The sequence below is a fragment of the Pollicipes pollicipes genome, unplaced genomic scaffold (genome assembly GCF_011947565.3).
Source record: "Pollicipes pollicipes isolate AB1234 unplaced genomic scaffold, Ppol_2.1 Scaffold_4002;HRSCAF=4701_pilon_pilon_pilon, whole genome shotgun sequence".
NCBI lineage: Eukaryota > Metazoa > Arthropoda > Thecostraca > Pollicipedomorpha > Pollicipedidae > Pollicipes > Pollicipes pollicipes.
In genome coordinates, this window is record NW_023596420.1 from 32,296,965 (window position 1) to 32,435,436 (window position 138,472).

General features: G+C 57.4%; 4 protein-coding genes and 1 long non-coding RNA gene across 5 annotated transcripts in view; 2 read left to right on the plus strand and 3 right to left on the minus strand.

Annotated features, from left to right (window-relative positions):
• Positions 1-15,676: 15,676 nt before the first annotated feature.
• On the plus strand, positions 15,677-43,419 carry LOC119094034 (uncharacterized). The gene is made up of 3 exons (XR_005093744.1): positions 15,677-15,775; positions 38,257-38,423; positions 43,327-43,419. It is a non-coding gene; the product is annotated as an uncharacterized LOC119094034 (long non-coding RNA).
• A 1,815-nt stretch (positions 43,420-45,234) lies between these two features.
• On the plus strand, positions 45,235-49,327 carry LOC119093756 (uncharacterized). The gene is made up of 6 exons (XM_037216764.1): positions 45,235-45,624; positions 46,051-46,220; positions 46,613-46,789; positions 47,437-47,541; positions 47,899-48,096; positions 48,432-49,327. The coding sequence occupies exons 1-6, from the start codon at positions 45,564-45,566 to the stop codon at positions 48,597-48,599; spliced, it is 879 nt and encodes a 292-aa protein (XP_037072659.1). The 5' UTR covers positions 45,235-45,563; the 3' UTR covers positions 48,600-49,327.
• Positions 49,328-49,661: 334 nt separating this feature from the next.
• On the minus strand, positions 49,662-52,925 carry LOC119093763 (small integral membrane protein 12). Its single transcript, XM_037216771.1, has 2 exons — positions 52,846-52,925; positions 49,662-50,492 (listed from the first exon to the last, which is right to left on the minus strand). The coding sequence occupies exon 2, from the start codon at positions 50,471-50,473 to the stop codon at positions 50,207-50,209; it is 267 nt and encodes an 88-aa protein (XP_037072666.1). The 5' UTR covers positions 50,474-50,492; positions 52,846-52,925; the 3' UTR covers positions 49,662-50,206.
• A 2,278-nt stretch (positions 52,926-55,203) lies between these two features.
• LOC119093223 (roundabout homolog 1-like) lies at positions 55,204-120,653 on the minus strand. Its single transcript, XM_037216138.1, is given in 14 exon segments — positions 55,204-56,651; positions 57,031-57,783; positions 58,325-58,520; positions 58,879-59,114; positions 59,732-60,205; positions 60,571-60,790; positions 61,163-61,719; positions 62,779-63,014; positions 63,016-63,268; positions 65,999-66,265; positions 69,471-69,604; positions 71,743-71,896; positions 82,192-82,488; positions 120,421-120,653. Coding segments are annotated over 14 exon segments (3,975 nt in total). The 5' UTR covers positions 120,506-120,653; the 3' UTR covers positions 55,204-56,538.
• An 11,765-nt stretch (positions 120,654-132,418) lies between these two features.
• Positions 132,419-138,472, minus strand: part of LOC119093310 (uncharacterized) — a 30,223-nt gene continuing 24,169 nt past the window's right edge. The window contains exon 7 of the mRNA XM_037216255.1: positions 132,419-133,716. Within this exon, the coding sequence (XP_037072150.1) occupies positions 133,699-133,716 (18 nt within the window). The 3' untranslated portion in view covers positions 132,419-133,698. The remainder of the gene's footprint in view (positions 133,717-138,472) is intronic.

The following is a 138,472-nucleotide window of genomic DNA, read 5'->3' on the forward strand; positions in this document are numbered from 1 at the left end:
GATATTCAAGCGCGGGGCAAAATATCATCCCATTAGGGACTACTCGCGCGACCTTGCTTTTCCAAGCAACAAATGCATGTATCACAACAATGCACACTCCACCTGAGCGCAAATTCGGCCATGACATCCAGGGGTAACGTGACGAGAGAAGCTTGGCTGTACAAGGCACATCATGGCAAATTGCCTGAGTATGCAGCATGAAATACGGGCATTCAATGCCAATAATGCCATCGTAAGCTTGCTTCGGTTTGCTCGCCCGAACAAGAAATCCGGATGCATGATGTATGTAAGCAAAAGTTGAACTTGCTGGTACACGTGTTTCAGGATCGTGAATGGAACAAAAGTCAACACTTCGGCTAATCTGATGAGGCTAAGAGGGCACCCAGTTCGAACATTCCAGCCGATTCAGCTTGTCAAGCTGCAGACGTACAACAAACAAGGGGAGAGATGATTTCTTAGCCTCAGGGCGGCCGGTGAACCAGTCTAACTGGGCTCAATGGTATATCGTCTTTGAGCGCTAGCCGAGTGGAAAAGCGCTGTTGTTCGTTTTGCTTTGTAAATGTAGTTTGCTGACTCATGCTGCGGTACACATCCACTTTGATGATTCGTTGGGAACTGGTAACCACAAGCTTTATCATCAAGCCACTTTGCCTGAGCTACGGGGACAACGAAAACATGTAGCCGAATAGCCTGATGCGTCTATGACCTGGCCATGCGTCAACATCAAACATAGCCAGCTAGATCACGCAGCCGTCAAAGGTCGGCTCATGTTAAAGCGCTTCAGAGATGCTGAATCATGTCGTTGACCACTACCGCCGAGTGAGTGTGATGCCTCCGGCGAGTTAGATTGGAACTTGGGCACATAATTGCGTGAGACATGGTGGCGTTATCGCCAGGGAGCGATTGCAGCCATTAATGTCACGACCTCTCACAGGGCCATTGTCGCGATCCCACTTCGGAGTGGTTTGTAACTGGTTGTAAATCTATACCTCTTGGGACTTCCAGGCATTTGGGCATCCTCAATAAAACGCCGTGATGCGATGGTATCTCCTTCGTTTGGTTAACGACACTGCCCTTCCATTCATTCACGCGGCGGAACCAGTTTTAATTGGACCTTCCCATGGGTCGGCTTCGCCGATAACCTCTTCGTGCCGCATTGCCAGGGGTTTGATTGATGTCCTCACTTTTTTCCGGCGAGCCTCATGCATGAATAGTGAAAGGAAATTCGAGTAAAATGAAGCCGAGCTGGCTGATCCAGCGAACGATGACGTAAATCGAAAACAGCTGAGCAACAATACTAATCATTAGACACTGTCATAAGTCACGTAACGAACAACGCTCACACAAGGCTGATTTATCTCGTATCGCACTATCTAATAACAGACCAGAGGACAGCCCATCCCATCAAAACCACCCAGCGTGACCACATTCCCATCCGTTCTCTTCCTGCAGGAGAAGCGGCGTTTTTTCGCAGGACGAAATTCGCTCCTGCAATGACATTGAAACTAGACTTTCGCTGGAACAGTGTTCATGCCTAATTGAGTCGGAATTGGAGTTTTCTATTGAGCCGCGTGAGTAGACCAAAACTCATGAAATTCCAGCATGCTGACGTAGCGCTCAGTCTGACTTTGCGCATGCAACGAACTTTGTGCAGGATAGTCATAAATCGAAGACTGTTTTTAGTTTTGACTGTTTGTCGAAGTAAGATGCTGTAGAAGTAGGGCTGTGGGGTGCTCACGGAGCTCATTTAAATGATTTGGTGGAACTACGTCCGAACGCCATTTCTAAAACTATATCCTTAAGGTGGCTGAGGAAGGCATACGGACCATGCGCGACCTCTTAACAGTAGGAGTAATGTGCGTGCGTGTGCATAACATGGGGACATAGGTACAACATAGCTAGTGAATATAGGTACAACTATGCGCAAGCTCATTTTTTGCGCGGTTATAGATATTGACGTGTTAAAATAGAGCATGGAAATGTATCTGAGAGTGCGTGTTTGCCTGCTGTTCAGTGCGCTTACGCTTGTGTGTGTTACGGAACGCACGTAGTGAAGTGTGTGGGTATGCACTGCTTAAGTGCGTGTGTGCGCACGTGCGGACGCGCATGCACGCACACATGTATGCGTACCGCATGTGTGCGTACCTGCGGACGTCCTGGATGGCCAGCGTGTATATATATATATATATATATATATATATATATATATATATATATATAATACGTGTGTGTGTGTGTGTGTGTGTGTGTGTGTGTGTGTGTGTGTGTGTGTGGGAGCCGGTGTGAGGCAGCGAAATTGCCCGTGTAATCGCGGCCGGCGGCCGCTCCCACGCCGGCCGGGTGGGTCGCGTCGGCTGCCGACAGTCGTGCGCTCGCCGCGGCCGTCCTAGCCGCCGCCGCCGCTGCCGCCGCCGAACGCCGTGAGAGAGCCGGCCCGGCCGACCGCCGCAGTCGGAGCAGGAGCGCCGCTGGTGCGACACCATCCGGGGACGCCCCAGGCGGCGCTGGGGACGGCTGCCGGCGGAAGTGGTGCGGTGAGGCCAACCCGAAGCGGAGGACACGGTCCCCAGCGACCGTGTGCCGGCGCGGGCCGGTCACAACCCAGGCCCAGCGTGGCAGGTTACGGCCGGCCGGCCGCAGTGCCCAGCGACGCCGACCCAGCCAGTACCAGTCGCCCGCGGCCGTGAACTGTGCAGTGCCCAACGGCGGCTACCCAGCCAGTACCAGTCGCCCGCGGCAGTGAACCGTGCAGTGCCCAACGGCGACGACCCAGCCCGTACCAGTCGCCCGCGGCAGTGAACTGTGCAGTGCCCAACGGCGGCTACCCAGCCAGTACCAGTCGGTGGCGGCCGTGAACTGTGCGATGCCCATCGCTGGCTACACGGAGTGATAAACAAGATACGGTTAGCGGCCTTCTGACCGTGACCCCCTGAAGGATAGGAAATCGGGTCCAGCAACTGATCATTGTCTACAAATCCGCACGAGCATTGGATTAACGCCAGTTGGTGGAAAATCCAGCGGACGTGCTCCAAAAGTTAAGGCCAGGCGGGGAGCTGCAGTCTGCCGTGTGTCCGACTCCGCGCCAGTCGCCGTTCACGTCCGTCCCCTTCCCTCACGTGACATCGCCGCAGGCCGCGTGACCGGCGCCTCGGCCTCGCTTGTGTGTCTCGCGCCGCGGGGACGCGCGGTTCCGGGCGAGCCGCCTCGCTGGCGAGCCGCCTCGCTGTCGGCGGCGCCCCAGCTGGGAGCGGCGGCAGCTGCGCTCCCAGTCAGCTGCAGCTGCCGGCTGCGGCACCGCCGAGCCACAGAAAGGTGAGGGCTGGCGCCGCGAGCGGCCGCGGCCTGGCCGCTGGACGTCCTGAGCGGTGCCGAAGGCGCACCAGGCAGGTGAGCTGACCGCTGGGGGTCGGCGGAGGGGGGGGGGCGGGAGGGGAGGGGGGTTCGGCGGGAGGCAGGTGAACTGACCGCTAGGGGGTCGGCGGGGGGGGGGGGCGGGGGCTGACAGCTGGGGGTCGGCGGGAGGCAGGTGAACTAACCGCTTGGGGTCGGTGGAGTCGACAAAACCGGAAAGAGCAGCGCGTGTGCACAGCGTTGCATGGCGCATGGAGTACGTCATGCTTTTCCATGCAATCCAAACAGTGCATCCAAAAAAGTAACATTGGATAACCAAAAAACGACAAAATTCCAGAAAAATTTGGCATTTGACCTTCCTTGCGCTGATCGCTTCAGGGCAGAGCCCTCCTTAGCCGGTTTGCGAAAATGCTTGCATGGGTTGTAATGTCAACGATTTACTTCTTTAGTCTGTCATCAACTTGTGCCCATGCGGCTTACTGATGGGAGGAGCGGCCTTCTCACTTGCATGAGAGGGTTTGCTGGTCCAGAAAATGCGTGACGTACGTCGGGGGTCTACTGGTATATAGTCTACCTCCTTATATAGTCTATATATACCTCCCTACAGTCCACATATAGCCTACCTCCTTACCTAGAACATCAACTCCTAGTTCAAAACGGGGCATCCCAAGTCAGAAAAGGGGCCTCCTAAACACCAAAGAGGGCCTCCGTATCCTGGAACGGGCCTTTTGATGCAGGAAAGTTTTCCTGAGTCATTCGGAACGACTAGCTCAATTGTCTGGCCTCCTTGATCTGAATATTGGTGAGCTATGTGCAGCTACAAGACCTTTAGCTTGGGAAAAGGGGACCTACCAAAATTTTGAGGGAAAATACACTCTTGCCTCCCCCTTTCGGCGGGCAGGAAGGATGTCCCTTATGTACACCTGCTGCACCACCCCTGCTTCAATACGTGATAGATTGCAGAGAATGGTTTCAGCGTTGTTGGTGTTCCTTTCGTTTTGAGGCCTTTCCGAGCTTGGTATCCTATGTTGACGATTCAAAGGCCCGTTTTTCGTGGATTTTAGGCACCCTGCGGACGCCTCAAACTGCGAAGAAGTACTAGAGCCTTCGGGCCCATGGAACCCCACTACCTTCAGAGAGAAGGCATGGTCCAAAAAGCCCCTCCATTGGCTACGTCACTGGTATTATCAATTGATCTGGGACCGTGCCTTCTCACGAGGGACCGAATTCTGTCAATGAGTAGCGATAAACTCGGATACAAAGCGATAAACGGCCCGCACACATGATCCAAGGACACCCAAAAATCTATCTATGAAGATATCTTGCTACGCTCGCACCCGCTGTTTCCTTGCATGCGAGAGCTTTTCCCACGGGTCGCCTCCTGGACACGTCAATGGCTTATTACTGCTCACACCCCCAGTTATTATCACGTCTACCCCGCGTAACAAAGGAGGAGCAACGCCAACCGTTAGTCAAAGCGGCCCCAAAGCGCTCGGTCGGTATGCACGGACGGCGCGGGTCTGTGGCCGAGAGCGGCCGCGGCGGCCGACCCGGCGGCGCCCGGGCCGCCCGCCGCCGCGCCCGCTCCCACGGCTGGGAACGACCTGACCCGCTCACCGCTCGCAGTCACCCGAGCGAGCCGGGGGCCCGGCGGCCGCGGTGTTCGCACAGTGGGCACCGCGGCGCGGCCGGGGGCAGCCGCGGCGATCGGCAGAGGGTGCGCCACGACCGCTGGACCGGCGCCGTCTGGGCATGGGCGCCGAGGGCCGGCGGCTGCGTGATAGCTCGCCCCGGCTAGGGGCGTCCGGCCAGCGCTCGGTTCACGTCGGCTGGGGGCCTCCAGCTGCGCTCGGTTCGCGTCGACTGGGGGGGTCTGGCTGCGCTCGGTTCACGTCGACTGGGGAGCGTTGGCTGCGCTCGGTTCACGTCGACTGGGGGCGTCTGGCTGCGCTCGGTTCGCGTCGGCTGGGGGAGTCTGGCCGCGCTCGGTTCACGTCGGCTGGGGGCGTCCGGTCGCGCTCGGTTCACGTCGGCTGGGGGCATCCGGCCGCGCTCGGTTCACGTCGACTGGGGGCGTCCGGTCGCGCTCGGTTCACGTCGGCTGGGGGCATCCGGCCGCGCTCGGTTCACGTCGATTGGGGGCGTCCGGTCGCGCCCGGCGTTGAAGCTCTGTTCGTGCGAGGCTGTGGAGAAGGCGGCGTCTTCTACGTGCACGGTTGTTTTCGGCGTCGTGAATAAACATCTTTTTCCTAAAAATTATTTAGTTTTGAACGATTGTGATGTTCGTGAGCCATATAGCAAGAAAGAAACAGTAACTACACCAAAATAGAATCGACAGGAGTAAATGCCCTTTTTATGACCTTTTTGCTGTTACGCTACTTAGCACTTTAGCCTTGACTCGGTACTTTGAGATGCCAATGCACTGAAGCTATGCTAAAATTGAACAAGTTTTTCGCCAGGTGATATGCATAAAGGGTATCACAAAATAACAGTATGCCTCCTTTATTCGTTTCAACATTTATCCGATGTCATATACGAGGAACCCAATAGGTACTGAGGACACTGCACTGTAGGACAAGGCACTTGTGTCTTTTGGTATGAATGTAATGCGGCTGATACATATTGTCATGGACTGGTAGTAACCCGTCATTTATCAAACACCACATTTCTGGTTTTGAGTCGACTCCGATTCCCATTCAGAGAAATAAGTATCAATCATACGACGAATTTCCAAGGCCACTCAGCGCCTGGCCCAGGGGCACCGCCAGCGGAAGATGAGGTGGCGAAAGTCCCTTCCCGTCTGGGGCCTTATTTGGGCCTGGCGGCAGCAACAGTCCTATTCCGTGGCTTCTGGACCACCGGACCATCGGCTGGCCGGCGCAGGCATGATGTCCTGGTTACGTCCCTGAACTGGCCTGGCCTGGCTTTGGCGATAGCGCCCGGCCGTTGGGTGACGTCCCGGCGTCGCTCCCGCCGCAGCCTCGTCCCAGCAGCGCTACACGGCCGTCCTCGCCGGCTCGCGCGGCAGCAGCAGCCCGCCGCAGAGCAGGACGCCCAGCGCGACGTGCCCGGCGAAGTGGAGCGAGCCCCAGAAGGCCATGACCTTTCCGCCCCGCTGCAGCAACGCAGCCACCATCGTGTAGTGGATCAGCGAGACGCCCAAGAGCCAGGCGACCGCGCTGTACACGGTCGAAGCCTGGAACGCAGAGCGGCGCCGACTGTAGCGGGCGGATTCGTTGGTGGCAGCAGCGACGTGCGGGGCGTCCGCAGCCCCGCTGGTGGTCGACAGAACGTGGGGGCCAGGCTGGTGGGGCTAGAAGCACGGATCTATGACATTCGAAGTGGGAAAATGGGCTCATTATCACTTTTCGTGGAAGGCAGTCATTTTGTTAAGTTTAACTTTGCTCGTAAAGATGTTAGCATGCACACCGCGGACCACAATCGGCCCAGAGACGACCCCGTGCTGTCTGGTCAGTGAGATATTGCCTCTCGGGTTGCCAACAAACGCCAAGGGTTCGTGAGACCGACCTTTCCTGTAAGACGGGGTCGCAGCCGCCGCTCCCAGAGCCGCTCCGCCACCAGCGCGAGCGGCGGGATGATGGCCTGGTGCAGGAAGCCTGGCCAGAGTCCGTGCCAGAGCGCCGACACGAGCATTGTGAGCGCGACGCGGCCCCAGCGCGGCCCGCCGGCCCGCCGGTACACTGCCCAGTGCAGCCAGTGCTGCACCTGCATGTTCCAGCAGCGCGCCGTCGCCGACAGCGTTACCGCTCGCCAAAAGGTACGCACGCGCACGGTGCGCACCGCCTCGAAGTCGCACGGCGCCTGCCGCAGGGCGGCCGGGTCGGCCTGCATGTGCAGCAGCGCCTGGTAACGTGTGGGTCCGGCGCCTGCGCGCGCGCCGGCCGCCGTCGGGTAGGCGCCCATCCCAGCGGCGATCTGGCCCACCTCCTGGCCGAGCAGGGCGACCGACACGATCAGGAAGAACTGGCCCGCTTCGATGTGCATGCGCAACAGCTGTGGCCAGAACGGGCCGGTCAGGTGGAGCGTCTTGTAAGGCCAGAGCGTGCGCAACACCAGCCATGCGGTGGCGAGCAGCGGCATCAGACGAGCTCGCCACAGAGCCGCACGCACGCAGGCGACGTGCTGCCAGAACGTGCCGCGAACGGCGTCGCGGTACGTCAGGTACGACACGTAGTGGCAGCCGACCGTCAGGTAGCTGAAGGTGTAGTGAAAAATGTCGCCGGCCGATGGCACCACCTCCGTCACGGCTAGCTGCGCGCGCATCTCCGCCATTCTATCTTGCTCTGGGTTGGCGTTTCTGGCCGCGCCATCGGCGCTGGCTGGGTCTCGATAATCTCTGTCTCGCTGTAGATCGTCCGAACCACGTTCCGGCTCACTGTCGCCCCGTCCCAGATCGGCACCACCCTCCTCCAAATCGGCGCCGCCTTGGTCAAGATCGACGCCGCCCTGCTCCAGATCGGCGCCGCCCTGCTCCGGATCGGCGCCAATGCCGTCCGGCTCGCCGTCTGCCGGTGCGAGCGGAGCACCGTCGAGCTGCGGACGGCCGGCGAGCCGCGCCAGCTCGGAGCGCAGCCGCCAGCCGGTGTGCACCTCCAGGCTGACGCCGATCAACTTCAGGCAGACGGCCATCTGCAGCAGCGTGAACGGCAGTGGCAGGCCATTGCACGCCACGGCGAGCGCGTGCACCAGCAGCAGCTGGCCGAAGGTCACCACGGCGCTGACGACGTGGACCCACCTGGAACACGGGCTCAGGCGGGTTAGCCAATACCGCCGCCTCGTCCGGCACCGGCGCCAGCGGGGGCTCCTGTGGCCTGCGTTCGCGCTGCAGAAAAAGACTGAAGCACTGAGATAACGCCTCCCCAGGGAAAAAAGGCTTGATTGAGCAAACCCAGGATCCTACGGGCGTTTCGTCGTCTCGTGAGACCTGTACACAAGCGGACTGGGATGTTCTGCTAAGTGGTGCTGTGCTTGCACGGTGGTGCTCTCTCTACTCCTGTGTTAGGCCTAGATGTTCTGTGCGCTCTGATGTGGACTCACCACCGATGAAGCAGACATCACGGAGCCGACGACATACTCGCCTAGGACCCGGGCTGGCCCAGTCAACTCTCGCTTGCTGGGTAGCCGAAGAGGAGGTAAATCAGCGCATCACAATTTTGACAGCTCAGATGCTTGGTCTGCTCAAAAGCAGGCAGTGACGGAAGACGTCATGGCATCACTGGAAGCCTGAAACTGAACGCTTGGCACACAACTAAGCTGTGAAGCTGTTCAACTGCTGCTGCAGTACATGATGTAGAGTGTGTGTATGCGCGTGGGGGGGAGGGGGGAGAGGGGGGAGGCATAAGGGGAGACCGGAGGTCGCAGAGCTCGGTACCTGACCGGCCACTGACCTGTGGCTGACCCAGCGGTGGATGGCCATGTTGGCCAGGCAGACCAGCAGCGGGAGCAGCAGGAGGCGGCCGCAGAACAGCGCCGCTCCGGTCAGACCCAGCGCCGTGGCGGTCCACTGGCGCGCGCCGGCCGAAGCCCAGCCGGCGGAACAGCACGCCAGCGACCAGCAGTGGCGCCACGGCCAGCACCCGGCTCAGCGCGTTGAGCGGCGCCGATAACGACGGCAGCATCGCGCGGCGGGACGGGGAGCACGCGAGCACTCTGTGCGGCGCGAGCCGAGCCGGCGCCGCCGCCGGCGCCGCCGCCGCTGGGTGAGATAGGGCACACGCCGAGTGCGGGCCTTGGCTCGCCGCCGCCCATCACGCAGGCTCGTAGCCAGAATTTTACCCAGGAGGGAGAGCGGAGGGGGGGGGGGGCGAATGTTCATTGTTGCGAACTCCTGCAAATTTGGACCGAATTCCTGCGAAATCGCTCAGTATCTAGTGTAAGCATCTTGGTTTGTGAGAAGGGGGCCCCAACCTCCTCTGGCTGCATACCTGGTGTCACGCGCTGGGCGTTGGAACAATGGAACCCTTTCACCGTCGCCAGGCAGCTGGACCCCGTTCCCACATGTATTTTGTCCGACCCGCACTCCCGTCGCGTCAACGCAAACATGGAGAACACGCATACGCACGCACACCGAGTGGCAAACGCACTGGTCATGCACAGATTCCTGCGGCGGAGGTGGGGAGCACGCCGGCACCTCGGCGGGCCCGGACCGCGGGCGGCATACATCGGCCGGGCACGTCGTGGGGTCCCGCCGGCCGCTGCCGCCGGCTCGGGGGACAGAGGCAGTGACGGACGATCGTGAGCGGTCAGCGGCGCCGCCGCAGCTCGCGCCATCACCGGGACGGGCGGCAGGCCCGGCCCCCACACGTGAGACGTGCCGTGCGGCGCTTCCTGCGACGGGTGGCGCAGGACGTGGCGGCACAAGTCACGGGGTCGACCGAGTCTGTTTGAGGGTGGTCTGACGGTCTTGAAGCTGGGTCAGACAAGACATCGAGCAACACAGGATCAGGTCAGATCAGGCTGGGTCAGACAAGACATCGAGTTACATAGGATGAATGCGGCTGCACTGGCGTCACCAAATCTTCTATGGCACAAAGCCGGTGTTCTTATCGCTTTTGCCTTTGCGCAGATTTACAACATGGATTTCTTTCTTTCAACGGGGCTCAGTGACAAACAACTGCGTAAAATGAAACACCTCTAGAAAGTTACATGTTAGACAACATTGTCATAGCCGCAGATTGGTAGGGAAAGCGAGCACAAGTGGTGCAGTCGTCGCCGGCTTGAATTAGATTTTCTATGTGCGCCCGGACAAGGCTGCGTATCGCCACGAGTGAAGGCCAGCGAGATGCGCAGCATCAATTATTCATGCTCATCCAATAAATCAAGTTCATGGGCTAGCCGCCACCGTGGAGAATAAGATGAGACAAATTTTCTCAGCTTTCTGGAGGTTTTGCATGGAGCTCATGGAAACGTGGCGTGGAATGAATTCGCCTACAAGAGGGCCGATTCATCCCTATCTGGGGTCCGTGGTGGTCGGCGCGGCTGGACAGGACCGTCTTCACGCAGATCTCTGTTTCAAGAAAAACGTATAGGAGCGCCGCTCTCCTTGTTCACAGAAGCGGCTCAATTTTCAGGTTTAAAATCCTACTATAATTGCTTATTCGTATTCTGTAATTGCTTCCATTCGTCGGAAAATGTAGAGCGCATTGTTTTGTAGCACGTTTTTCTTGTGATATTCCTACCCAGAAATCGTTTATCTCTACCTCGAAATCTGATGGATCAGCGTCATGGGCTATCTGCCAACGCAGAGTAGTGCCGGAGCTCCTCCACCTTCTCCGTTACTTGCCTCTCTCGAGCGTCAACTTGACACTGACCGCTTTTCCAGTTTCAATTTTTGGAAGGGTGCCTAGCTGTCAACCCACTTATGTCTTTGAGGGTCAGAAATACGTGCTCGCAAAACTGCTGATTGGCTGGAACATGTAAAAGTGGTACAGTTTATCATTAGGCCGGTTTGACCTGACAACCTTTTAAACGTAGGTCAATGCCGTGTATGGGTACCACCTGCTGAGGTCGACACCGGCTGGATCAAACGATAAATTATGGGTTAATCTATGAATTTCACAGAACTAGATTGCATTATTTTCCTTCAAAAGGCACGAATAAAAAATTCACCAGAATCCAAATTTGCCTTGCCCACACATGGGAACAAACTGAAGCTTCGAACACTTATTTATGAATCTCTTTATAATTGCCTTCATATGAGCTAGTTTTGCCTCTTTAGGGATTTTGAATTGGGCTGAAAAATTATAACGCTTTAATATCGTTAATAAGGGAGCATTTTAGTTATGCTATTGCGTATTGGACTCGACATGATGTGCCGTTTATGAAATGAGGTTAACGATTTTTGGATTTTTCGGGCGCGTCGACTGCCGCGGCCGTTTTGCTGTCATTTATGAAAAGGTGTTGTTACGCATGGCTTATATTTCATATCTACGTCCTGGATTGGACCTGCGAATTTGATCCATGAATGGCTCTATCGCCAGCACACAACATAATTTATGTGACGCCGCAACAAAGGAGACACCGGATTTATGTGACCACACAACTGGCATTGGACAAGCATGACAAAGCGCGTGGCCGGAGTTCCAGCACCTGCATCCCTCCTCAAACAGCTGCAGGCGGTGCTGTTTCGCAGGAACTGACTCCGCTCGAAGGCCGGGGCGCCGCAGTGACGTCATCTCCGGTCCAGCCACCGTGACCAGATTCCCAGCACGGTCCGGCGGCCGGCAGCTGTTCGCGATTCGCTGTGTCGGACGCTCGGCTGCGCCCAACAGCTTGTATTCTGGACTGTGCAGCAAGCTGATCGCAGCTGAAACTCGACGTGTCGAGTGCATTTCAATTAATTATCTACGTTTTATTTCATTCAACGATGTGATTTTCAGTTATTTCATTTATTCCGCATTCCACTGTCCCACGCTGTAATAATCGCACGGGCAGTGCGTTCATAGTTCCCCCAACTTGTGTTGCGCTCCCCACACATGCCGCAGCTGAAAAATCTGCACGGCGGCATGTTTGATTCATACGAACGATGTTAGAGAGCCTAGCATTCGCCTGGACATGATTTCGCACGTGCCTCGGTCGCGAGCTGAGGTCGGGAAGGAGCACTTCAGCCGCTGTAAGACCGCCCTGCTCAACACGCGGGACGAGCGGGGCGCAGTGCTGACCCGGGGAATATTTTTAGAAATTTGATCTGAACCCTTTGAATGGATGAATTTCTGGGATCAACGCTCACGCTAAGCAGTGCTTGTTGTGTGAGCCCTGACCCCTACCATCCGATCGCGCAATCCCAGGCAACGGCAGAATTTGGTGGCGAAAGCTTAACGTGCCGCAATGCTCGGCACGGTCCGTCCTGCCCCCCGACATCAACTGACCTTTAGCGCAACCGCTGCCACCGGCCGCAGGCCACACCTGTCAAGGGCAAATAGCGAGCGCTTGAAGCGACCCGAACCCACCCCGCCGCGGGTGGGTGAGTCGGGAGGCAGGCGCTCTAACCAACTGAGCCGCCGAGACGGGAATTGGCCTGGGTTGTAAAGTAATGAATGGTAGATGCGATAACAGGCCAGGTCTAGTTAAGGATTCACTCCTTACGTCAGCGTTCGCAGGGCTGTCGAAGTTGGCCCGAGCGTACACTTGGCAGCTGATGGTGTGTTTTAACATGTTGTGCACATGATAAAGGGCCCAACAGCCGCAGGTCTTGCATCATGAGAACCTTACGATAGCAAATCCAAATTCGAATTTAAACTAATGTGCGTTTTTCTCTTCTAGGACGTGACACGCAACCATGCAGATCAAAAATGGCAACGTATCGCAAGCTCTCCAGCAAACCGAGGTAAGAGTTTTAACACCGGAGAGGAAATGGCGTGCAGGTACGCCCGACCACGTCAGCCCTGTAGCTGGCGGTCGGTGTTGTAGTGGCAGTACGCCAGACCACGTCGGCCCTGTAACTGGTGGTCAGTGTTGTAGTGGTAGTACGCCAGACCACGCAGTCCCGTAGCTGGTCGGTGTTGTAGTGGCAGTACGGCCCGACCACGTCAGCCCGTAAGTGGTCGGTTGTGTGTAGTACGCCAGACCACGTCAGTCCCGTAGCCAGTGGTCAGTGTTGTAGTGGCAGTACGCCCCACCCGTCAGCCGTGCCGGTGGTCAGTGTTGTAGTGGCAGTACGCCGACCGCGTCACCCTGTAGCCAGTGGCGTGTTGTAGTGGCAGTACGCCAGACCACGTCAGCCCTGTAGCCACTGGTGGTCAGTGTTGTAGTGGTTACGCCAGACCGCGTCAGCCCTGTAAGTGGTTGTCGTGTTTAGTGGCAGTACGCCCGACCACGTCAGCCCGTAGCTGGTGTCGTGTCGTACTGGGCAGTACGGCCGACCGCGTCAGCCCGTAACTGTGGTGTCGTGTTGTATGGCAGTACGCCACCGCGTCACCCTGTAAGGGTGGTCGGTGTTGTAGTGGCAGTACGCCCGACCGCGTCAGCTGTAACTGGTGGTCGTGTGTTGATGTCATTACGCCCACCGCGTCAGCCCTGTACTGGTGGTCGGTGTTGTAGTGGCAGTACGCCCGACCCGCGTCACCCGGCTAACTGGTGTTCGGTGTTGTAGTGGCAGTACGCCCGACCACGTCAGTGTCCGTAGCCAGTGGTCAGTGCTGTAGTGGTATAGACGCCAGACCACGTTCAGTCCCCTAGCTGGTGGTCGGTGTTGTAGTGGCAGTACGCCACCACTCAGTGTCCTAGCCATGGTCAGTGTTGTAGTGGTAGTACGCCCAGACCACGTCAGTCCCGTAGCGGTCGGTGTTGTAGTGGTATACGCCAGACCACGTCAGTCCCGTAGCCAGTGGTCAGTGCTGTAGTGGTAGTACGCCTACACGTCAGTCCCCGTAGCCAGTGGTCAGTGCTGTAGTGGTAGTACGCCAGACCACGTCAGTCCCGTAGCCAGTGACGGTGTGTAGTGGTAGTACGCCAGACCACGTCATCTCCGTAGCCAGCGGTCAGTGCTGTAGTGGTAGTACGCCAGACCACGTCAGTCCCGTAGCCAGTGGTCAGTGCTGTAGTGGCAGTACGCCCGACCACGTCAGCCCTGTAGCCAGTGGTCAGTGTTGTAATAGCAGTACGCCAGACCACGTCAGCCCCTGTAAGCCAGTGGTCGGTGTTGTAGTGGCAGTGCGCCAGACCACGTCAGGCCCTGTAGCCAGTTGTCAGTGTTGCAGTAGCAGTACGCCAGACCACGTCAGTCCCAGTAGCCAACAGTCAGGATCAGTGTTGTAATAGCAGTACGCCAGACCGCGTCAGTTCTTGTAGCCAGTTGTCAGTGTTGTATTAGCAGTACGCCAGACCGCGTCAGTCCTTAAAGCCAGTGGTCAGTGCTGTATTAGCAGGACTTAGACACGTCTCATTTGGAAATACAAGGACAGCCAGATCTCACCACTCATATCCCATACTTTTTGCGGGGGCACAAATTCTTGTTCGCCCTGAGGTGCCCTTGTACGAACTAAACATCGGACTGTCGGTGGATTTGTTCCGAACTGGCTACCTTTTTAGACACAAATAGTTCGTCGTGACATTTCAGACCCTGTGCAAAAAATGGTCCAGAACGTTGATTGCTGGATCGATAATGTCACCTTCCGCACCAACTAACATCGTATATCGAATAGATCTACATTTTCCCGAATCTTGTGGGAGACATATCTCTTGCTGAACATGGCAACTCTGCGCTAAAAACACCTGTCCAACCCCGACGAGACCCGCTCTGACGTCATCCGCCCGCTCGGCCTGCCAGGCGGACGTTCACGTGGCGGCGGGGTCGGCTGGGGAGGAGCTGCAGGAGGTGCCGCCGCTGCCACCGCGGCTCCGGCTGCGACCCCAGCCGGTGCCGCAGACACCGCCCAAAAGCGCCGCCCACCACCGGCCAGGTGAGTTCGCTGCGGAGGTCTGACGCCCTCCAGCGCGGCCTCTGAGGTTTAAACGGTCGATTTGGTGTTAGACAAGCATGACATAAGGACCGGACTTGCCTGATCTGGTTCATGAGTTGCCCTCATTTTCCGACCGTATATTCAGTTTGTAATGCCCCAGTAGTCGCACACATTGCGATTCCAGTCTAAACGGTAGGAAGAAAACCTCCGATCCATCGTCCTGCCCTTCCAATCATTCGACCCAAATGGCTACCGTCCCTGGCTAGTGTCCCTGGCTACTGTCCCTAGCTGGTGCGTCTAGCTGGTTAATCCTAAGAATTGGCTCCGAGCTGGTCCAATACAAATCCCCGAACCAAAAGCAGGGGCACGTTTTGGCCGATTTCCCCCTCCGCTTGACGTTCTTCTCAATGACACTGCGCAGTCCACAGAGAAGGCGCTCGGGCAAGCAGTCAGCTGACTGTGAAAGCTGCTGTCGGGCCGCGCCCTGCCCCACCCCGCCCTGGCCCGTTCCGTCCTGTCTTGTTTACCTCAACCCGACCGCCATCCGCAGACTCGACACTCGGGTCTCGGGCCGTGCAGTCTGTCCCGCTGTATCGGCATCTCCGCCGACGGAGGAGCAGCAACAGTCCAGCGCTCGAGCTGCTCAGTGGCGAGCCCTGACACGGGCGGGCCGGTGGATTTTATCGCCACCAGAGGGCAGGCGTCGGGATCAAGGCCGGCGCCAGCGGCCGGCCACGCGCCCGGGCCGCGCGCGGGAGGCGTCCGCCGGCCGCGTGACCCCGGAAGGTGCGTGGCGAGGCACCGCCGCACGACAGGGCGTCGCTGAGTGATAGGCCGGACGGCGGGAGAGGCGGCGGCCGGCCGCGAGGCGCGCCGCGGTCCTGGGGCGCGCCTGGACGGCAGAGAGAGCCGTGCGGCGGGTGTGGGTGGAGGTGTGCGTGCGGGGAGCTCGTCTCCAGACCGCGGTCTGCCTTCGTCTGCGTCACCTCTGCCTTCCCTCGCAGGTATGCAAATTTCTGACCTGAACACTGGCCCGCTTTCGTGTTCAAGGGTTTGACCCCAACAGAAGTGTTCTCAGACTGTGTTTTTGATTAGGGAGAAAACTATTGATTCCAAAAAGCGGCCTTTACACGCCAGCAACCTCAGCATGACAGTAGTATTGACAGCTTTGCCCTTCTTGCTTCGACTCGCTGCAAGCAGCCCTGTCACCTAAGGGACTCCGCAAATCTGGCACCGCTATGATGCAGGCAACGCGTACGTGGGGTGGGAACATGAAGAAATGTTGCCCCACCTGTGCTCGTGTCCTACCCGTGGCAGCTGCACACCGTGGACGTCGGAAACGCCGTGGAAAGTGCGACGGTGCATAATCGGCCAATATTTATACCACAAATTACCAAGGTCAGTCACAGCAGCACACCAAGTCACATGACGCGAATCAAAGAAAAAGAAAACACGTCAGAGTCCGTAGAGGTTGCTTCCTAGACGATTCCTGCTCCTAATGCTACTCCCAGTTGGTAATCATGTCGGGCCTTCAGGATTAGTCCCCTTACGTGTCCTGTGTGCACGAACCAGTGCCTTCCCTCGGATAAAAATATGCTCCGTAGAAAGTGGCAGTATTTTCTCTCTCTGGATTCCGTCAGCATATTTCTACTGCGAATGTGTTCCTCACCCTGCAATAGCTGCGGGAAAGCTGGCCTCAACACGGCGCCTAGTGTAGGTGAGTGACACAATGGTAATTTCGAGTCGCGTTACCACGTCAGACAAAGCGCAAAGTGGTCCCGTTTGATCTGTTCGGGATTTGTAGGGCTGGAAAACCGTTTCTTGGAATCCTGAGTCTCAGTTTGCCTAGGGAGATAGATCGAAGCTGTTTTGGGTCTACCCGATCCATATTGCAGTGGGATATCCCAGCGCAAACGCATTGCAATAGGTATTTTGAACATTAAATGCAAAGATTGCAGGGTAAAGAATGAATTATAGCAAAAGGAAGTTTGAAGCATCATGTGGATCAGGGGAGATAGCAGAAAGTTCTAAATAAGCAGCTATGCAGCAAAACATCATTTGTTGGTGAGGACCCAACCGATTTGACGACCTCCTCATCCGCTGGATTTCGCTTACGACGCATATTAAAGAAGGGAGGGCAGTTGGGTGCCCGTTGTCAGAATCTGTTGAAACTATCCAGACGTTTTTGATCTAAAACAAAAGCTTACAATCTGAACTACGTTTTCATTATACTTTATGAAAAACGTGAGCAGTACACTCAGCAGGGAACAATATACAATATCTGACCTACTTGCGTGAGGTGGTATCAGTCCGTATGCTGATCTAACCGACCTGCAATGTCCAAACATTCAAACCGGCTGCGCCCCCTTGCATTCGGCTTTGTAATTCACGTGAATTAATACGTTTTTGCGAGCTATTTGCAGGCTAGCTGGTTCTCAGCAGCGGATGGGGAGTTCTAAAGATGAGCAGGTAGAACATGAGATGTTGATAAGATGAAGATGTTGATCAAACCATTACAGTGCAGCCAACTGCGCTTGACTGTCCAGTCCATATTGCGTCCATCTAGTTGGTATTGTTGCCTGATCAGGTAACCGTTTAAGTAATAGTCTACCGGGGTTATCAACACTCACGGATGTTCTCATGATATATAGCTTGCAAAGGATAAAGGCAATGCACACTGTTGCACATTGTACATCGAAGCGCAGCGAATGACAGTGTCGTCGTTGCCAGACGCGTAAGTTGGGAGAACCGCGGTTTTTTGTCGAAGCAAAGTGTCTTACAAATTTAAAGAATTTTGAAGGCCTCTCAGTGACAGAATCAGATTATTCGTGACGCACACGGTACTCCATGTGTTTTTGTAAACACGAAATACGCCATTGCAACTGGCCGGATTCAAAGTCACGCTTTTCATTGGCGGTGACGGCATATCAGTAATTGCGTACCAATGCATGAAATGTTTTTTACTCAAATACCACAAAATTTTAACACAAAGCCTGTGAAGGGACGCAGATGTACCGTTTGTGTCGATTCTTTTTATGTGTCAATATGGTGTTAATATGAAAGCCAGCAAGAATGTGAATTTTGCCCCCTGAGCCCTTACGTTCACCCCATTGCTTGCAATGCATACCGTAAAAAAGGAATGACTGGAGCCAATTAAAAGCCTTACGCCGTTATTGAACTTGAAAAGAACGCCGCGTTGATCCACAGGTCAACCTGATCTTGGTGTGCTGTGTTCAAGTCGTACTGGTTTTCCATCAAACCTAGGGCTGGTCTCATTTTTCGAAGATGGCGGCCGACTACTTGAATTTTACTTACAAACGAAAGCACGGCACTGCGGGTGAGAGCATACTACATCACGTCCATGTTCCATTAATCATGGTTTCGTATTTCACGCGTACCATACAATGCAGCGATTTATGGTATCTCTTCATTTCTGGCTCCTGTGAGATCTGAGCTTTGTGAAATATTTTGGGTTTTACGCCATCAGTTCGTTGCTCTCAATCACGATGGATCACTCGATCATTTTACTTTTTGTCAGATGTTTAGCCTGCTTTTGATGCCTATTTTTCTACAGCTGGCTGTTTAAATGACCTTTCTACGATACACTACTACCACGCCATTGGTGCCCACAGAGCGTTGGTTTCATTATTTGCAAAGCGCATTTGGAACACTGATTTCATTCGCGGTTTGCATAAAAAGATACAAATTTATTGCTTGCTGGCATTTTTGAAAATCAGCCCGCATACCGAGACCTGTCGCATCAGAATCATAAAAAGTCGACTGGGCGTTCCTCCGTTTCGCTCTATGCGTCTTAAACGCCGATTCAAATGCCTGACGCATAACAAGAGACGAGGCGTTGTCAAGGGACGGCGCTGAATAGCTGGGCCGATACTGATCGCAGCGACTACCATATGCGTCATGGGACGACAATTTCAAGTCATTGTCCGCCAATTTTCGGCCATGTTTCGCCACAATCTGATGAGCGGCAAAGTGGAGTCGCTTAGGAATGTGCTCTGCCGTAGGTCTTGTCCAGTCGCTTGTGGCGTTGATCAGAATGCGTGGATTCCTGCGGCCTCCTTCGTCCAGCGGCTTACTCAAGCGCGTATCCACCGCAAGCATGTGATGGCATGTCCACGGAATTTCCACATGCTTTCGGCTGTCAGTCAGGATCAGTGTTATATTCAGCGGACACGCGCACAAGCAACGACCTCATAGCTACTTGAAAACGTGTCAATACTCTCTGTCCGTTCTCCTCGCAGTCGCCGGCTTGAGTCATCGGAGGCGTGCCAGAGAACGGTCTGTGCTGTAATTATGATAACTGACGAGTGGCTTGGTTTCTTGATGACTATCGCGATCGATCGCTGGGAGGAATCGGGGTGAAATGGATAGTCTCCGGCTGTGAAGACGTAACGTAGGAAGCCGCGGGCGCCAGGCAGCTTGGGGCGACGCTGGCTGTCGTAACGGTTCACTCTCATGTGATGGAGCTTCGTCACCGCGTGGGGTGATATGCCATATATATATATATATATATATATATATATATATATATATATATATATATATACAGAGACACACTTAACATCCTCAGCAATGCCAGTCGATGACATGAGGTATTTGTTGTACTATCCTGTTCTTGAAGATATTTATGGCAAATGCTAGGCGTGTTTGTTGCTAGCAGTTCTCCCTTTGTCAGATTCCATGCGAGAAAATTTGTGGTCGCGCCACGGTGTGAATGACAGCCAGGTGGAACCTTTGTCTAAGTTGATTGCGCTTCTAGGCCAGCTCACAAACATCCTCCCGAATGTTTTTTCAAGTCTGGGATGAATTGAACAATGACATTTTGTCAAGAACATTGCAACCAGTGAGTTTTTATCAGATGAAATGAGTGTGTAGTCTCTTGCCCGCTTTAGCCATCAACAGCTGTTTGCCTTTCCTTGAAAGATGGATTGCTTGTGGCATACGAGCACGTGTTTTGGTCGAAAAGGCTCGTTCCAGAGTGATCTGAAGATGTTCAGTGACTGTTTTGTCGGTTACTGCTGTGTTAGTGACATGTCCGAAGTTCAGAGTTTACATGCTTGAGAGAAAAAAAAAACTACGAGCAGAATTGCGCACGGCTCACCCCAGGTACCTGACTTGACGTTCGAGATGCAGACTGTTATACAGATATGGGTGTAACCACGTTTTTGACATTTGGGAGGGGATCAAGTTTTGTTCGGTCGGACTGGAACCTTGGGGGGCAATCTGATATGAAAATGACATTTTGATATGAAGGGCCTGAAAAACGTGTGTTTTAGGGACCAAATTGGGACGTCAAAACGCCATGTCGGGCGATTGGGGGACGTTCTCTCAGCCCTACCCCCCTCCCCCCCCCCCTCCTCCAGTAGTTACACCCACTACAACCGATGTCTACCAATGCTTGAACCCAGCACTCTAGTGGCTGGATCCCAACTCAAGGATGGTCAAAACAACCACTCTGGCGGCCGTAGGTGAACTAATATTTCTGCCTTACCCGGTAGAGGGCACCTGTTGTTCGAGCCGTCGATCCCGGGAAACCTTCCCCGCCGGGTTGGATTTGGACCAGTCAGAACGCTCTTGGCTAAAAAGTTGGGAGCAGTGGCAACTGAACTGTGGCGATCTGTTGCAAGTTACGCAGCCTGTAACGAAGGTCATAGGTGGACCGGCGGCTAGCCGCACGCGGGGCCGCACGGATGCCGCTATGCGTATTGTTTTACAAAACAAACTATACTGCTTGTTTAGATGAAGGTGTTCTCAAACTGATTCCTGGTGCTTTTTACATGATTTGGAGTTATTACCATCTGGCTGCTTTTTCCAATGCCGATCGAGGGGCTGAGAGCTGTGGGATGTTGTAAAGGTGGCTGGCCGGCCGCGGTACATTAACAGTGTCTCACGCAAAGATATGACACGACTTATTGAAATGTCACGAACTGTGTGTAAATATTTGGATCAACACCTCGAAATTACAATGAATGATATCTCCGACTCGATTAAAGATAACCTGAATGTAATCTGTACATAATGCAGTGTTGCTTTTATGCGGCGAATTTTACTCACATTCCATGCGTGGCAGGAACAGAAGCTTTTGCACCGATTTGGCTTGCCATGTCTCGGACGAAAGCTTTTGGCCGAGCGAGCGTTTCATCTTGACGAACATTTTGTCCGACGTAAGAAAAAAGACCAGAGGTGAAAGGTACGGGACCTTGATGTTTGCAGGAAATACAAATATATTTCATATTGGGCGAAAGGCACATTGCAAACTGCCCCAAACTCCGCCTTGTGATATTTTTGTCCGCCTCGTATCATGTCTCAGATCAGTGACAGGTGTAGTATATACGAATTGTGCCGTAGAAAATTGTGTTTGATGCAGCGATAAGTGTCGTACAAATCACAACTTCCGACTATATCCATATTTCGGTACCTGGCACCACACTTGCAACTTGGTGCATCCGTCTTTACAAACATAAACCCCGCTGGAATGTCGCGACCTCTGCTGCCAATAACCAGCACGTTTGAAACCGCGCAAATTCATGTCGTTCCCCTCCCCTCATATCCACTTTCGGACTCCGCCTCTGCTGCCTCTTGTAACCGCCTCTGCAGCATGTGCACATTAAGTATCGAGTACACGGCCAACAATAGGCTTATAATAGCTGTTACATGGGAAAACTGCCTCTGATTTCCGGACCGCAACCAACTTTGAATCACCGTAGCATACACTATACACAATCAGTACATCTCCCACATACGCTTATACCAATCCAAGGTCTTTCACAGACATCACAAATGATTACCCACCAACGATGTATGTGATGGTCGGACGACTCGTGTCTGTCAGTCAGCGGCTGTCATCATTACGCATATCTGTGACGGCCCATCTGCCAATACGGGCAGTACTGACGGTCAGCCAGTCACCAATCAGCTGTGACAGCCAGGGTCGGCACAATCTGCCAATACGACCAGTGCTGATGGCGAGCCAGTCACCAATCAGCTGTGACGGCCAGGGTCGGCACAATCTGCCAATACGGCCAGTGCTGACGGCCAGCCAGTCACCAGTCAGTGTTGACGGTCAGCTAGTCACCAGTCAGTGGTGACAGCCAGCCGTCACCAATCAGTGGTGACGGTCAGCCTGTCACCAGTCAGTGGTGACAGCCAGCCGTCGCCAGTCAGCGCTGACGGTCAGCCTGCCACCAGTCAGTGGTGGCAGCGAGCGCAAGCCCAACCGGGCTGAGGTGACTCACTCTGTGCTGGCCGGCATACCCGTGACCATGAGCAGAGTGACTGTGGGCAGAGCGGCGGAGCAGAGGGAGCACTGCGTCTGACTGACACCAACTTTAGAGGCTTCAAAATAGAGCCGTGAGCCCAGTGACAAGAGTGCCTTCTAGAGCGCCGACTGACAAACTCAGGCGTGATCTTGGGTCGAACTCTCTTGGCACAAGACGCAGCACACACAGGCTTACCTGCATTTAAAGCTTCGAGACCCACTGCCACACTTCCAAAATGACGTCACGACATTCACCGTCCCGGCCACACCACAGCACAACTCTTGCCGCAAACTTGCACATTGCAAACACCCGATCAAAACCACTTAACTGTCTCATTTCATTTCAACGCTCCTTCATGCCTGCCACAATAAACTAGGGAATCAGCCCCTCTACACATCCAGACAATTATACGGAGACGGTCTGGATGGTGGGGAGAACTGTAGGGTGATCTGCATGGTGGGAAGAGCTGTACGGCGGTCTGGATGGTGGAGAGAGCTGTACGGCGGTCTGGATGGTGGAGAGAGCTGTACGGCGGTCTGGATGGTGGAGAGAGCTGTACGGCGGTCTGGATGGTGGAGAGAGCTGTACGGCGGTCTGGATGGTGGAGAGAGCTGTACGGCGGTCTGGATGGTGGGGAGAACTGTAGGGTGATCTGGATGGTGGAGAGAGCTGTACGGCGGTCTGGATGGTGGGGAGAGCTGTACGGCGGTCTGGATGGTTGGAGAGAGCTGTACGGCGGTCTGGATGGTGGAGAGAGCTGTACGGCGGTCTGGATGGTGGAGAGAGCTGTACGGCGGTCTGGATGGTGGAGAGAGCTGTACGGCGGTCTGGATGGTGGAGAGAGCTGTACGGCGGTCTGGATGGTGGGGAGAGCTGTACGGCGGTCTGGATGGTGGAGAGAGCTGTACGGCGGTCTGGATGGTGGGGAGAACTGTAGGGTGATCTGCATGGTGGGAAGAGCTGTACGGCGGTCTGGATGGTGGAGAGAGCTGTACGGCGGTCTGGATGGTGGAGAGAGCTGTACGGCGGTCTGGATGGTGGAGAGAGCTGTACGGCGGTCTGGATGGTGGAGAGAGCTGTACGGCGGTCTGGATGGTGGGGAGAGCTGTACGGCGGTCTGGATGGTGGAGAGAGCTGTACGGCGGTCTGGATGGTGGGGAGAACTGTAGGGTGATCTGCATGGTGGGAAGAGCTGTACGGCGGTCTGGATGGTGGAGAGAGCTGTACGGCGGTCTGGATGGTGGAGAGAGCTGTACGGCGGTCTGGATGGTGGAGAGAGCTGTACGGCGGTCTGGATGGTGGAGAGAGCTGTACGGCGGTCTGGATGGTGGGGAGAGCTGTACGGCGGTCTGGATGGTGGAGAGAGCTGTACGGCGGTCTGGATGGTGGGGAGAGCTGTACGGCGGTCTGGATGGTGGAGAGAGCTGTACGGCGGTCTGGATGGTGGAGAGAGCTGTACGGCGGTCTGGATGGTGGAGAGAGCTGTACGGCGGTCTGGATGGTGGGGAGAGCTGTACGGCGGTCTGGATGGTGGAGAGAGCTGTACGGCGGTCTGGATGGTGGAGAGAGCTGTACGGCGGTCTGGATGGTGGAGAGAGCTGTACGGCGGTCTGGATGGTGGGGAGAGCTGTACGGCGGTCTGGATGGTGGAGAGAGCTGTACGGCGGTCTGGATGGTGGAGAGAGCTGTACGGCGGTCTGGATGGTGGAGAGAGCTGTACGGCGGTCTGGATGGTGGAGAGAGCTGTACGGCGGTCTGGATGGTGGAGAGAGCTGTACGGCGGTCTGGATGGTGGAGAGAGCTGTACGGCGGTCTGGATGGTGGAGAGAGCTGTACGGCGGTCTGGATGGTGGAGAGAGCTGTACGGCGGTCTGGATGGTGGGGAGAGCTGTACGGCGGTCTGGATGGTGGAGAGAGCTGTACGGCGGTCTGGATGGTGGGGAGAGCTGTACGGCGGTCTGGATGGTGGAGAGAGCTGTACGGCGGTCTGGATGGTGGAGAGAGCTGTACGGCGGTCTGGATGGTGGAGAGAGCTGTACGGCGGTCTGGATGGTGGAGAGAGCTGTACGGCGGTCTGGATGGTGGGGAGAGCTGTACGGCGGTCTGGATGGTGGAGAGAGCTGTACGGCGGTCTGGATGGTGGAGAGAGCTGTACGGAGGTCTGGATGGTGGGGAGAGCTGTACGGCGGTCTGGATGGTGGAGAGAGCTGTACGGCGGTCTGGATGGTGGAGAGAGCTGTACGGCGGTCTGGATGGTGGGGAGAGCTGTACGGCGGTCTGGATGGTGGAGAGAGCTGTACGGCGGTCTGGATGGTGGGGAGAGCTGTACGGAGGTCTGGATGGTGGGGAGAGCTGTACGGCGGTCTGGATGGTGGAGAGAGCTGTACGGCGGTCTGGATGGTGGGGAGAGCTGTACGGAGGTCTGGATGGTGGGGAGAGCTGTACGGCGGTCTGGATGGTGGAGAGAGCTGTACGGCGGTCTGGATGACGTGGAGAGCTGTCCGGGTATCTGGATGGTTGGGAGAGCTTTACGGCGGTTCTAGATGGTGGGAAGAGCTGTACCGTTATCTGGATGGTGGGGAGAGCTGTACAGCGGTCTGGATGACGCGGAGAGCTGTACGGTGATCTGGATGGTGGGGAGAGCTGTCCGGGTATCTGGATGGTGGGGAAAGCTGTACTGTGGTTCACGGCTTCTAGAATCACTTACTGAGCTCAGAAATACATGAGGCACACATCAGCGCGCAGGCCACCCGCCGTATCAACGACGCTCAAAACTCGATTTTGACCACGTCTGCGGCGGTGACCAGACAACTGTCAAGTTTGGATTACTCAAGTAGATAGGTGCCTCGTATCAAGCGAATTCGACTCTAACTCCAACAAATCCTCAATATGCATGTTTTCTAAGGAACTACATCTGATATTACTGCATTGCCGCAATCGCAGAATGTGATGGGGGGAGGGGGCGGGGGCACAAGTGCGAGCGTGACGACCTTCCATGCCGTTGGCTCTGTCAACTGTGACGGCCGGAACGCTACCAGCCCCAGGTTAAATGCACATTACTGGTGTAAAAGGCGGGTTCACGCACCGACTTTTGCGTTGTTTACAAGATGGTGTTGTCGTTACCTCACCTGCTCATCATTTCAAATGGCCGCAGGAATGTTTTCTGATTTGTTAAATTTTGTCTCGAGTTTGTCTCGGAGATGTTTTATCGAAAGTCTAATCTTCTTACGTTTATCACTCTGCCATCGATTCACACTAGCAGTATCTAAGATGGGTGGCAGCGCTTCTCGAAGGCCTAGGTGTATCAACGCACAGCCTCGCTCAAAGCTCCCCATCAAACTGCGCAGGCCCGCACCCGAGAATTTTGCCGATGCGAGCTGAATGAAGTAAGCGAATTCCACCAAACTGGAGTGTGTGGCAAACTTCCTATAGCTTCCACCTGCGCAAGCAGTTTGCACAGACAGCTCACCTCACCTTTGAAGACCAGTCATCCATGGAAAATCTTACACCTACACCATCTGTCTGCTGCTTCTTGGCACGGTGTGCGGCGAAGACACCCACCCGGTGGCGTTGGCAGCGACGGCGGCAGTGGCGGCGGCGGCGGCGGCGGCGGGTCTCGGTCCGCCGCCGCCGCGGCCACCGCGACCGCCGCAGTCAACGCGGCGCCAGCGCGCCGGTCGGCCGAAGTGTGCGCGCTCTGGCGGTACCGCACCCACGTTCTCGCAGTCCACGGCCAGGACAACAGCGTGTCGCGAGTGGAGTGTTGGTGGCGCGGTGAGAAAGAGAAGGGCGCTGCTAGATCAGAGAGAGAGAGAGAGAGAGAGAGAGAGAGAGAGAGAGAGAGAGAGAGAGAGAGAGAGAGAGAGAGAGAGAGAGAGAGAGAGAGAGACGGTTGAGAAATGTGAGGCTAGGCCTGCCGGGCTGCTGTGGAAAAGGCGGTGGAGGAAGGAAGAAACGAGCGCCTGGCTGGTCGCGGGTTCGTTACGGGCCTATGCCATTGCGGGTGTGTGAGTGGTCTGGCGAGCTCTCTCGGAAAAAAATTAGTGTGTGGCCACACATATCGAAGACGTCAGCACAGTGACCATGCAAGCTGGTGACTTCCCACACGCTTGGGTCCAAGTGGCACCAGCCTAATTTATGGTGCAGTCTGAAGTGGAAAGGCGCAATGGACGTCGTTGGCAAACCGGTCTGAACTTCTGGCATCTTTCTCCTTCGAATTCCTCCTCCTGCGAAGGACGAAGCAGAGAAAGACGAGTCAGCTGGGTACAGGACAGCGCAGACAGCCCATGAGACGTTACCGTGCGTCGGCAGTCCGTTTCTCTGACCGTGAGCACGGCCCGACTGAGGGTGCCGCCGGCGAGTCCCCCCGCCAAGATCAGCTCCCTCGATCCCACCAGTCACCCGTCACCAGCGATAGCCAACAGACGCCTGAACACTAAGCCGTGTCTCCACCGCGGGCCTTTCCCAGCCCTTCTTACGGGGCGCGACACACCCAGCGGCGTTCGGATCCTCCCACCCCGCCTCCTCCCGCCGGGCTCCAGTGAGAGGTCGCCGCCGGCCAGCGAGCCCACCTGACATCTGGCGGTGACATGGCAAGCGCCCGGAGAATGCGGCAGGTCAGGCTCCGTCGCTGCCAGAGCCTGCAGCCCATCCACAGCCTCGTGCTGACAGGCAAGTGATCAGGAATCCCAGCTGTCGCATCACGAGGCAACTGTGTGATAAGTATGTCTCTGGACCAATTGTCAAACCACTCGAGTACCAATCGAGGCCGAGGTTCCCAACGCGAGATTGGGGCGAGAGAGGTAAGAGGCAAGAGGTGGGAGAATGGTGAGGCCTCAGGGAAATTGCCGTTTAACCAAATCATGTCCGAATCAGCAAATATTATCTGCCTTCTAGAGGGTGAGGTTGACACATGCATTGCCATGCGCCACGTGCACTGAGCCCAAAATATTAGCTAAAGTAGCCAGAAACAGGAGCAGTGTTTCCATCGCCCTGGGGTGTTCGCGCACGAGAAAGACAGGAGTTTAATTTTGTGATTTTATTCGTGTTGTCCAAATATAATTGTTGTGTAAAACACTTTTATGGACCTTACATGATCCGACCAGTCGCTTACACGATCAGACCAGCCGCTTAATGATCAGACCAACCGCTTACATGATCAGACAAACCACTTGCATGATCAGACCAGTCGCTTACACGGTCAGACCAGCCACTTAATGATCAGACCAGCCGCTTACATGATCAGACCAGCCGCTTATATGATCAGATCAATCACTTATATGATCCGACCAGCCGCTTACATGATCCTGTTCACAAGAAGAGGTAAGATACACAAGACCTACACTAACTGAGGTTGTTATCCAGTTTGGGGAAATAATAATTTGATCCCTCCTCAAGAGTCCGACGCATGTAAAAAGGTTGAAAAACACTGATTTAGGAGACCCTTTTGTGTGGTGTGCGGTGACTTTAATGATGTAGGGCTTGGAAGGTGTTGTTACAACATCGCCTAAAGCATGAATGGAGCAAGCGACTTTCATAAGAAAAACCGAACTACGACCCATGTAATAACTGTCCAATCAACCAGCAACCTCTATCCCTTATAATAAACAATACAACTTGATGTTTTCGCTTAGTATGACACAAAACAACATGGCGAAGTTATCGCGGGAGCCGCGATAAAGAATACGAGACACACACATCTCGTGGATTTGGATGACGCTCGATGGCTATAACACATCACGGTTTTCTTTGAAATATCAGGAATGCGATTTCGCACCGTACCTTGTAATACGCAGACGCTACGTATGGTGCAGATAAACTGTTCCAAAGAAACGAAATCAGTTGCAACGCGTTACAAGATGAGGGCAATCTCCATGACATTACAGGAGAGCAAGTTAGTTCATGGCATGTACGCCTCCTAAAAATGCTCGTGGACGATACATTATCAACGCATTGGTTTTAAAGGGGCCCATGAACGCTTTTATCCAAGTCAGTATACAGCTGCGACATCCTTTCCCATTCGCCGGTAGGCCTCAGTAGTACCGATGTCTCTGCTCAGTACTCGTATCATAGCGGTACGAAAAAGTCCGCCGATATGCACACTGTGCAAGTGACAATAGATAGCGACCCCTTAGTCATTTTCACGCTAGTTCTCATTCGTCTCGTGGATAATTTGGTCACACCGCCTACCACAGATTATTTATTTGAGATGCACGGAAAGTAGGAAAAAGAGACGAAACTCATTTTTATCACGTATTTATGATATAGATATGATATGGTATGATATGATGTGGAATTTATGATATGATGTGGTATGATATAGCCGGTACCCTTTCTCTTGGAAGCGTTTTTGTTTCATCGTTTTCCGTTTCATCATCTTACCTCTGCATATTGAGCCCCATGTGACCACATCACCAAGCACCACAAGCGGGAAATGGCGAACAGGTACGTGATGGAAATACAAACTAAATCCTGAGTTTAAGATTAGTGCTATTCTGAGAGCCCTGATCACTCAAGTTGTCATGCTCCTCTTGATCATGTTTTCCAAGTCGTTCAGATTTGGCACGAAAGCAGATCCCTGTGTAGTGAGGCTCGCGTTTAAGGGGTTGCTGTGACCCTTTTTCTTTCAGGTGGAAGAGTTCTTATAATTACAGACTTCCTCTCGTTTTAGAGACAATGCAATGCAAAAGAATTGGGCGACGTAACGTCTGTTAGTCAGAGACGATGACAGCGAATCAGCATGTTTCCTCTCGATCCTATAGACAATGGTGCCACACCAAAACAATGATAACATGCTGGCTATCACCTGGTATCTCTCCTGGGAAAAATGGATGTTGGGAAATGATGATTCACTTTGCTAGAATCTTCTCTGTACATCATCAAGTTCCCTTGTCGTTACAAAAGACATGAAAAGAACACCATGAAAATAAACAAAGCTTACAACAACGGATGAAATCCTTCCTCCATTCTCTCATGACCCAGTCGGTGCTGGAAGGAGACGATATATTTATGTTCTACGCCGCAGTCTCCAGATACCGTGGAGCCCGACGTTGCAGTTTCCGCGTGATCATTTCACCCTGGGCCTCATTGGTACGCGCGACTGCCAACGGATAGAAATGCTGGTGAGTGGGCTCGATAGCGCTCTCGCCAGGCTGGCATGTTTTCTCTGCTGAACACCATGAAATCAATCAGCCGTTCGACGTGGAGGTCACGTCTTCATTAGCCTCTGATCGGGCGTCACCTTTCCCGATGGACCGTGAGCCGTGCCTGAGCGGCGCGTGGGACCACTCCTCTGCATGACACTGCCCCTCGGTCATTACCTCATCTCCAGTCCGGCGATGCCTTCCCGGTCAGTGCTTTCACCTGACAATGCCGCGTTTTAGCGATAAAGCTTTCTCCTGACGGCATGGCCTTGTCCCGTCTATGACGCTTCGCGGTGTTGGCGTCAATCCCCGACGACGGAGCCTGTCTGTTTCGGTGACGCCGTCATCTGATGCTGACAGGTGCCACGCTCAACCGCGCCCCCTCCTGCTCACCCTTGCTCACAGGCTCCCGCAGCGCTCTCACGCACTGGCACGGTCGCACGGCGGTGCCGGCGGGGCGCCGGCCGGCCGGAACAGGCGGCTAGGAGCCCCGCTGGGGCTGTTGTCGCAGCGTCGCCCTCCCCCGGCGCCGCGCGGTCCCACCCCGCCCGCGCCTCACCGGACCTCGTCCAAGTTCCGCCCCGCCCGCCGCGCGCGGTCCCACCCCGCCCCTGTCGGATAGCGCTCGATGGACCGGCCGCAGGCTGGACGGACTGAGAAGACAACGACGTGAGCTCGCGTGGCTTTGTTCATTGTGACCTTTCCAGAAGGTTTTCAGCAGGTTTTGTTGTGTGGTGCACGGTGGAGGCTCGTTCTGGAGAACACGTGTCTGCACATAAAACTTTCACTGCGTGCCGTGTTATGTCATGCATCAGCCAAAAAATGCGTTTCGGATATACTTCTTTACCAAAAAAGAGATAGCAATTATAACATGAGTTTACACATGTGTCCATTAATCTATAGTCTCTTCCCGCAATCGCACTTGCATCTTCTGTGGTAGATTTGGAGGCTTTGAGCTAAGACATGAAGTTCAGACCAATAAATGATAACAATGTACGTCAGCCAAATCAAGTCATCCTTTTTGTTTGTTAGTGACTTATCTTTCCGGGCTTTTAATCACGAAATCATGCGACAGTTTTTGTGGTGCAGAGGAGGCCGATGTTACATGGGACGTGATGGCCTTCGAAATATACTGACTTTTTGTCACTGAGCTCACCATGTGACTGTCCTGTTCGGTTTCTTTTGAGCCTGGTTTAGCTCGCCTCCAGGCTCCAACGAGATCCTTTACGTCACGTGGCTGCTATAAATCGCGGGCAATATAATAATCGCGGGCAATATCTAAATTCCTAGAGCGATTCGTTGTAGCGCGTTTCAGTCACAATTTATACCAATATCACAGAAACCCATAGTTATCATTAGATGTACACTAAGTGCTGGTCTGTTTGGGGCTTGCTGCTAATCCAGCACTTTTCTTTTGATGCTAATGAGTTAACGAAAACAAGTCGTTTTGGATTCCCTATTGGACACTTTCAAAATATAGTTGTATAGATGCTGTGAATTTGAAGCGCAAAATTTCATTTGATTTTCGGATGGGAATGTTCTTATAGGTGAATAGAAACGTTTGATATTGTTTGCCATTGTGACATGGATTTGAATTCGAATGCGATCATACCAGTCAAGAAATGTCTGCATACGTTGTCCATCAAGTTGCGGATGGATAACAAAAAACTCACCGTCGAGGGCCAGCTCGAGAAATCCAACTATTGCACCTTACCATTTTGTTCATCACAGAGTCAGGAAGGGGGTTATACGTACTAGAAGTAATATTTACGGAGTTTGTGTCTAAAAATGGATAGATTCTTCAAGCAGGTTCTTCGCTCTGTCAGCGCTCTGCCTTTACCCTGTCAGGTTTAGTCTCGAACACATATTCTGTGAAGAGCCAGTGCACCATTAGTACAGAAGCATTGTGGTGCAGCAGTTATGCCACGGGACTACGGTGTATGAAGTGCAACTGAAGCTTACGATGCTCAGAGGATAAGTTATCAGCTATCTTGCAGTGAGAGCTGAAATAATGCGCTGTGAAATTTAACATATTGCTTCTCATTACTTTCTTATCATGCTGCTCTTCCCCATCCTTGTTTGTAAATCAAGATAGCAAAAATTGTTTTGGCACATCTTGTACCATTTCAACCCAAAAAAAGTTTCTAAAATATCGGTTACTGCTTGGGCTCTGGCGGATATATCACATCTCCTAAATATTCGTCTGCTGGCTTTGTTTGACATACCCGCTGCTCCTCTGGGTCAGCTAATATATTTCCGTTTTACCTACGCATCTCCAACTGTTCCCTACCGGCTACCCACAGGAGGCGCGTCATGGGCGTTGTCAGCCACCTTCACGGGTTCATCGCTGGAAATCACCGATGTCTGCCACAAACACGTCGCGTTCAGACCGAGTAATCTGGTGGTCATAACCCAAGTGTCGACTTAAACAACGAAAAGCTGACAGCGATCGCTCAACCACCAAAACTAATAGCCTTGGTGGCCGTCGAAATTGGCCCTAAAATCTTAATTATACCGCCGAGCACCCTTTGGTCCGGTGGCTGCTTCTCCGACGCGGGTTCACCTCACTAGCGAGCACTCCATCCTGGACCGGCACCCTCGGGGCGGAGCGCATCACTCGCCTCGACGCCGCCGCGGGGTCACTCCCGTCATCACTGCCGGGCCGCGCCGGCGGGTCTCACCGGCCGACCCGACGGCGACCCGCCGGCCGCCGGCGGCGTCGCGCGCGACGTGGTGCCACCCGTCGTCGTCCAGGGGTTAATGGCGTGCGGAGGCCGCCCCGCCGCCGGCGCCCATCCGTTAACACTCATTGTCGGCGGGCGGCGCGGCCCGCCCTCGCGTAATCGCGGCCCGCGCGGTGCGGTCCGCCGGCGCGCCCGGAGACGGAGGCTGTGGCGGCACGGTCAGGCCGGAGACGGAGGCTGTGGCGGCACGGTCAGGCCGGAGACGGGGACTGTGGCGGTACGGCCGGGACGCAACTGAGGTGACTCAGCTCAGGGCCGATCCTGGGATGCGTCGTAATGCAGACTGATTTTTGCTCGATGGTTGATTGATGTAAATCAGCAAACAAAAACGGATGTCCAGCTTGCAAGACATGCTCAATAGTAAATGGACGATACGCAGCTATCTACATGGTCCCATAATCCTACCATGGGTCCCAGAACTGTGATGGCGCGCTGCTCTTTTGAGCTGCGCCTCAGAACGAGTGCATCGACTGGGCTGCGGTTTGTAGCAGATGGTGCTGCGGTCCGCCTCAACACCGCAGTATGACGCATGGGGACCCTTGGGCAGCAAGCACTCAGGACACCATCTGGCAACGGAATGAGCACGAGTCCAACCCGGAGAAGTAACTGTGTTACTCTGCACTTGGCTATGGGAACACTTAAAGGGAGTGTTCCACATCTGTATCGGATTTTGAACTGAAATAGTCGACTTGAATATCATTCGGTGCAGTCCACAGCCCTTCTTGCTTAAGCCCTGCCCTTCCTGAGACCTACAACCCTCTACTTTCTGAGCTGCATGCTCGCGAAGATGTGCAGACTATTTCGCGTAGACTATCTCAAGGTCACACAGGCATTCATGGCGCCGTAATAATGCATTCAAATCCATCTATTCTATTGGCCATGCGGCGATCAAGGCCAAGACAAATATTATTATTGAGTCGCTCATATCTGGCGTTCGTGAGCACGATTTTTAGATATAACAGCCGTCAATTCACACTCAATGTGCAAGGTGCGATGACGCAATCAAGCAATGACGTTCGAGGAGAATATATACACGGTAGGGAAATCGTGTTGTCCAAAGCAGTCTTTTCCACTTAAAATTTTACCATTAGCTATAATTGCGCTTACTCTGTCGTATCTGATCCTTGCTTCAATATCTTCAAACGTGGCGTATTCCCTTTAAGCTCTGGATATCATGTTGCATATTCCGGGCTTGCACATCGGCTCCACTGACGAATCTTCAAAAAACGGGTGGCTGGAAGGTCATTCCATTCCATCTATCAGCCCCTTGGGGACTTAAGAGCCAAAGTGCTGACAGCAAAATATAACGAATAATATATATATATATATATATATATATATATATATATATATACATGTGTGTGTGTGTGTGTGTGTGTGCGCGTGCGTGCGTGCGTGCGTGCGTGCGCGCGTGCGCGCGTGTGTGCGTGCGTGCGTGCGTGCGCGCGTGCGTGCGTGTGTGTGTATGCATATATCAGTGTATCTAGCGTGTCAGTTCCTGCCGCCGCACTTTTCAAAATGCAAGCACAGGTACCTGGGCATTTATATCATTTGTGATTGTCATACGCTTTCCCTTTTGCTCCGCCTGTTCAGTTCACTCGCCTGCCAACGTGTAGCCGTGGGCGAGTAAGCTGAACAGTTTTGCACCAATCGCATGCGACGGCAAGACCATAGAGCATGTGAAAGGAACTCATGACGTCAACCACACACAAGCCTGGCGTATCTCATCGGGTCCTTCTCAACAGTCGCGCTTGCTTACCTGGCGCCGTAATCTCCGTGCTAATATGTTGCGCATCACCAGGTGAGAGCTGTCGGGGTGACGCGGGTGAGGGTTTAAGATATTGGTGTTCAAGATATTCGCAAACAGCTGTTCCGATTAACGTCATGTGAATGAGAAACGGAAGTAGGTTTGCTTAACTAACCGTAGTCGATGTCACCAATTTCCTTATTCTTGTTCACCTCACGTTGTTATTAGTGAGACTCGGTGTACCTAGTTGGGAGCATGGATTCATGGACAGCAAAGCTCCAAACTTAACGCCGATTCACTCGAATTTATCGTAAAATCTGTGGAGCTCCCTTCACGTTATTGGCTTCATTGTGTTCATAAGTAGTGTGCGGTTCGATTGGCCATGATTAATGATGTGAGAATTAGTCATCATCACGTCAAGCTCGTAAAATATGATTTTCCTCAGAGTCAGATTCGATGGCATTTAAATTAATGGACGAGGGAGGAGTGTTTCCCCAGATATAGATCTGTGGAGTGAATAAAATTACTGCCGACCTGTAAGATATGTGCATTTTGTGCATACTCCACTCCATCTGCGCTCTATCTCGTCTCCGTTATATAATAAGCGTTTACGTCTAAGCCTCATCAATAACGATGCAAGTATCTTTACGTTAAGATGCTTAACAAACGTACATACATTGTGCTGCACTGAAATATGTTTTAGGTCACGAACCCACTAGTCTGTTCAGATCCACTGAGGTTAAGATTTGCCTTTCGCCATGAGCGTCGTGGGACCGCCGGGTCGGAGAGGTCAGGACCCCAGTCTCGCCGACCCTCCCGGATCGAGACTGGCCCGAGGCAGCACTCGCGGCGGCATTCCCGTTCCTCACCCGTCCAAATAAACCAATTTGGTGTAATTGCACGTGACTGCGCGAGGGCGGGCTCGGCGCCGAGTGGGTGGGCGGCCGCCGCCGCGGTGGGCTCCGCCTCTTCCGGGTCCGCGCTGACGGTGGAGCGGTGCTCCAGGCCAGCTGACGGTGGAGCGGTGCTCCAGGCCGGGCTGACGGTGGAGCGGTGCTCCAGGCCGGGCTGACGGTGGAGCGATGCTCCAGGCCGGGCTGACGGTGGAGCGATGCTCCAGGCCAGCTGACGGTGGAGCGGTGCTCCAGGCCGACGGACTGTGCAGCGGTGCTCCAGGCTAGCTGAGTGTGGAGCGGTGCTCCAGGCCGGTCTGACGGTGGAGCGGTAGGTCGGACTGATGGTGGAGCGGTGCTCCAGGCCGGGCTGACGGTGGAGCGGTGCTCCAGGCCGGTCTGACGGTGGAGTGGTCCTCCAGGCCGGTCTGACGGTGGAGTGGTCCTCCAGACCGGGCTGACAGTGGAGCAGTTCTCCAGGCCGGGCTGACGGTGGAGTGGTCCTCCAGGTCGGGCTGACGGTGGAGCGGTGCTCCAGGTCGGGCTGACGGTGAAGTGGTGCTCCAGGCCGGGCTGACGGTGGAGTGGTGCTCCAGGTCGGGCTGACGGTGGAGTGGTCCTCCAGGCCGGGCTGACGGTGAAGTGGTGCTCCAGGTCGGGCTGACGGTGGAGCAATGCTCCAGGCCGGGCTCACCGCTCGGCGATTGACGTCAGGGAGCGACTAGGTATTCTAGTTCGACGCGGTGCTCAGGTTCTTTGCGATCTCAAAGACAGGGATGGTAACTCGGCATAACGTTTTGAAATGCATCGAAGCTATGAAGGCTCGTGATGGTTGTGGATTCCGATTCCATGCAGTAAGCACGCCTTGCAGGATCTGCCAAGGTCCCATCATCCTTGAGATCCCAGTGGGTGGAGCCGGGGCGAGGGGCAGAGATTCTCGTAACCGTCCTGTTAGAGATTTGTGCCCCCGGCGGCTGCTGACGGCTCCGCCCTTATCGTACGTCGAGCACGACAATCAACACCACCTGCCCCGCGGGCAGTGGTGGAAAATGGAGGAAGAATGTGAGGGATGCGCAGAATGTGCCCCAAGACGAATGCCAACGTAATTTCCCATGGAATAGTCACACGGATACTTGTTGAATGCTTTTCCGAGATCCACTTCCAGTAAACCCTCACCATGGTTCAGGCCGATGTCAGTTAAACACCACATAAATATGTGGAAGAGCAGAGGCTCCGAAGGTGCATTTTTACACGAAAGCTATGTGCGAAGCCCTGTAAATTAACTGACTGACACGCGATGAAATACTTAACATGCTTTTTCCAAACCAATGACGTCAATTCTCGTTGTTTTACAAGTATGATGGTCACAAAACCCTCTCCCCGTATCTAACCTTCATTTCGCGATCACCATCCAGATTAAGGGAACTTCTCTCCGGTTTCCTAGAGAAAAGCAAAAGTACCGCAACGCTTGACCCTGCAGTGTTAGGGGCATGGAAGGCACGAGCGCGTCTAACGCGGCGACGTGTGATCTCATGATGGAGTGCGTCTGTCGTTTCACCTCACCGCCTCCAGCGACGCAGTGACGCAGTGAAGTGACGGGCCGTGTCTGGCCGTGGCTCTCGGCCGTAGATGACAGATGGGACGACACGGGGCGACGGGTCACTCCGCTGTGGAATGCAATCTCCCCGCCCGAGTCTGTCGTTAACGATTTCACGCGTCGGTCGACCGCCGCCCTCCCGGCGGCAGCCTCCGCGCCGCCGTTTCTGGAACCTTCCACTCGACTAGGACGGTTTGTTGGTATGGAGTGGGAACGCCAGCCCGAGAGAATGCATCGTTCTGGATATCGCTGGAGGCATGCCAGGGGGCAGAGGTCATGGTCCCAAGGCGATGGCAATTCAACTTTTACTGTTCATATTTAATTTTCGTGTCATGAATACCAGGTGCGCCACAAGCCTGGTCCCTCCCCAAATTCGCTGCTGGGTCTGGTTTTGTGGGGCGTGTAGCCCCAAACTGGGCGTACAGCATGTCATTGTCATTGTCATAGCCTACAGCGCAGTGTCACCTCCAAAATACTCCATGGCGCCTCCATACAACCGTCTGGTATTGCGCGGAGGTGAAGAGATCAAGGACCCACAAGCGCCCTTCCTCTCCTTTTGATGTTCTAGATTCCTCGGTCGTGTACGGACCTGAATTGAGCCTGGTCGCTTAGCATGGTAGCATGTTAGCATGTAAGCGTGGACGAAGCTGAAGTTTGGTTGACTAATGACGCCTACGCTTATGTCACAGAGCCTGCAATCTAACCAAGTCGTCATCGCGACTTTACGACACAATCAACTGCTGAAGCTATCTGGTGTTGCCTGTCTCTCACCCTGGAGGGAAGGGCGGGCACCGCAGTGAATCAAACTCTGTGCCTCTGGTTTCCCCACACGCGCAGTCTAAACACTACATTCCTGGTACCCGCAGTCTAACCACCCAGCCAACAGATGCTGCAAGCTGAAGGTGAAATTCGCTTGTTTCTTGAGAGGGGGACCACAGGTAAAGCCGGTCGGGGACCGTGAAGACATCAGACGCAGCTCTGATCTGTGGCGCCCACGGCCTCTTTCTACTCCACCCAATAATTATCTTTACGACTCACGAGAACTCTTTGGTTTTGTCCAAAGTTGTCTTTGTGTTGGTGAAAGGGTGGCCTTGCCGTTCAAGACAGCCTGAAGCTGCCACGGTTGTTGGCAGCCAGAACGGTGCCAAGGTGGCGCGCTGAACAGCTGGAATGCGTTCATAATACACCCTCCCAGTGTGGGCGTACAAATTCGAAGTGACGGGCATGATAGACTGAAAACCGAACAAGCCAATGATTGCAAACGCTGTCTTTAGGTCTTGGTGGCACTGATAGTGCCTGCCATGGAGGCTGGGTTCTTGATAACAAAAAATGATTCAGCTGCTGGATTTTCGACCCCATGAGCTCTTATGTTGGAATTAGTTTACTTTCAACGTGCAAGCAGGCGTAGGTTAATAGACATCATCAGGCAATGAGTGGTATATAAAATGGGAAAGTTCATAAGAAGTCCGATGATCGATAAATGATGTGGTTTAAACAGTACCTCTTGGCATATTCAGTGTCGGTTATATCCGATATAAAAGTTTGTGATGAAATTGGGTGCCCCATCGCAGTGACAACGTGTCGTCTCAGGGCTTTGGGGACAGGACGAGTAATACTTTTTGCCTTGTTTGACTTCGTGTCACGCCATGAGGTAAATGTTTACGCTTTCCGGGGCTGAAGACTGTCCCGCTGCACCTTTCCACTTTTGCCGTCCATGTCCCTCGTTTCCGAATTTTACACTTTTCAACGCTTATGGTGTAACCTCCACTTGAAAGGTGTGCTTTCTTCCGCACACTGCCGTCACCCCCTTCGCGTGCTCACCTTGACGGCGTACCCTACAACTCCGCGTGCTCACCTGGACAGCTTACCCTGAACCTCCGGGTGCTCACCTGGACGGCGTACCCTGCACCTTCGCGTGCTCATCTGGACGGCGTACCCTGCACCTCCGCGTGCTCACCTGGACGGCGTACCCTACAACTCCGCGTGCTCACCTGGACTGCGTACCCTGCACCTCTACCAGCCTGCTGATCACAGCCAACGACTCGAGCGTTTCCGCCTTTGGAACACAGGCTCTGTGTGTTGCAGACGGCGAGCTGGGCGTGTACAAGTCGGTACCGCCGCCGCGGGACCTGGGCGTTACGGGCGTCACAGGCGGCCCGCCGCTGCCCGGCCGGCTGACGGACCGGCCGCTGTCGGGCAGCGACCCGGCGCTGGCTAACCTCGGCGGTCGTCTGCTCCCCGCACAGGTCACGGTGAGGTCCTGCGGTCACGAGGAGGTCACGGGGTGGGCGTGCGTAGGGATACGGCGACTTTACGAAAATGGTAAGGAGATTGTGGTGAGGTGCAAAGGGGAGGGAAGTCACAAGAAGTGTCATATGATGACATAAAGGGTGGTAGGGACATAGTGTCACAAGAGGGTCACAGCAGACATAACCGCATAAATGCTGCAGGAGGTCAGAAACATGATCAAGGGGGCGCGTAAGAAGATCACGAAGGTTGCAGGAAAGGTCGCAGGGCCACAGGAGTGTCGCGAAGGGTCCACTGTGCGACTGATTCAATTCGTTAAGTACTACAGACGCTTTGACTCTGGTCGCACAGGTTATTCCGGAGTTTCAATGTGCAGCCTATGCTCGTGCATTGGATATCGCAGTGACGGTGAGCATTCAGTTTTTTGTGAATTCTAGCTGCGGACCGAGGCTGCCGTCACACGTGTAATTTTTCAATTATTTCATCGTTGTCACTGGCACTTTACGACGCACTCAGCTGCTGACCCTATATAATGTCGTCTGTATCTCATGTTGGCGGGCAGGATTGACACCACGAGAATGAGGTGTCGGGTTCAGGGGAGGTCACGGGATGGGCGTGAGTGGGGTCACAACAACTTCACGGAGAGGGCAGGGAGGTTGTGGCGAGGTGCAAAGTAGAGGGTGCAAAGCAACCCCGTACCAACGGCTTCCCAGACGAGCACCTCAACCACTACACTATCCGCACTAATTGTATGACTTCAAACAAAAATGCAACTTTTACAAGGTGGTGAGCTATGAGCGATGAAAAAGGCGCACTGTTAGCGCCATTTATATCTGACTTCGCCATGTTATTATGTTTAGTGAATATTCGGTATAAATTTTGTACAAATAGATAGTTTTAGATTTCTAAATTATGCACGCCTCTGAGTTTGAAAATTGTGGATTCAGAACGTAAGACAAATGGCACCGGGCTATATGCGCTGAAAGTCGCGCGTCTATATCCTGCGTAAATACATGTTCCTGCTCTCCGTTTCCTCCAGACTAGGCTTATTCACGGAAATACCGGGTGTGTAATCAGCCGCACCCAATCTCAGGACGAGCCCCCGAAGATTCTCTCTTCAGCTCATATCGCGCGGCTGACTTTAGGTCTGGACCTGTCCGCTGCTCCGCGTACTGTGCAGCTGGCGCCAGACCCGGACCTGCCCGCTGCTCCGCACACTATGTGGCTTGCGCCAGGCCCGGACCTGTCCGCTGCTCCGCACACTATGTGGCTTGCGCCAGGTCCGAGCCTGTCCGCTACTCTGTGTAATGTGCGGCTGGCGCCAGACCCGGACCTGTCCGCTGCTCCGCGTACCTCGGTGGCTCTCAAGCGTGATAAATCGAATGACAGAAACTGCGGGTTCGTTTCAATGGGACGCTGGCGGCGCCGCGCGTAACGCCAACCACTGTCAGTGATTCACGCGGAACAATATTAATGGTGCGGGAGATTAGGCAGGAATGCTCGCTATACCGCTGATCGAATTACATTCCTCGGCGCATCCTTGGCTTCGAGGTGATAGCTGGAAGTGGCTCGAATGCCGAGGGGAAGAGCAGAGAAAGAAACAAATATCTTACAGTTGTAGCTTAATGGCAGTTTCAGTCTTCGCTCAGCATTGTGCTGCGCTGTCCAGTAGATCTACAGCCGTTGTCAGTTTGGTTCTCTTGGAGAACACTCATGCGGCATGAGTGCACGTCTCATACAACCTGTGCGCCTTTGAAGGCTGCCGCGCCGTTGGGTGTTAATTATCGATGCGTGTTACAGTCAACCACGCCGTAACCACTCGCGGCAGTTGCAATTTGTCCAATAAAACATTTGACGTGGTGCGCAATTAAAATCGTCGCATCTCATGCCCAAGTGTGACGCATTGCCGGCCGTGCTCCCAAAGCGGGGATGCAGCTGAATTATTAAGACATCTCGATTGCGCTGCAGCTGGCGCGCGGTCTAAGCTGCGCGGGCCTCATTTAGTTTCCGTGACCAAAGAGAGGCGAACTGAGCTCGCAAACCAGCGCCGCTTGTGGGCCGATTCATGACCCGACACCGCATGGACGGAACCCACAGACAGCTCCATCCGACGCCTTATCTACGAGAACATCTGACTAGGTCAGGTTCCCAGAGGCGGTTGGGAGTTCGACATCGTTTCACTGACCCGTGGGGCGGGCTGCAGCCTTGTGATCGCCTCATCAGCGCGGTACCCTTCCCTGCCACGGAGCTGCACACAGCCATGCACGCTGGTCCGTTACAGGCGATAGCTGTTGCTTTGCATCGACCCCCCCCCCCCCCCCCATAGCTGCAGTCGGTCTGCAGCACACCGTGTGTGTGAAAAAAAAACACTGCCGGAGCAGAAGACAACCATGATCCGTCTAACTCTTAAGGACAGTTGGTGGAACTAGGTGATTTCGGGGCTCGACTGCTTGACCTAGTCATTCGTCCGCGGTTTAGCTCTGGTTGCATGTTTGTTGCGCGGCAGCCAAGGGCGGGATACCACATTGCAGGTCCATGGGGCTAGCCTACATCGATGTCGTGTGATGCATTCAAAACCCCCCCCCCCCAAAAAAAAATGGTACCGTCTCTCCCTTCCTCCAGAAAACAAGGGTTCGGACCACTCCAACCCCAGTGCTGGTTACGCCATGGTGAGGGTGGGTATATTAATACAGGCACATGGCAAAGAACGCGTGGCCGTCGGTTGATTTACAGCCACGATGTTAGAGTGTGCAGTTGATTTCTTCGCATCGGTAGAAGCTTCGCGATTTACTCTGCGTTGGTTTCAGTGTTTGTCTGAATTCCCTCAATATCTGGCTATGCGTGCATAGTCGTTGGAAACCTTTCATGTATGGGGGGGGGGAGGGAGAGGGGAGGTAGACAGCGTAACGTTAGGGGGAGGAGGGGGGCTAGACAGCGCAACGTTCGGGGGAGGAGGGGTAGGTAGACAGCATAACGGTAAGCTCTGGTGCGGTTGCAAGTAAGCCTATTAAAATATGCTTTAAAATCTTAGAGCCGTATATCATTGGCCTCCTCTCATGACAAACATCACGCCCCTTTTGTTTCGCCCTTAAGCACGTTTAGCGGACAAACTCACCACACCTGCTTAGCCCAACATAGCGTTATCAGTGGAGAGGGGTCATCACCCAGGGTAGCCAGTGCGTACTGAGTAGGGAGGGAAATTGAAAATAATCAAAATTTCGTAACGCGATTTATGGGCGGCCCCTTGCCGTACAATCTATATGCTATACAGAATGTAGTTTGTCATGGTGCCGTGGATGCAAGAAAAGTTGCAGATTCAATAAGTCAACATTAGGTGTACAAAGTAAGATATGAAAGCTCATTGATCCGCCAAATTCGTGTTCAGCCAACAATAAATCAATTAAAACAAAAACTGTCCGGCTTCTCCGGAGCTGATCCCGTCCAGGTTCATTGCAATTAATGAGTGGAAAAACAATGGGAACTTTATCCATGTCCAGTTTATGTCAATCTTTGAGCAAAACTGCTCGCCTAATCGGCATTCAACCCAGCGGATGAGATGTCAAAGTAAGATGCACTCAATAAGCTTGTTTTGGCGGCTAGCTCGTAGCAGTAAAAACTAGATGATAACATTTTTCTCACGGGTGCACGATAGGATTAAAATAGCGGTAATTTTTCTTATCAAGGCGGATGAGACGAGCTCAACAGCAGACCAATCCGCATGGTTCCCAGGGATGGCAATGACACCTACTCTGAGAACTGATCTGGCCCTGAGTGATCTTGTCAGCAACTCTGAGCTGCTTTCGGAAGTCACGGATTCGCTACCGTGGTGAGGATAGCTTAGGGAACCGTTACACAGGGTTGAAGCCAAAATGTCTTTAAACTACTGCAAATTGAAAACAGGTTATTGCCGCAAAAACAGCTGGTTCCAGGATCGTCACGTGAGTTATTGGCAGACATGGCCTTAAAGCTTTTGCATGAAACGCGGACAACGTATAAAGCTGCTTATTTTGTGCGGGCGTTTTAGGTATGATTGCTATAAGACCTGGCAAAACATGCGAACAGTGAGGCGAAAAACGAAAGCAAGCGGAATTATTTAACAAACCCTTTACAGCATTGGCCGTCTGCACCCGTCGATACACAACGAAATGTATTCTCATCGGTTGGCAGGCGTGATACCGATTATCATTTATTTGCTATATGTCGAATTATTGAACACTTTTTAGAAAACCAAAAATATGCACAACACGTTAGTTGGGGTAAGTTAGGGCTAGGGCACTAATAAATTTTGCGTGTCCGATTTCAGTTCAGTATCAATGAAATGCACATCCATTTTAAAAGAGGGGGGGGGGGCGAAGCATTACTTCTGTTCCGCATGTCATGTGGGCCATATCTCGCCATCCAAAACCACAAACGGCTTAGAATATGCTGTTATTAAACTTTGCACCAATGGGTGCTATTTAAATTTAACATTTTGATGTCTTCTCTTGCAGTAACACGTTGACTGCCTCCGGAAATGTGCGTAACGGCTGTTGAGGTTTTTAGTGGGACTCATTTCCTCTTGAATTTAGATTTGTTTCCTTATGGAGCGTCTTCAACAATGTCCTCATTCTATCATTTTTAGTCCGATCTTTACGTCACATGTTACAATCGATGCTTTGCTATTCGATCATATCCACTTCGACATTTATTCCTGTTGGCATTTAAGGCATATATATTTTTTGTCCGATCATTAGCCATCCGATTTATGGTCATGAAAGCGTTTGTAATACACATTTTAACATATGTTTAAGAACGCTTGTGAACACTTATGGTGTATTCAATCGAAATGCACCGACAGCATCCAGTACTTCGGGCGTCAATGTTTTGAAATATCACTACACCAGTTTCAGAAGGGCATTTGTTTTCCAGGGTCTACCGATCCCACGCGCCTGGCAGGAGAGCAATGGAGTGAGCCAGTCGATGTTCGACGTGGCCAACGCCGCCCCAGATCGGACGACGAACGGCGTGCTCACGAAGAGGTACCACCACATCAAGGACATGCTGTCCAACCGCTTCAGCAGAGTCGGACCTGACGACGAGGGCAGGGCGATTCCGCTGCTTCCGAACGATCACGGCGGCGTGGCGGGGCTGAACGGCCACGCGCCGCCGGCCGCCGGCAGCCGGGGCGCGCCCCAGCGGAGCAGCCCGCGTTCGCTGGCGGCGGAGGCTGGCGCGCCTGGAGACCGGACGCCCTGGCCGGCGGAGGCTGCCGCGCGGGGCCGGGCGGCGCGCTACGGCGAGTACGGCGAGTACGGCGAGTACGGCGGCCCGGGCGGCGGGCCTGGCTCCCCGCAGCTGCTCCGTCCACTGACCAACGGTCTCACCTCTGATGGCCAGTACCACGGCAGCCAGGGCTACATCAACGGTGGCCACGAGTTTTCCCCGCCGGTGGCCGGGTACCACGAGGCGCACAGCTACTCGCGCACGTCCGCCCCTGGTCCACAGGGCGGCGGCGGGTACGGCGCGCACGCACAGAGGCCCGGCGACGCCCGGCCGCAGCGGCCGCCGCCGGCGCAGGCGTACCCCGGCAGCCCGCGAGCACCGCCGCCGAGCGGGTTCTCTCCGCACCAGCCGCGGCCGCCGCCGCCCGCGTACGGCACCCGCCTCCCGCCGCCCGGACACTACCTGAGCCGCCAGGGCAGCCAGAGCCGGCTGCCGACGGACGGCGGGTACGGCCAGGCGCCGCGCGGCCCGGCGGGCGCATCGGCTCCGAGGCATGCCGCGCCGCAAGGCCCGCCGGTGTCCTCTCACCTGGACCTGACGCCGCGACAGGAGCAGGCGGGCCAGGAGCAGACCGGCGCCGACAGAAGCCGGCCGGGGGAGGCGCTGCGCAGCCAGACGCCGGGCCCGGCGCACGGCGGCGCTCACCAGGCGGCGCCGCCGGCGCAGCTTGACTCCAGCCTGGACTCGGACGGACGCCCGCGGAAGCAGCCGTCCGGCCAGCGCGGCGGCCACGCGGGTACGAGCTGGATAAGACCTGCACCCAGAAAAGGGCGTTACTTTGTAGGCTTTCGTAGGGGAAGGACGTCTGAGCCCACAATGACGAGCCCCCTGAGTGCTCTTCTGAGCCCCCCCCCCCCCCCCCCTCCCCTCTACCAGTGCTTGTGATCAAAAGGAGATGCAATGCAGAGATGCAGATCAGCGATACAGCAAGCGTCCCTGAGCTGCTGGTACAGTAGTTATGTAAACACATAGCTATCGATAAATCATCATCGTATACCATCATCGCTATTACTTTGGCTTCAAATAGGAAGTCATTCCTCGACATCAAAACAAGTTTCAAACCTATCAAATACTTTTAAAGTAAAATTCCAGCAACTGGGGTACAAATCAAACGGGCCGAAATCAAGGGGAAGAAATCAGGATTAAGGTGCAGGTTAGGTCAACCTTGTTGGCCCAGCCTTCCCCAAACGATTTTAGAAAGTGACACCCCAGACTGGCAGGAATGGCAACACGTCATGTTATGCAGCTGTTTGGTTATGCTTGATTCCGGAATAGCTTCGGCAGTCCACGCAACTCTATTGCGTCATGAGACTGATCCAGTTGAAATATCAGCGAACTTGAAGTGAAGTGATTCATGTTGGGTGGTGTGGACAACTAGTCGACTAAAAAGCACATATATGGACCGTAGCGCTTGATCAGCTGTTCGTAAACGAAACAAGGTTGGGGATGTTCGAGCATTTCCAGTAAGAAAGGTTCTACATCACGTCCCCACGTTGCCCTTTCCAGGCATGGAGCCCGAATGGCAAGACCGCGTGGCAGAGACGGAGCTGCGTCAGATCCTGGAACCCCATTCTCGCCGACCCGAGGTCACCGCGCCGCCCTCGGGGACCGGCGGCGGCGCCACGCCCCCACTGCCGGCCTTGGATGGCTCACCGCCCCGGTCCCCCGTCACCACCCCCCACCTGTCCTCCAGACCGGGCGGCGGGCAGGCCCAGCCGGCCGCCGTCGGCTCCAGTCAGCCCGACCTCCTGGAGGACGCCGCAGCGCCCGGCGCCGGCCCATTCCCCGGTGGCAGGGTAGGCTCTGGCTCGGCGACGCGGCGAACGCCCGGCGCAAGCCAGGGCCGCGGCTGGGCGCCCCGGAACAGCAAGGAGTCTCCAGTGATGACCCGAGAGCAGCGAGCCCGGCAGCGAGGCGCCACAGGCAATCGAACCGGAACGTCAGGTCAGCGCCCCGCTGAAACCTGACCCGATCAGCCCCGGACGCAGATATTTCCGTGGAAGCAGGTCGTGACCGTACTTGGAAAGCTTCGGTCACCCGGGTCAAGGTTGCACTCAGGGACAGTCAGTGCAGCAGGTGTAGGTCATGCACGGGGAATGTTGCTTGACCATGCTTAACATGTATATCAAAATGCCCGGCCCTGCTCGGGAGAAGTCGTCCAAGTTGAATGCGTGTAGTCATCAAGACTTTTTGTTGATGCTGCATCACCATGGCTTTGACAGAGACGCGCTCAAACCATGCTGGTTGTTGCTTGTTCCACGCTCTCCCCGCGCCCGCCCCACAGCTGTACCCCTGGACAACAGCTGCATCGCAGCCCTCCGTCTAGCAACGCCGCGGTGCGGAGACCCTCACCACTCTGCCGTCGGGCAGGTTGGCTGGGCGGCGACCTGGCCTCGCTGACCACCGGCCGGGAACTGGAGTCGGCGCAAGACCAGACCACAGACCAGACCACCGACGACGAATCGACCGTGCTGGAGGCTGGACTCGACGGGCCCACGGTCCGCAAGCAGCTGCAGAGCTTGGGCACCATGTATTCCGAGGTGGGACGGGACGGGACGGGACGGGACGGGACGGGACGGGACGGGACGCATTGACGTCATTTGTCTCCTCTAACCGCGCTGCTGCGTTTGCGTCATCGCAGTATAGTACTCGCAATGTCTGTACACAAACCTCGGATTACGCCGTGTCGCTGTCAGCGTTGTTATCAACGTTGCACAACTACCGATTGATTCGAAATTTGTGAAACACAGGCCGTTTTAGTTGGCCTCCCTGCCTTCTCCAGCAATATTTTACCTCACATTATGCGACATCATCTCCGCACGCTAGGTGTTGCCTTTTTTCGGCCCGTTGTGCCACACTATTTCGCCACAGACAAACACCGCCGCCACCGACATTAGCTTGGCGTAGGCTGACGGCGGCTGGCCGACCACAGGTGCTGCGGCTGCTGGGCGGCCAGGGGCGGAGCCCGACGGCGCCGCGGCCGGCCAGGGGCGGCACCAGTCGTCCGCGGCCAGGCGGCGGCAGCGTCTCCTCGCTGCCCTCCTCGATCGGCGGCCGGCCCGCGCGCGACCGCCGCCGCGACGACCGCAGGCAGCTCAGAGACGCCAAGGTGAGGCGCCCGACACCTGGCCTGGGGTGCGGGGGAGATGGCTGAGCGTAAAGCAGACTCGGCCGGCGGTGACTGACGGCGGGCTCCGGGACACCCGGCTTGGGGTGCGCGGGAGGTGCCTGAGCGTAAAGCAGACTCGGCCGGCGGTGAATGACGGCGGGATCCGGGACACCCGGCTTGAGGTGCGCGGGAGGTGGCTGAGCGTAAAGCAGACTCGGCCGGCGTTGACTGACGGCAGGCCCCGGGACATTTTGGGATGATAGGCGCAGAGCTTGTGTATTCCAAGATGACAACCCGCAAACAGCTCAAGCCACCATTTTGTGTCTGCTCCAGGACTGGCTGCATATCGAAAGAAGGTGGTCTAGAGTTGCTGGACAGGTGTGCTAGATATCTCTGCTGACAACATATCCTGACTGGAAATATACCGTTCTGTGGCTATCTCTGAATGCCTGTCAGTGTGTTTGCGCTCTCTGGTAGAACAGAAGTGGTCTGATGAATCACGACATATATCGAGACAGGACTGCGTCGGAGCAACGTTTTAAAATGTTCTTGCAGCCAATAACGAACATTTAACGTGGTGTAAATGCATGCAAGCGTATGTATGTGGCAACGCTGTGTGACCACATGAATCCTCGCTCGTTCTCTAGGGGATCAACAAGCGGTTCCAGCGGCTGGAGAGTCACGTGGTGACTCTGGCCAGGAGCGTGGCCCACCTCTCCTCTGAGATGCGGACCCAGCACCTCATGTTCCAGGTCAGTGGTCACGTGGCGCCAGGCGGGGGCCGATGATCGGTCAATGCCAAAGTCAGCTGGAACTTAAATTAGCTAAAAGCGGTCTCGCCCACCCGCTGCGGACTCGCTGCGACGATCATTGACCATACCTTAAGATATATTTGCCCTGTGATAAATGAGTGCCTTCCGGTTACCCTTCTGTAGCCATGCCGTGAGGCAGGTCGAGCGTTACTGACTGGGGACCGCTACTGACCGCTTCTGACCGCTACTGATCGCTGCCGGACCGCTACTGACCGCTGCTGACCGCTACTGACAGCTGCCGGACCGCTGCCGATTGCTGCTGACCGCTGCTGACCGGCGCCTTGACCACCGCCGCAGGAGATGGAGTCGATCCGTAGTGAGCTGGCCCAGCTGCGGCAGGTCCCTGGCGGCGGTGCGCGGCCCGGCGCCAACTGGGGCCTGCTCAGTAGCGGCGCCGCCTCGCTCACGCAGCCGGCGCGTGTGCGCAAACTGACGCGCTTCTTCGGCGACGAGCCGCCCCTGCTGCGGCTCTTCCTCAACAAGCTAGGATACGAGGTGTGTGGGCCAGATAGCATCCTGGATGAACTGGTGGTTTGGGCCACGAGATAAACTGCCGTCCTGGGATGCAGAGTGAGCTGATGGTCTTGGATGCGGAAGTGGACTGCTGGTCTGGTGCGTAGTGGACCTTTGGTGTGGGATGCAGTCTGATTGATGGACCTCTGGTATGGAATGCAATTTGATTGGTGAACCTTTGATAGGGAACGCAATCTAGTTTGGGATACAGGTGCAAGGCGATCCATCATGGGATGAGTAAAAGGTGAGCCGGTTGTCTGGGACACAAAGTCAGCGTGCGTGTACCGATGAGGACGCACCGCGCCTTTTTCCGGCAGAAATACGCCACCCTGTTCGAGCGGGAACGTATCGGGATGCTCGAGCTGCCCTACATGACGGAGGAGCGACTGCAGAAGCTGGGCGTGCCCATCGGACCGCGGCTGCGCATCCTGCACGAGGCCCAGGTCTCGCTGCGCAACGACAACCTCAACGTTTACATACTCTGAAGGGCAGCTGTCAAGCCCAGGCGGCCACCCGCCCCGGACATGCCTGCAGGCTCGGGGTCCGCGGTCGCGGAGCGTCGCTCCAGCCTCGCTACCTTGACTCTGGCGTGCGGGCACGCCCAGCGCGCGCAGCCGCACTGAGAGCAGCCTCGCCTTCCGTACCGAACATGTACTCCGCCATGGACGCCCGTCTATAGACTCCAAAGCCTCGAAAGTTTTGCTCTCGTTCTCTTTCTTTTTCCTTCCCTCTCTCTCTCCCTCTCACCAGGGATTTAGACCGTCACGGCGACGTGGAGTGGCCGGCCCGTAGGGCAGGGCACCGCAGACACGTGGCGAGTTTGTGGCTTTGTACAGCTGAAACCGATGTGCGGTTCACTGGATGCAAGCTGCTGGAGACCTTGTTTGTTACACACGCGACCGTCATATTACTGTGGGCTCTAGCGGGCTGCTGCGTTTAAGAAGCGGCTGCCCCAACCGACGGCGCGCTGCTCTCGCTCCGCGTGAGACGGTGATGAGCATTTGCTGGGTGATGTGCGTTGAAGCGGTGGACATTTCTGCCGCGGCTTCCTTCAGATGTGTTGTCGAGATTGTGGAGGGGAATGTCTAGCTTGCTAAGAGTTGGACACTATCGATGAGAAAATTGTGATTGATAAAGCAGTGGTTATAGGATGGTCCGGTATTAGTTAAGCGCGTGTAAGCGGGCTATCAGATGAATACATGAGATAAAATCATCCACGAAAAGGCAGCCTCTAGCACCTTCTGGCCATACTGCAACTCCCGGTCTACACACATTTACTTTTTTGGAAGCACCTGACATGTAATGCAGGATAACCTTCATTTGTTGGAACCTAGTTGTCTGCTACTTCAGTTTGGCTGCTGTAGTGAACCCAGTGTTAGAGGCTTATGCGAGCAACAGAACTCGCTGTCGGCTATCATACGACCGTAATTATATTTCACATGATTGCACAAAAACAACTCGAGCTGTCGTAAATGTCTGGACGCAGGAGCTTTTCTTGTTGACGTCATTTACAGCTGGCGCACAATCGGCGCCCACAATGTGCAAAAGCTGTACCCAGGGCATGTATTGCAGCTTGGTAACCTCTACAATCGTGACCGCTATGCTTACAATGCTCCCAAATCTCATCCAGATCGCAGATGATGCCCCATCGCCAGAACAGCAGCACCGAGCCCTGTGGACGAGCTGGCTCACGCGCAAACACTCACCAACACTTTGTCATGATTCACACAACGCGACTGTTTTCCTGAACATGCGACGAAAATCCCTCTCCTCTCCTAAAAAGCGGCATTGTCAGATAAACGAAACGGCATTGTCACCGCAAGTAATTTTTAAGGTGACAAATGTGTCATTCTTCCAGACAAAACGAGCCTGTCCGCGCCACTAGTGAGATGGGTGTCAACAAACGCGGTGCGCTATACAGTCAAGCATTTTACAGTGATGTCATCAAAACAACATGTCTCCTCAAAAGTCCGACGTCACGTCGAAGCGTTTCCGAAACGCAGCATTGTCCCAACATAGCCTAGCACAATACCACACCATCAACATCGTCCGCACACGGCGAACACGAATCAACCTACTGCTTATCCCGCCCTCAGCTGGGCTTCGTCAGCGTGGGCGACACGTTCTTCTCGAAGACTGATTTGGGCACGAATGTCCTGTCCTTGAGCGAGCCGACGGCTGCAGCGGCGTCCTCCAGGCGGCGCTCCTCGCGCGAGTCCTTGACGCCCTCTAGCGGCGCCGGAGTGCTCCGGTCGAACAGACTCTCCAGGTTGTAGCCGACGAAGCCGACCAGCGCAGCGACGGGCAGCGTGATCACCGGCGCGTACGTCCGCAGCACAACCATCAGCGCCGGCAGCATGGCGGCGTCCGGCAGCTGGCTGGGCAGGCAGGGGTGACGGTGAGGTGGCAATGCTAACAACGAACAGGGCGGCCGTGAGGTGTCAATGCTAACAACGGACTGCTCCACTTTTACTTCACTGAAATGCAAAATAAAACAAAAATGCATCTCTTGCAAGCTGCAAGCAGCCACAGCTTATTCTGCAATGTTTGCTGTAATACTGCTTCTGATGATAATTGGCAATCTGCTGTTAAGTGTTCAATCTTCTTCTTGCAGGTAAGATGCATATATTTTGAGCAGATGAATTACGAACCTACAACTAAAAAAAAATGTCCCAGCCCAATACCTGGCTCCTGTATACATGTGACACAAGCATGCACAAATAACTGCCATGTTTGCTTCAACCTCATTTTTATAGTCATTATTGGCATGACTGACAGGAAAAATAAACCACCTCTCATTTGTCAAGAAATATTTTGATTACTGCCTGGCATAGCTGTTCTGAAAGTCATCCCCATCTGATGTGCTAGTATGCACACAATGTTTCAAATAGTTAAATAGTTTCAATTAGTTGTCCTCAGTTCACTCAGCAGAAGCAGCCTAGGATCATAAGCAGAAGACTCCAGTTTGAACACCGGCAATTCCAAGGAGACAATTCAGGTTGTGACATATACATGGCTCACAGCCAAACACCATCCAGTGCTAATCAGGACTGACCAGCACCTGGTAACAGCCAGGATAATCAACTGGCCGAAACATGAGTAAATTCTAAGATGCCACAGAGAATGGTAGTCTAAACACCTTCCATCTGTAATAATAATATGCCATCTCAATCCTTCTGTAGAGCTTTGAAGTGGTGTTGGCATGCAGCAATTCAGCTTGATGGGTACCATGTGCATTGGCATCAGGTTGGCATTTGACTGCTGGCATTTAACAGCAGATTATGAGTCAATTAGCTCAACTGGCCATTATTGCTTATATCAATTTCAAAGCATTAACTTTGCTGCTGTCTGTTTGGCATTTCACTGTGGAAATCATGAAAACTGGTTTAAGGAAAGGTTCATGAAATTAAACATGACCAGGAGCTTTCACTCACCAGCTCTTTTTCAGAATTAAGATCATATCATAATGGAAAAGATGGCATCTATAGGTGTGGATAGAATATGACATGACATTTAATATGATAGAAAATGACATTTAATAACAGCTGACACGTATAGTCATATGACAGATAAGTCATGACATCTTGACTGTATAACTTAGCGTTTTAGCAGATAAATGATAGGATTAGTGCACATTTCCTTATACAATATATCCCTATCCTCTTACATCCAACAAGACACTCTATTTCAACACCTGTGTGATATACACATGAAAAAATATATAGCACAGTAGTGAGTAGAGATAACACCCTCAACATAATTTAAGTGCTACAAAATATCCTGAACTAATTATTTTGAAATGATTTACATCAATCAAGCATGGTATGCAAGAAATCTCACATGCATGCAATCAGCTGCTGCCAGCTGGCATTGTGAAACAACCAGGTTGAGACCATAATATTCAGCAGTCAAACCTAGTGCAAAATGCTTGAAGCAGTTCTTTCTAAGATTCACTATCCATCCCATACCTCAGAGGTCAGGCAGCAAAAAATATGTTTGCTGCTTAAAAGGTATGCCATAAATCTGAGCCTCCTCCCCAGTTCCATGCAATGACATCAACAATATCAGTGCATAAAGAGCAAATGTTACAACAAATCATGTTGCTAAAAAAGGTAAACATCTACACAATGTGGTATGGCCTGAGTTCAGCAACAGCCTGCAATACAACTACCTGCTGGTTAATCCTTACAATTAATTGGTGCCCTCAGGCTGGGGCTAGTGTGAAACTAAGCGAAGGCTCTCTATATGCTTGAATTGATTGAAGCCTCACACTAAGCCCAGCCTCCCATAGCTAGACATGTCCAGCCTTGTTTACCTCAACACATTTTTGACAGGCTGAATTTAATGTACATACTCCAGTTCAGGGCATGACATGAGGCATCCAGAGCAGTGGGTGGATTTCTTTACACTGGTAGGTAGCTTACATTTTGAGTAATTCATATATTGCATTGGTTATTTTAAACAAGCATGCCCAGTACTTTTTAAAAACAACTAATTGAAAATTTGGTGCAATTTGACATGGCCACAGTATGGCAGAAGAGTGTACTGGCATCAAAGCGCTGAAGGCACCACAGTCACGTAAGAGTCTGGTGCAATGGATGCATTTTTTGTCGACTAGCCCAGTAGAATTTACGGGACAGCTCAGGACCAATCCATCAAGCACAATAGCTCCTCAACCGGGACATTGACAGAATGACCAGTCATTTGACCCGTCGCAAACAAATTACCAACCTTCTCTGCGATTCTCTTCTCACAAATACGAACGACCACACTCCGTCCGAGCCCACCAAAGTCCCCGCGAAGTCGATCCCCTTCGGTGATTTCGCGGCTACATTACCATTGACGGAAACCCACAGGATTTGTATTAGTTGCGCCAGACAGTGTGACATCTCTATATGGATATCGGTGGCCAAATTGAGCGAATGTCTTAACTCGTTTCAGAGTAGAGAAAATATAGGGCACGGGCAAACTCTTACGGAGATGCTAATTTAGTGTTTGTGTGTGTTTTCTCAGTGTTTCCTCTTTGGAATACCATCTGTTTGATACAAACCCTCACCAAATTTGCAGTTCTACGAGATTCGCAGGTACATATGCTCGATGCATACATATTCCGCGTATGCAGAACAATGCGATGAATCATGAACGTGTTTTGTCATCCAGCAAAAAAAGCGTGATGAGATGTCGCGAAACAAGCAAAGTACTGTTTTCCTCAGCCTTGAGCCATATGTGTGGTGCCACTCTGCCCCAAAGGCTAAAATGACCAAGCAATGAACAAGACCTCCACATCTTGCATTGGTCCTTGCATGTACTTCAGTCCAGAGGATCCGGAGGATGGGGGAGGGGGGGGGGGGGGGCACGGAGCCATGCACCCTTCGGGCCGCAGGGGCACAAATAGATCATGGCGAAGGGACACCAATATCCTCACTTCTTATCCACATAACCTTTGATTTCAAGAGACACCTAATTTCAGGGGCACCATAAATGGCCCCTAATCTTCATTTTCGTCATGCACTTAAGTCCATCAGCAACACCATGGACCCAAACCTCGATTCTCAAGCGGCACCAAGTTCCAGGTGGCACCACAATGAAGCGTTGCCCTCCCTTGTTATAATCCTGGATCCGCCCCTGATTCCAACACGTATGACACACACCGCGTCTGTGTGCTCACCTTGATGGACATCAATCCATGTGTTTAACCTCGCGCCTAACCCGATGCGGAAATCCATTACCTATACCTCCCACTGCGCAGACAGCCATGGCATTTTTGATTGGGGCTCGTAGTACAGCACCTCAGTGTTAAGTATTTCATCCACTACGATATGGACTCTTACTGTGCCGCCTGCACGCCGAGCCGGCCGGCCGATACGTGGGGGTCGTCTCCTCAGCTCTGCCTGGCGGGAGAGGCGCGGGGGACGTGTGCAAGGAGGTGCCGGTAATGTTTTAAATACAGTCAGCCGCGCTCTTCTTTGTTTCGTTATCTTACACACACCATTCACGGCTGGCGTTGAGCGCGTAAGTGGCAAGGAACGCGGGTGCAGCCCCCCATCCGTCGCGGGCCCGGTCGCCTCCGAGACCCCGCGGTGGTTGGTTCGGAGGCCTGTCGCCAGGTGGTCGTCACCCGAACTGTCGGCTACGCCGGCACTGGAGCCGCGCCCGGCCGCTAGGTGGCGGAAGCAGTCGTTCCAAGTACCCCAGGTGCGACAGCCGAGTTGTGAGCATGCGCGAGGAGGCAAACGTCTCGTCCCAGCGCGCGCGTTATGTGGGACATGATGGACGGTCTCTCGGGGCGCTCCGCACCGGGGCCTCTCTGGGGTGGGTCACTGGAGACGAACTACAGAGGGTGGGACCCTGCGGCCTTTAAGGAGGGGGAGGAGGGGAGGCTCTCTCATGTGTCTCTAAGTGTCTGCACTCTGTGCCAAGGTTCGTATAAGATATGCTTTCATAATTGTTTGATGGTGAAACAAATTCTAAGGCGAGTATCAGTGTTTGAAGTATAAAGTAACTGGTTCAATTCGAGTTTTGTGTGTAAGAAACAAGCGCAGTGAGATTGTGTTTCCCTTCCCGGTGGCTGGTGCGCTATGCCAGGTTTGCTCTGCAGTGAACACTGAACAAAGCATTTCGGGCCCGCCCGCCTATACCGGTTGGCAAGCGGAGCAAGTACGTAATTAATCTGAGCCACAATACATTAATATCGCAACTGGTGCAATGTCATATTCCGCGGTAACGGCTAGCGCGGCGCGCTGGCCAACGACGCGAGAATATAACAGCAGCATGCTTCCATGAGCTCTATTAAAGTAGAGCACCAATCCGATAACAGTTCTCTGCACGGGACGACAATATGTACGGTATGCCAAAACCGTGGCTTCCGTCACAGAAAAGGGTATGCAGTGGTAGGCTCCCAACTCTGCGAAATTAACATCTCGCTTAATAAATAAACTCGACGATGTAGACGCTGCATAGAAAAAATGAAGCAAATAAAGGCCTCTGGTGCCTCGCCCCTCCACCTCCATAATGTGAGCCGAGGCGGAGCCGATGTGCAGCCGACGAAACTGACAAACGACTAGCCCGACGTTCCACATCAAGTCGCCGTTAAAAATCGAGCGTTTATTGACAGTACTCAACGGCAAAGCGACGACGCGGTGAGCTCGTAAAGTGACTAGCAGGACCACCGCCCCAGAACATCGCTTCTCGATGTCCCCTGCGCTGGCCCCCTCCGGCATCCGCCGCGCGGACCCTCCCACGTCATCGCACGCGCAAGGCTGACGTCCGCCAGTGTCTTACACGCCGACATCCAGCCGTCCACAATCACAAGGGAATTATTGCGCCGGCGTACTGCCCTGCACAATCGACGTATACATTATCACAGCCTGAACGTGCACCAGTTTGGCGGAACACCTACAACACGGCTGTAGGGGCGAGATGGGTGCCCTGGAGGAACCCACGAACGGCATTGGGCACATCCCACGCGCGTGTACAGAGTACGGAGCGGTGCGGTTCGTCGGGGATATGGCGGGTGCACGCGAGAGTGGCTCAAACGACAGCGGCACATTCACTTTCCCTAACGGAGAAACGTGAGCTCCGCGTTCTTCGCGCATAGGTTCTGCTCCGAAAACATCGCCATGCAAATGATACACTTCAGATAAGGGTACTTGGTGACACGGTCTGTCATTCGCAGGTTCAGGTCACAGGGGACAGCTTCGTGTCACAAATACGGCTTCCTCAACCCGCGGCACGCATGACCTGAATGTCACAATCGTATTGGGGAGACAATTTTCATCGGGTAATGTGATTAAACGCGACCAATTGATTAGATAAAAAATCTCGCAAACGAAATCACTGATGCTGCATTGCACGGTATATAGCATCAAAACGCGCATCAGTGCAAGGCAGTGTGTATGTCGGACCTATGGAAGATAACTGAAAAGGGTTACGCCTTCAAAATCCATCTCTCAAACATGGGGGCCACCAAAAGCCTATTGCCTAGCTTTGTTCAGTGTGGTGCGTATATGACACGGGGTGGGTGTGGAACCACAAAACTATTGCTATAAAAGTAAGAAAGCGGTTACTATAACAAAATGGCATAGCTCAGAGTTCGATGGTTAACCAGGTGGAGACACTGAAGCATACGGATCACATTGTCAACTAGAACTCGCCACCTCCAAACACGAACAGTGGCACAAGTACTCTCAGCTTACTCGACGTCTGACTCTAAACCACGGCTCAGCACTGCAGTCGCGTTGACTCCACCAAGCTGCGCATCGGAGTCCACAGAGTTCAACGGTCCGCAATGCCCACGATGTGGCGTCCCTCCACGACGCGCCTGGGAGCTGTGTGACCGCTCACAATGCACCATTGGCGAGAAGCGGCCCGTTCTCCCCGGTGTTTCTCTCCTCAGGGAGACGAGCCTGGGAGCTGTGTGGGCGTTCACAATGCGCCATTGGCGAGAAGTGGCCCGTTCTCCCCGATGTTTCGCTCCTCAGGGATCCGGTAGCCACGCTGGTTGAAGTCGTTCGGATGGAAGGACTCCATGTTCGAGCCTGTGAAGTGGTTCTCAGATGAAGAACGAGCCTAGAGATAAAAATTCACGAGTATAGATCTAAGGCGAGTGCAACTTTGTGACTCGTTCGCAAGTTTCTCCGAATGACTCGGGGTGTTTGAAAACGCTGTTTGCCGAGCGGACGAGAGCTGCCACTCTCGGTCAGTCGGAGTCACCCCAGCCACCAACTCAGAGAAATCGGAATGCATCAACCGATATGCCATATTACGACACGTGATTTCAAAAAACTTTTGGCCAGTGTGGGCAGACTGCTGTCGTTTCTTTGAGCCAACTCACAATATATGGACGTCACCAAAGCTATCTCAGACCCGTACTCAACACTCTGTACGCATCACGCACGGTCCAGACCGACAACGTACCGGGTCCGGACGGTCGGTCCAGCGTATTGGCCGTCGGATGTCCCCGCTTGCGGTACGGCCGCGGCGGACGCGGCTGTGCACTGTACGCACTGTCCGTGGAGTAGGGTGAAGCGCGCCGGCGGCCGGCCGACCGGCCCCCGTTCACCGTCATGCCCGCCTGCTGAGCGGCGCGCGACACCGACTCGCCGAAATCGTCCGGCCCGCCGGCGGCGGCGCTGGCGTCGTCGCTGCCCTCGTCACAGCTGGTCGGCTCCCAGCTGCCGCCCGTCTCGCCGTTGACGGACGACTCGGGGCTGGGTCCGCGGTCGGAGAACTCGGACTCGTCCGGGGCGCCGTACAGCTGCAGCTGCGGCGCGCCCGGCCGCTCCTGCAGCTGGAGGCGCGGCTCGCCGGCGCGGCCGCGCCGCCGTCCCACAAGCAGCGCCGCCTCGTACTCGTAGGCGGCCTCCTCCGCCGGCCGGCCGCCGCGTGACTCGCCGCTCACGTTGTACAGCGGTTGGCGGCCGCACGCCGAGCGGCCCGACCGCGAACTGCCGGTTCCCGAGCTGACCGCTGGGCGGCGCTGCGCGTGCGGCGAACCGATCCCGCGCACGGACGGCGCCGAGCCGCCGTGCGGGAGGTGCGGGAAGTGCGAGGCGCGCGTACTGTTCGTCAGGTCCGGCGGCGGGAACTGCGGTGGTGGCGGCGCAAACTCGCTGAAGTCGAGCATCGGGTGTCCACCGGGGTGGCCGTCGAAACATGGAGTCCTCGAACCTGCAACCCGTGAACGGATGAAGTGCGTGTACACTCGGGCTGGATGCTTCTACTCTTGCACTTATCAATGGTTGGTTGTTTCCTTAAGCGCCCAGCGAGATGATGCGGCGAAATGCCGGCTGTGCTGAGTTTAATCGATATCATAATGATCTTGTGGGCTTAAATGTAAGCTTGTGTCAGGCCAACTCTCACCTCCCCGCCCATTCTCTCCGCTACCCGCCCCAGCCTCGCCTCTGCGCCAACTCCCCCGCTGACAGCCCCAGCCTCGCCTCTGCGCCAACTCTCCCTGCTGCCAGCCTCAGCCTCGCCTCTGTGCCGGCTCCCCCGCTGCCAGCCCCAGCCTCACCTCGTTGCAGGCTACCTCCGCTGCCCGCCCCAACCTCACCTCTGCGCCGGCTCCTTCCGCTGCCAGCCCCAGCCTCACCTCGGTGCCAGTTACCTCCGCTGCCAGCCGCAGTCTCACCTCTGCGCCAGCTCCTTCCGCTGCCTACCCCAGCCTCACTTTGGTGCCGGCTTCCCTCGCTGCCTGCCCCAGCCTCACCTCTGTGTCCGCTCCCACCGGAGCCGGAGCTGCCCGGTGGCGCGCCGAAATCGGAGCCGGACCTCTTGACGCCGCTGGACTCATCTGACCCTGATCGCCGGACTCCGGGCTCCTCGGAGCCGGAGCCACGCGCTGCCGGACGCCGGCCCGCCCCACCCAGCAGCATAGTGGTGGCGTACGGAGCTGGCTCATCCTGCTGCACACAGACATTGTGTTATGACAATGGTAGCTGCTTGTCAGTGCCATCTGCATATTAAAGCTGGGACAGTGTACAGGTGACGCAAAGCGGGCTGTGGAGAAATATCTGTTTTCTAAAAAACAATCTTTTTCTGCTAGGGAAAGACGCGCTGCCGATACTGCGGCAGTGCGGCAGGTTACCTAATCACAATAAGAGCTGAAACACGTAAGGCCCAAGCCCACCCCAGGGGCAATTTTCCTCGATGTCTCGACCACGCAATAAGAAGAATAAACCCACTTTATGAGAGCGGCTTTGATCTGCACCGTCATGCCCGTCCCCAGCTGGCTAAAAACTGACGTTATGCGACGAGCCTCACCTGTCCCGGCCGGTACGAGCCGTGAGGGGCGCCGTAGAACGTGCTGACGTTTCGCTGGTCGAGCTCGGCGTACTCAGCGGCCACCATTGGCGCAACGTCGCAGTTCAGCAGCTTCGTCTCCGGCTCCTTCTGAAACTGGCCTCGCCAGCCGCGGTCGAACGACGCCTCCACCCAGGGGGCGCCACGTTCGCCGTGCATCGGCAGCAGCGAAATGTCATCCGGCTTCCCTGACGTCACTGACGGGGAGGAAGCGGCTGGTCAGAGCGCTCCAGCGGCGCGTTGTCGCACCGGGGCGTGCCACGACGCGTGACTATACTGACACCACGGGTGGCTCGTGTGGTCAGTGGTCGAGGGCCGGTTGCGGCTTGTACGCTAATGTCGCTCGGAGCTTTGCCGAGGAGACTCTGGGACACTAAACCCGGGAGAAGGCTTCATGATCTTGGTAGCTGCGGTCTCAATCATTAAAATCCTAGCGCTGAGGCGCCTGATTATCGTTCAACTATGCACAGCTAGCCAGTTTCTTTGGTTGTCATGGGCGTGTCTCGTCCGACGCCCTCTCTACCCCCCCCCCCCCGCACACTGTTCGCCTCCTCCGCGGCTCAGCTCCCCCTTCCGCACACTGTCCGCCTCCTCTGCGGCTTGGCTCCCCCCCCCCCCGCACACTGTCCGCCTCCTCCGCGGCTCGGCTCCCCCCCGCACACTGTCCGCCTCCTCCGCGGCTCGGCTCCCCCCCCCCCGCACACTGTCCGCCTCCTCCGCGGATCGGCTCCCCCCCCGCACACTGTCCGCCTCCTCCGCGGCTCGGCTCCCCCCCCCCCCGCACACTGTCCGCCTCCTCCGCGGCTCGGCTCACCTGTCAGGTTTCCGAGCGCCTTCTTCTCGCGGCGCCGCCTCCAGTAGACCACGGCCACGAACACGCCCAGCGCCAGCAGAACCAGCGCGCCGATGGTGGCGATGAACCACACCTCGCTCACAACGTTCTTCACGGGCGAGGCGAGCCGCGGGTCGGCAGCGCCGCCGCCAGGGGCGTCACCGTCGGCCGTGCGGAAGCTGACTGGCTCCGAGAGCGGTCCTGTGCCCTTGCGGTTGACGGCCGCCGTGCGGATCAGGTAGCCGGCGCCGGCCGTCAGGTTCTTCAGGATCACCTGCGTGGTGCTGGCGTTTACGGTGACGTTGAAGCGGAAGGTGCCCCCCTGCTGGCTGAGGTGTAGCAGGTAGCCGCTGGTGATGCCGTTGCGGTCCGCCTCGGCCGCGGGCAGCCATGAGATGGCGGCGGCCGTCGCGTTGATGGGACGAACGGTCAGGTTCAGTGGAGGACCGCTGGGTGCTGTCGGAGGTGGAGAGGCGCGTCAGCATAACGGAAGACGCTCCTCACTACTGCAACCTTACACACCGCCGTCAGTTTATCATGTTCAGTTGAGGTTCAGCTCCTGCGCTTTTTCTATCTGACATCCCCATTTCCATTAACGGTAATGAGTTGGCATGTTAACATCAAGCTCAGCAGTGAAATCAAATCCAGGGTTCCATAAAACAAGCCATATATATATATATATATATATATATATATATATATATATATATATATATATATATACCCTCTCTCTCACTCTCGCTTTCTCTCTTTCTCTCGCTCTCTCTCAGGTGCATGCGATGCCCCGTCGAAGTCCGAGTGTCGACGGACTCGCCACTCACCGTCTTCCATCGTGCGGACCGCAACCATGTTGGACGGCCTGCCCATCACCATCTTGTAGAAGGGCACCAGGAAGAATTGGTAGTTGGTGAACTTTCTGAGCTTGGCCACGATGTAGGCGCTGCCGCCCGAGTTGTGGATGCTCAGCACGTCGTAGCGCCCGCTCGACAGGTCGCGGTAGCGGATCAAAAATCCATCGATAAAGTCGGCATTGGTCAAAATCTGAAACAGAGGGAACAAAGAGCTGTCCACTTGCAAAACTCATGAAGGCAATGACACGCGAGGAGCATGCATCCACTGCTTGAGAGTAAATAGCCAACCGTAATCGCACGCAACACTGCCAAAGGTCATAGTAAATTTCGCAGCATTTCGGTAAAACTTGTCTCCAGCTTAGTACTCCAGACATATTTTCGAATTCAAATAGGAGCCAAAACGCACAGACAATGACGAAGTACACTTGATCGATACGCTCGCACACAACCAACTCCTCCGAAACCAACCTCCTCGACGCACTTTGTCTCCCCCCCCCCGCCCCAGCCACTCACTTCCCCCCCCCCCCCATCCCGCTCGCCTCCGCATCGTTGCAACACACACCTTCCAGCTGAGTTTGACGGCGTCGGAGGAGATGGCACGCGCCGTCTTCAGGCGAACGGTGAAGCTCTCCAGCCTGCGGGCGGCCTCCGCCAGGCGGCGCCCTGTCGCGCCCTCCGGCACCGCCGCCAGCGTGTGCACCGGCGCCGTGAGCTCCGACAGCGGCGACAGGCCCTGGCCGTTCTCCGCGCGCACGCCGAACACGTACGTGGTGTCCGCGCGCAGACCGCCGACGGTGGCGGTCTCGGCGGCCACGCGGCGCGCTGCCGTCACCCAGCCGCGCTCCGTGTCCGGACTGTAGTACTCGACCGTGTAGCCCCGCAGCGCCGACGCGCCCATCTGCTGACCGGGCCGCCAGGCGAGCGTCACCGAGCTGGCGTTGCGGGCGGCGACGCGGGGCCGCTGCGGCGCCGACGGGTACGTGCCCGGCTCGGCCAGCCGGTGGAAGTTGACGTTGGGGTTGGTGGGGTTGGCCACGGTCAGCCGCGCCGACGCCGAGGTCACGCCGGCCGCAGAGGTCACCGTGCAGGTGTAGGTGCCGCTGTCCGAGGTGAGAAGATCTGCGACACCAGGTGGCACATGAAGCTTCCGGAGGAACGACATGGCAGCAGGTGGTACATGTAGCTTCCGGAGGAACGACATGGCAGCAGGTGGCACATGTAGCTTCCGGGGGGACGACATGGCAGCAGGTGGCACATGTAGCTTCCGGAGGGACGACGTGACACCAGGTGGCACATGTAGCTTCCGGGGGGACGACATGGCAGCAGGTGGCACATGTAGCTTCCGGAGGGACGACGTGACACCAGGTGGCACATGTAGCTTCCGGGAGGACGACATGGCAGCAGGTGGCACATGTAGCTTCCGAGGGGACGACGTGACACCAGGTGGCACATGTAGCTTCCGAGGGGACGACGTGGCAGCAGGTGGCACATGTAGCTTCCGAGGGGACGACGTGACACCAGGTGGCACATGTAGCTTCCGGGGGGACGACGTGGCAGCAGGTGGTACATGTAGCTTCCGGGGGGACGACGTGACACCAGGTGGCACATGTAGCTTCCGGGGGGACGACGTGGCAGCAGGTGGCACATGTAGCTTCCGGGGGGACGACGTGGCAGCAGGTGGCACATGTAGCTTCCGGGGGGAAGACATGGCAGCAGGTGGCACATGTAGCTTCCGGGGGGACGACATGGGAGCAGGTGGGCACATGTAGCTTCCGGGGGGACGACATGGCAGCAGGTGGCACATGTAGCTTCCGAGGGGACGAAGTGGCAGCAGGTGGGCACATGAAGCTTCCAGGAAACGACATCACAGTGGTGGTCAGAATCTTTGATTGCCTTGGTCATTCTGTTTGCTGACGAATGACGAGTGATAGACAGCAAATGAGCTAAATAATGGACCTGAAAACAAAATATCATGAAAACGATGTTTGCTTAACCGTTGGTAAGTTTTTCAATGTTCACCTCCTAATGTCAGTCCTCACTCACGCTCCCTGTCCACTCCCACTCCCTGTCCACTCCCGCTCCCTGTCCACCTCCGCCCCCGTCCACTCCCGCTGCCTGTCCACTCCCACTCCCTGTCCACTCCCGCTCCGTGTCCACTCCCGCTCCCTGTCCACTCACCGTCCACCTTGAGCGAGCCGTCGTCGGGATCGACCTGCGTGCGCGGGTTGTCGCGCCGGATCGGCTGGCCGTCCTTCTCCCAGCCGACGCTGCCGCCGGCGCCGTCCGCCGGCCGGCACGGTAGCAGCGCCAGCGACTTGAGTGGCAGCGTCTGGTTGCCGGGCAGCACAGCCAGCACGGGCGGCGGCCGCACGCGGCCCTGCTCGGCCACCTCCAGGTGCGCGCGCACCGACCTCCGAGCCCACCGCGTTCAGCGCCGTGCAGGCGTAGTAGCCGCGGTCGGCGCGACGCGCCTCGTCGATCCGCAGGCTGCCGTCGATGCCGACGCTGAAGCGGCCCCGCTGCTCGCCGGCGAAGAGCGTGTCGCCGCTGCCGTCGGCCGTCCAGTAGACGGTGGGTGTCGGGTGGCCGGCGGCGCCGCACTCCAGGGTGACACTCTCGCCGCGCGCCACACGCCGGTCGCTCGGGGCTCGGTCGAACGACGGATGCGCTGTCGGCGGACGGCAGAGGGTGAGAGGAGGGGCAGCGCGTTGAGGGATAGAGCCATGTACGAAATGGGTGGAAGAGTGCAGAGCTGCTATGAGAGGAGGGAAGGTAAATGTAGAGGCGGAAAAAGGTGGTGTTAAACGCGGACGTTATAGCAACGACTCGATGTTGGCACGCGCAGCGAAGAACTTTGAATGGGCGGGAGCTCGACAAACTTCGCTAGCAAGGTGCAGCTTAATATCATAATCATCGCTTAATCATGGGTCATCACTTTTCCAAATTCAATACCTCCCAGGTCATCCACGCCTGCAGCCCTGGCGGAAGCGTCGGTAAACATTAAGTTTCTGCGGAGAAGTTTGAGCTGCTTTCGCGATGTTATTCAAGGTGACGTCACCAGCTCCGCTACTTAGGGCTACAGGCAGCTTCAAGTAACGTTGCGCTCCAAAAAAGGTGAGCGGAACTACAAGCAGGAGCTGCTAGTGAAGTGAAACTGATATGATACGGCGGAAACACATTGTTTGAAATATCGCAGGGTTGAGGCAATGCTACCAAGCACGCTCCCAACCAACCACAGCGAGAAAAATTGCACAAGTTTTCTACACGTCGGAAAATGCAATTATTTCTGCAATCGTATCTGCTGTGCACGACCCACGGGATTATCAAAGAAAACCAGTGTTCATGTCATCCATTACATTTGAATTATAAGTGTACGAGTTGTTTCGGTTTTCAATAAATACGGAGGGAAACAAACATGTAAAAGATGTTGAACATCAATCACTTTTTGCCCTCGCCTTCCGTTATGGAGAAGTTGTCAACTAGGTTCAAAGAAACAATGCGAGGTGGATCGAGCAATGTCCGCTTCGTTGTCGACAATTGTTGCAACAATCCCAGCTTTGAACAATTCTGAGCACGTAGAGCCATCTCTAAAACAAAAAAAGAAGCTATTCTTCACCTTCTCCAGTTATTTTGAACAATGACATACTTCATGTTGCAACTTAGTTTTCATGGTCAAACCCCAAACAGCTACTTCAAACATCCCCGTCGGTTGCAGAACGAGACATTTGCATTCTGACATTTCTTTCCCAGTCCCACTGGTGATTTCCTTTAGTGGTCACCTCATCTTTATCGCAGAAACATTTTCTGAACTGGCGAGTGCCAATGAATCCATCGAAGTGCGCCTCGTTTCTGCGTCCGAACCGTCAGCTGCGACGACCAACCAATCAGATCGGAAAGAATTCGGTGGCGCCTTTAACCCAACTGAGCTGTGCCGTTAAACCAACACCGAGAAAATGTCCTCCGTTTAAGCGTAATGTATCCCCGACCCGGCTCGTAAATTACACAAAACGTTCTGGCGCCGGCCAAAGCTGCGACGCCGGGCGAAAGAAGAACCAGTTTCCACCCAGCCTCTCCTCCGCCGATTTAATTAAACGCATAAAACAACTGCGAGCATCGCAGTGAAAAGTTGCAGCATCTGAATCTAACGGCCGGACATCGAGATGAGTTAGAGAGCGGCATGTGGACCGAATGGCCCTGGGCTCCTCCCGAGCCGCTCAGATTTCCATGGAGCGCAGCTGCGGACGGCTGAGCCGCGCCAATGTCGGCGATGGCGCGCCGGCGCCGGTGAGCTCGTGATCCAGCTCCAAGCCAGAGCCGCTGCCGGAATCTCTACCGCCAGCGGACTTCAGCATCAATGAAGAATGCAGGGAGTGTCCAGTGGAAATTCTCGGCGCTCCCTTTCGATTGTTTTCGATGTATTTGGTGGATTTATCTCAATGGCAGACGGCGAGCGTATTGTGTGCTTGTCACGTCCGTCGGAAGCCCATCAAGATGGACCGATTCCCAAAGCCGTCGGCTACCGCAAAAGGACGGGAGAAGCCTGGACGCATTAATCGTGTTCTGATGTGTTAGTTAACACCACATCAACGGCGTACAGGAACACCTTGAGCAAACCGGTATTCCAAAGCGGTTTAAGTTCAGCAAACCGGCACCATATAGATTGTCAAGCTCATACGGGAGCATGGTTATTCGTAATCCTAATACTCCGCTTCTGTAAATCTGATACCGTCCTAAGTAGGCACTGCGATATTTCTTATGTTATTCTGGGAATGAACGCACAGCGTTGGTATAAGGGCATCCGTCGATCACGCGGAATTAATAATCCTGCGATCGCGGATATGGTTGTGCGCCACAGTTATTCGCTGAACGCCGAAAATAATAAGGGAACTGAGCAGCTGCTATACATCACTGCATACGATGCTGATCCGGTAAATGAACAAAACACCCGTCAGATAATCACGTAATAGATCATAACAACTTAACATGTTCTGATCCTTAGTGATAACGCGCACCCGACAAAATAAGCATCAATCGGCTGTGGCCAGTGGCCTGGTCATGCGAAGCGTCAGAAAATTATACCGACCATTGGTTCTATCCGGCGGAAGGGCAGCACAATTTACATCACATATCTTTTGCATTGTCCCCACTCGGAGCGTTCACTCGAGCGAAAAACAACTATGCAACAGCGTATCTCTACGCAACACATCAGAACACACAAACAGGAACGCATTCAAACGCGATGCAGCAATCAACACAACCCTCAGTGCGACAGTCGACTGCGGAAGGCGGTGTTGTGAGAGAACAGCACCTTCAACCAAACAGCAAAACAGGCTGGACGCGGCGAGGTGCAGCGCTTTCCCGGCGTCTGCCGCCCCGTCTGCCGCGTCCCCATACTCACAGTGTACGGTGACGGTGGCCGAGGCGGTGACGCTGCCCACGCGGTTGTCGGCCTCGCAGACGTAGGTGCCCTCGTCTTGCGGCCGCACCTGCTCGATGCGCAGCGTCTTGTCCTGCAGCACGTTGATACGGTCGACGGGCATGCGGGCGTCCTGACGGCGCCAGTAGACGGAGGGCGGCGGGTCGCCGGCCACCTGACAGGCCAGGTCGACCGAGTCGCCCACCAGCACCGTCGCGTCCGTCGGGGCGCGCAGTAGATGCGGACGCACTGAAACGGACGGCGGAGCGGGTCAGGTCCCGGCGGTCCCGGCGGCGGAGCGTGTCAGGTCCTGGTGGTTCCAGCGGCGGAGCGGGTCAGGTCCCGGAGGTCCCGGCGGCGGAGCGGGTCAGGTCCTGGTGGTCCCAGCGGCGGAGCGGGTCAGGTCTCGGCGGTCTTAGCGGCGGAGTGGGTGCGGTCCCGGCGTCTGAGAGCGTGAGCGACGGGCCTCAGACGACGATAGGTGCGAGGAGTTTGTCCTTGTGGATGCTGCAGGATGATGCCGCGCCAGTTGGCCTGTGGCATTAGCAAGGCTCAGTCGCGGCCCCATTCGGTGTAAGGTACGGGGGCAGATTGGGGTACAGTCTTCGACTCGCGGTCCGTCTACGAAGCTCCGGCCGAGGAGTCAGTAGATCTGTAGCTTGCGCTGACGCGCAGGTCCGGGGAGTTCGATCCGACTACCCGGCGACATATCGCTACCAGGTGCAGAGGCGGATCCAGAAAAAGTGATCGGGGGAGGTATCCCGATTTTTGCGAGTAGGAAACGGTCTGTGCAAGTGAAAATATATAAATTTCACACCACTGCTCCGAGTGATCGGAGGAAGGGCCACATGTTCCCGCATCTCTCCTCTGTATCTGCCCGTGACTGGGTGCAAAAACAGTGCATGCTCGACCTATGCGTCCAACATTGCCGAATGGCTGTTCGAATGACCAAACATGCAAAAGATGTCCTTAATGAACACTGCTCTTAGTTGTGGACGATCCACAAAATTAAGGCACTCACGAGAACTTTCCATTATTTAAACTTGACCGGGCTTTTCAACTAATGCGGTGTTAACAGCTAAAACAAACCAACAGCTAAAGCAAATGGAACCAGAGGGAAAGTTGGCACGCAATTTCCCTATCTCTTACACAGTGACAGGGATCTGGACCCCTGGAAAAGGTGGAGTAAGACACCCGTGGGATGTCTTCCTACATTCTAGGGTATCCCAAAAGAACCAAATATCTTCGGGAAAGCTTCAAGACCGCGGAGGGTTAGAGTTTTACGTTACAAGCAAGGCAAAAACTGTTCAAATATTCAGATCAGGCAACTTCATCCGAAGTTCAGATCAAAGCAAATTTTGAAGGAACAGCCCACTTTATCTGCCCCTTGGACGACGGTGCATGGTGCAGCATGCAATGACTAGCAACTCGCAGATTCCGTCTCAGTATCTGACCGGACGATGACCCGACGCAAAAGCCATCTTCCACTTGGTCGCAACAAAGTCGTCCAACTGCCCAACCGCTCCAAAACTCCTGTGCCAAAACCCATCCGTCTTCCTTACAGGCCCGCAATATTTTTCCGCGCTAAAGACGAATGGCGGGTGTCTCCGGGCAAAGGATCTGTCGCCGACAGAAAATGAAAACGATAAAAAGCAGGGGCCAATCTGCGAGGCTGCAAAATGTTGGTGTGGCAGCACCCGAGCCGGCTCGGCGTCTGCCGTCTGAGTGCCCTGACATCTGCCGTCTGGGTGTCCAGGCGGGTGCCGTCTGGGTACCCGGGCGTCTGCCGTCTGGGTGTCCGGCGTCTGCCGTCTGGGTGTCCGGGCGTCTGCCGTCTGGGTGCCCGGGCGAATGGCGAACTAATGCGTCTCGGATTCGTTCTCCAAATGCTGACAGTGCCATGGCGACACGACTTACTGTCCACCAGAATGCCTGCCGCTGACGTGTAAGCCAGCACGGTGCATAAGGACCGCTCTGTGCAGTGAGTGCGCCATGAAATGGCGGCGTCTGCTTAGGCAGGTCAGGCCAGGTAATAAGTATGCCGACATGTAAAATCTTCGTGAATGTGAGTCGGGTTTTTAGCTCACCGTGCGCAGCAACTAAACGATCTGCACATGACCGTGTGGAGTTAAGGGCATATTTAGTAAACAACTGTTTAGGGTTTTCCATGTAGTTCAGCACGTCACAAGGAAAAACCCAGTCTCGTGTAACTATTTGGAGTGCACCACGGAAAAGACGGGAATTAGCCTTGTTAAACAAAGCCCAGATGGCTTTAACGAATCGTTTTAGATCGTCGCGTCCTTCCCGCCAATATTCTCTGCATTCATCCAAATCATGTTACTGAAATACTAGGCGTTCCAAACCGGAGACGACGCAGGAGAGGTGGATGCCAACAGACGGCCAGCCAGACCCGCCGCTGGCCAACAAAGCGGCTGCTCTGCGGCCGCCATATTCCGCGGGATGTCAACACTTTCGGTCGACCTTAACGACCTGTCTTCTTCCAGAGCCAACCCCAGACAAAGGGCCTCCTCACTCCTGGCCCCGTGCTCAGCCGACCAGAGCCCAGCCAGACGAAAACAGCCGGCACGAAACCCCGTCTGGATGGCCCCCAGCGCGCTCGTAAAACCCGCCTCGGGCACTTCTGCCGCCGCCAGCAACAGTCCGGCATATCTAGCGCCGCCGGAAGACGCGCAGATATCAGAGACAATGTAAACCGCAGCGTTGTCGCGTTGGTTACCGCCACAAATGTCGTCGACGCCGAGGGACCAAAGGCCGGGCGCCGTGCTGAATGATTATCTATAATGCACTCGTCGCCAGGCCTTTGAGTAGCAGGCGCGACTGTTTATCACAAGGCTTCAGACTAAGTAGTAGAAATATCGACCCGCGTCAACAGTTTGAAGTGGTAATTTAGCCGACTGGCACCCGTTAACCGAGCGGCCAATTAAGGGAGCAATCATGGCGCGTGGAGACGGTGGTTGGCGCACTGACGCATAGCTCTGCCTGCCGCAGACGCCGGCGCCGTCACGCGACCGTCGTGACAGCCCCGAGTCCGTTATGTCTCGCAGCTAATCTGGCGCGATCAGGATATGGAAGTTTCTGGTAAAGAGGAACGCCTTCCGACATTTCACGGAGGGTTTATCGTCTGCATGGAGCTCTGCATTCATAATGACTTTTTGCAGTGACTAGATGACGGGTTATGAAAACCGCAGGGTACCTACACATCAAACTTGTGTCTCATGCAACCAGGCATCTTGCAGGCAAATCTGTGACGTGAATGAATCACAGCCGGCGGACGGAACTCGGCTGCCATATACCGCGTGGACCAATTCCCTTTACAAGGACAGTGTATTGAATTGCACTGCCACAACTTCGACACGTCTATCAATTTATGACGTTATCGGTATGAACGCCGCGCGTCGGACGCGTCGCCTCGTCGCTGGCGGCGAGCTCGTACCGTGGACGGAGAGCGTCACAGCCGGCGTTTCTCGGTGCATGCCCGCGTAGTTGTGAGCCTCGCAGGCGTACTCGCCGGCGTCCTCGGCGGTGGCGCCATCTATGATCAGGTCACCCTCGCCGCCGATCTGGAGCCTGCAGGCAGAGCGGGTCAGGTCAGGGGTGGGTTCAGAAACGCCGTCACGGCGGTGACGACGACGGCAACGGCATTATTTTAAGAGACACTGCAAACACTCGTGCTTTTCAGAACAACACTGGTTCCGCATAACATTTCGGATTATTATAATTGCCTTTGCATCCTGAACGATAGACACTAGTCCAATAACATGGACATGAACATAACAGTAAAAGCGAATGAGCTAAACAAGAGATATGATTCCAATAGGATTGGTAGGCGGGAAATTCGGCCAGATTCTGGTGAGGAAGCAATTGAGTTTAACCATTGCCAATCGCCCGATTTTATTCAGTCGCAATATATGAGAGTTCATTTTGACGCAGTCCAGCTAGGTCAACACACATTTCGATATTTCCGGAGTGCTGCATCAAAATGAGAGAAGGCGAAGTATTTCACAAAAACGTCATTGAAAACGGATTTTATGGTCCGACATATGGAGTGCGAAGGATATTATCCCACGTCGCCAGCCAGCACACTGTGGAATGGCGCAGCCATAAATCATAGTCGCTATACCGCATTGTGCTAAAACTAAACCAGATATTTAGTTGCCTTCATTGAGCAAAGAGCGGCCAACTTCACAGCTGAGAACAGAGATACCACAGGTTTTGTACGCAGCGCTCCGCGCTCTGTGCGGCCGCTGGCCGCTGGCTTCTCCGCTGCCGCCCGAGGAAAAACCTCGTGTTGACGGTCGGCCGGCGTGCTCGCTGCCCTCCGAGCTTCGACGCCTGGCAAACACGGTCGACATCGCAGGCATTGCAATGAGCGTTGGCGGCCGGCCAGCGCGGCGCTGCGAGCCGCTCTCCCGCTGCGACTGGGCCCGCGGGGGCACGCTCTGACCCAGATGGCTGCTCCGGGGCGCGGAGGCCGACGGCAGGGGCGGGTCCAGTGGAGCCGCGTGAGTGAATTAACTTGGATTTATTGCGTAGTGGACAGAAAAAACGCGCGCGACTTATCACTTAAGCTTGAGCCTTAATGAATATTTGGGACCAGTACACTCTTCTGGATTCTAAGCGGGCCCTTGCGCACTGCCTGCCGGGCATCGCGCGCGTTTCATGCCTCCGCCAGAGACGGGGTAATAATGCCAGTGGTGCGTGTCTCGAGGGTGCAGCAGCGGGGGTTGACAACCCCTCCGAGGGGGCTGGAGAATCGGCGGACTGTTGACCGCGCGAAGCATTGTGCTCGCTCCGCCCGGCAGGAGAGCTCTGATTCATGGCCGGAGAAGGCGGGCCGACCGGACGGCGAACGGCACGGCCGGGCTGACGACTGCAGGAAGCAAGGGGGCCGCTCCCCGCTGACGCCGACGAACAGAGTGGGGCGTTGCGCTCCCGTCGTGAAAGCAGAATCATTTGTTACAGCGGCGTTGTGTGCCTGCTGGCAAAGCCTCGCACACGCCCTGGGGAGTTCACAAACTAACTCTTAATCCCTTTCAAGACAGAGCCAGACTGTCCCGCTTCCGGAAGTAATTGGGCAACTTAAAACAAGGCGGAAGTCGCGGATCGTGTTTGCAGAGCGGACTTCGTGTTCAGAAAACATTGGCGCTTCAGTATCCGGCTGGGTGGCCGTAAAAAGGCTATCCCGGAGCGGGGACTCCCACCGACGACCGCGGCCGACGCCAGAGGCGCCACACAAGCTGCGTCTGCGGCGGCAAGCCAGTCCCCCCCCCCCCCCCCGTAGATTGACGTCGCGGCAGTGCAGTTCACCGGCCGGCTGTGCTGCGTGGTGGGTCGTCTCACAGCGCGTGCATTAGGGGGGGGGGGGGCGGTGAGTACGTTACGCCGCGACGCTACTCCAGAGATGGTCACAGAGACGCCACGAGAGGAGGACATGGCAGGCACGTGCGGTTGGTTACCTGACAGAGGCGTCGTTTCGCTAAACCTCGGCCTACCGACAACATGTCGACCGGCGACGACACCCAGCACGGAGTCTCGAGCTGCAGCACACATGATATACCCCCATGGCGGTCAGCATGAACCTAAGACAGCCTCATCCCATCACCGCTTAGGCGCGAAACATGACAATCCCAACGTCGGACAGGCTCCGCCGAGTGGTTACCCCCTCCTCCCCCGAGCCGGTCCCGGGCCCCGGACGGCTGGGTCACCTGTCTGTGGTGGACACGTCCACAGTGCGTCCGTTGAGCCGCCAGCGGACGGTAGGCGGCGGGTCGCCCTTGGGTGGAGCACACTCCAACACCGCTCTTTCGCCGACCGCCACCTCCGTGTTCTTCGGGATCGTCTTGAATTCGTCCAGAATCACTGCGGGGGATGCAAACGGCCGGGTTAGATCATGTCGGCCTAAAACGGCGACATCGGATCCGCTCGACCGGTTCGAGATGCGTCGAAATCGATATCGATTTGTGAAGGGACACTGGTCATGGTGGGTAGCGGGTGCCGCGCTGTCCACGTGATGACGTCCCGTCATCAAAACGTGTGACAGTCCATCAACAGGAAGCGAAATAACGCTGACTCTGTCAACACTCTATACACGGACAGTTGTAAACGAAACATTCACATACGACGTGCACTCGGTTTCAAGAATCTTTAGCACACCCTTTGCGTTGTGGCCACGCGGCCGACGAGGCCAGGTGAAACAGACAAGCCATCACACATGCACTATCACGTTGAGCACCGGCGCATCAGGCTGGCTACTATTTCACCGATGACGCCGCGTCAGATCGGGCAAGTGACAGTGTCACCAGTCAGCTGACGGACGTGTGTCGCCGTGTGAGGCTACGACACTATCGCGCCGCCCCGTCGCGCGGGGGTCACACCGTCTCGTATCGCGTCATCATAACATCGGTGCCACTACAGCAGGCCAGCGGACCATCGCCGACTTTGACAAGCGTTGTGATGCCCCGTCCGCAGGTTGGCCAGTTCCCTCCGCTGACATGCGGAAGTGAGGGCTCAAGATGAAACATGCTACCGAGCAAGCGGCGGGAGCTGTCGGCCCTCCCAGCGTTGTTGTTTAGCGGCTTTTTTCGTAGTTCGTTAAGTTTGGAGAACATGGCTCGCTGGGATCAGGAAATATGTGAAACGCTGCTCCACGGCTGTGCGAAACACTTCGCCTTCTCACATCTAGCAGGAGACGCGATATAAGTGGTACGCATGCGCCGGCAACGAGATATCACTTGCAGCTGCAGACACGATGCATTTCATCCAACCTGCCTCCCACCGCAAGATTCATGACCCTGTCCAGAAATGCAAAGGTAACGTGTTTCTGTGCCATCTGGGTAAGTACGACAGTAAACACAACAGCGCGACTAATGGGATCGTTCCTGCACGGTTAGAATGAATGGGTTTATTCCATAATCATCTGGTCATCAGCGATTACGTGGGCACGAAGCAGCTGGAAATCACAAACAGACTTGTGCCTATGCATGATGAAATGTTTTCATAAGCATAAATCAGTAGCACGATGGCGTTCGCGTGACTGTAAATCAACGAAATTGATTTGCTGTATCTGACGTGGTCAGGGTGTAATTGTTATTGCAATGATCTGATCCGTCGGAGGAGCGGCTAATGCAAGTATTCGATCGCTGCACTGGGTTCCCTCGCCGGATCGACAAAACGTGCCGGGGCATTCCACAAGAGCAGCGAGCACACCCCACAAACAAAACAGCTCCCACTTGAGGCTTTTCGTTTGAATTTTCCTCACACTCCGCGCGCCGCCGCCTGGGATAAATGATATTCAACGCAGCAAAAACAGAGCGCCATCTACATATCCGGAGCGGTTTGAGCGCGCCGGCCGCGCCGAAAACAATACCTCAGCCGGCCGCGGTCGCCCGGCCACCGCCGCTCAGCGCCCCGGCGGGCCGATTTTCCAGGAGCGCCGTAAATCACGCTTTATCGCGCGTAATATTGGCGCGGTGAGCGGGACCGTCCAGGCCGTGTCGTGTTCCAGGCGCCGCCGCCGCCGCCGCCTCCGGCGAATGAAGCCATCAGGCGGTCTGCTCATGGCCGCCGCCGCCGCCGCCACCCGCTCGCCAGCCTCTGACCGCGAGGCGGGGTGGCGCGGGGGGGGGGGGGGAGGGAGGACTGTGGTCGAGGCGGCACGGCGGCGGAAGTGCCGCAGGTTATGTCGGGGGAGGTGCCGCGGCCGAGGCGAAGTGCGCCGTGCACGTCGCTTTACGAGACGGCCGGCCGACAGCTGGAACGGGGTGTAAACGTGTCCTGCTGGGCAGGGGAGGGGGGGGGGGGGGGAGTTGCGGCTCTAGGCGACGGAAGGCCTGGCAGCGGATGCAGGCTGACGGCAGTGTGACGGCGGGGCGGAAGACAGGCTGTCTCCTCGCCCCGGTGTCCACGGAGAGCTGCCCAATCGACTGGAAATTACAGCGGCCAGCCAGCGCATCCACACATTCTAGTCACTGTCAATGCAAATCTGGTGATGCATGAATAAAGCCGGGAAATGGGATTATACGCACTGGAAAGGACTTTGCAACGAGAGCAATTCCATTGTGAGTCGTCTGCTGATGTAACAATATTTTTCCATTCTGTTTTGTGGATAAGCACTGTTACGCTACCTTCTGTATCTATTTTTTTTGCCCTCGAGCTATCTCATTATCTTCCCTCGCCCTCTTGGATGAGTTCTGCACCGCAACAGTCGTTACGTCAGGGGAAGGGGGCAATCAAACGTTAAGATCACAACCAAAATGTTTCAGATATGTAGACGTCGCAGACAGGGTGAGGTACACCAAAAAATATAAATGCATCTTCGGAAATATGCTGGCAAAAAGCCCTTCGAAAAAGGTACACGCAACGGAGAGGTATCGACGGTGTTGGAACGTTCTCCACGGAGATGAGAGGAGATTGTTGATTGGCATTAGCCGGCGGGGGTGATTTGCTCTGCCTAGGGGTTCTCTGTGCGCACTTGAGTCGTTTTATGGCAAAATAACCATTTTATGCTTCCTCATAACCCAGCCTTTCCAAGCTTTACGACGCCTTTGTTTCAGCCGAAGGGCTGTAAATAAAAATTAACTTAGTCAGCAAAACGGACGTCCGTGATAATGAGTGCCGTTTGAGTGCGCCGTTTAAATTAAACCAAGATATATAAATTGTTCGTTGAAAAAGATCCCCAATTTCGTGTCAATCACGGTCTCAAACTGGACGAATCCTCTCGTGACTTGGGCGTCCTGGTTGTGTCGATAAATTTTGCGTACATAATATGAAGTTTACTTTGCACTGATCCAATTCTAGGCCACATAAAAACGTCAAAATGCAACAACGGCACAATTAACGCTTATTTGAAGACCTTCGTGCATCATGCACCCGTAAGCGTTAGCCCGCGCTTGCTCACCTCTGTGCTATTCTGGGAGGAAATTAGGCATTGATTCCACACACACAACTTCCAGCATAGATACTGATCGTCTACATGCACGTTTAATAAGTGATGACACTCAAAACCATAAGCAGACCGAAGTTTTCATATTTCGGTCGGTTAAGCCCATGTTTGGCAAAGCGTACCACTGGAAGCCCACCAATGCCGAGAGCACCAGCAGTCATGATCGGATCTCACTCGCGCCCCACTAAACCATGCATCCAACTGGCCCGAACCAACGAAGAAAAGGCGGCTCGTGGACAGCCGGCGGAGCGGGCTCTCCGTTTGGGCCGTTACCCGACATCGATTTACGGTGCGACGCGCGGCGCTTGATTGTAGAGAGCGGCTCGATCACGGCAGCGATGAAATTAACTCGTCACTCGGGACGCCATCCAATGATTACGCACCTACTTACAGGGCCCCTGCCAGAGCAGAGCATGTGCGAAACACGCCGCTTCGCCGTGAGAGGGAACCGACCAGCTGGGCGACGGAGCTAACGCACGCGTTACGGCACCCGCCACAGAAGGGGACATATCCCCACGTCAAATGAAGTCGGTCGAGACCGAGAGCAACATCCTCGCGTCCATAAAGACAGCGGCGGCTGGGGATGTGCGTCCCGGCCCGCATTCCGAACACGACAGCAGTGACGCCGTCTGCCCGCCTCGGGTGTCGTCCAGGCCGGGCGCGGCTAATCCCGTTCAATGGGGCGCGTCGGGGACGGGGGCGCCGGTTCCCACGGGCCCGCTGACTGACCTCCCCCCGTGGAAGCCGAGAAGCCAGGGGGGGGGGGGGGTCGTGCGTGGGTGGCGGGCACGGCCGGTCGATGGTGTGCGTCTGGCGCGCGACGTCGGTCGCGCAGGGCACGCAGTCGTAAAGCGCTAACAGAGGTGGCAGTTATAGCCGTCGTAAGATGTTACAGAAATGTCCGGCCGACTTTACGGCGTCGTAACTCGACGTCCCCCAGATGACGTATCCGGGCAGGGCGGGAGTCGCCGACCCTGCCATGGCTGACGCCGCTGACGTCAGCCTGCGCGCCCAGCTTCGGTGCGGTTCCGCCACACTCAGCTGTGATGTGTCATGGAATGGGGAAGTGGGTGTATTACTGCCGCGGAGATGGAACCGAGTCACCTAAGCACTTACAGCGCCGATGAATTGCCAAACTTTTAACACACCCTAGTGTCCATATATTTCGGGACCCGTAACCTGTTTGTCTGTTCACTTGGCTCTTCACCTGATGGCTGACACATCAGTTCCCAAAAAGGCACAGGTCCTGACTCCGGAGGCCATCCGCATCAATGCTCAAACCGTCGCAGCCGTGTGTCCTCCGACCGAGACGCGGAGACACCGCAGCCCGCCGGCCGGGCTCCCGACGCTCTCAGTGCGGTGGCCGCGGTCGGAGCCGGCCGCCGATACCGATCAAGGCGGCCGGCGCCGGCCGGCTGCAGCGCCGCCCTCAGACGGGGGCCGGACCGGCTGTCAAGCCGCTGCACGGGGGCGGGCCGGGCCGGGCGCGGCCTCAGCGGGGCACCGCCGCCGCCCCGACCGCGACCCCGCCCGGCCCGGCCCGGCCGCGCGACACGCCGCCGCGCGCCGGCCGGTTGGCGCGCTTTTTACGCGCGCGCGCGCGCCGCTGGAGATCAATCTGGCGCGTTTGGGTTGGCGCCGCGCGCCGGCCGGCCGCAGCGGGACTCGTCCGAATCGCACCGGCCCCCGCGGTCGGCTAATTGAGCGCGGCCGTGTTTGGACCATATCCGGCGGCACAGATGCGCGTCGCGATAGCCGGCCACGCGCCGCCAGCGCCGCCGTAAAACGACGGATAAATAAACTCCCGGGGCGCGGCGTTTTTCTGCGTGGCGCGGCTAACGCGGCGCGGCTGACGCGGACGCGACGCGGGCGGCTGCGGGACGCGCCGCCAATTTGCCGGCCAGATATGACTGCTATTCAGACTAATTATCGGCGGTCGCTCTCTAATGGCGGCGGGTGTGCGCGCATGTGTCAGTGCGCGTCTCGCGGGCGGAGGAGGAGACGGCGGACGGATGGGAGCAGCTGCCTCCCCCGCGCAACAGCAGCAGTCCGGGCGGACGCGGCGAACACTCGTGATTTACGCGATGTGCAACAACATGGCGTCAAGCCGGGCTTGCGAGGGCGCGGGGCAGCCGGGCTTACGGGGCCAGGGATGTAGCGCGTGTCCGGGCGAGGGTTAAAGTGGCCCTCCCGGAGAGTCGAGTGGGGTGGAGCTCGTGCTACCGCCTTTCTCGCGGCTACCGCACTCAGCAGTCTACAGATGAGCCTGCTGCGTCAACAGTGGTAAGCATCGCGGACGAGAACCACGACCGAGAATGTTGCAAGCCGAGAACCTCACGGCGCGCGCTGAATCAGGGCGCCGTGAGAAATTCCTCGCCGGTCATACTGCGGTCACCTCGCTAAGCGGACGCATGGTGCAACAAACGCACTCCCTTCCATCTTCCGCACGCATGCCATTTCGGACACCACCTGTCCCGGAGCCCCGGCGTGTCCCGGAGCCCCGGCGTGTCCCGGAGCCCCGGCGTGTCCCGGAGCCCCGGCGTGTCCCGGAGCAAAGGGCCCTGGGCCGAGCCGGCGGCCCTTTGTTTCCGGCGTGACCGCGTGTGAGCCATGGCGCCGGCGCCGGCCAAATCCCGGCGTCTTACGGCCGACGGCTCGCGGCAAGCCGCGTCGGCTCCGACGGCGGGTGGGTGACCTGCGAACGCCCTCGGGCAGCAGGTCAACGCCGGCTGACGGAGGAGGGCACCGTCGCCACGTGGCCGGGGAGGGGTTGACGCCTCGGTGGAATTTCGCGGAGGCTTAGCAGCCATGTCTGGACAGGTGGGACGGGATCGTGCAGAGGTAAGCCGGTAGGAGCAGCTCGAGGTGGGCTTTTTTAGACAAGGGTGTTGCACGTGTTAGAGATTTGGCAGATTCCAGACCGGATGGGCCAGATTCCCGACCGGGCTGGGTCCCCATACAATTCTGAAATCACGACATGGGTTGGAGTTTGCAATTTCGGGCCCAACTTGTCTCATAAATCGCGGCAATGATATCTGGGTTGTATACTAGCCAGAGCCATTACTGCATAAGACGTATGTCAACCAGCTCAGACAAAGAAGCCTTCCAAAGTGCATTAAAGACATCACACAAAATATTTCAGCCGGCAGATCACATGCTTAAGAAGCTGACTTAACTGTCTTGCATTTGAAACGAACCAAGCTTGCAAACGTGTGCAATGACCACACTTATAAGCAACACCTGATCAAGTTCTTGAGCACTTCCCGCGAGGTGTCTGCTATCAAAGCACACGTGCGTCGCACAACAAATAGACAAGATGGTTTTACATTCCTTGCACCTTAGCAGCCCAAGTCGACAACAGTCTGCAACCATACAATCCGAATGACCTTACAATTTCAACTTGACGACGCTAGAACACGATGCAGCAGTCCACGCCATCTGGGTGTATTGAGAACGGTCCACACCGGACCACGATGGCACACGCCCGTGCGCGTGCCTCATTCAGAACTGCAGCTGCTGCCCGCGATACGGGGGACGACTTTGGATCTCAGCCAGACGACTTTTCTAAACTCCCCGCGCCGCAGCTAGTCTTGATCCCAGGTTCTGGGAACGTCACTGACACAAGTCTCGCCCGTTCAAATCTGCGGCGAACTTTTGCTTAAGCCCTCCCAAGAGCGGTGCGACGAAGCCGAGCCGCGCCGACCAGGCCGCTAATCCCATAAATCACCATAATTATCATCTTCCCCGGCCGGCGACGCAGCGCCGCCTCCGCCGTTGCATCGTTTATCGCAATTACCGGGCTTCGGCCGGGTTGGGCCGGCTTACGGCAGATTTTCAGGCATTTCCCGCCTTGCCGGTGACCGTTTTCGGGCGGCTGAGAGACCACGGTTCCACTGTGAAACCACAGGCCGCGCCGAGGCGAAGATGGCGCTCTTCACGCCGCGGACGGCGGGCGGCGGCGATGGTGGCGCGGATGTAGCGGTGTCAGCGTCTGACTGCCGCGGCATTGATCGGGATCAATCAATGATGAGCGCCGCCCAATCATCATATATCACGGGTGGGCGTCACCTAATTTTCTGAGCTGGCCGCCCGGGAGGGCGACTAGGGGTGCAGCGGAGAGGGAGGGGGGGGGGGGGGCGGAGGGTGGGGAGGGACGAATAAGAGGTGGGGGAGAAAGGGGAGAGGGGGGGGGTCGGAGCTGGGAGCTCCCGTTCCGCGAAACCCGGACGAGCCGTCGCCTGCTTCTGCAATAGCCGCTCACATTGTGACACAAGGCCCCGAGACATGGTGCTCGTTTGACGAGATGGCATCAGACCGAGTCGGTACTTAATCTGACAAGTTCTGGGATATTCCGAGAGCCGGCCGTCTCCTAAGATGGCATGACTGGGTCTGTTATCTCGCGGCCGTTCAGACTGAATTCATTGGACATCTCCGATCAAACCGACCTCCAACACGAGGTCTCGCCCAGAGTGCCGCCGTCTATCTCGCCGGCACCGCCCACCGCCCCCCGCGCCCTGCCGACACCTTCCTTTACGACCGACCAATCAGGCAAGAATGCCAGACGGCATCCTCGCCGCGGAGATACGCGAAAAGCCAATCCAGTGAAACACCACCGCCCTCCGAATACAAAGGGGAGCGCGCGGGCACGCGAGAGCCAGACGATCGCCCTCCCGCACGCCGATGATTCACCGCATCTAATGGCCGAGAGCGGCATTAATTTGGTTAAAGACCCCTCCGATCGTAATGGGACGGCGATGCGGGCGTCGTCGTCGGCTCCGCCTCGCGCCGCGCGCCGTCCGCCCAGCCCGCCGCGACGCGCCGTCGCCGCCGCCGCCGCTGTCGCCACCCCGGTCGGGTGATATCACGGCCGGAGTGCGCCCCGGCCCGCCGTCGCAGGCAGTGCACACCCTCGCGGCCACCGGACGTTAGCGAGCTGGGCGGTCAGGACACGCGACGGTCAACAGTCTGGGCGGCGCGGAGCGCCAACGCGCTATGCCGACGCGATAGGCCGATAGCCGTGTTTGCGCGCGACGCGAGAGGGTGAGGCTGAGATTGCCTGGCTCGCCCACGCGATGCGTCTGCTCGTCATGCACGGTGGCGGCTCCCGCCGCCGCGACAACGTTACGCAGATAAGGGGACATGGTTGGAATGTTGACCGCATTCTATCATAATTTGGTCATTTTTACAGTTGTTTGTAACTTTTTTTCCAAATTGGGCGGCATGCGACTACTAAGCTCTTGCTCCCAACGCTTTCTTTGCCTTCTCCGCTCTGTCCTGTGGCCCGTTCGGCGACGCCGCCGTGCAGGCACGGCATTCCTAGCGCGGCCGTACCGTTGCGGTAGTCCCGGCGTGGCCGCCCCGCCGCGGCAGTGCTCCCGCGTCAGTCCTGACGCAGCGGTCCTGCCGCGGCGACCCCGCCGCGGCGCCGCGCCGCCGGCGGGCTGGTGGAATGCGGCCGGCCCCGCGCCAGTCACGGCCCATATCGTCGCCGCCGACGGCGCCAGCCGTGCGCCACGTCGGCCTCGACGGGAGCGCGTCGGCCGGGCGTAGCGCCCTAATGCGGCGAGGACAGTCTGTCGGATTTATGACGGGTGCGCGCGGCCGCAAAAAGGCGCCCATGTGGCCGCCGTCCGCGGCAAATGGTGCGCGGCGGCGAGCTCACGTTTCTGCGCTGGGCGACGCGCCCCGGGCGAGGCCCGAGCGCTGGTCGGCGGCGGAGGCCGCCCGATCCCACCGGACCCGTCCGCTGATGGGACGGCGCGCTGTGACGACGTAGTTCGGGTGTAACGGGATGGCGCACGTGATGTAGATTCGGCGGAGCGGACTCGGCACGCTCCGGCGGGCGTTGTAACGCCGTGAACTGCGAAACTTTTAAGTTCGCTGGATGACTTCGGATGGGAAGTCGGCCCCGCGGGGCTGCTTTCTTGTTGAGGTACGCTTGCAGGTGAGACATTTGATGTGTGGTAACGCGACGCGAAGCACGTACGCGGCCGGCGACGAATTTAGTCCGAGTCGCGGAACTTGACGGAGCCCCGTCCGCAGCCAGCCCGCGCGTGTGCTGGCGTCGACATCAGCTCGCCCGGACACGTCCGTTCGACGCCAGCTGTCAGCCGCGCACGGCAAAAACGCTTCCGCCTCTCGGTCTCAGTAAACGCGCAACGAGTTTAGCGTTCATTAACAATTATTAATGATGGCCTGGTGAAGGATGTCGGATGCGATCGGCGATTGGGGCTTGTCATCGCTCAGGGTGACGCGACCGACCCGATAAGTGCAAAAACGCCGCCAGACAAGAATGAGAACGAAGTCCGCGGAGCACATTGAGCGCTGCCGGCCTTTTTGCTCGACCAATTGATGAACGGCTTGGCCGATGGTCGTCGCTCATTGGCGGACGCCGTCCGTCGGTGAAACGCGATCGGTCGCCGGCAGATGCGGCGGCGCGCTTTGATCTCGGCCCGGCGCGTGACGCGTGACTCCCGCCGGTCACGTGACTCGGCCGGCGACCACGGCCGCGCCGGAAGTGGCGACGGCCGCACGAGCGGCGCCGCCATTGTCTCGCCGTTCCCACCGTGGGGGTCTCGTCGGCGGACTTACCGCCGCGCGACTTCAGCGGCGCAAAACCACGCGGCGACCGAGTGGTCTGCATCTCAGAAGTGCACGGGCTTTGAAGCGGCGACTGCGGCGCTCGCTGCGACCTGGCCGCGACCTAACGACGTCCGGCGTTGTCCCGATATAGCCGGCGTTGGCCGAGCCCTCCCACCGAGCCGCTCCGGCCGGACAGCGCGGAGATCGCCCCAATATAGCCGGGAGGAGCGGCCCGCGCACTCCGTCTCTCCCTCATAGCGCGGCAGCGGCCAGCGGACAGCTGCCGGCACGAGCCCGGACCGTCGCGCCGTGTTGACACGGCAAACATGGCTCTGTTGGACCGGAGGCGGACGCTGCCAACCGCGGCCGCCCGGCCGGGGGAGGTGGACACCCGCCCACCTCTATTGCGGGGCAGCAATGAGCCCTTCAGCACAAACAGTGACTTTGTACAAAAACTGCTACGTGAACTTATCTACGGAATGCGAGCGGTCATGGCGGTGCACTGGAACGGTGGGGGGGGGGGGGAGGCGGATGGCCCCAAACCAAAATCACGGAGTCTGGCCGTCCATGGCCGGCTCAAATAACCCCCTGGCGCCACAGTGTCAGGACGGCGCGCACCACCGCAACGTACCTGCCACTTTAAGCGTCGCGTTGTGGCTGCGGGCGCGGCCAACCTCGTTCCGCGCCACGCACCAGTAGACGCCCGCGTCGTTCTCCTTCTTGTTCTGCTGCACGGTGAGGAAGAAGAGCGCACCCTCGGGCAGCGTGACCCGGTGCGCCGAGCCGGGCTTCAGTTCGCGGCCATCCTTGTACCACGAGATGTCGGGCTGCGGCCGACCCTGCGCCTTGCAGTTGAGGGTGACCGGGTCGTTGCGCGGCACGATCGTGTCGGAAGGGTGCTCCGTGATGCGTGGGGAACGGCTCTGACCTGCGGGCGGAGGCACGGGCGTGAGACGGTCTGTCGTCGGCGGCGGGCAGGTCGGGTGGTGATTTTGGCGGTGCCAGGTGCGCGCGCTGACAAACGTGACACATGCGGTGTTGTAATGGACACTTGCCCCGCCAGCGTTACCATCACGTCCTTATTAGCACACATCACTGTCCAGCAGTAAATTAGCTTAACAAACATTCGTGCAGAATCCCTCAGTGTCGATCTCGTTCTGCTTCGTTGGGAGTCAACCACCGAAACTCGTGCCATAAAGAACCATGTCGGTGCAATAACAGTCAAATGAAAAAGCCGCCCCACTGCTTGCACCCAGTCACGCACCGGCAATCTCCACAAACAGGGAAAAAGTCATGTTCTCCACGCACACACACACACACACACACACACACGCACACATACACACACACACACACACACACACACACACACACACACACACACACACACACACACACACACACACACACACACACACACACACACACACACACACACACACACAAAACGAGTCCTCCCTCATCCAACACATGACAGAAGTTCTTCAGACGTTTATGCTGCCACCCTCGTTGTTCACGTATCCCCACGTGAGGCAGATCGGGACCAACACGGGACGAGGGGGCCTGCTGTCGGTCAGGCCCTCCCCTCCTCTCCCGAAACGGCGCCGCCGTCGAGTTTTTGCATAGTTTACCCGGGATTGATAGGAAATCTGCGGCGTGCAGAAGCAATCGCAGCTCTGTTTGTTAGAGATATGGGCGCCACCAGGACTAATTGAGGCTACTTGAAACGCGTACTGCCGCTGTGGAAGCCGCTTATCAAACGTAAACGGGCCGCCCCGACAGCGGGTGTCGGGTGTTGTGTCACCGGCCGTCCTGACAGCGGATGTCGGGTGCTGGGTCACCGGCTGTCCCGACAGCGGGTGTCGGGTGCTGTGTCACCGGCTGTCCTGACAGCGGATGTCGGGTGCTGGGTCACCGGCCGTCCTGACAGCGGATGTCGGGTGCCGGGCCACCCCGACAGCGGGTGTCAAGTGCTGGGCCACACCGGCAGCAGGTATCGGGTGCCAGGCCGCCACGCCCCGGGAGCGGGTGTCGGTATTGGGTGCTGGGCCGCGTCGACAGCGGGTGTCGGGTGCTGGGCCACCGGCCGCCCCGACAGCGGGTGTTGGGTGCCGGGCTGCCTCAACAGCGGGTGTCGGGTGCCGGGCCGTCTCGGCAGCGGGTGTCGGGTGCCAGGCCGGCTGGACTGCGATGTAGAGCGGTGGGAATGCCAGCCGTTGGGCTCAAATGGCCGGCTCAGATGGAGAAGGGTGCTCTACCTCCTGACAGGTCCTTTTAGGTTGATCGGAAGCCGTAACAAAAGGTGAAAGTGCCCGAGCATTTGGTTCATAATAGCGGAGGCGGAACAGGCTAATGGGCTGGAGGCCCTGAGGAAGCTCGCATGGCACGACATGGCCTTCAGACCAGGGCAGAAGGGACACTTTGATTTCGAGCAGAAAATGGTACTGCACGCCCTCGGATTGGCGCCCGGCCAAAATCGCTAAGAAATTCGTGCGACGCAGGCCCACGAATCGAAGTGGCATCAACGACAACAAAAACAGGGAGCGACATCCCGACCGTTCACAGCTTTCACAGCATCACCCGTTCGTCCCATCAAACCTGCCGTATACAAACACGGTGAGCTGCGCGGCGCCGCCAAGAGCCGCTGCATCCTGCAGCGCCGGCGACGGGGGACAGCTGCACGGCCGATCGCCGCTATCTTTGGCAAACAGCGGTCGGCGCGGCCCGCGACGCCCGTGGCGCGAGGGCGACACTTCCACTCGTCACGTGCCCGCCCCACCTGCCCCTGGGCCGCCGCCGCCAAACACGCTATCTCCGACCGGGCAAACAGCGCGCCGCCGGGGGCGACACCCGGGCCGGCTGGAGCGGGGACGGACTCGACCCCGGGGACGCCGGCCTGCCCGGACGCCCTCCAGGCACGAGGACGGTGTCAGCCGCTATGCCGCACTGAGATCGAGTGAGGTGAGGTGTCGCCCGATGGGCGGTGAGAACCTCGCGATAGAAACATCGCGGTCGGCTGCCGGGTTCCGTAACCTTGCCGAGACGCGAGGCAGACATGAGCTCGGCGGGAGACGCCGCTCCTGGCTCTGTGTGTTGTTCGAAGCGGAGCTCGGCAACAAGCCCTGCTGTGAGAAGAGCACGCCTCCGGCAGGGAGCCGCGCTAACGGGCCTCTCCGCCCGCCAGCCGTGTTTGGACTGATCATGATGCCACAGGTCGCCCCAGGGCAACAGCAAGCCGCGAAAACGGTCCCGATTCGCGAGCCTTTGGTGTGGCGACTGCAATGCCGATGTATATTTTGTGATGTGTTTCATCCTGGCAGCTTTCAAACACACATTGCGAACAAAGCCGCACGATGCACCATACACGATGTACAAAGACTCCTGATTTAGGCGAAGGCAGTGACACCCTGCACAAACACCGGCTTCCAGCAGTCACTGACGTCGCCCAAACCGCCAGAGGCCACCCGGCTCGCTGCCCGATCCGATCGGCTCAGCTCCTCCTTCTCCTCCTCCTCCTCCTCCTCCTCCTCCTCCTCGTTCTCCTCCTCGTTCTCGTTCTCGTTCTCGTTCTCGTTCTCGTTCTCGTTCTCGGTCTCCTCCTCCTCTACCTCGTCCTCGTCCTCCTCGTCCTTATCCTCTCCTCGTCCTCCTCCTCCTGCTCCTCCTCCTTTGGCCGCCGCCAGTGTTTGGCACCGATGGCCAGGCCTGAGCCGGGCGTACCAATATCCGGCCCACGCCGAGGACGGCGGCAATCTCCCGCTTCCGGCCGGCTGAAAAAGCTGGCGACGGCGCCGTAAAACGCCGGCCGAAGCGCACACGGGGCGGCAGAGCGGCCTCAACGCGAACAGGCTGGCTGGGAAGACCTGCTACTCCAGGTTAGTGCGCTGCTGTTCCACGCTAACGTCTGCGCATGCTTTTCGCTTTATACATCCTTTGAATGTGCCATACTTGTCTTGCATTCAGGATCATTTTCTCCCCATGCTGCTCTTCTAAAGTGTACTGCCAACAAAATTGGTCAAGTTGCTATCGATGCTATTTTCCATCCAATAGGTTTATATTGGACGGCTAGTCTGTCCTGACGTCACCAGGGATCTGACTCTTGCGAGACGATGTCAGTGAGACGATGAGCTGCCACAGGGGGTTTTCTACGCGCCCTCCTTCCGCCGTCAGCTCCGGACCAGCGCGGCCTTGATGTCTGTACATGATGTCTGTGCGACGTCCTCGCCTCCACGACAGCGTGCGGCATTCCCCGGGCGCCGGAGCCTTCCTCGCCAGTCGGGCCAGCTCGCAGCCCGACGGAGGGTGCGGGGGCCGCCAGTGCGCGCGTCCAGCACGCACGCCGATGGCTCAAACGTGTCACCGCACGCGGGGGCACACGCTCGCGGCGGGCCCGCACCGAACCATCAGGCACGCGGACATGTCGGCGGGGAGGACTGCGTGCGAGGTACAGTGGCCAGCCGCACGATCTGGTGCAGGCGGGTCGGCTATTCAGCGGACTGTGTCACGTATTGACCGCCGGCAGCAGGATGCCGGGCTGCGAAACACTGCAGTGATCGCTTTATCTGATTTTGATGGCTGAGTAGACCGTGGAAACCCGGCTAGAGTCACATCTTCATACCGACTGGTCAGTGAAAGACGGCGTTGCTTCGCCTGAAATGCTGCCGGATATCTCAAGCTGTCCGAACGCCAGGTAAGTGTGTTCCATATCACAAGAAGGCAGATGACTGTCGCTAAGCACGCTCTGATGAAGCCTTCGACAGAGAAACGAGCTGGCGTTTGGAGTCTCGAATGCAGCAGCCCCGCCAGATGGCGAGATATGCAGGACGGGCTCCGCGCTGTCATTGCACGGACGCCGGCCGTTGCCAAAGCCGTGCGTGGCTCCACCGGCGCCGGCGTCACAGCGCTGACACGGCGCAACACCCGTCCGACTGCCAGCTAAGCCTTTGACTCAATACGCAAAGTGCGGGCGCGCCGCCGCAAGGACGGCAGGTGCGTTATCAAAACGATCGCACCGGGCCAGGAGAAAGTGCATCGCGGCGCACACGGTGTCCAAACCGTCGCCGGAGGCGGTTTTCGGCATTAATCCACGGTGGTGCGCGGCGGTGGATTGTGAAGACGTGTCTTCAGGACATGTCGTGCCGCGTGGGCCTCCGGCGCGGTGCTGGCCGGCTGCAGCGTCAGCTGGGCGGTGCGCGCCTGCAGACGATTCCGGCAGATGGCGTGTTCTCCGTCAGTGTTCCCTCAGCCAGGTGAAGGATAACACAGGCGAGCGACGCATTAATTCGCCGCCTCAATTCAGACTGGCCTCTGCCATTGCCTGGCGCCGAGCAGGGTCTGGCGCCCTGCCAAAAACGGCCAGCGGTCCTTCCGCTTTGTGAAAGGCGCTCAACCGGAAGCGGGCCCCAAGCTGCGATGCGTCTTGTCGAGTTACATCCATCTCAAAAGACGGAGAGCCACACAGAAAGCGTCGATGCTTTGAGGCGGTCTCTTTGGTATTTTTCTCGCTTCGATTTTCCCGATCAAGGTCACAAACAAAGTGATTTCACGTGTCCAGCAGCTGTAAACACGGCGTGAACCTGAATGCTTCATCAGAGCGGCCGTAAATCAGAGAACTTCACCCACTTCTTCGATGGTTATCACGGCTGGCCGGATGAAATGTGGATGGTGCCCATCAATACCTGCCTCATCGAATAAAACGCAGCCACTGATGGCGATCCTTATCACGGCTCGCCAAGGGTCCCGCGCCATAACTCAGGCGTTTATAACTGGGTGGTCGGCGCCCCGGAAAGACCACTCCTTTCATACCGCCGTAATCGATGATCTCATTCGAACGACGGCGTCTTGTCGCGCTCTTTGCCCGATAGCAGTAGGAATTTCGAGCGGACAACAGCTGCCAAGGCCAGCGAGCATCGACCGCAGCGGCCGCCGCCGGCACAGCAGCCGCCATCCTCCCACGCCAGCCGAGCCCGCCGCACTCCCAGCCTTCCGAGCCCGCCGCGCTCCCAGCCAGCCGGGCCCGCGCTCCCAGCCAGCCGAGCCCGCGCTCCCAGCCAGCCGAGCCCGCCGCGCTCCCAGCCAGCCGAGCCCGCCGCGCTCCCAGCCAGCCGAGCCCGCCGCGCTCCCAGCCAGCCGAGCCCGCGCTCCCAGCCAGCCGAGCCCGCCGCGCTCCCAGCCAGCCGAGCCCGCCGCGCTCCCAGCCAGCCGAGCCCGCCGCGCTCCCAGCCAGCCGAGCCCGCGCTCCCAGCCAGCCGGGCCCGCGCTCCCAGCCAGCCGAGCCCGCGCTCCCAGCCAACCGGGCCCACGCCAGCAGTTGCGTGCGGGAACGCGTGGAAATTGGCCGCGCTCAGAGCGCCCGCCGTCGCGAACCTGGCCGCCACACCGGCCGGCCGGAGTGTCGCTGCCGCGCGAACAAACGCCGCCTGGCACCGCCGGGCCGCCGGAGACCCGCGACGGACAGGCCGGCGGAGTGCCAGCACCTATTTCGGCCCGCATTGCACGCAACGAGCCGCGCTGCAGCCACTTAGAGGGGCGGCCGCCGCCGCGAGCGGCTTGGTTGCGAAATGGCGCCGGCGGCGCCGGCCGGCCGGGAGCTGACGGCCAGGTTTTGACGTGGAGGTCGGCCCGACGAAGCTGCGCCGTGTTTCGGTGGGGGCGCGGGGCGGGCGCGATCGGGGCGCGGTCTGGGTGCGGTCGGGGTGCGGTCGGGCTGTGTGCACAGTCTGTGATCGGAGTGGCGCCAGCGACGCTCCCGTCCCGGTGGCGTGACCGCGGCGGTGGCGGGCGGCCGCGCCGTTTAATGTTTATCCAGCGATTACCCCGCTATCTGGTCGGCGTGTTTACTCCCGGCTCCGGTGATGGATCCCGGATGTGGTGTCTGTCGGTCTGGGGAGTGACTCCTGCCAGGGAGCAGTGTGTCTGCACACAGAGGACGGTGCTGGTTCATAAAGTTTGGGTTAAGTGGTGAAACCTACGACGAAGGAACGGCGGAAGGTGTTTTCGACACTCTCCCATGGGGATCCAATTGAAAACGTTCGTTGACACTCCTGGGGAACAGCGAAATGTTGTTTAATCACTCAGGCCAAAATCGTCGTTCCTAGATCGTCAACTGATGACTGTTTATGGGCTTGAACCCCTGAGCTCTTTGGTTATCTACATTTTCTATAGATAGCCGGGGGCGTAGCGGAGTCAGCAGTCGTTGCCCGACAGTTTGCGTTCGCCCGCCACAGCCGTCAGCCACCCAAGTCTCAACAATCTTAGCCTCTGGCCCAACCGTTGATGATCGTCGGCGGTCTCGAACGTCAGCGTTGTCTGCGCCGACTGTCGACAGTCATTGCGCCGTATATTTGTCCGAGCCGTCGTCGGCCGAGCCCGCAACCGTCCGTGGTCAGCAGACGACGGCCACCGGCTTCGACAGCCTTTGGCCACCGCTCCGCACGCTTGGCATCCCAAGCCGGTGGCCAGCGGCGGCCGGCAGCCACAGAGCCGGCCAGCATCGAAGTCGACGGCCAGCTATCGTCGAAGCCGACGGCCGGCCAGCGTCGGAATCGACACCGCGCCAGCGTCGACGGACGCGCCGACAATGCGGCGCGGGCACGGCGGGCGGCCATCGCTCCCGCCGGCGTCCACATGCATCTCCCCGGCTGACAGGCCGTCGGGCCGACATGCCGGCAGGATGGCTCTGTTCGAGGCGGCCGGACGACGACGAGGCCCGGCCCGCCGGAGCAGACCGCCAGACGTCCGACTGCCGCAGCCGATCCGCGCCCGGCCTCCGGGCCGGCCCGGCGGGCTTCTCTCAGATGAAAACTTTCGCCAGCGCGGCTTTCCGAGGAAAAGCGCGTCCTGATTACGAGGCTCTTCCGGGAAAGCATCGCACGCTGTATGCTGTGGCCAGCGTGTTAATCTTATGCTATGAATGTGGGGACCGCATGGTCCACGTTACAGAATCCAATATTGAGTAGCCCACGTGCGGACACGAAAACACGAATGCATATAGACACGGCAATTTCGTCCAGCAAATAGCCCCAGTTCAAAGCCGGTGAGCAGGCATCGCTTCTGCAACCACACAGTAATAATTTAAAAACGGCCTGACCGCCAATGACCTCAAGCAAATGCTTAACAACGTGCCAGGGAGGCACAGATGGCGTTCACTGCCCAGTCCGACTGGCGCCGGGTGCGCAGCTCACAGCCATCGAGTGGCTGAGTCGCTGCAGCAGCGTCCCGTCGTAAGCCCCGACGCCGGTATGCGCTCATCGCGCCGCATTAGGCACTGCCGCGCCGCATTACACGTCGCTGCGCCGCGGCTGACATCGCGGCGACGCAGGCACGCAGACGATCTCTGGTCGCTCAGCCGGGGTGCAGGCGACCCGCCGGCGGCTCCCGGCTCGGAAGGGACTCCAGACCGCTGGTACCTCCCGACTAGGAGGGGACTCCAGATCCGGTGGCGGCTCCCGGCTAGGAGGGGACTCCAGACCCGCCGGTGACTCCCGACACAGAGGGGACGCATATAGTAGCTCTCGATTCGGAGAGGACTCAAGACCCTCCAGTAACTCCCTTCTTAGAGGTGACTCCCGACTCGGAGGGCTTCCCAAGTCGGAGGTGACTCCCGTCTCGAATCCCTGTTGACTCCCGACTCGGAGGCAGCGCGGGTGAGATGCAGTGCACCTGCCCCCAGCGAAAGCCCAGCGACAGGTCGCGGCTCCTCACCGGCGCCACGTCGCGCTGCGTGGCCGGCCGAGCGTCGCCCAGATCCCCCGGGGAGATATGACGAGCAGCCCGGACCGGCCATCAGATGAGTCGGAGAGGGGGCTGCTGCACCATTCGTCAAAGGAAGTGGGTTAGCGGCCGGCCGGGCGGCGGCGCCCGTTGCCGGGGTGATCGCGCCATTGATCGGGGGCCGTCGACTGATTCGCCCACGTGCGGCCGGGTTTGGGGTGACAGTTGACGGTGGGTGAGCGGGCGATCAATCAGCGCCACGATTGAGACCTCGCCCAGCAAGCGGCCGCCGACGAAAGCGGGCCGAGGTCGACACCGCGCATGGCGTGGGTGTGAATGCCGTGGTGGGACCGCGGGCGGCTGGGAGCGTTCGGCTGGGAGGGCGGTGCGAATGGCGGCAACACGCATGATACTGGCACGGGAAGACTACCAGAGTGGACAACACGCATCATACTGACAAGGGAGGACAATCAGAGTGAGCAACACGCATGATACTGGCACGGGAAGACTACCAGAGTGGACAACACGCATCATACTGACAAGGGAGGACATCCAGAGTGGAGAACACGCATGATACTGGCACGGGAAGACTACCATGGTGCTATGCTCGAAAGGGAAGCCCTGACAATTCCACTTCAACGGCCGCGTGAATCGCAAACGGCTTTGGTTAGAAAAGGCGAACATCCAAACCTCTAAATACATTCTGGGTTACAGCTGGAAGAGAGTGTCAGGTGTGATGGAATAGGTACCTCCTGGTAGTAAATAACAGCGATCGACTGGCAAACCTCCCTGAGACTAGCGATACGCAAATTTCATAAGTGGCGAGCATGGTGGTTCGTGAAATTCCTGTGCTGGGGACATTTGACGACGATGAGTTACACACAGGATATTCTACGCTTCTTTTCCCTTTATGCGGCAAACCACGCCTGCTGTTCTAACAACCAGCGCGGGAGCCAACGTCATAAGATTTTGTTTTCCACAAGGCTGTCATTCCCAGCTATGAGGAGGAACAGTGTGTGAGGTCAGCACCGCAACAAGGAGGATCGTGCCGTGGATGTCTGACACTACTTAGACGTTTGCACTACTTTGATCGCTGTTTTTTCTTCACGATCGTTAAGAAATCATGAAATGAAAAATGAAACAGCTAAAACTAAACAAAGAGAGCAGCTGCGCCCGGATAAGATCGCAGCAAGAGGCCAAATAAAACGGACAAGACGCCGGGTATTGCCAGTGATATGACACCCACAAGTCTGTGATTTCTGCGGGCCGAGTGTTCCACCGAAACGTGGTCCGCAGCTGGGTAGGTGAGCGGTCATTAGCGAAAAGCGCTGTCCCAGCGGGGCGGCGGGCGAGGGGGGGGGGAGGGGCAATGTTTTATACTTAGCTCAGCCGTTCTCACATGCAATGTTCTCTAAATAAGTGCCTCTGGGAGTTTTGGTCGCAGGGGTCATTCGCGAATGTGATTCAAACGATGAGCTTTTACGGCAAGTCATCAGGTAAACAAATGGCCGCAATACCGGAGTCGCTATCGACGTCGGATTTTACCGGCCGACTTGCAGCAAGAAGCAATGAACCACAAAGTTAGACACAGACGGTCAATGAGACGTATTCACACACACAGTTCAGGAACGGTCCTCGTTTTAACTTTAGGATTTACCATCAACTGTCCCAGACACATACCTAATTGCAGAGCTGAACTCCTGAACTTCCTGGGTGAAAAGGTCGCAGTAATGGTACGATAAATATAGCTACACATAAGTTATAATACGATAATGCCCAGGCCAAAGCGGTTAAAAGCACACCAGTGACGGGCTTTCTCATGCAGTTACGGCAATCACTGCAGCATAAACTTACCGCGGCGACCATTGGCAGCTGCCCCGGCATTAAATATGTGTGCACAATGCATCTGTCACCTCGCCGCCACTAAATTAGCTGCGGGGTGCCGGCAGAACAGCTCGAGAGCATGCGATACCGCCTCGACCATCGACCCTGGTCACAACAAGTCCGCGTACCTTCGACGTTCGATGCGTGCCGATGGTGAACGGCTGCAGGAGGAGGGGGGGGGGGGAGGGGGGCAGTGCGGCTGGCACTGGTGCAGATGCTGACAGAAAATTGTTCTTCTAAGCCGGGCCGCCAGAGGGTAGCAGATAGCTATATTTGGGGCCACGCGTGTTAGCATAAGCGACCCAGATTACATTTAGTAACTATTAGTAACACTCCAGTGCGAAGTAAGCACTGGAGACTTGGCCTCTGGAATGCAGTAACGAGAACATACAACATTTGCTGTGACCCGCTGAATTCCACGGACGTTTTGACGTGCAGGGCTCGTGCATGAGAATGGATTCCCTACGTAGCACGCCCACGACTGCAAGGCATGCCGCCTCCCACGGCGTGCGACGTGCCGGAGAACTGCAATATTATTCTAGACAGGAAACAATGTCCTCGAGACGCCTGGACACGGGCGGTTTCACCGATTTGTCCCAGAATTGCAGCGCGGGAAGGGAGAGAGTGCACTTCCTGCGCTCTCCGCCAGCCGCGCGCATATGCCCATCTGTCAAGCACGTGCGTGTGCCAGCGCTGGAGCCAGTGCTCCAACCATAATTGATGAGGGCCGATGAGACCTTCGACGTCGTACCATTTGGGTTGGTTTCGTTTTCATTCAACGCTATTTTTCTTTGAAATTGTTGGAAAGGTTTACGCAGCACACACTCCTTGAGTGTGTCGCCATCAAACCATTCAAAGATCGTGACAGGAGCTGATATACATGTCTGCAGATCATATAACCACGAGCACTAGAGGACGGACAAAGGAGGAACAAGACGCAGCACATCAAGCCTCTTAGCAGTGCCCTAAATCGCCAGAAAAACCCATCCCACGAATAAATTGATGTCTCTGCCCGGCTCCCATGTGCCACTGCATAAACATCAAGCAAAAACGCCGTGAACACTGAGGACAGTACAGGTTTTTTGCCGGCGCGCCGGCCCGGCCCAGGGTCATGTCAGCACTGGACACTAACCAGCGCCGTGGCAGCGTCGCTGCATCACATCGGCCAGAGGTAGCCGGCGCAGGCGCGCGGTCGCCGCGTGATCCATCACGCCGCCGCCGGGCCGTCGGGGCCGGGCCGCGCGGAGGACCGCCGAAGCGTCGCGCGGCTCGTCGTCACGGCCCACCGGCCGCCAATGGACGCCTTTCCGCGCGCGTCGCGTCAACGCGTCGCACAATGCCGCCCGGCCGGTCGCGCCGAGTTTCGCCAATCAATCACGACCCGGGAATATTCCCCAAAGCGTGCGCGTCGCGACGGTGGCGACCGCCGAGCCGGGCGGCGGCGCGGCGCGCTATTTCTGGCGGGAGCCGTCGCCGGCTGGGCGGCGTGCACGCGGGTGACGTGCGCGTCGCCCGTCACGCGGCCCGTCACGTCCGCGGCGGCCGGCGTTTGGTCAGTTTCAGCCGTCGGGCTGAGTGACGGGCTCGGACCGCCTGTCGGCGGCACGGTCCGGACCGCGTCACGAGACGTCCGAGTCGAGCACCGATGCGGTGTCGGGCGGCGGCGCCGAGGCTCCGGGCGGAGACGGTCTGCCCTGCCCAGCAGGCTGGTCGATCCTCAGGCTGACGGGGTGCGGACCGAGCACGTGGACCGGCCGCACTGCCGCGGATCAAGAGCTCGCCTGTGCAGGACATCGCCGCTCTGGGCAGAGACGGATGATTGGCGATGTTACCAGGGAGAGGTGCCCGCACCAACTCGACGTTGGAAGCGTCCTCGCCATCACTGCGTTATAATGCATGGTTGTCTGCATTACATAGGTTAAACACGTCTGGCTCATCTGTTAAACTAAGCCATGCGCTGCATGTAAACCTAGCTTACTGGGGCGGCAAGCAGTGCTGGTGGGTTCGAATTGCAGTCTGTGTATAATTGCTTAATCCGTCTAGCTCTCGTATGAACGCAATTGTAAACATTCTACTACAGCTTTATCTTCTTGGGTGCAGAGGTCGCAAACGCCGGCATAAAAACACCACAATTCCCGAGAACGACGCGCAATAACGACCTCAGCAGTGCTTCGCATCTCGTTCTTGCAAGAACGAGATGCATCAAAATTGCTATTCCAAGCAGCGCCCGGATACTACAGGATCCGCTTGCTTATGCTGAATACGGCACGCAGGCCCTGTCTTTAACCGGACCTCGAGCCACGACACGAGACCGAACCGCCCTCGACTCATTCAGGGCCTATCTGTCGCACCTATGACGTCACAATCAACCTGACACCGTGACACCCAACGGAAACGTAAGTTAGCCCACGCTCGGGGGCCGATAAACATTTTGGCTGGCTTATTGCAGGCAACGTCCATGGGGCCGACAACGAGTTTTTAGAACGTTGGAGGGACGGAAGGCTCAGAATCTACGCCAGGCTGGATTACGCGCCCTACGTGACATCAGTCGCTGATATATCAACATCTTAATCAATCGCTATCATCAGGCTCTGTAACCAAGGCTTGACGCCAGCTTGGCGGGCCTCATCCAGTTTCATAGCAATGCCTCCAAAGCGCGGTGCACTGCAGCTATCCTTATCGCCGGAGCTGACGACACCCCTACACCAAAGGAACGCGACCCACCGCCGCCTGAGCGGCCGGCGCCACCCACAGACGTCGTCACCGCCGGGGCTTGCCCGACAGAGCCTGCCTATGCCGGGCGCGCCGAGCCCCGGCGGCGGTCCGGCACGGAGCGCGACGGTCAGCGCACGGGCCGCCGCCAAACACGCCTCGGCGCGGCCGCAACACATGTCGTCAGCAGTCCGAGCAGACCTCCAAACGACGCCGACGACAGCCATGCATGCGAATCGTCCGGTGGCGCCCCCCCCCCCCCCCCCCCCGCCCAGCGCGGGGGCACGGCCGCAGGAGAAATAAACAAAGCCTGCCGGGCGCGGTAGCCGCGGCGGTCCGGCTGTGAAGCTGCCACAAAGCGCCCGACGAGCGTCGCTTTCGATAATGCAACGCGGCGGGTGCATAAACGGGCGGCGTTTTTCGCGCCCGCGCCGCTGCGATAAGCCTGCAGCGGCGCCAGAGCCAATCGCAGCCGGTAGTCACACGCGCGGCAGCGTCGGCTATCGTGCACACGTGTAGCCGCCCCCGGCCGGCGGCGAACAGGCGCTAGGTCGGCGGAGCGACGACAGACCGCCGCGGCGTAAGGTGACGGATCGGCCGCGCCGCGCCGACGCCCTTCAATCGGCGGCCGCCGGGCTCGCCGCGTCGCGAAACACCACGCCCGCGAGTTGCTCAACTCCCCCGGCGATGGAGGTCATCAGCCGGCCGAGGTTGCGCCGCGCCGCTTTTGTCGCGGCGCGCCGCGCTCGTCGGCAGCGTTTCGCGCGTGTCGTCGGAGACGCGCCGCCGACTTGTTCCGATGTTGATTTTCGGCGGCGGCCGAACTCCCCGCACAGCATATCAATGGGGGCTGAGTCAACACCGCCGCGCGCGGCGGGCGGGCGCCGCTTCTCGAGAGAGCGAAAGAGGCGGAAATCAAGTGGCTGCCGGTCGAGCTCGCTCTGCGGGCTTCAAGGGGTTCGGGGTCGACGATAAACACGTGGGGCGCCAGCGGCAGCCACATCCGCGCAGCTGCAGTCGGGCGCGCGGTCCGGGCCGCGAGAGACTCGTGCGACGGTGACGCACCGCCAGACCGCCGCCCGGCACCGGGAGAGGGGCCGTCCGCCGGCGCGGGCACGGCAGGAGGCCGTCGGCAGCGGTGACTCACAGTTCAGGGCTGAGAGGCGCTGGTCAGCAGAGCGAAGGAAGGCCAGAGAGTACGTCTGCACGTGCCATATTTGGTCTGTCGTTGAGTTGCTACAATCGTGGTGACCGTGCAAATACATTCGCTTATGTCTATGCAATCCTTACTTACTTACGGTCAGAGCATATTCGTGTCAGCCTATTGGTCGTTTGTTCGGCACATTGGATTTGCGGTTGCACTGGGCTCGGTAGGTCGTAAATCAAGTCTCAAAGAGCTGTCATCAGATTCACTGTGAGTCGTACATAGCTCAGCTACATAATGTTTTAAACATGACAGTTAAATTTTCCCGCAAACACCATTGGAAGTAATGAGCTGAATGGCACGGACAATGCACTTGAAGCTACTTCCTTCCACTTTTAGACACTACAAAAATGGACAGACACGCCGTCGGCTTGTTCTGCTGTTGCTTTTGGTTTTGGCCGAGTTTTATGCGTGTTTTATCAATGAAGCTGAATCAACAGCACAAAACACTAAACGTGTAATAATTCTGAATAATTATTGCATTAGAGAGAAGCTGCTTTCAAAGTCTACCAACATAAAGAAAAGGCGTGTGTGTGCATATTAATGCACGCATGAGTCACATCAACGGACAAAGGCAGCGCACCAAGAAGCACACCGCAGCGCTTAGGAGAGACAAAGGACGGCGCCTGGTGGTGACAGATGAGTTTGTGCTGAGTTTTCTGGACGACAGTGGGCGGTGACCTTTGTCGCATTTATCAACTTGAGACGATCAGACGGCGCGTAAACGTGCAAAGAAGCCGACGACGACGGTCGGCTTCTGTCAAAGTGAAAGGCTATCGACGGTGGGCATCTGACGGTGTTGATAGCCGATACCCATCATTCACCGTGTGAAAAATCACACTGGCCATTGACACATACGATTGACTGATGCGCGCGTGTGATGGCAGAATCGTGTTGGACCAATTTCAGCCGTGCAAAAAAAAACTCAGCCGCGCTCTTGCTCGGCTCACGCGGCAGAGCTCATCCGCCTGCCTGGCGCCTGGCGGCCAGGCGCAGCAGGCGCCCGCCAGGCGGCGGCCAGGCGCCGGCCGGGCGTTACGGTCTGGCTCAAACTCAGCCTGACGGTCTTCCGTGATCCTCGTGGCCTTGCGCCCACGTGCAACTGCTGCTGTCTCGACACTAGCGGCACGGGGCCGGCCTGGGGGCAAGCCACCCGTCCGTATCCCGACGTGTGCAGTCCGGCGGCAGCTGAATCCCATCGCAGACGGGCTCTCGGCCTCCCACGGAGGCCGAGAGAGGCCAACATGTGCTAACGGGCTCAAACAGGGTGCTGAGCTGACCCCAGATGTGGCTGATGTCCCTCCGGTAGCCGTCTTCTGCACGCTAAGAGGGGCGTGGAAGGGACGTCGCCCGTACCGCGCGTCGACAGGCTGCACCCCCACTTTGAAGGCGGTGCTAGCGAGATGGGGGCGCGGCGTCCCGCAATCACTTCATCGAAGTGCCCGTCACTTCCCATTTCCATTAAGCCTCCGCTGCGAGCAATGGACAGCACCCCCGCCGGCGCCCGCCGCTGCTGCCAGCAGGGGGCGGCGGGACGCCGGCGTCCAGCCACCGTCGCTGCTGCCAGCCCGCCGCTGCCGCCAGCAGGGGGCGCCGGGAGGCCGGCGGGACGGCGTGACGCAGCCCGCTGTCCCTCACGGCGCGTGATAGCACGAGTCGCGGCCCGCTCACGCCAATTAGCTGGCGGTCCGTGTTCTGCCAGTCGCACAATGGCCCGCCGTCGCTTGGGTTGCGGCGCACACCCGCGCACACATCGCATTCAGGCCCAGTGACGAGGCCATAATTAGTGGCGGTCTTTTTGTCTGGTCCTGACGCCGTGGCCGATACCGCTGACCCAAATTGCACTCTGACCGTGACAGACAGCAGGGGCGTATTTGGGGGCGGGGGGATACGCATTGAGCACACCTGCTCCCTTATTGCCATCAGAATTTCACCCACGTATCTTGCCTGTGTATAAAATTTTGCAGCACTTTGATTGTTCGGAAGCTGTTTAGTCGACACGACTTCAGAATGTCCCCCTCCCCTCCTACACGACCACCCTGTGTGCACCCCTGCCGGACGGTCTCACAGCAGTTCTGTTTTGCTGCTGCCGGGCGTCAAAGCGGCGGGCGCGGGCCGTGGCGGCGGCGGGCGGCAGGTCACCTGATTAATAACGGCCGCTTTGAGAGCGGACGCGGATTGTGAGTCAGACCGAGCTCCAGACAACGCGGCTCTCATCGCGCCGCTGGTGTGACTGATGCGCCGGCCGGGGCGGCTGCGCCACAGAGCCGCGTTATCCGGCGCTGGCCGCGGGCCCCGACGGCTGGCGCTGCTGCTCGCATGCCAGCAGCGGGCAGTCCTTCGTCATCCGTGCTCTCTGTAGTGACAGCTCACAGGCTCACACGGCTGCGGAATATCGATAGCTTTCTCTGGTAGAGATCGCGTCACAAGTGTGACGCAGGTGTGCTGTATCTGGAACACGCGACATTCGGCGGGGCCCGCGCGGCTCATTATGTACTCATTTAGACCTTGTCGGAGTTGAGTGCGCCTCTCCGGGTTCGAGCTGATATGCACGGCGCCTTACCTGAAAACAAACGGATTATTTTTAGTCAACCGGTCAGCTACAGTGACATGCAACACGATCAGGAGAAGCAAATTAATTGTCTGCCCCTAAAACAGAAAGCCCTTGGGCCATTTGTGAGTGCAGCAAATCAAGGTCATATATCACTGTTAATGGACACGAATGGACCATTACAACGGGCGACATCACTGGCCCAGTTCACGACAAAAGGAGCGCCCATCGCCAGATTCGGTCCGATAGCCACTAGTTCGACGACAATTTCAAACCAATCAGTTGTGGGTCATTTGGTCAGTTCTTCCATAACGACAAAATAACCGCCCCGAAAAATCACAGCGCGTTGGGCAGCAATCTGAGAGCCACTTTCTGTCAGCTCTCCCCCCCCCCCCCCCTCTCTCCCGCTTTCCCGGCGTACATAAAGGCGACTGTGGCAGACCCGGCGCGCGGCGGCATTTGCCGGCACAATCCTGGCGCACAGCCGGTACCGCGCGCCCCACTCAAATTACAGCCGTGTGCCACTCGCCCCGCCGCGCATTCCTGCGCCGCATTCGTCGTCGTCTGTCATCGGAGCGCCGCGATCGCCGCCCGTCGACAGAGACGACGCCGAGGGCGAGGCGCAGTGTTTGCCGAGGGTGCGGTCGACGATTATGGCGCGCATTCCTGGCATCGTCGCGGCCGGATCGATGATATAGCGACCGTGGACCATCGCATCGCGACGGGGGGGGGAGGGGGGGGGGACAGCTCACTTCACAGTATACAGGTCGCGAGCCGTTCTCCTGAACCTTAGAGTGCCGACGAGGAATTGGAGCCTTGGGATTGGCCATCCATTTTCGCCATTTGTATGGAAATGTCAGGCCAGTGTGAGGTTCTCATAACAACAGTGGATAAAGCAAAGGTTCGGTTTGGATATGCGAAGCGGCTTTTGCAAACGAGATATCCCGCGGCCTTACTACGGACGTTAACCTCAAGTTGAGGCGTGCGAGCATTAAATCTTATTGGAAAATTCTCAAGATGCATAGAAAACTTCACTCCAGGGTAGGGAGCACTGGCACAAAGTCTCTATTCAGCAGGTTCCCATTGAACATCACCTTTGTCCGTCTTCTGAAGTAGCCGTCTGGGTACGCTCAAATCCAGCTTGAGCCTCTCCTCCGGAGAGGCGAACGCATACAATGCTGAGCTATGAGGTATCGCGGAGAAGCAGCCATAAGCCTATCCCCATCCAGGCAGCATATAGGACCATTACCACAGACTGGCTGTTCGGTCCTTTGTCAGCTGTGTGGTGGGCGCCCTCGAACAGGGCTAATCACAGCTCTTTCAATCAAGCCCAGAGCCGCGCCGCAAAGTAAACCGCCGACGCGTTCATGATCGGCCGATCCCAGCCCCAGGGACACGGCTAATCGGGCACAGATCCCGCGCCGCCATTGTCGACGACAAGCCTGTCGAATTGCGGCCGCATCGGCGGACATAAGACAATGGCCTGTGCCAGATGGTCCAATAATGGCGCAGCGGGGTCCGGCCGCGCCGGCGCATATGGCACCTGTCCTCGCTCGCGGCCGGCTCTCTTTCAGACCGCGTCGCCGGCGACGACACCCGTCATGGCGGCACCCTCTCACTCAGACTGACGTCACAGCTGCCGGGGGGAGGGGGGCACGTGACCCGACCGCAGAACGCTACCAAAATGGCAGCTCTGCTGAGCGGGGCGACGTCGCGTGCGTGCTTTTTGCGGCCAGACACACTTTCTGGGCGCGCGCGCGCGTGCGGCGGCGCGCTCGCCGCGTTCAGTGGCCGGTTCGGCAGTCGGGAACACCCTGTATTCGACGTCCCTCCCCCCCTTCCCCAGGATGTCGTCTCATCGTTGATCGGTCGTCGGAGAGATACAGCCACAGGCGGCCGTGCGTCTTTTCCGAGCGATCAATGGTACTCTCCAACGGGCCATTTGCTGATTGCTCGCTGTGGCAACTGGGCAATGCGTTCCAGAAGTCGGCTGGCTTGTGCGTGTAAGTGCTCCGTATCTTTTGATGGGGTTGAAACTGCAAGTCGCCAAGCTCCGATTTGACAAAGGAGCTCCACTTGTAGAATACTCCAGTCGGTGGCTGAGCAATTTTGCTTGGGATACGCCCAGAGATCCGTTGCACGGAAAAAGGTTCACGGAAAAAGGCAGCCCGGGTTCGACAGCCTGGCGCCTGGCACGTCAGGACCACCTGTCACCCCACTGACAGGTGTCATCACACTGACGACATGACACTGTGCACACAGACGCAATCAACTCCCGCAAGGCCAGCCACGTGACGCGTCACACCTGCGAACGGTACCGTTGCCGGACCGCCACCTCGTCGCAGCACCTTTCTGACGATAAACCGACCGTCGCTCGAGCGGGGTGCCGGCCCGGGCTACACACCCGCTCCAGCGACGGCGGCGCAGACACACCTGTGCGGCACGGGCCGACGCCGCGTGCCAATCAGCCCCGATCGACCGTCGAGGAGGCTGACAGTAATTCGCGGCCCTCCCCCGCCTCGTGACGCACCCCTGCCATTACTGGCCGGCCGAAGCGTTAGTGAGACCAACGCCGCGGCGCGGCGGCGGCGGCGGCGGCGGGCCGTCGATCGACCCCGGAGAGCCGCCGCGGGACGGGGCCGGCCGGCACCGGGCCTGATTGCTCCAATCCAGCCAATGGAGTGGTGTATCGATTGTCAGGCGGCTGAAATGGCGGCCAAAGAGGTCGCGCCTCGCGCGGACACCGCGCTGTTTAGCACACAAAGGCGAACTGGGGCTGCACGGCTGCGGAGCGTCGGACAACGCCGCACAGCTGGTAGCGGGTACACGGCAGGTGCCTGCTTACATACGGCGAGTCCTTTGCTCGGCCTGTGGAAGCCTGTGCCAGCGCACGGGCGAAGCAGAGAGCAGAGAGGAGAGCTGTGTGATTGGCTCTCATACGACGAATGGCTTGCATCTAATTCGAATATTGAAATTAGCCTCCTGTGTTTCTGGCATCTTACTGCTTTTTCTTTTGTGTCCATGCTCATTGCTGCGTTTTTGCCAGAATGTCGGCCGTCTCGACAAAGCCTGGCCCGAGCGACGGCACAGACCAATCTGTCCTCTGCGCATCTCCCTCATCGTCCCGGCGCTGGAACGAGTCGTTTGCTCCGCCTTGTCCCCGCCCGGACACAACGCCCCCATCGCCGTGTCCCCCGCCCGGGCACGCTGCTCCCACCGCAGCGACGCTCCGAGATGATCTCCCGCGCCGCCGCGATGGTCCCCACATTCCGCGGCAGGGCGGCGGGCAGCGGTCATTTGCGACGGTCTGTCTGTCGCGACGGGAGACGAGGAACCGGGCGCCCCGCCGGCTCGTCCGGGCGGGGGGACCGGGCGCCCCGCCGGCTCGTCCGGACGGGGGGACCGGGCGCGTCACGCGCCGTCCCCGGCCTTCCGATGTGGCCCGTGGACGGGCGGACCGGAAGCGGACGGGAACAGCCGTCAGGACGCAGGCGAATAACAGGATGAGGGGACATCACCCGGAGGCGGCGGTCATCGGCTCCACCGCCGCCGCTCTGACCGAGCGGGAGATGGAGCGAAGGCGCTGTGGTCCGCACTGACGGCCAGGAAGAGGTGGAGGGAGTGTGCCCGTACTTGCCAAGGACCGGCGGCCAGCTGGCTCGAACCCTGGGTGGCTGTGTTGTGTTGGAGGGTCGTGGCGGGACACCATGTAACACGCCATGAAATGGTATGGCTTGTTATGACGCAGCCTTTCAAAACCTGATGTAGAGAAACATTGTGTCGTGTTAAGATGCAAACAACGCAAGGATTTCACACGCTTGATCGTTTATCTTTCTAGGCGAGGAAGGTATTTCAGGCCGTTCGAGTGACAGTCTCTCTAGTCAGTTTGTGCGAGTGCGACGAACTCCAGACCAATTCAGAATTAAAAGTCGGGACGTACAACAAACAGAGAGGATAACAAACACCCCGACCGACTAGACCAGCGATAAACAGCGCGTGATCTGACAGCCAGATGGAGGGATGCGGCGCCGCCGAAGAGAGGCGGGCGGTGGACCGGAGCCCTCGCGTGAGCCCGCCGAATTGGGAGGCGGTGCCAGCCAGGCTCGGCTTTTTCTCAACACTGTTTATCTCACCCCAAGGCTGCCCAATTCATTTGTGCCATTCCGCCCCAGTAACGCAGGACCACTGAGCGGAATGAGAAAGAGTGGGAGAAAGAGGAGAATGGTGAAGGGAGAGAGAGAGAGAAAGAGAGAGAGGGAGAGAAACCGACAGAGGATGGATGGTGCGAGTGGCGAGGGGGGTTCTTGCACTCTGATAAAATGCTGATGTGGCAGTCCACAAAGTGCTCTCATCTCGCCGCTTCCATCTCTTCCAAACAGGGCTATTGTTCTCGCTGCAGATTTGTCCGGGGTATTCAGCGCAGGGAGAGGGGGCCGCGTGGGGAGATACGGGGTAGGGGGACGCCGACACGACGCAAAAATAATGACGCGGCTCCTGCCGTCACGTTCGACGGCCTGTGATGGATGGCGTCACTCAAACCTCGATGAGCCTGGGAGTACGTCGGGTCGTACGCGATCAAATCTATATCCCATCCCACGTTCTGCTCAGCTGGTGATGCCAGTGCAGTGGACGAAGAGATGATCGAACAGATAACAACCTGAAAACCGTACGTAAACGGCCACCACGCCGGCCCCCATTTCCCACACCTCCGCTTCGCACCCAGTGGAGCGTTTCCCCAAAGCGGTCACGTCAACATCACGGCGGCGACGCAATTTGCTGCCGGACACGGGACTTTGCACCTACCCCGACGCGCGGCGTGAAGCGCCGTAGTCAGAGCGGAGCCTGGACCGGAACGTGCTGCCCCGCCCCGAATCTGACAGCGGCGCCGGCCGGTGAGCTCGCCCGCGCGCCCTAATCATGCGTCCAGCCGCGCCCGGCGAGTGAGACTAATGATCGATTCCGGCTGTCCTGCAATTACGTCATAATTCAATGACGTGGCGTCCACGCACGGCCGCGTCGTGGCCTGAGAAAGCGCGGCAAAAGCGGCGTCGGTCGGCTTCCGCCTCTGATCTGTATGCTGGCACGGCCGCCCCGGCCAATCAGAGACGGGTCGCAATCAGCCGCGCCGCTGACCGCCGCGCGCGCCGCTGCTCGCCACACGCGCGCCGGCGCCACCACCGCCCACGACAGCCGTGCCTCGGACAGTCACCTGGGACAACAGGGGATCGGCCGGCCGACCGGCGGCACACGACCAATTTGTAAGGTGGTGTGGCGAGTCATCCGAGTGTGGCCTCTGGCCCGGCGGTCGTCAGCGAGCTCCTCCGCCGGGCACCGCCGTCCAGCAGCGCCGCATTCCTGCCAGATCACGGTCGCTCGGCGCCTCCCACAGACAGCCAGGAGTCCCATCGACAGAGTATCGACACCCCCTCTCCCTCCCGCGGTCAGGCCGGCGTACCAACCACTCGATCCTCCGCGTCTTTGTCCTGGGCAGATTACCTGGGGTCTGGCGCTCTCGACCCGCGTCACTCCCGCTCTCCTGGACCATCTCTCAACGGCGCCATTGTCTGCGGCCCCGCCCGAAGCCGCGCCACTCGGGCTGCGGCCGCCAGCTCCAGCCGCTCGCCGGCTGCGGCGACCGCCGCCGCCGTCGGACCGGCGGTTTTTGCCCGCGAGCCTCGCGCCCCGCGGGCGGGAGGAGAGGAGAGAGGTGGTGGTGGTGGGGAGGGAGGACTGGCTCCCGGGCTCAGCGCTGGGATGAGCGCATACGCGGCGCCGCTGGGCAGCTTACCGACGCAGTGTGACTGAACAGACCGAGACAAGGTTGCCTCCTCAATCTCCGCACGCAGGGCGTCAATGGGGACGAAATACGGACTTGAAGGGATCGGGAATCAAGCACCGAGCGTCAGCCCTGACCGCTGCATCTCCTCGGAAACGACTGCTCTGGAGCACTTCGGCCACGGTGCGCCACGCAAAACGTGACTAATTTCGAGTTTACATTCGCTCGATGATTAGCGCGCGAACATCAGACAGTAAACCTTACCGGATTAAAATGCACACAAATAATAGACACAATGCACAAGTGCCAGCCGCCCACCAGTTGGTCCAGCCAGTGCGCCGAGTCGTCATCCACACCGCCGACGTCCGCTCACACACAAGCGGCTCACACCGAGCCGCCCGCCATGCGGCGTCGGCACCGCCTGTACCCCTCTGAGTCGACCACTCGGGCGCCGGTGACGGCCGGCTCTGGGAGGAGGGGCGGGCTACGGCGGCGGCCGGCCGGCGCGCAGAAGATGGCCCGCCGCCGTGTGGTAATATAATTACAGGGCGCCGAGATTGAGGCCCGCTATTGCAGCGCCCGGCCGCCCGCGGCGGCGGCAGGGGTGTTCGGCGGCCGTTTTTGTGGGGACGTGTTCTTGTGGTGGTCCTTCACCGAACCGGCTAGAGGCCAGCGCCTGAGAGGGAAGAACGGAAAGAGACCGCGGCTGTACGGGCAAGACGTGCAGGATGGGAGGAACAGATGCCACGCAGGCGGAAGGAAAATCGAAGGCGCAAAGTGAAAAGGAAAAGGAAACAAATAACAAAAAACAGAAATAGTTATTCAAATTTGCGATTATATAAATACTGACAGATGACAAGCAAACAGGCGTGATTTAAGCTGAATGAAGTTGTGTCTTCGATGTCAATCTAAAAATAGACCAAAGCAACCAAGAGCAATTATTTTGACGACAGGGAACGCATATGCGGGCTGACACCCACAAAGCAAGACAAACAGACAAACTGTCCGGCCAGCTACACTCAGACAAACATACAAGCAGTCGGACTGTTTTCGCAAAGTCTTTGGAAACATCTACAGCGTCGACCTACTGCACCAGCCCCCGTCCAACGCAGAGGGAGGAAGGTGGGAGGGGCCAGAATCATCAGCGGCGGGGGCGGTGACCTTCCCACGCCTGCCCCCCGCGGCCTACCCATTACGCGGCCTCAATGCGTCCATTACCGGCTGGGATGCCATTAGGGGCGACAGCAGCACGGGCAGCGCCATCCGAACTGCTGCGGACGTCCGCTCTCTCCTGCCGGGCGGGGCGCCCCCGGACCGGACCGGGATCAGAGGGCCGAGGCGTTCTCAGACCGGATCAGAGGTTAGGGTGCCCCCCGAATCGGACCGGGATCAGAAGGTCGGGGCGTCCTCAGACCGGATCAGAGGGCCGGAGCGTCTCTGGACTGGGATTAGAGGGCCGAGGTGTCCTCAGTCCGGATCAGAGGGTCGGAGCGCCCCCGAACCGGATCGGGATCAGACGGTCGGGACGTTCTCAGACCGGATCAGAAGATCAGGGGGTCCCCGGACCGGGATCCGAGGGACGAGGCGTCGCTGGACCTGGATCAAAGAGATCAGGCTTCCTCGAACCTGCACAAAATCCTAAAGGCACTCCAATGAGGCATCACCCGTTACGTCTCACACCGTTCCCATCATACTCCATCCGTTCCATATTTATCGCTCTCACCAAGGAGAACGAGGTAACTAAGGGGGTAATCAAAGGTTCACAGGACGAGACAGCCTATCCTTTCTGATATTCTTCTCACACATATCTCATATCCTTTCAGAGACATTTTGACCACGCGAAGACGAGGCAACGACGGGCGAAAGGTACTCCAGACACGGTGAAATCGAAAGAATCTCTAAGCGTGTGCCATCAGCCAACGCGGCACCCTCTCGGCGTAGTGCATACCCGATTACATGCACGGCCGGTCTACGCCGTTTTCAAAAGAAGCCCTCAGGGATATTTAACGGTTTTGGACGTTTGATCAAGACATCATTTTTGTTGTATGACTGCCGAGGAGCGACTGGTGACGATATTATGTGCATGCTACGCCTCATTATTTGCAACAGACGGACAGTGGTACAATGTGCTGTGCGAAACAGACTGACAGCGGTCCAGTATGTTGTGTTGGCTAAAGATCGCCAGCTGTCTGGTAGGCTGGATGTTGGCTAAAGATCGCCAGCTGTCTGGTAAGCTGGATGTTGGTTAAAGATCGCCAGCTGTCTGGCATCCTCTTTGACCTCTTAAAGCGCACATCACATCACACCTTTGACTTCTTATAGCGCACATGTCATCGGACTATTTGACTTCTTATAGCGCACATCACATCAGACTTTTTTGGATAGTTGTGCGTTTGCCATTGTGCCGTCACGACCGACCACTGCTAAGCCAGGCTTGCCCCAACACGTTGACTGCCGTCGTTGTTTTGTAAGCTTGTTCCAGACGCCATCGAAGGTAAACGCGGATTACGTATGCGTGTAAACACGGTACTGTGAGACGATTGGCGGGCATCAGGCTCTCAGACAGGCGCTGGTATATACCAAGCGTCTAACCAGCCCAGAATTATTGAAATGAAATTGTTTTTCGTTGAAAAAGTTAACTGAAGATAATGTCTGGATTTCTGGGATTACTTCGCTCAATTTAAGAGCTCTAAGTCATGCTCAACGTGAGATGCGAAGGAAATTGGCTGCCTGAAAGTTGCTTCTCTAAAACTCTGTCAACATAAGACAAGTCAATGCTAAACCGAAACGTGCGATGCGAAATAAAAAGAACATTAGCGTGTTGACATTATCCCAAACTCCTCTACTCCATGCCTCTTTCAAGGATAATTGCAATTGGGACTCAAGGAACTGTGCCGCGCACTCCTCACAGCAATCCCGCACACACGCCTGCTCCTTCTCCCTTAAGTCATGTCACCCCGCTCCCTCGCTCGTCCCGCTCCTCCCCCACACCGCTGTGAGAGGCAGTCGGCAGCCGTCGACAGCGCCGCATTGGCCGCCAACGTCCCCGCGAAGTCCGTCCAGTTCGCCGCGCGACACCATCAGCCGGCCAACGGGGCTGATTCAAATGCGGCGCACATGACGCCTGCGGCGGCGCACGTGCCTTTACAGCCGGCTGGCACCGGCGGTGGAGAATGTGGCACCATTACCCCGGCGAGGCGTGCCGGCGGCGCGTCTCACCGGCTCCCCACGCGGTGCACGAGTGCAAAGTTCGCCCAAGCTCGACGCCGGGGCGCCTCTGCCGGCTGTAGCCGGGCGAGGCGTTGCGGAGAAGGGGGTGGCGTTACGTGATGCTACGTTATGTCGCTGTCTACAGTGATGATCGGGGGTGCGAAGTGTGGGCATGTAAGTTCCACTTGGGAATGGGGGAGGAGGTTTGGGGGAGGTATGTGTGGGGGGGGGGAGGGACTGGCGGATGTTCAGCTCACAGGCAGGGGCTTGTTTATGGCGAGCGCTTATCAACCCCGGGCTTACAACAAGCCCGGCCTTCCAGGAAACATAGCGTCGATCGTGGTTCGATCGATCGCAAGCAGCTGGATTCATTTTCCAGCTACGATGCGGTCTAGATAAGTCAGCTACCGGTGGACGACGGGACGTGACCAGCGATCGTCCACCCACCGACCTGAGCACCTGACCGGCACCGCTGGCCACCTGGACGAGCGTCCACCCGCCGACCTGAGCACCTGACCGGCACCGCTGGCCACCTGGACGAGCGTCCACCCACCGACCTGAGCACCTGACCGGCACCGCCGGCCACCTGGACGAGCGTCCACCCGCCGACCTGAGCACCTGACCGGCACCGCTGGCCACCTGGACGAGCGTCCACCCGCCGACATGGACACCTGACCTGGACGCCTGGCCGGCGCCGCTGGCCACTTGGCACTGCACCGCGTACGGAACACTTCCGCCTCAGGCATCGACCCGCTCCCAAGTTTTCACATTCTGCTCCCTTAGTGACACAAACATAGCTCTAAATTGCAGCGACCACCGCGGCAGAATGTGAACGTCACCGGAGCACGTACACCGTACGAGCCGCGCGCCGCCCGGGGAGCCCTCACCACTTGGCACGCAGAGAGAAGAACCCGCATGAATGTGCCCACTGTTGAGGTTTCGCGGCTTCAATTTCGAAGCAAGAACGAGGAGACGAAAAAGCGGCTGACGTTCGCGGGGCTGCTATGACGTTTCAGATGGCGCTAGAGGATCGCGCTTTGAGAGAGGATCACAGCACTGACGACGGGGGTAGCCGCGCTGAACGTACTCGGCCCCAGCCGGCACTCGCTGCGCGCATCCAATCGCCGCTTCCATTTCCGGCTGCGGCGGAGAGTCCGCGGGGAGCGATTCGCCCGTCGCGTTTTTGCCGCAGAGCCTCGAAGCGCCCACACAGGCCTGCTCTGGGTAGTCACGAGGCTCCTCCCGCAAACAGGAAACGGTCGGAGCGGTGCTTCCGAGCCGTGTTGTGACTCCCCGCGGACCGATGTTTCACGGGCCGCTCAAGAAATCAGACCGGCGCGGCCACAACACTTGTTACGTGCGGCCGAAGCAACGTGATGACGTCAGCAGCCCGTCGTCCGACGCTGCCTCCAGCAGGCCTCGCCGCCGCCGGCACGCCGCCAGTTCCCAGCACACTAGCGAGCCGTTACACCAGACCTCGCCGGCCGCTCCGGCGCCCCGCGACTTCCGAGCATCGCGGCGGCTCGCCGCGACGAGTGCAGGTCACCGGCGGCCGGCACCGGCGCCGCCGACCCGACCCGACACCGCCGCGGGGCGCGGTCGGGTCACGGTGCCGCCACGCCGCCGCGGAGCGAGTAATGAAGTCCCGCCGCCGTCATCGCAGGCGCGCCGCTCGTCCGTCAGCGTCGGCGGCAGCCTCCTCCCAGAGCGCGCCGCCTTTGTCTCTGAGGCAGCGGCGCCATTGTCCCCGAGCTGGATGAGCGCCGGAAGTCCTCGCCGGGATCGGATGAGCGGGAGGTGCGCGGGATGGAGGGCCTTCGAAGCGCCAACCGTACGGACTGCTGCCGCTTTGTTGTGTTGTGTCTGGACCCGAGGCAATCTCGGGGCTGACGGGCTGGAATGGGACGCTCTCAAAACTTTAAGCTCTTGTTTTGAGCGGCCGGCAGCCAAGCTCGAGTTTGCAACGTGACTGGCTGACGGTGGGACCCGGGATCACGAAGTTCGCGGCGTAGCTCAGGGCCTTAGAATAGCGCTGTCCGTGGCTGGCGTCCGTAAACCATCAGTAAGTCAAGTGGGCGTCCTCTAAGCGCCATCGAGACGTCATCAGGGCGTCATCAGAGCGTCGCCGGCGGCGCGGGCCGCCTCTAATCGACCGTCCGGCATTTGCCGAGCCTCGCGGCAGCACCGGCCGACTGGCCTCCAGAGACCACTGCGCCCGCCGCCCAGAAGCATGAATTTTCGAAGATGTTTCAAATTACGACCTGGGCCGGTGCGTGTGTCGGGTGGGTGGGGATAGATTGGGGGGGGGGGGGGGGCGCCTCCACCTCGAGCTGTAGACGGGCGCCACCCCGTCCCGACGCCCACGTGGGCGCCACAAGTGCCGTTCCTACGGCGGGGCGGCGGCTGCATTCACTGTACAGCAGCAAATCCAATATTGGCTCGGCCTCCCTTAATCATGCAACGGCAAACACCGGCGCGCTGGCGGCATTGCGCGAGGCTCGCGGCATGACGAGGGCGTGATACAGTCGTCAGGGTGCATCGAGCACCGGGGCACCTGTGGGCGCCGAGTGGAGGGCGCACATGGCCAGCTTCAATTTGGCACTACTACCTGCAAGTTCTATTCTGCCTGTTCTGCTATTCCAAAGTGCAAATTGTATTTGCGTTTGGGAACTACGTGCAATCTTCTAAGCCCGGAAACAGGCTTTACTGCTATTCTTTTACTATATTTTCCTTTCGCATTGGGGAGATACGGCACGCGTGGCTTTCATGGAGGGAAAGGGGAGAGGCTTTTCCAATTCGAAGCTTCGCTGGCATTGTTAGCTTAGCTGGGGGTCCTGCATGGAAGACGACTTGTCGCGATGAGAGTAAGGTGGAGGGCGGGTAGAGGAAGGTGAGATGGAGGACGGGTGGACGGGAGTGAGGTGAAGGACAGGTGGACGGGATTGAGTTGGAGGGCGGGTGGACGGGGTAAGATGGAGGACAGGTGGACGAGTGTGAGGTGGAGGACGGGTGGACCGGGGTAAGATGGAGGACAGGTGGACGAGGGTAAGGTGGAGGACGGGTGGACGAAGGTAAGCTAGAGGACAGGTGGACGGGTGTGAGGTGGAGGACGGGTGGAAGGGAGTAAAGTGAAGAACGGTCAGAAGGGGGTTGAGGGAATGGGTTGAGGTCGAATGAACGGGGTAAGGTGGAGAGCGAGCCGAGGAGGGTCAGGGCCGAGATGGAGGGCCGGTGAAACGCGACGAATGACACGTGACACCTCGCCGTCAGTAGATGCGGACGGTCGGTCGCGGCCGAGTCTTACTGCGTCTGGCCGGGCAGCGCCTCGTCTTGGTCTGTGTCCTACTGACGAGCGGAGGATCGCCGACGGCGAGCAGAGCGCGCCGCCCGCCCGCTGCTGCCGAGGAAAGGCTGGCCGGCCCGGCCGACGCCGCCGGACTGACCCAGCGGGAACTGGCCCGACCTTGACTGGAGCCCGGACGATTGAGTATATATCTTACTGGCCCAAATGATGTTGAATGGCTTGGTGAAGGATATTACAACTCACCAAAACACTGATCGGAGTTTGATCGATTCGTGACAAAACCTTATCACGGGATGTAAAGTGGTCTAACCCTTGGAACATCACAACTGGAAATGAAGTGGCGTGATGCATTCCAAAGTATTTCGTTTCATCGATCTTTCTCACATGTACCCCTGCCCTTCGTATTGTGCCATCAATTTGCCCCTGTCATCTATTCTGTCCGTTTGTCTTTTTTTGTCTCGCCTGCCATTGTGGTACCAGTGAGGACTGGGCCACATTTACGCAGCCGCCTTGATCACAATGAGCCTCATTGGACAAGAAATGAGATACGTGAAATACTAATTTTGTGGCATTAGCTCCAAATATCGCGCACCAGTGCCAGTATTTTCCAGTCTTTACCGGACGTGATAAAATACAGGATAGCTGAGCTACCGCAGGTAGCCACTGCCCCAAGTACTAACTGATGTAGGGACCAGCTGACCCAAGTGTGCCTTGCGAACGTACCTTGTCGCCGCCGCGCAGCCAGACAACTGACAACAGACCATCAGACCGACGGACTACCAAGCAAGACGAGTCCTTCGCCGGTAACCAACGGCGAACAAGCACCACGACTGACGGCTGACGAGCCTGACAGACGGCTGACAGACGGCTGACAGACGGCTGACACAGCGGCCCCTGTCGCGGCTGACGGTCGGGCCGCCGGCCAGCTGGGCCCGGCCCGGCGCCTGACCTCAGCGCCGACCCGGGGGCCGGGGTCGCGACGGCGCGTGGGCGGCTGGCCCCAGCCGCCGCTGCGAGTCAGGGCCGCCTGCCGGCGATTGTATGGAGATCCGTCACCACCCGCCGCGCCGCCGGCCGCGGCGGCCGCGCCGAGACGCGCTACGGCCACGGCGCGCGCACCGGGCCCGGGTACGGGCAGACCCGCCGGCGGGCACGTGCCGGCACGGCCGAAGAGCGACACACCGATCCCGGCGCGGCGCGACGGGTGAGGTGTCGTCAGAGGAGACACCGCCGGCCCGAGGAGAGCGGTGGAAAGCGGTGTTGATTACGCGGCGGTTTGAGGCCGTGGTCGGGTAGAGTGGAGAGGCTGCGCTGCGGTCTGTATGATCGGGGGACCGCAGGACGGAGCGGGACGACTGACCCGGTCTCGAGCAGCGCGCTGAGGCCCGCGCAGGGCACGGCCGGGCGGTCACGGCAGGCCACGGTGTGTGGCCTAATGAGGTCGATATGGATGGGGCAAGAATATCAACTTCCTTTGGAAGACCCGATGCCATTGGTGACGAACAGCCCGAAGAGGCCAGATGTTGGCTCGTTGACTGGTAGCAGCGTGCTTACGGTTACGAACTATCGACCTGAGCTGGTGTATATTCGAAGGGTGCAATATGCCCTAATGACATAGCTTTCGTCGTCACTCAACTGATCAGTGTAATAGCTCCCAGACCAAGCTAATTGCAGAATAAGTACTGCTGTTGGCTTCATTTCCCATCAATGATTGCCGGCTACAGCAATGTTCCCAGCGTTTTGTATTCACTGCCGCCAGCCAGATCGTGTGGAGGGGATCACAGCGACGGCGGCCGAGGCCCGCGTGCTGCGAAAGCCCGGCGACACACCACACTCCACCCCGCACTCCGCCTGCACGCTTTCCACATACCGGGGGCAGCCGAGCGTACACAGGGCCGCCGCTGGGCCCGGCTTAGCCCGGCCCGGGCCGGCCCGGAGCGGCGACGCAGCAGCGTCTGAGCTGGGATTTGGCCGCGGGACCGGGCCGCCCTGTCGCCAGGAGGAAGCCCACGGCGGCAGCGGCGGCTGCGGCGAGCGCGGCCGGTTGTGCGGTGGCGCCTGTGCGGACCAAGCATAGGCAGGGCAAGAGGCGAACCGGGTTTGAGAAGTGCGAGTAGGGGTAGTGGATCAGTTCACTGCAGACAGATGGGAAGTAGTCCATGAGCCTGTGAAACACGCTTGCAAGAGACTGTGGAAAGACGGGAGGCCATGGTTCAGTATGCTCTTCTGTTCCTCTGTTTCCGAAACGTCAGGCGCTTCCCATCCCCTCTGTCCGTGGCATGAGTTGAACTCTTACCATTTCCCGCGCTGGTCCAAGACCCACCTCAGCCGGCCATTCAGTGGGAGACAGGGCCGAATTCCGGCGCACCGCTAAGCCACTCGCTCGCGATTCAGCACCGGCGGCCTGCCCCGCGCGGCTTGACTCGCCGTTCCGGTTCAATAAGCAAACTGAAACGGCAGCCACTCAGATCCACTCACACACCAGGCTGCTAGAAGCCAAACAGATAATGGGGCACGGGCCCCGGAATGTCACTGGTGCGCTGGGTATGGAAAGTGCGGCGTTAGGATGAGGAGAGGTGGAATGAAGAGCGAGCCTGTGGATGTCGACGCGTTGGTCGCAGCGACTGACGTAATCGGAGAAGTTGGCAGCTCAACGCAATCCGGAGAAGATTCGGGCCTGCTCCATGCAAGACATGCCAGATACCATCTTTCTCAGAGTGTTTCACATAAGCTATCCTTTTCCGAGCTAAGCCGATTAGAAGCGTGGGCAGGCTTCCGGAGGACACACCAGCAATGCTGTCTGCTTTTGTTGCACTCGAGCCCCTTTTTCTGTGTGGTCGGGAGTCTACCGAAATCCCCATCTCTATTTATTCCAGAGAGCGATGCATTAGTGTGTCCAACGACGCGCATGATCTAATATTTCGCTGATGACTAAATGGGAAGAGAACGGCGTACGAGCCCATGCAGCCCAGCTCCATGACACATTCGTCGGTAAAAAGTGATAAACTCACGCTACCGTGTCAAACCCACCAACGCCAACGAGCCACGCCGAATTCCACTCAGCGTCGCCCCCTCCCTCTCCTCCAGCGACATGAGCCGTGCACAACGCGACCCGACGCCGGGCCGCCGCCTGGGCTTTTTTCGCGCCTTTTTCTCGGGGGGCTTTTCCGTGCCGGCGCGTCGTGAGCGTCCCGAGCGGGCCGCCGGCGCCACAGACGGCCTGTTATCGGCTTGTTCTGATCATTAGGTGGGAGGGGGCCTCAGCTGCCGTCATCCCGTCACCGCCATAGGGGAGCCGCGGGAGGCTGACGTGGCTGGGGAGATGGCGGCGATGGGGAGGCGGGGAGGCGGGGAGCAAGGGAGCGACACGCGCCGGCCCGGCATTAAATGGCCCGGAAAAAGGCGACGACGCTAGTTAAAACAGAGCGCTGTAACAGGAGCTAACGAGCCGCAGCTGCCGTAGTTCGTATCGCCTGATTACGGCCAATGTACACAGGATATCACTTAACGGCGGCCGGCCGGCGGCCGCTGTCGGCCGAGGCGGCGCGGCGCGGCAGATGCGGCGCCCTGCAGCGAGCCTGCGTGCGCCGCGCACATGGCCGCTGCCGCTGCGGCCAGCAGCTGGCCGACTGCGGCAGCGGCGGCCGGTCGGCGGACTGCTCGGAGACGCTGCCGCAGCTGGCGCACCGCCAGGCTCCCGCTGACTGGCCGCTGAGCAGTGTCGCTGCCGCTGGTCAGCGGACCGGCCGCTGACAGCGCTATATTCCTGTCGCCCAACGTGTGGATGATGAGGAAAAAAGCTGACGTGGCGAGGTTGCCGGAACAAGGATCTGTGCATGGCAGAATGCCAAAGCTGCGTTCACTTCCATGAAACGTAGTGTGGCCGCTGCCACGTGTGCCATGCCGCATTCTCCACGCATGTTTGTCCCATGTATGGAGGGAGGCACTTGTGGTGCAACACTGCACAAAGGTATGGATTAGACGACCGAGTCATTGTGGCTTGTGCTTTTGCGAGAACGTTTTTAGCGCAGTGGCACATGCCTGAATGCAGTGTTCATGATCGCAGGGGCATAAATTGCAGTGAGGGAGAACGTTTGCGATAAATTCAGTCACTAAATGCAAACGACACAGTACACAACATGACAAATCGAAAACTGCGGTCTACAAACAGCTTGAGCAGAAACTTGGTGGCTGTTGCCAGAGCTGCCACTTGGAACACTTGCCAGCGGGCGTGTCAACATGTCAGCCTTTTAATGCGACGCCCACAGTCCCATCGCCGCATGAAACAGACACGTCGACAAGAAAAACGCCTCTGCGGTTTTCTGCACAGTGCAGAATCAACTAAAAGCTGTGCAAGTTTATTCCGGGTCGCCGATTTTCCGTGCTAGTCCGGCATCCCAACCGTTATAAATCGGCGTGCTCAGCCGGTAGTCTGCACAATGCCCACTGCTCACTGCACAGTGCACAGTGCACAGTGCACGGAAGCACGCCATGCCGACGGGCGGAGCGCGTGCCGGACCAGCCCACGCATGCTGATCCGAGGCCGCACCGGCGGCGGCGGCCGGCGCGCGACCACCGTGTAGATGCACCGGATAGGCCGCCGATGCGCCGAGATCGCCGCTCCCGCAGCTGCCCGGCCGGTGACTCAGCCCCCCCCCCCCCGAGCGCGTGCACGCAGCGCGGTCGGAGCGCCGTTCGGCCAGCCGCCAGACAGCTGACCGTCCCCTGTGCGTCGGGCCGCGCCGCGCGGCCGGCTGTCCGCGCCGCGCAGTCGCTCCCCCGAGCGGAGAACGGCGGCTCCGGGCGGCGGCGTTACAACACGGCTGCATTTCGGCGGTGGCGTACGAGGAAAGGCCCGCGGCGGGCCGGTAGCGCGAACGCCGCCACCGTGGTCAGCGCAAGGCGCCGTCCATCACGACGTTTGCCGGCAGGTCGGTTGCGGCAAACGCGGCGATTACTATCAGCGAGCGGGCGCGCCACGCCGAACCCGCGGCAGAATCGCGGCCGCCGCACCGTTCAATTTGGCGCAACTGGGCCGGGCGGGCGTCCTGGCCGGCGGCCGGCCGTCTCTCACGTAGTGGAGTAACAGCGCCCCGACCGCTTGCATCGATCGCGCGCACGACGACCGGCGGCGTGGAGCGGCGCCGGGGCGGGGTCCACCCGGCCGTCACCTGGGCGCACGACCCGCCCGACCGGGCGCGACCCGCCGGCGCCGCCCGGGGCTCCGGAGCGGGCCAGGCGGCGGACACGAGCGCGGCGTGTCCTCTGGGGCAGGACATCAAGTGTCGTGTCAACTGACACGAGCCGGCCCGGCCGGCCGGCAGGCGCGGCCACCGGTGACCGGCGCGGCGCTGTTTACATTCCATCAGCGCGTGTGTATTTTGAATCCGCGCCGCCTCAACACGGCATGATGAATGCCCGGAGATGAAGCGGTGACTCGCAGGCCAGGCGCCGCTGGGAGCCGGGTCCGCGCGCGCGGCTCCGGCCTCCCCTGGCCTGCTGGTCCGGAGGCGCTCGGTCCGATGGCCACTAGCCGTTGTATTCACTGGTCAGCGATCTGGGCGACACTGCACACAGCTGCCGCCGGCGGAATAGCGCGCCCACGCGTCGGCGGGCGCGCCCGCTCGTCTCCGCGCCGACCGGCACGCCGTCGCCGCTCGCCGGTCGGGGTCTCGGCGCCCCTACATCCCGGCCCGCGGGGATGCTGGGGGAGCCCCGCCGCCGCCGCCGCCGCCCGGCGACAAAATCAATACCGGCACGGAGAGCGCGCCCGCTGCTGCTGTTTAACTTCAATTAGGTTAGCTAAACAGCACGGATACAAGCGGCCGGCCGGTTATGACTGGCGGCGCTTGTTCGACAGCAGGCGGGGGCCCAGCGTTTTTGAGAGCCGCCGACTGCAAATAAACTCCTGTCGGATAAATCATAAAACACGGCGCGCGTGCGGCGTTCGCGTGCCCCCCGCGGCGATGGATCACGTATTTTGAGACGCTGTAACTTCTGTGTTTTGGTTGCGTCGCGGCCGTCTGAAGCGCCCGGCCGACTGACGGCATGTCAAACAGCGCGCCGCCGTCCGTGCCTGCTCCTCAATCAATGCCGGTCAGGGCGCTCGCCTGTCCGCGGCGGCCCCAGCTGGCCGAGCTGCAGAATTCGGGCGCAGGCCGGCGGCCGGGAATTCCCGCAGCTCGGCCGGCGCGCGGGCGCGGCCGAGACGCCGTCACGGCCTGTCAGGACAGCAACAGGCATGTCGTCCGATGACGGCCGCGGTCGGCGCGGACACGACTGATGTCGAGCCGGTGACGCGTGTGGTCGGCTGGAGGCGAACGGCGGCCCGCGGTCGGCACGCCAGGCTCGAGCCGATCACATGACTAAGGCCGAGCCGCGGAGGCTGTGACTTCATATCGCGTGATGGAAGGCCAGCACTGTGTTATGGATTGAGCGTTAGATACAAGGAACATGGTCGAAAGGCACGACATAAGCCGAACTGATCACTAGGTAAACAGGGAAAACAAGCCCGATGATGGAGTAGAAGGACTGACAAGGATACATGCCAGCTGGCAATACCGGCTACGGTAAGTGACGGCACTTTGAGTAAACACAGCCCCTTGCACCCAAAGCGCAGCAGCACGTGCGATGTCGCCTTCCACCGCCGCAGCCAGGACGAGGCGAGCCGGCGCGGAGCTGGCAGGCAGGCCGGGCACGTGCGACGACCGGGTTTCCTGCTGACTCAGCCGCGCCAGCCGGACCGCGCTGGATCGTCCAGAGCGCCGCTGGTCGCCAGCTGAGCTCGTCAGCTGGACTCGTCAGCTATGACGACTTTGATCTTCTCGGTGCCGGGCGAAATTCGAGGACGTGCTGACTTCAAACGCAGCTGCGCGGCGGCGGCGGCGGCGGCGGCGGCACGCCGGCTGGCAGCCGGTCCAGGAGTGGGCCGGCCCGTCAAATATTTATGCACGTCGGGAGGAGCACGTCAACAGCAGCGCCGTGTGAGAGACGCGCGCCGCAGATCAGACCGTGTGCGTGCGTCAGGGTGAGCCGCTGACTGCGAGCAGAAGTGGGCCGGCCTCTCTCTATCGAAGAGGGACTGCCCGACACCTGAGTTTCAGGTGCCGATATGGTGTGTAGTTTAGGATCGTCAGAGCTGTGAATTGGGTACTCTGAGGGGAGATTTCTTTTGTCTCTGGGACATTTGGGTTAAACGTAGGGTTCAACAGAACCCTCAAAAAGCCAGCTGCACCTATAAACCTTGTCTGGAGAGCGACGTGAATAGAAATCCTCTTCCGACGTAAACGCATGGTTCAGAGATATTAGGAGCACCCATAACACCATCCTAGAGCTAGACCAGACTGACCGGGGCTGAAACTTCTCCCCATCTACGTGGGCGACATGACATACTTATGAATGATGTGCTGCGAACAGGAGCAGAAAAATGTAAGTACAGTTATGCTACTCCCAGTTTCTAACACATGGCACCAAAGTTCTCAGCCTAAGCGTTCAATCACCAGGTATGCCTGGACCCTCTCCAGCTTTGAAGCCAAAATGCCAGGGATGCTTTCACGCAACCGGGCACCGACATGAGCCACAACCCCTAAGAACCGCCAAGTACCATCCGCAAACGTGCCGCTCGCTGTGCTCCGCCGCTCGCTGTGCTCTTTTATCACCGTAGCGCCGGGCGGCAGGTGCCGATCGCTGTGTTCTGCCGCTCGCTGTGTTCTGCCGCTCGCTGTGCTCCGCCGCTCGCTGTGCTCCTTTTATCACCATAGCGCCGGGCGGCAGGTGCCGCTCGCTGTGCTCTGCCGCTCGCTGTGTTCTGCCGCTCGCTGTGCTCCGCCGCTCGCTGTGCTCCTTTTATCACCGTAGCGCCGGGCGGCAGGTGCCGATCGCTGTGCTCTGCCGCTCGCTGTGCTCTGCCGCTCGCTGTGCTCCGCCGCTCGCTGTGCTCCTTTTATCACCGTAGCGCCGGGCGGCAGGTGCCGATCGAAGGCGATACAGCCGCTGCTGTCCGGCGGCCGTAGCAAAAATGTGCGCTGCTGTGATGTATGTCGGCGCCGCACGCCAGCCAGATCTGACGTTCTCACCGAAAACATCCCCGCGGCAAACGACGGACCATCACGGAGGATGCATGCGTGCTTAGGTTAATTCAATTTGCAATGAGCCTGCATATCTCATTTGCAAGAGCCGGCGTTTGCATTCCACGGTTTCGGCCTAATTTACTGACGCGCCGGCGATTCCAGATGCAATTAAGGGAGACGAGGCATATCGTGCCGGCGCGCATGCGCACAAGAACAGCAGCACACGCGCAAAAAAAATGCAACATGCAGGCAGGGGCGACTATTTGTGCAAACTATTGCAGGTCCGAACCGAGGGTCCAACAACATAACCCTTATTTAAATGCGCATCTCTGAAAAGATATAGCCCACTGGATCTTGACCAACGGCAATTCGCAAGTTGTATTCTTGCACCATTTTCCCAGCAGTCCTTTACTACAGCAGCAAAGTGGTAAGAGCGTCAAACATTCCCAAAGAAAGTAAAGGTCACGTGATGCTGAACTTCCCTTGAGCTTTTATAACACTCCAGCAAATACATGAAGGGCAAACCAACAACGGGAGGGGGCCTCAGAAAACACACAGCCCGACACGGCCAAATGCAGGCACACCAACTGGCGCGTGCAGAAACACGTCTGCCTTTCGTGAGCGCACGCACCACTTGACGGGGATAAACAGCGCGAAGCTGACGGCGCGTCGGCAGATAAGCTGAAGAAGTTTCGCACCGCCGGCACAATCTCTGCTCCTGGTGTAGCGTGATTTCAGGTTTTAGCCCATCTTCCTGGCTACTCTTGGCAACTCGCGATCTCAGGTGTGGTACATGCTTATCTTCTCACGTGTTTGCTTTGCGAAGGCGGGTAAACATTTTGAGAACGTTGGATGAGAGACGAAGACAGTCTGGGATATGAAACACCTTAATTTGGACCGTTTGGGACCGCCGAAGCTGCTTCATCATCTGCTTTAAATTTGTAATGCGATGTAAAGTTTGCAATGAACGTCATTTATCGGTTAAAGGGCACTACATTCTACCTAAACTTTCTCAGTTTACAAAGAACGCATAACTCAGACTTCGAGACTGATTGTTTTGAAAGGTGTACGCGTCACAAACTGTGCGATTTCCGGGCTCATTGCATGCAAACTCAAGGCAAGGCTCTGGCATCACAGAGACAATGAAAAACCGGCACCTGGCTGCGGTGTGACATTTTCAGATGCCATAATAATGTTTCCAGTCTGCTCATTGAAATGCTCAGAAGTTTTCGGTCGCTCGCTGGACTGCAGCCAACGAAGTTTTGTCTCTGATAACCCTCTGATAACCCTCTGATAACCCACTGATAACCCTCTGATCTCTGCCAACCGTTGCTCGCTCCACCAAGCATCAGCGGACACCGTTGGCGCTCGTCTGAAGCCCGCCTGGGGCGGCTCTAGCGCCGCACGAGCTCCCGACTGCCGCCCGTCCGTTGCTCACCTCGAGTGAGACCTCCCAGGCTGAGCAGTAGACCGGCAGCCACCAGCAGGCGGCCGACTGTGGGCGCAGCGTGCTGTCCTCCCATCGCGACACTGTCTACGTCTGCACCATCACCGTGCGAGCGACGGTAGTCCGGGGCACGAGGCCCGCCTCGTCCGGCTCGCTCCGCCTCACCCTCGCACTGTCAGAGGCCGGAGAGGCGCTCGCCGCACGCTGTGAGACGGCCGCCCACCCCTGCCGCGGCTGAAGCACTGAACGCCGCCGACGCCGCCGACCCAGCGACCGGCGGCCGCGCGACACCAGCGCCGCGTGGCGGCAAGTTCAGAGCTACTCAAACGTTGGGATACGACATGATCGAGTGACATCGAGGACCGGGACCGCCAAGCAAGCGGCGATGCATTTGTTCCTCGAGTTGCCGCCCAGGTGTGCTCTATGACGAATGACGCTTGGGCAGCAGGATGGCGACGCTGACAGAAACGCCAGTCGGTGCGCGGCGACGTTGACCTCGTGGGTGGCGCCGAGACCTGAAGTCTGGAACGAAATTCGCAAACCACTTTAACCTTATCAGGTCAGCATGAATAGCTGACACCGAGCCAGTATTTCGCAGCAGTGGAGCCTATCGAATGAAGATGAATGGGCGTGGGTTCTGAGGCTGCTGCTATCAAGCTGCACAGCTATCGGGCTAATCGGGACTCAAGTGGTTTGTTCCAAAAGCACAGTATCAGTGCAATCAGCTTTTGATTCACATCCGCTCCTGTGCAACCGTAGGACCAGGGCATACGCCCAGGGTTGGCAGGAATTCTGTCTTTGAGGTTTGGAGGATGTCATGCATCCGTTTTGTATGATTTTGGGAAATTACATTTACTGTCCATTCTCGGCTCGTGTCCATGGCAGTTTTATACGATGCACTAGGCCGTAGCCAGCGGAGGACCATACGAACGTGTAACACATTTCTGACGCACGACTGACGCAAAACTCATTTCCCCGCCGTAACGCATACATGAATAGCACGAGTCAATCTCTCCCGTCAACGACCAAAACAGCCCTGATCAACGGTAAACGCACCGTTAGGAGAAACATGGAACGCGTGATTGACGAGGCCGTGTTAACCTAGTGAAAGCCCTTTCCCATCACCGATCGGCTCACGCGTCTGAGCAGGGCTATCTCCCATCAGCGCTGCCAGATCTCGGCCCGGCCCAGTGCAGGTCCACCGACCTCTGGGGCACGGACTGACCGGAGCTCTCTCACCTGGGCGAGGTGAGAGCCGGGGTGTTAGCTCCCCGGCGCGGGCCGCCCGAGGTGGCCTTCACACCCGGCCACCCGGCCACCCGGCGCCAGGTGCAGGTGCAGGCGCCACCTGGTGGAAGCAGTCATAGGCCGCCGCGGGCTCGCATCACGCCGCGACCACAGGTGAGCCCATGGACGCACCCAGGCTGCGACTGCAAGGGAGGGGAGGAAATATGCCGACTTCTTGGAAATGTGCTGGTTGATTGGGGGCACTTTGATGTCTTCGATCAAGCTCAATGATCAGTGATTCAGTTCCTCCTTGTTTCTTCTTGCACTGCGGCCAGTAAAACGCGCATTGCCTCGAGTTATCATGAAACCGTGCCTGCAGCCTTGCTTTGTAGGTTTCCAACGACGAGGGCTATCACCGACTCGGCATCCACCGGAACGAACAGACAACGACTGAGATGGAGTACATAGTGCAAGAACGTACAAACATTTATACTTTGTCTTGATCCAACAAGCCGTTGTTGAGTCAAATGCCATGCCATGGCACGGGCCGACTCGAGCATCATGGGTCACTCTTAATAGCTACCTGGGAGGTTGAGCGGTACGGTGTGCACAGGACTGCTCTCAGCGGGTCCGTGACCTCTGCTGACCTCCAGCGATTCAGGTCGCACGGCCGCCGCGGCCGCCCCTCACCCTACCCGGTGACCACACCGCCGCGAAAAACTCCGCTAATTAAGCGCAGATGACCACCATTAATTAGGTTTTTGCCGGGTGCGAGCGAGCACCTGGACTCACGCCTTCATCTCGGCTATCGCGTGTCGGTTGTCGGCACGAGCTATTAACCCGCCGCGGTCACGCCGCGTGCACACACGCGCGGCCCCGCACGCACACGCCCGATCCAATCGACAAAACAACGGTAATTGCGAGCGGTCGGCGTTCGCACCCTGCCTCTGCGTCGGATCGGGCGCGGGTGGGGCAGGTCATGGGCGGCGACGATGGGGTAATGGCTCGCCGCATAGGGCGCTAATGGTGGCGGTAGCACGTGCCGGAAGGGGTGCCAACGAGCGGATGGGGCGGACTCGTGCAGAGGGGTGACAAACTGGGGGATGAATGAAGTAATGGGCGTGTAGTGGCGGGATAATGATCGGTCAACAACAGTATCAGTCACTCCGGCCATGGTCATTCATGAACAACAAGCGACCAGCCGTAATTTATTCGGGCCCAAGGGCGTGGCAATGGTCCAGTTTTGTACGGTGTGCATGAAAGCACTCATCCATCACGCGGCCAGACAAAGGCGCACATTTGTTGCTTGAATATGAAAATTATAGCATTTAGCTTGGCTGGCAGGTGGACTGTCATGAGACATTAAGCACCGGGACAATAAAGCACCCGCTCGGAACACCAATGGACGCGGGAAATCGTCTATATGATAAAGCGGCGTGTGTATTTCCCCATGTGAAGTCTGAGCCCGCCGGGCACCGGCCACTGACAGACGTCATTAAGCCGTGAGGCGTACGCCGTGAGTGTGTCTTCTGGACCCCGGCTGCCACTTCGCCCCCCCCCCCCCCCCTGCAGTGCCACGGCGAAGTCTCCCCATCGCGGCCGTGGCCCGTGCCCGGCGGCTTATTGCAGAAGTTTGGCACTGAGTCGCCAGACGCCCCTCCCCGCCCTCTGTCGGCAGCTAGACGCGCTCAGGAGGGCAGCCCGCCCGAGCCGCCGGTGGTGGGAAGTTGGCGAGACGTGCGGGCCCTCCAGTAGCACGGCAGGGCGGCGGTGCTACCGAGGGCAGTGGTGCTGGGCAAGGGCTGGGTCGGTGAAACAAACGGGCGTGGCTGTAACCAAAGCTGGAAAATTAGCAGGTCGCTTGTGGTAGGCTCTCCGGGGTCTTAGTTTGCTGTTGTGCCATGCGTATTTTCTTCAGTATCAAACCCAGCTGAGACTGCTTGATGGCAAACACGATGCATGGTGCCTTACTTCGCATAGCACAAACGGCGCTGGAATGCAATTTTGTGGCAATTGCAGGCCGTCAAATGTGTATATCCTTTTTGTAATTAAGCTCAAAACAATTGTCAAGGTTAGGGAAGATGCAATCATCGAGCTATTTCCTGTATGCTATCTTGACCCCTCGCATTTTCTGTGCAGGTACAGTAATATCCCGGTAAGCCCTGTCGCATCGGAATTTATTGAAAACGTGAAAACCCTATTGACATCAGACAATGACCACTGCGTGGTGTTACTTCACGTCTGTCAAATTAGTCTGAGGAAACTGGAGCACACGGCTTCCAGCATTCCAACACGGGCATAAACGGTAAGGCCATCCCACCATCCCCTGATCTGAACAGCTGGACAGGCTGCTCGGCCTGCCGCATGCATGCCTCAGTTGCCATGTGTATCGTACTATACTGTATCGTGTTGTTGCTGTAGCAACGTAGGTGCAAACATCGTCTCATTCTCATTATGGGGAGCTGAGACAGGTCGGCAAGCTGTCAGTTCACATCTTTATCAATCACGGGTCAGGAGGTCACGACAGAGTATCGAGCTCGGACTACCACACGTCTTTCTGGGACGCTTCGTCGGTTCCAACTGACTGAGACCAGGAAATGATATCTGAGCAACCATTCATCAACCGCCAATACGACGTTGGTCGGTGTCTGTGATGCAGTATGAGGCTAACTTTGAATGCTTGCACAAACTCCCTGCTCGAATGGTGTGTAGTGCACAGTTTGCAATCTTCTCGCACCGCGGAGCGCAACAGATCACCGCTTAGTTTTTGATGTTCACGCCATTGCGGGGAAACGCACATTGTGGCAGACTCACGAGCATAATTATGACGTAAACCTACACACCATGACACACACACCCCGCTTCAAAGCCTCGAGGCAGGTGGCCAGGCAGGCGGGCCGTCGCACGGCCGCACAAAGAGCGCCCTTTCCTGCCGCCGCCCCCCGTGCGTCTACTTTCTCGCCACCAGGCATCGTCCTCCTGGCGCAGCGGTCTCGCCTAACACCCGACGAAGATCGCTATCGAATTAAGCAGGTCCGTGGCCCGCAGCAGGGCTGCACGGCATCACCTGCAACGTGCGATGATTGCAGCAGGGGTAGAGCCGCATTTTTGCGCCGACAGCAAATGCTTGAGATGGCTGAACGGGACGCCACCCCGGCCCGGGGTCATAGGTCAGCTCGCGAGCCGCCGCCGGCGGTCTGGGTGGAGTCGCTCGCCGTGCCCTCGGGCGTTTCTTCGCGGAGGTCCACGATTGGCCCGATATTTCGCAAGTCGGCATAGCTGATTGGGTGATAGTGCGCTGCTAGCGTTGTGCGTTATCGGGGTCGCAGAATGGAGGCTTTTAATTGAGCTGATACCATCGACGCGGGTCCTGCAGGTAATTACCGGGTTCAGAGCGCGTGAAACGATAAAAGAACAAAAGCCGTATCAGATGACGCCCCTTATAGGCGTCGTTGGAAGACGCCTGGTTTGATCACCGTGCCGCCAAATCGAGCATTATTGGGCAGTTTACTTTCGACAGATATCTGTCTGCGTAGGCGCATGTGTTTGCTCAGATTAGCGCAGTGTCCACGATGACTTCAATCGAGTGGAATTTACGGGCACAGACTGCAGAGCTCTAGACAATAGGATTATTTAGTCGATTGTAGCTCAGTCTTGAGAGTTAACATCACTCGGTAGCTTCCAGACAGTACCCGGATTGTAAAGATCGGTATGATGCATTTCAGCTGCTGAATATGTGGAAATGTCAGTGGTGACTTACAAGGAGTTAGGAGTAGATACCGCCGAGTAGATACGTTTGAAACGTTTATCTACACGAGTTTACGTTTTTCGCCTGCTTCACTGATGCTCAGTGATACTTTTGTGTTAAAATAACCAATTAATAACTATGCACACATGCAAACTTACCTCAAAACATTGCTGTATTCTACAGTCTTTTTAAAGCTGTGACCGGATTGTCACCATGACTACAATCCCAGCAGAACAATGCCATAGAGCGAGTTTGTCCTGAAATCCCGCAGACATGTCAAACAGACTCATCCGCCGACGAGCACGTGGTCTCAGTTCACCCACAATACACACAGCTGACAGCACCAGCTTTGGTTCTCAACGGCGGTATTCAGCGGGAGAACAATGCCGTCTTCAATCCCGCACCCCCTCCCGGATGGCACCGCGCGCCGCTGAGTCGGGACGAACGCGCGCTGTCGGTGCGTGTTCCCCGTTTTGGCGACGCAAAACCACATGAAAGTCAACCTGATGAGTTATGAGGGGCCAGCCCGCGGCGCCGGCAAAAACCGCCGCTGCGAGCTCCAGGTCCGACGAAATGAATGACTCTGAGGATAGATAGGAAACCGCCCTCGGGTTGCTCAAGCTGAACGGCTTATTCAGCTCCGTCGAGTCGACCAAATAAATGCCATCGACGAATGCTGAAAGGTGAACACGGCGTCGAAAGGCTTTTTGCTCGAAACCGCCTCCGAGCGTTTTTCGCGCAGGATCGATAGGGGCCGCCGCGGTGCCAGGGTCCCCCCTATCGGCCTAATTGGATGTTTGTTTCCGGGGATTGATGTTCATAGGGAGAGGCGAGTCGAAAAGAGAACGGCGCTTAATTAGATGTGTCCAAATGGCGCGATGGCAGCAGAGTGTCCTCGAGTTCGTTTCGGTACATCGAATATGTAAATATGGTGTGATGAGCAGACTATGAAATAAATTCCCATAACAGCTGGGGCGCGCGTCTCATTCATGCCCCTGGTTAACACGCTGTTATTCTCCCGTTGGCAGTACACGTTGTTATTCTGACAGGTCTACAGCAGCTGAAACCCTAACCACAACTGTGGCATTATTCGATACCACTTCTCTCCCCAGCACTCGTTATTGCCAACGGGTCCGGCGCCTGCGGAGGACTCAGCCATCCGTCTGAGTGGGAGCACCGCCAGACGGCACGCCACATTCGCCACCGTACCTCCCGCCGGGATTTACGGCCCGGCCTGGTCCTCGAGCCGTCTCCGCGGCGGCCGGCCGGCGCCGTCGACCCCGGTGCCGTCTCCCCAGCGTAAATCACGCGCAGGCGCGCCGCTTTGTGCGCGGCGGCGGCGCATTCAGCGCGTCGCGACGAGGCCGGCGCATGGACCGCGTGAAAGGCGACGGCCGTGTCGGGACTCAATCACACTGAATGGCCTTTGAGAGCGGCGCTGAGCCGCTGGTGGAGTGTGTCGACCGGCGGCGGGCGACCACCTGCCCAGCTGGCGGCGACGGCGACCCCCGCCGCGTCTGATTCCGGGTTCCGGTGCTTCCGGCAGCGCTGTTGTCGCCCGCCGCGGCCGCCGCTCAGCGCCGACGCCGCGCGCCGATAGCCGCGCCGGTTTTTGCGCCGCGGCGAACGCGGCGCCTTGCAGAAACCTGGCTCGTTAACGCCGCCGGCGGCACGCATAAACTGTCATTGAGTGTCAATTAGCGCCGATGCTGTGTCGCCGCGGGCGCTGCGCCTGCCGCGCCACGTCCGCCGCCGCCGCGCCGCCGGCTCGTAGCCTGGGCCGGCTGTCCACCGCGAGGAGGGCGTCCGCGCCGCCTGAAATAGCTCGCTCGCGCCGCATCTGGCGGCCAGTCCGGCTGCTTCGCGCACGCTGTGGCCGCGGGCAGCTCGGCGTGCAGTGCCCGGCGGCTGCCAGCCGTGCCGACCGGCCCTCCGCTGAGGGGGAGGGGGGAGGGGGGGGGGGCTGTCACCTCGGGGCACGGCGTTGGAGACGGTGAGGTCGGTCGGCATGAAGCGGACGCGACAGGTTGTCGTGCGGGGTGCGCGAAGTGACAAGTCGGAGGGTGAGGGAGCGGCAGTTTGCAGGGTAAGGGATAAAGGGGGGAGGAGGGGGAAAGGCAAGGCAGTTCTCAGGATGACGGAACAGCAGGCAGCAGGATAAGGGAGTGACAGGTCACATAATGAGGAAGTGGCAGTTGGCAAGATGAGGGAGTAGCAGTTCGCAGGGTGAGGGTGTGACAGGTTTCAGGGTGAGGGAGTGGCAGGTCGCAGGATGGGTGAGCGACTCGACCTTGCAGGTCAGCGTGTGACATTCTGACCGACCTGGCAGGTCATCGCGCATGACATACCACTCTGATCGGAGGGATCGGCTCCGGCTGTGCTCTGCTGTTTCCACCGCTGCCCCGAGTGAGTTGATAACAGAGTGGCGCCCGCCTGATATGCTGCATCAGGTGCGTTCGTTCGCCTGCCCGTGCATGTACTTTGGCGGAAGCACCTCGCTTCCGAGTGAAGGGGCGTGAAGCACGCGCGCTGCAGCGGCGCTACAAGTGCTCGCACAGGGGGATCCAGCACCCAGATACGCCTATTCTTACACCCAGGCGGCGGAAGCACCTGCTTCAGGGCGTTCAGGGCCCGATGCCGCGCAGCCGTGTCAGGGAGGTAAGGAGACGAAGGAACAGGCCAGGCCATCTTCACCGCACGCCTGTGTAGGCTACGTGCAGGTGGGATGGAAGTCAACTTCTGTGAGGGCTGTCCAAGGCCCATTCAAGATTTTCGTGCATTACCTGTGGGCGTGGTCGCACCAAGGCCCGCAGTGCCAGATCGAGCTGTGTTGTCGAGACCGGGAACGCTCACATCTGACAACCCAACCTACGCAAATTAAATTAAAAGTAAAGAGTACAGTTGTAAGTATGCAGCGTGCCGAGAATGTTTATTCCTCAAACCCAGCGAAAAAAGCGGCACAAAACCCTTCGGAAGCATTTGGCAGCTAAAACTGAGTTCAATTCTGCGCCATTTTGTTCGCAGCCGTCATGTTTGTTTCTTGCTGAGGAAGCAGGAAGCAGTGGCTGAAACATCGCTTTGTTTTTGCCAGGCCTAATAACATGATAAATTGAGCGTCGCAGCAATCTGCGGCCCGGGTGGCCTTTGCTAACGGTCCAGTTAGGCCCGCGAGTAAAACATGGGTGTAGTCATTCATGTTTAGAGCGTTGACAATGAAGCCCGGCAAAAACTGGCCGAGTCTGGTGTCAGAAACCAGTCCGAGCAGCAGACAAGATGGAAACAAAGCTGAGTTCACACCAAGGGTGTCCGGTTGGAAACATAGAGCCTTTCCAACCCGAAACATTTCTTTTCATACCAGCTCTAATAACGTAGATTCTGGGATAAATAGCCAGCATCTAGCAGCGTGTAAAGAAAATTACCGGGGTGATGAGGACAGGGCCGGCCATATGCTCGTCCACGGCGGACCACCGCCGCGCCCAGTGACGAGCCCAGGCTAAGGCACACTCCATTCCGCCAGGCAGCGGCAGGCCCTGGCGCTTCTCTGGCTGACGGAGACAGCCAGGCCGGCCGGCCAGCGGAGGTGCGACACTTCCCGTCCGGCGTTGGCGGCGGCTCGTGCGGGTTTTTACGAGCGCGCGACGCCGCCCGCCGCTAATTAACCGAGCGGCTAGAGCCGAGCGATACCATCTCGTCGGCCAAACGGCCCTTAATTGGCGATCATCCGTGTCCATCACGGCCGTGTCTGTCGTGTCGAACTGGGCGCCGCGGTGCGAGCCTGCTTTGTCACGGGCACACTCCACCCAGAGCGGCCGGGGTCAGCGGCGGGTGAGGAGAGGACACGCCGCGGTCACTGGAGGTCACTGCACGGACACGCGGAAGGGGCACAACGCACAACAAGAGCCACAGCACGGCCACGAGAAGGTCACTGTGGGGTGATGTGGTGAGGACGCAGTGAGGACTCACGTAGGCGTCACTGGGGAGTCAGCCACCCGAGGGCCAGTGAGGGTCAGGTCACCCGGTGGGGGTGCAAAGAAAGTGCCAAAGAGGTCGCGCATGACGCTTCGGGGTGACAGCGGCTACTTACCAGGGACATGCATGACCGCGGGACTAAAGCTGAAGTAGTAAACGATCATTTGGCGGTTGCGCAACGGGGCCGCAGCGGGGCACGGTGGATCTGCTGCCAGATCCAGTGGGCTAAGTGCTTGTCACAGCAGATAGCAGTAGAGACCACGGCGCTGCAGTCAAGAGCAGGCCCAGACCACACCGGGCAGGGGACGCAGCTGGGTGATGGCTTTGCTTGGAGGAGGAATCGGTCACATCTGCGTACTGCGTTAGACCAGGGTGAGGTGCGGGAGCTTTGTCCAAGTAATGCGCTGGATAACGTCGATGCTTGATCCCACAATTAGGTTCAAGACCTATCACCGCATGGTTGATCGGCAGCAAGGTCGAGGCTGTAAGTTGCCGGATCTTAGCCAAAGCTGACTCTCATTGGTATGAGATTTGAGTCTTATCGGGCTCAAGGTCGGACAGTTGTAGCCCGTCTCACTCAACGGGATAGCTGGGTGTCTGGGTGGCCTTTCCGTAGTCGGTTTAATAATGCGCCGCACAACTGTGATGCGATTCTTTTACAAGGTAACCGACAGCACGTTTTCAAGCTGTCATGTAATTGCGAGTTCAAAACGTCCAATTAAACCACGGCCTGCAGCGACCGCCGGACCGTCGGGCAGTTTGTATCGCAATGACTAAGGAATTGAATGCGCGTGGCTATTGTTGCTTCACGAGCTATTGACATTTCGGTCATTACCAGGACCTATTTCTGAAGTTCAATGGCACACTACCAAAACGGCGCTCCATAGGACCGCCCTTTCAAACAATAGCACGGCAGGACTGTCCGAACCCGACGCAATCCATGCCGGCTTTGTGACGCCGAATTCCAGAGCGGGGCTGAACGGACACAATGAACCGCGCGGAGCACCTCCCACGCGGCGCGCGCCCGGACCTCCAAACGCGGTGGCGCGTCCACGGAGGCATGCGCGCAGCCGCCGCCCCGTGTCCACCGTTCGCACTAAGTCATTCCCGGCGGTGCCCCTGTCTCCTCAGCCTTCCAGCAGCGCGGGCGCGATCCAGACCTGCGATACGCCGGGCGTGCGCCGGCTCGCGACGTCGCTTATCCGAATGCATCACCCCATTCTCGGTGGCGTATTTCAGGCGGACAGTCGGCGCGTTCCGCATGCTTTGCCGTTCATACGGCTTGCCTGGCTCCGACCTCGCGCTCTGCGCACGCCTCCGAGGTGATGCCCACGCCAGTAGGCTGCGGCGGAGGGCGGGAGACGGAGGGGGGGGGGGGGGGGGCGACGATAGACCGGCACCCACTGCGGGAGGTGGTTTAACGGAGGCTGGAGTCACGCCGCGACGGTCAACTAAGATTATCCACCCCATCGGACGTGCGGATCTCGCACGCATAAAATCAGCGTAAAGTATCGGCGCTGGCCGCGAACTAGCACAAATCCAGGTGCACCGCTCCAAATACTAACGACGGCTGGACAATTTAGTGGGCCGTAAATTGTCGCTATCGGAAGTCCCTGGGCGGCTTCCAGGCTTCGATTTGGGCCGCGGGCTGTTCTGTGCCAGCTGGTGTCACCCGCCAGTGACGCAGCGACTCTGCTGCACCCATCGCGTGTGCCGCTGCCGCACGACGTGACGCCCGAGAAGTACGGACGCTTCCGCGAAAGTGATGCGGCGGCGGGTCCAAATAAGGTTGGCTGTGTGGAGGAGTCGTGGCTCATGAGTCAATGGCGGGAGGACACCGGACAACACGCAAGCGCCGGGGATATCTGATGTCGTTCCAGTGCCAGGGGTGATATCATGGTAGTCATGGTCCCAACAGTCTGACTTCTGCGAGAGGGAGTTCGTTTCATGGGGTTCGGCGTCGAACGCACGGGGTGTGACGAAGGAATTGGAAGGCTCCTGACCAGGCGCGGAACAGACCGCTTAGGAAGTTAAAAACCCGGACTCGGTGGAACTTCTAAATGAAGACTGACGCAATGTTGCTTGATCGTCTTCACTGGGACTTCACGAGCCGCTCAGCACGGAGGGCACACGTCATCGCCTACCTCTCACATCAGGCACGATAAGGGACCCCAACGAGGAATCCAACACCGTGCCTCCGGTGTCAGACTCTCCAACTGAATCGCTACCCAACCGACATCCTGAGGTACGCGTGCTGGACACGATACCCTCGCGCCATGCGTGCTTGTGCATTGACCAAAAACCTTTGCGCCTAACAACATGGATAAAGAGAATCACTCGCACGCTATGACACCAGAGCCCTGGAGCCGTAATGACATTCCTTCCAGGACGAACCAGCCAACATTAGCATGGCCTGCAACCGGAGCCGCCGGCGGTGACGGAAACGCACACCGAAGCCGGTAAGTGGCGTCGGCTCTCGCCACACCGGATTTCTCCGCTCACATCCTGTGCCTGCGTATTCAGTACTCGGTCGCGCCAAGTCACCATCACCACCAGCCGTCCAAAATGCGGCTTCACTCCTCGCCGCGTGACTCTGTCATCGGGCCTTGACATGCAGGCTCACACTGCAAACATCAGCGGCTGCGTGGGTGCGCCCACAGCTCTCACCACGTCATGTTTGAGTGCAGGGATCAAACGTTGGCCGGCTGGGAGGGTATGGGCTGGAATCGGAGGCCATTTTCCGGGAGAAGGCATGACCCAACGTTTCCAGCTGTCGTGATGGAAAGTGTAAACAGAGATCCAGCCCACCTTCTGTTCCTGTAATCGATACCGAAATAAAGCATTCAGACGTACGCAACTTTATGGGAAGAGGGTCCAGTACTCGTATGTGCACTTAAACACATTTTAAGTAATACATGTTTCGTTCTCCCAACGGCGGTTAAGGCCAGAGCTCATATGTTCCTTTCATGTTTTCGTACCTGTTTTTGCGTGCGCTATCTGTTTTATTTCCGTATCCTGGCTGTGTACGTCCACATTGTGCAGGTGCGTTCCAGGTAACTGATATTGTTCGTCTTATGGGACCTGGAAACATGAATCTCACATCAAGGGATCGGAGCTCGAACATTTTGATGGCACGTTTGATGCTGCAGCATCGGTGTCTGTATGATTCTCATCTGTTTTAATTTTCTGCAGAAACATACATAATGAAAAGAGAACTTCAAAATCTGCTTAAACACTTTGACTCCTTATGGCCCAAACTTTCACACGGAGAATATCGCCGCCCGCGTGTACCCAGCCATTGCTGGTACTGGACTGGCAGCCTCGCCGAATCAAGATGGCAGGCCTGCTTTTGCCTCAATGCATTTGTCAAGGTATGTATGTAGTGCGCTGGCAATGCAATGACTGCTGCAACAACAACAACAATGGCCTGGACAAGTTGCAAATGTATATTGCTTGCAGCCAGCTGCGGATTTAGATATGAACTGATGCTTCCATGTGAGGAGTTTCGGAGCTGCAGCCGAATAGCTAGCTCCAAAAAGTATGTTTGTCACCGGGCTGACACAGTTCTTCATCGCCATTGTTCAGCACGGTCCACGACGATGCACAATACAATACCGGAGAACCAGTTCACTCTTCGCCACCACCAACACTTTTTCTGATCCTGATCTCCCTAAGCTTTACGTACACCCCAAAACTTCCAGTTCAGATGCCAGGAAAGCTGCAGGTTTTTTTCTGCTCGGCGCGCCTCTTCGGGAGAAAGCGGCCGGCCGACAACTTGCCCTGATCCCGACTGGGGCTGTCCCCATCATCCGCCGACGGGTACCTCACGGCGCGCGCCGCTGGAGACAACCAAGTCACGAAAATAAACGCGGCTCGCGGTAAAAAGGCCGTATCCACAGCGCCTTCGCGGAGCAGGGCCGGCTGTTTGCCCGGCGCGCGGTGCGCGGTGACGATGTTTGCCGGCACTTCCGGTCCAGCGGCGCCTTTGATCTGCCGTCAGACCGGATGAGCGGTCACGTCAGGTCACGTCGTTCCCGATATGACAGCGCGCGGGATTGATCGTCGCTGGGAGCCGTGTGACAGCAGTCGTCTTGGTTTCAGAGAAGCCTGGGGCCGTCGTCGGCTTCACACGGAGCATAGCATTGCTTCGATCAGGGCACGGCAATCCGTGTGATTAGTCAGAGGTAACAACTTTCGGAAGCAGCGTAGGCCCGCCGTTGCTGGTGTATCTTGTGCGGTTCAGTAACGCTGGTCCGGAGTGTCGCTGGTCGGAAGTCATCATGTCATGATCATGACATTGCTGTGAGGCTGCTTCCGGCATCCGACTAGGCAGCATGATGATGCTGGAAAGGGAGAGAGGCGTAGTCACGACGGTGAAATTCTAATGGTGTTAAAGAGAAAATCGCACTGTCATCTTGTCCAAACGCCATGATGAGGGGGCCAATCGACAACGGATATCATCCATGGGCTACAAAGGCGTCAAAACCTCTTGTACAATAATATAAAACCGGAAAAATAGGCATATAGGCTGTTTTATTTTGTATCGATTGCTGTCAACAAGCGTGTATAGCCTAAATAGCAATTTTGAACACCATTTCATTATTAGGGGATAGCAGGGAGAGTTGCATCAGCTTTTGCTCTGAGCTCCCTCCTGCCATAACTTGTGAGAATAGGACTAAGATTCTTATATCTCCAGACAGCTATAACCTTCAGCTTCATATGTGACGGCAAAGTTTTGGAGACCACGTCTTCATTCTTTTAGTCGACGACTTCTGAACGACCTCCTCTCAAATGAGACAACTTGCTCCACCCTGGGGTTAATTGTATCACGTGGTCGGGGAAATTGCACTTATGCTTTTTTGTCATGGGGTAAGTTGCATCGCCAGCAAACTAAATGCGTTACGGCATGTAGGCCAAATGCGCACGTCTGGGCTATTTCGCAATCCGTCGTGATTGCGACGTGACAAATTTTGTCCTTTTTATCGATCGGTGTTTACTTTACGACCGCTGCCACCTCGGTTTCGGTCACTCGCGCACAATTCATGAGTCTGCATGGGTCTCGGCAATCGTGCTATTGAATCATTGACAGTGAGTCAGTCATGATAAATGGTCGATCCATTGTATCACTGATACAACATGCCCCATGCACAACTGATACATGTAACGCCCGATGTCTTGGAAGAATATTCGCGGCTCCCAGAAGTCCTTGGCAAGCAGACGCCAAATGTTTTACAGTATATGCGATACATGTAATTTGCCACCACACAGTGCAACATTCAGATTGGTCCACTTATGCCATAAACCCTTGTCATGGCATCTTATCATTGACAGTGAGCCAATCAATGACATATGGACGATATGCCATAAGCCCTTAGGCACAATTTACACCGATTGCTATAGCTCTCAACGATGTACAGAACAATCAGAATTACACTGAAAGGTGGTGGGAGCTGCTGTACATCAGCGGAGTGACTCAAGACTGCTACCCATCAAAAATATTTGAAATACATCACTCTGCTACTATTTTGGACATGACACAACTCACCCCAGTTCGCCCCTATGGACTTTTCAATGACTTCAGTCACCACTTTTTGCCGTTCCCTACCCCATATAATTTTATGCTTTCTTGCATATACCTGGTACATGCATACACGCTCACACGCGTGTGTTTATTTAACATCATCACAACCTCTCTCTCTCTCTCTCTCTCTCTCTCCTCCTCTCTTCCTCTCTCTCTCTCTCTCTCTCTCTCTCTCTCTGCTCTCTCTCTCTCTCTCTCCCTCTCTCTCTCCTCTCTCTCTCTCTCTCTCTCTCTCCTCTCTCCTCTCTCTCTCTCTCTCTCTCTCTCTCTCGCTTATGACCGGGAAGAATGATGTGTATTGAACTGCCCTGTCACTCCACAACCACCTGACAATCGGTCTACCGCCACTTCCGCCCACATCATAGCACGTCTGAGCATCGTCAACCCGGTGCTTCCAGGACAGGCAACACAGCTGGTTCTCAAAGGGCGCTGTGAGCACCAGCCAGGCCCAGACCGGTTCAGTTCCGTGCCACGGTACTGGACCTCAGTCCCGACGCACACAGATAACGTCTACCGCTTCAGAACTGCCCCGTTACGCATCAAAACCCGCTGTTACCAAATTCAACAGTGCCGCCGCAGTCCGAAAGACACCGGATCGGTGGAAAGTTGCCGAGTGCAGGGATCGAGCCCAGACCTCCCCCGGCGTGTTCCTCGCGCGTCTCTCTCCCACACGACCGGGCGGCGCCAAAACAATCATGACTCAGTGTCACCGTATCTGTGCGGCGCGCTCTCATTACCTGCTCATTAGTCGGCGGGTCGGCGGCGGGTCGGGCGCCGCCGGCACCGGCCGCCGCCTCTCGCCCGCGTGTTACGACCGATCACGTCCGATAGCTGCGCGCGACGGCGGCCGGCGCGCGGCGGGCCGCGCCACTGCCGCCGCTCGCAGGGCTATCGCGGCGCATCAATCGCCGCGGCCGACGCGCGTGTGGGAGGTGGCCCCACGATGCTGCACCTGCGCTGCGGGGTCACCACGGGAGAGGCGTGGGGCGGCCCTGGATGGGTCATGGGGAGGACGGGCGGCGGGCGGTGTGGTCTGATCCGAATAACTCTTGCCGGCCGAAGTGAAATCCCACAGCGTCACGACGCGGTGATGAGTGTGTGTGATAAGTGAAGATTTGCCGGAAGTCATAAGTGGTGTCTGAGCTTGTCAGAAAGACCGATGCCAAACGCAATGAGGCGTCTTTATCATCATTGCCAGTGAAATAAAGACTGGTGAATGAAGCAGGGAAGCTTTCGAGGTTCTGCATTCATAGCTGACCAACTGAGTGGCTTTGAACCCACTGAACGGGAAGAAAATATGTTCATGCATATTGGATGCATGAGATAAGGTTGCAGCCAAATGCTCATTTTACAAACACGTGTGCTGCGTTATCTACGAGAAGAGATGAGAGCTAATGAGGTCTGTTTGTACCCATAAACTTGACAAGCTGTCAGCTGTCCCCTCAGCGTTCCTAAGCGGATAAGCACGATACGACGGGCCCACGGACACTGAGACAACTTTCACAGCCACTACCCAGATATACCTGCTCGGTAATTCCAGTCTGATCCTCCTCTCGGTCCCTCTTTTGCCAAACTGGCACTACTGACACGTCCCATTAATTACGTCACAGCCAACGGCACAGGGGCGCAGTCAGGGTAGAGGAGGCATTCCCTTAGGCCTAGAGTGTTTTATTTTTTGCCATGGATGGTTCAGGATAGAGGGCTAAAGGTAGGCATAACGTGTACTCACTGCATCCCCCCATCAAGAGAGCCCTGGCTGCGCCCCTCTACCAGGACAATTCAAGCCCAGGCAGGTGTGTCACGCCAAACCTGACCTTCCGTGTCACGCACAACCCCACAGCCCCGCATGTGACGCCAAACCAAACCTTCCGTGTCACTCCAAACCCCACTGTCCCGCGTGTGACGCCAAACCCGACCTTCCGTGTCACGCCAAACCCCACAGCGCCGCGTGTGGCGCCAAACCCGACCTTCTGTGTCACGCCAAAGACGGGCTGACGTGTCCGTCACCAAACCCAGCCGCCTGTAGGGCCCCAAAGCCCGCGGGCTCGTCCATCGTGCCAACCCCAGCCTCCCACCTGCCGCCAAGCCAGCCACCTCCTCCTCCGGGCCGTATCTCACGGCAGACCCAGCTGCCTACATCAGGCCCGATCGATGGCCCGAAGCTGCGGCGGGGACTCCTGACGGAGTTATCGGCGCCGATCCTGGCGTGGCCAGCCTCGGCCGGGGCGACTCCCGTCTGGAGGCTCCCGGCCGGTCGCGTCGCGCCTGCATATTGATACTCCCCTCCGGCTCACCCGCTGACGATCCATGGGCCCCCTCCCCGTTCCAGAGGCGTGTGGGAGCAGCCGGCGAAGGGGTGGCGTCTGGGAGTGTTTTAAGTCGCCCGTCCAGGTGTTAATCCCGCGCGGACACAGCGCCGCGTCGTCTGACGTGACGGAAAGTGACGCATTAAACCGCCGCCGCCGCTCATTTGTCAAGACCTGCCACGCCTCTGCAGCGTTCGAGGCCTGGGCGGAGGTCTAAATCGCGCCAGGGACGGGCCGGACCGCCAGCCGGGCCACCCAGCGCGGGAAGCCATGTTCGAACCGACCAACCGTGCGAACGTGGCTACGTGGCCCGGTGACGCCGCCTCTGCAGCGACCGGCGCGCGGCGTCGGGTCAGCCCGGCTGCGGAAGCGCGCTGCGGCGCCGGGGCGCCGGGGCTGGGCGGCGCGGCGGGGAACGGGCGAGTGGTTTTCGGCATAATCCTGCGGGCGGCCATCAGCCAGGTGACCACAGGCTGCAGCGGCAGGCCGGAGTCACCTGGCGGAGGAGGGAGGAATTGTCGCACATACGGGCGGGACACTGAGACGTCAGCTTTGCGCTCTTCCCATCCCTTGCAGATTCCTATCTTCTGTGAGCCTTAGCTACCTCGTGCTCTGCAGCACTCTCGTTTGTATTACCCGCTGTGCATATTGTACATTTTGCACGGTTTAGCAAACAAGTGTCATCATAACATTATCCAGCATTCTTCCCGTATGGTTACTTTAAGTTGATCATTCATTATAAATGCTGCAAGGATTGCAGACCAAAAGCAATTTTGATCACACGAAACGATCATATCCATTACCTAAGCAATTCGTTAACAAACATCTCATCTGCGTGCAAAATATGATCCAAAATATAATCACAATGCCAGCGTATTGCACTTCGCTCGGAACCCACACACTTACACGAAGAAATGGAACGAAATCTAAAGCAATCCATATATCATAACACATTGCCTTCCATGCCTATGTTGGCATGTCTGTAAACCATAAACGTATCTGCTTTTTATCTTTGCGTCCTCCCGCTCTCTCTCTCTCTCACTCTCACTCCTCCTCATTCTCTCTGTCTCACACACCCTCTTCCATTCTCAAAGGTTTTTGGGGTTTATCTTGCCGCCACTATTCACCAATGCATGTCACGGTCGCACTTACTCTTAATTGTCTCTTCCTTGCTTTCTTCCTTATCTCAATTACGTTTAATCTCCGATGTAC

Excerpts from the sequence above, each read along its gene's own strand:
- LOC119093763 (XM_037216771.1), bottom strand. The coding sequence starts at position 50,473 with ATGCTGCCGGCGCTGATGGTTGTGCTGCGGACGTACGCGCCGGTGATC.
- LOC119093756 (XM_037216764.1), top strand. The coding sequence starts at position 45,564 with ATGACCCGAGAGCAGCGAGCCCGGCAGCGAGGCGCCACAGGCAATCGA. Across the intron at positions 45,625-46,050 it reads CAATCGAACCGGAACGTCAG|GTTGGCTGGGCGGCGACCTG; the intron begins GTCAGCGCCCCG and ends GCCGTCGGGCAG. Across the intron at positions 48,097-48,431 it reads TCAACAAGCTAGGATACGAG|AAATACGCCACCCTGTTCGA; the intron begins GTGTGTGGGCCA and ends TTTTTCCGGCAG.